At 43.5% G+C, this 144,179-nt stretch overlaps 5 protein-coding genes across 6 annotated transcripts; all 5 read right to left on the reverse strand.

Moving 5' to 3' along the window:
• Nucleotides 1–5,282: 5,282 nt before the first annotated feature.
• On the reverse strand, nucleotides 5,283–68,940 carry atp9b (ATPase phospholipid transporting 9B). Its single transcript, XM_063185941.1, has 29 exons — nucleotides 68,861–68,940; nucleotides 65,983–66,156; nucleotides 63,236–63,386; nucleotides 61,961–62,074; nucleotides 60,870–60,978; nucleotides 60,591–60,649; nucleotides 59,103–59,154; nucleotides 58,105–58,199; nucleotides 55,312–55,392; nucleotides 52,178–52,253; nucleotides 47,688–47,764; nucleotides 45,305–45,465; nucleotides 44,675–44,817; nucleotides 42,919–43,031; nucleotides 39,784–40,062; nucleotides 34,130–34,291; nucleotides 32,566–32,658; nucleotides 30,184–30,267; nucleotides 29,599–29,769; nucleotides 28,741–28,839; nucleotides 27,753–27,842; nucleotides 26,806–26,950; nucleotides 25,649–25,713; nucleotides 24,996–25,151; nucleotides 24,164–24,228; nucleotides 22,894–23,002; nucleotides 21,447–21,504; nucleotides 18,932–19,135; nucleotides 5,283–8,902 (listed from the first exon to the last, which is right to left on the reverse strand). The coding sequence occupies exons 1-29, from the start codon at nucleotides 68,938–68,940 to the stop codon at nucleotides 8,766–8,768; spliced, it is 3,402 nt and encodes a 1,133-aa protein (XP_063042011.1). The 3' UTR covers nucleotides 5,283–8,765.
• Nucleotides 68,941–70,896: 1,956 nt separating this feature from the next.
• sall3b (spalt-like transcription factor 3b) lies at nucleotides 70,897–79,275 on the reverse strand. Its single transcript, XM_063185063.1, has 4 exons — nucleotides 79,194–79,275; nucleotides 73,270–76,275; nucleotides 72,507–72,871; nucleotides 70,897–71,363 (listed from the first exon to the last, which is right to left on the reverse strand). Exons 1-4 carry the CDS (start codon nucleotides 79,273–79,275, stop codon nucleotides 70,950–70,952), a joined length of 3,867 nt encoding a protein of 1,288 aa, XP_063041133.1. The 3' UTR covers nucleotides 70,897–70,949.
• A 21,106-nt stretch (nucleotides 79,276–100,381) lies between these two features.
• On the reverse strand, nucleotides 100,382–108,468 carry lix1l (limb and CNS expressed 1 like). Its single transcript, XM_063185942.1, has 6 exons — nucleotides 107,864–108,468; nucleotides 106,283–106,446; nucleotides 104,937–105,077; nucleotides 103,843–103,938; nucleotides 101,849–101,926; nucleotides 100,382–100,886 (listed from the first exon to the last, which is right to left on the reverse strand). The coding sequence occupies exons 1-6, from the start codon at nucleotides 108,237–108,239 to the stop codon at nucleotides 100,629–100,631; spliced, it is 1,113 nt and encodes a 370-aa protein (XP_063042012.1). The 5' UTR covers nucleotides 108,240–108,468; the 3' UTR covers nucleotides 100,382–100,628.
• Nucleotides 108,469–109,757: 1,289 nt separating this feature from the next.
• LOC134435903 (type-4 ice-structuring protein LS-12-like) lies at nucleotides 109,758–113,085 on the reverse strand. The gene is made up of 4 exons (XM_063184943.1): nucleotides 113,047–113,085; nucleotides 112,539–112,611; nucleotides 111,835–111,970; nucleotides 109,758–110,081 (listed from the first exon to the last, which is right to left on the reverse strand). Exons 2-4 carry the CDS (start codon nucleotides 112,585–112,587, stop codon nucleotides 109,868–109,870), a joined length of 399 nt encoding a protein of 132 aa, XP_063041013.1. The 5' UTR covers nucleotides 112,588–112,611; nucleotides 113,047–113,085; the 3' UTR covers nucleotides 109,758–109,867.
• A 3,499-nt stretch (nucleotides 113,086–116,584) lies between these two features.
• Nucleotides 116,585–129,526, reverse strand: tnfaip8l2a (tumor necrosis factor, alpha-induced protein 8-like 2a). 2 transcript variants are annotated; one of them, XM_063185943.1, is made up of 3 exons: nucleotides 129,368–129,526; nucleotides 123,261–123,594; nucleotides 116,585–117,942 (listed from the first exon to the last, which is right to left on the reverse strand). In XM_063185943.1, the coding sequence occupies exons 2-3, from the start codon at nucleotides 123,576–123,578 to the stop codon at nucleotides 117,700–117,702; spliced, it is 561 nt and encodes a 186-aa protein (XP_063042013.1). In that variant the 5' UTR covers nucleotides 123,579–123,594; nucleotides 129,368–129,526; the 3' UTR covers nucleotides 116,585–117,699. The 2 variants fall into 2 exon arrangements, with proteins under 2 accessions (XP_063042013.1, XP_063042014.1); XM_063185944.1 differs by lacking the exon at nucleotides 129,368–129,526 and adding an exon at nucleotides 125,160–125,809.
• Nucleotides 129,527–144,179: the final 14,653 nt, after the last annotated feature.

The raw sequence follows: 144,179 nt of genomic DNA on the forward strand, positions 1-144,179 counted from the left end.
CGAGGGAGAGCAATGTTAATAGGGCAAAGTTAATGAAAGACATACGCATGCAATGAATAGACCTTAGATGTATGACGTTCATTATATCTAAGGGTTATTCTTAAAGTTTCAGATATGTAAAAGTTGTTATCTTTTACCTGACATGTTTCGACGATGAGATTTCCGTCTTCATCAGAGGACCCACTGATGAAGACGAAAGTCTCACCGTAGAAACATAAAAAAACTTTTGCATGTCTGAAATGAAAGAAACCTTAAGAATTATATTAAGGAATATACCTATCTTGATTATGGCTTAAACTCCACCACCTCTGCTTGACCTCTGCCTGACAAAACCTGGACATTTCAATAATAATCTATCATTTTGCCTTTAAGCTGTAGCTTCCTTCATTCAGTGTGTATTGAGTATAAAATATACATCCAAAACAAAGAAAAAATGGATCTATAGAGTCAATTACTGGCCTGAGAAAGCAAATGTGAAAATACACATTTACAGGCATAACTAAGCACTGTTGCTCGGCGTCATGATTGGCTGTTCGGTTGGAATGCGAAATGTGGCCTGATGCTGTTGTAACTTCTGGTAAAATTGTGTTGCCCAATATTGGTGATAAAGTAGCTTAACAAAACATCTGTTAGCATGAAAGCTGCCCTGTGTATCATCATTTTACAGGAATTTCGGGGAAAGCATACTGTGTACACATTATTTGGGCAGGGAGCATTCAGTGGCTGCCAGATGAAAGCGAGACATTAAGAATGAATCAATCTGTTGTTCAAGCTCACTGTGTTGAATGTTTCTATGAAAAAAAGTAATATAACATAGACTGAACTAACTCTATGAGGCACAATGAAATGGCACAAAAGTTAGGAGACACGATTGGGGCTGGATGCTGGATGCAGTCTGCAAACTTTTTTTTGGCCTGGAGCCCCACTAGCCAGCCCATGCACTTAACACAACTTTAGAGAGGATATCATGCTACTAGTTTTATATACTGTTTAAATGTCTGTGAACACATTGTCCCTGAAGCAGTTAGGGGTCAGCCGACTTGCTAAGGGCACCTCAGCCATGGAGTGAGATAGGGAGTGGAAGTGTGGGATTCAAACCGGCAACCCTCTAATCCAGGGGTTCCCAAACTTTTCCCCCTGCGCACCCCCTTGTACATTTCAATGTGGTTTGCGCACCCACTAAGCGAAATTTTGGTGTGCTGATGGCCACGCAAGGATAGATTCACTGCTCATTCACTGCACGTTGTGCACAGTCATTTTGGGGAATCCTCTTTTCCAATAGTCTTGGAGTTAAACTACACTTCAGATGGACCCTTCCAGCATACAATGCATGCACCATACAATTAAAAACTACTTGATGTTCTTTGATGCTGGTTAAAAACTCACATATCCGCCATTGCTCTATTCAGCTTGCGCACCCCCTTATGGCAGGTCGCGCACCCCGAGGGGTGCATGCACCCCAGTTTGGGAAACCCTGCTCTAATCTAAAGCCCCCTCTTAACCATTAGGCCACGGCTGCCCTCACGGCTGTATATTCCTGCTCTTTTGGGGCTTTGCCAACCACAGCTCTGCCCAGGGTTGCCAGATGAGGCTGATGATGAGGATTTCCAGCCCAAAAAATGCTCAAAACTCGCCCAGAAGCACAAAGTCCCGCCCAGTTCTATTGATTTCTATGGGAAAAATTGGGCGGGTTTTTCTGCTAAATGCCATTTTTACCCGCACACGGCCATCCTAAGCAGCCCAATTGGGCGGAAAACAGCCCATTTTGGCAACACTGACTCTGCCCCCATGCAGCAAGGTATCTAATGCCAAGTTGCTCGAGGGTGGCATGGCATCCCGCTAGGCTACTTAATTAACTGTAAGCCACCCAGTGTAAGAGTATCAGGTTAATGCAATGTAATATCTAACACTTCATCAGCGAGGACCGGTAGTGCGGATGGGACTGGCTCTGGGTCTGGTGGGCTCTGCAGACATGCTCATGATAACTTGGATTGATCACAGTCCTTGGCTAGTACTAGCACTGATATATATATATATATATATATATTTAAGTATGTTTTTGGGGCTTTTTTGGGCCTTTATTGTGACAGGAGAGTGTGAGATGAGACAGGAAATGAGCAGGAGAGAGATATGGGGTAGGGCTGGGAAATGACCCCGTCCAGACTTGAACCGGGGTCCCCATGGGCATGCAAGCCCAAATGTGAGGGGCCTAGCGCGCTGCGCCACAGCGCCCCCCCCCCCCCCCCCACTAGCACTGATAATTAAGTTGTTCTAAATTGTGAATATAATAATTCTGAGTATTTGTGAATATGGGAATGTGTATGTATGTGTGTAGCCTATGTGTATTTGAAAGCACTTTGAGTCAGCTGTATAGGCCTACGTAGCTGTGACATTGTGCAATTGTGCAATATAAATACTTACACATCGCTAAGAAACAGCGCACAAAACAGACGCGTCATCCAGCACCTGCGTTAGCATCACTGATGTGTGCGCATTCTCTGCCTTTTTGAATTTACTCACGAAACAGTCATCCTTCAAAAAAGCATTGCCGCCAGGGTTGCCAGATGAGGCTGATGATTTCCAGCCCAAAAAATGCTCAAAACCCGCATAGAAGCACAAAATCCCGCCCAATTCTATTCATTTCTATGGCAAAAATTGGCAAAAATTGGGCAGGTTTTTCTGCTAAATGCCATTTTTACCCGCACAGTGCCATACTAAGCAGCCCAATTGGGCGGGAAACAGCCCAATCTGGCAACACTGATTGCCGCATTGCCGCAAATGTTGTGTCTCATAATCTGTGCGACTGCCCGATTCAGTGGCCAGCTATACGGTAATTTTCACTCCATAGCTGGATTGTGCCATAAGGCATACAGGGCATTTGCCTGCTGTAGGTCTACTGTTGATGATTTTGGCCTGATGGTCCTCCCCACAATGCAGTAGGCCCTAGTATCAGTCCTCATGCTGCTACAGCTGACCTGTCTGAGTCGGATTTAAATATTCATTTTGGCTGTTGTGGTCAAAATAGCTCGTAATAGATGACTAATAAAAATGTCACATCACAGGCTTCAATGTCTGTCTCAATGCCTGGCGGACGGGTCTTGGCTAAAAACGCCCAGTCCTGCTTCGCTCTGCAACAACAAGTCTGCAGACTAGAGTATTCCAGCGAGAATCAGTTCTCAGTCCCTATTCTATTGCCCCACAGATGTTAAGACACAGAGAGTCCGAAGGTAGGAGTATTGTTGCGCTCTAGATGTTACAAAAATTAACTAGGTGCGTGGACCCAAAAGAAGTAGAATATAAACGTAGGAGCAGGTTCGCACACTAAACAAGACACAAAGGTCAAGCACAAGGAGTTTTTTTATTAGAGCAGGGTAGAGCAGACGTTTCAGGCTGCTGCCATCATCAGTGCTCTACCCTGCTCTAATAAAAAAAACTCCTTGTGCTTGACCTTTGTGTCTTGTTTAGTGTGCGAACCTGCTCCTACGTTTATATAAGACACAGAGAGTCCGACAGACAGACAGACACTCACACCCTCACATACGCACACACACACGCATGCACACAGTGTTGTGGGTTGCCAGGTGGAGTGTGTGGAGCATGTGGAGACTCTTAGATGCAGGTAGGCATTCGATTGGGCAGAGGTTCCCCCTTTACCATAAATAACTTTCTTCCCCCAAATAGCAGAGGCATCCGCTTGTTGTCGCCCAAAAGCGTGGCTGAGATGAAAGGCTGTGTGTGTGTGTGTGCTTGTGTGTGTGTGTGTGTGTGTGTGTGTGTGTGTGTGTGTGTGTGTGTGTGTGTGTGTGTGTGTGTGTGTGTGTGTGTTATGCCATTTATGGCCATTAGACCATCACTTTCAGCAGTGGGGTCCCTTACCAACTAAACATTTCCTGTTTACGCACTGTGTGTGTGCGTATGTGTGCGTGTTTGAGTATGTGTGCATGTGCGTGAGCGAGAGACAGAGAAAGCTGAAGGGAGGGGCTGTGTGTGGGGTAAATTGATAACAGATTGTATTCCATAATCAGCGAGATTTTAACAGGAAACCTACTGTGCAAGCCACCACACCATAAATCCCTGTATCCATTTCTCAGTGAAGGTAGCCTATATAGAAAACAAGCCAGCGAGTCATCCATGGCCAAATTATATAGGAGATTGTTGAGCTTACAGGCTGTTCTAATGTAAACACATTATATGTGATTTAGATTTAGTACAGGCCTTTTTCAAATACCCCTTCCTTTCAAGAAATAAAACAACCACAAAATAGAGAGAAACAGATTCCTACAGAAGCAGAACTACTAAGTAACTGCTTCAAAATACTCAAAATACTGTATTTGCTTTAGAACCACAGACCTTTGATTTGCATGGATCTAGTCGCCCCCTAGTGGTTAAAGAATAGATGTATGGGTCAGCTGAATGCATGCTGCATTCTAGGAAGGACAAGTTCCTCTTCTATTGAGAGGAATCAGGACACACATATTATTGGGACATTAGGTGAAACTTCAGAAACACTTAAGAATAGCAGTTCCTAAAAGCTTTACAAACACTGCAAATAATTAACTAATTCTCTAGAAAACATTTACACATTTTTGTAAATGATTAAGAAAGTACTGTATGTTAATGCTGCAGACACAGACAGTCTAATTCAGTGGTTCCCAACCTTTTTCTTCAGGGACCCATATTTTTACCATTGTAAGCTTTGTCACATGATACTCTGTTTCCTGCAAAAACTCATTAGTTATCATTTTATTCCTCAATTTGTCTTCGGTCAAATATAGAATAACTGTTTAATGTATCACTTACATTTTGTTGCTTCTATGCATATATTAGTTTAAATGCAATGTCATTTATTCAACGTGGGCCATATATGATATCAAAATGAAACCCCTTAAAATCAAGAGGGCTTCGCGACCCACTGTGGATCTTTGGCGACCCATAGGTTGGGTCCCGACCCATACAGTAGGTTGGGAACCACTGGTCTAATTAATCATGACAGTTTGTCCTCAAGACTTGAAACCACTGGCTATAAAAGTGTCCTGCCGGTAAACACGCATGACACTCATCCTGCAAGATCAGATTCCCTCTCGGTTGTACAGCTGTATATTGGTTCTTACTCATTTACAAACATTTGTAAATGGTTTGTTTACAAATTAGTTAATGTTGAGTTAAGTGTTAAGGAAGAGCCAATACTGTACCGCGATTGAGGAACTGCTATTGTAAAGTGTTAAAGCACTAACTTCTTAAAACGTCAAAACAGCAAAACAGAACAGAGCCTCCACTCTGGCTGATACATAAAGTTATTGCTCTTTTATTACTCACAATGAAACATGAAACAGAACTCGACATACAGCTTCCTTCATTAAAAAAAGAGAAAAACAGCAAAAGACATCATGGAATGCAAGCTCACGTATAAAAAGCAGTGAATCTTGTGTACAGAATCGTAGTTGCCATATTACCTGGGACACTCCTGGAGTAAACTGCTGTGTGATTGACGCATTCAGTGTTTGGATTGAAAGCGAAACAAACAAACAAAGACAACAATAAACAAATCTTTTGACACGTTATAAACAACAGATGCACGAAGGCTGCTGCCTTGCTGGGCAGATACAGTAGGTCAGTGCAGTGGTTCCTAAACTTTAAAGAGGTCTTTTCCAAAACGCTATATCCACCATTTTTGACTTTTTGCATTTTAATATTGGAATTGACTGTTAAGAGGTCTTATCATCTATGTGTGAATTCTTGCCATTCAAATGTTTTGAGAACATACTTTAAAACCTCTATAAAAATGCATTTTGCAATGCATTTCAATGGAATACCCAATACAAAAATGTCAATTTCCCAACATTCTATAAAATGGATAGATCTAATTTTGGAAAAGAGCTGTTCTTTTGGACTTAAGACTATTCCCGACCCCTAGTTTGGGAACCAATGCAGTAGGTTATGGAGAAATAGGAAATAAAAACAAAAGGTCAGAGCAAACAGAGTGCAACTTAGTGCAACTGAAATGTGATGTCAACGTATGGCACGTCTACACAATGCACATACTACATTTGCACGCGCGCACACACACACACACACACACACCCACACACACATGCATGCACACAATCACTCCCTCTTAGTCCATTCACACAAATAAGTATTAAATAGGTGTTATGTTCAAGTTGTCGAACACACAAACAAAATCAGTAGCATGGAAACAATGTTATGAATGATAAAACTCATCCTAACAAATACTTGTGTCCGCTGGACTGTTAACCAGCAAAGCAGACAGTACATTACAAGGTTATGTTAGCAACGAAACAATCACTACAATTAAAATAGAATATAAAACAACAAAATAAGCTGAATCCACAAAAGAAACGACCAACCATCCATGGCACATGCTGCACTGAGGATACACCTTTTTTTTTTTTTTTAACTGATTGAAGGCATGACATTTGCCACATCTACAGTAAGTTGAAATGATGGGATGTTCTTTTTTTTGGTAATGACTAAGATTGAGACAAGAGGCAAAAAGCTAAGAAACACTGAAAATCACCATAGTAAAAATAAAAACACCGAACAAACAATGCTTGTGTCATCGCTGTAGCAGGATTGTACATAGGCAGCTAGTTCCACTGCGCCAACCAGACAAACTTTGTTCATTTCGCCACAATCATTAAAAAGAAAGAGGTCATCGTCTGAGAGAGAAAGGGGGGAATGATTGACGTCAAAAGGAGATGTACTGTAAAGGATGTGTCATAGCACAGAATTGTTCAAACGCAAGTCTCAGTGTCTAGTGTACAAACACACCAGATCTGTACATCCATTGGAAAAAAAAAAACAAGGCAGAAAAGGAAGGACACTGTTCCTGGAACAAATAAAACATCGAGAAGTTCCAAAAAAAAAGAGAAAAAGAAGAAACAAATGCTGCTGGTGGGCGTCTGGTGGCAGAGCATGTGTTTTGGAAGTCGCAGTCATCTCAGCTGGTGAACAGTTGTGTGTTGCGCAGAAGCAGAGGGATGCGTACAAGAGGCCAAAAAAGAAACGATAAAGAACGCAAAGTCCACAACACTCCTGTGTTTTATTATTATTATCATTAAGCAGCGATTTGCCATTGCATTCTGCCTGAGGAAGCAACCTTGATTTGGAATAATAATAAAAGGTAATGTAGTGTTGCCAACTTTGTTTTCTTTGTACAAGAGACCAAAAAAAAAAGAAAAAAAAAGAACAAAAAATTCCAACAAAGTCTGCCACACTGCTCAAACTCCCGTTTTTATTGTTAGAAAGCAAAGTTTCGTCATTGCATTCTGCCTGAGGAAGAAGCGTTGCTTACTAAAAAACAAACCCCCCAAAAATACTGCACTTCACATAGTGTTGCAGCCTTTGCTTTCTTCATTGTGGACTAAACATCATTTGTAATGCACCTGGTCAGCCGGAGGGATGTGCAGACGTTTACTCTTTTTGGGAAAAAAAAGAGAGAGAGACAACCACTGTCTTGCCATGTCCACAGGTGCGGTGAGAATTCTGATTGACCTACCGCTGGTCAGAGATAGGTCACAGTTCAGAGATTTTTTTTTCTCTTTTTGTGTGTGTCTGTTAGGTCAAAGCCATTTTCAGGTGCAGGTGTTCTGCAAGTCCAAAAGCCACATGGCTTACATCTGTTTCTATTTTGTGTGTGTTTGTGTGTGTTTCATCCGAGCCATTTTCAGGTGCAGGTGTGCTGCAAATCCAAAGTTCAGAGCCGTGTACGTACATGGCTTATGGTCGTTCTTTTTTTTGTTGTTGGTTTTGTTTTGTTTTGTCCGAGCCGTTTTCATGTGCAGGTGTGCTGCAAAAGTCTGTGTGCTGTGCTTGGCTCCAAGCAGCAGGGGGCTGGTTACGGTTCTACAAAAAAAGCTGTCCAACAGGATCATAAAAAAGGTAGGTACACTCAAATTCAGCCCCATGACTTAAAACAGATTCAAGTAGCGCATATGCAAAAAAGGAGGAGGAGGTCAGTGGGACAGTGGGTGGGCGGGGTGTTGGTCAGACTAGACTAGAGGACCGGGGTGCATTTCTGGAAAGCGTAGTTGTTAGCAGTTCGCAACTTCAGTAGTTGCCAATGGGAAATTGCACCGCAAACAGCAAAGTTGCTAATAAAGTGAGCAACTTTGGTTTCCAGAAATGCACCCCAGGAGAGGAGAGCAGAAAGTTCAGCAGCTCAACACATTCAATTTCTTTTTTGTGTGTTAAAGAAAAAAAGGCCATTTTCAACCATGTCACCAGGCTTCCCTATCTTTCTTCCCATCATCCGACTGTTCTCAATGTCTCTCCATCCTACAATTGCGAGTGCTTCAGTCTTTTTTTTTCAAGTGTATGAAATAACCCACGTGGTCCCACCAATCTCCATCATGGCATTGCCTGCCTGACAGTCAGCCACTCCCACCCCCAACCCCCACACCCATCCAGGTTTTTGTTCTGTTCCAGTGTTGCGACGAGGGTGTACAGTATACATGTGCCATAACTATTCGCCATGTCTTGTGCCAGGAGAAAGCAGGAAGTAGGGGATCCTTGCAATGTCGACATGAGCTACAACCCGTGCACTGTGTTAACAAATGGGGAGAGGCTTTTCGGCCCGTGCCAAATGAATCCTTTACAGCAACTGAAGCCAACACCATTCCCCAAAACTTAACAAACGGTCCAGGAGCAGTTTGTAGCGTACGGTAGCGCAGCTCGATGGGTGGGTAGGCCATGTCGACAGGACAGGTCACCCTGCCTTCTCTCTCCGTGTCTCTGTCTGTGGTTCAGGAGGAGAGCTTGGAGTAGCTGGGCGGCGAGAACTTCCTCTTGAGGTACTTGATGATGTAGAGGGGCAGGCAGCTCACCACCGTGATGGCCGACACTTTCCACAGGAAGGCCTTGGTGGTGATGAAGCCCAAATCTGGATGGAGGGATAGATAGAGGGATAGATAGATAGATAGATAGATAGATAGATAGATAGATAGATAGATAGATAGATAGATAGATAGATAGATAGATAGATAGATAGATAGATAGATAGATAGATAGATAGATAGATAGATAGATAGGGGTGCAGTGACAGAGAAACCGGGAGAGAGGAGAGAGAGAGAGATGGGTGGGGGAGAGAGAGAGAGAGAGAGAGATGGGGAGAAGGAAGGGAGGGGAGAGGAAGGGAGAGATACAGAACGATGGACAGATAGATGGATGTTAGATAATGGAGCCGATGATTGAAATTGCTAAAGGAAATTGGGTAACATTATTTTAACGGGGCTTTAATTGTAATGTACTTACTCATTAGGTATCAGTGGAATAACTGGTGCAATAACATGCAATAACAAGTACCGTACAACTGTAGTACATGTTATTACTATTATCATATATCTTATGTATCTACACACCACAAGGACAATAAAGTCCACAATGTACTATTAAAGGACCAGTTCAGTCAATTTCAACATGCAGTTGCAACGCTCACACTACCCTGGACTTGAGAGTACCTGAAGGTTTGTTTTTTTCTTCTTCAGCCTTTTCCGAGATCTTGGTCATTGTAATTTGGCCAGCGCTTTGTTTACATTTCAAAAAAATATTTTTTATTTATTTCCAAAAACATCCGAAAGATTATACAACATCAGCAGACAACTAGCAAACAGCGTTACCTTTTGGGAAAATATTTAGAGTAGGCCTATGTTAAATTTTTAAAAAATGTAAACAAACGCTGGCCCCATTAGAATCGCTCATATCTCGGAAAGGGCTTAGCCGAAAAATGTGGCATCATCGGGTACTGACAAGTCAAGGGTAGCGTGAGCAAAATAACAGCATATTGAAATTGACCAAACTGGTCCTTTAAGTGGTTTTATAATACTTGGCCAAAGCTTCCAGGGAGGCAAAGGGCTGAACTGAAGTCCAAGGCACTCTTGGTTTGTAGAAGCACAAAAATACACATTGTGAGTACAATGTAATAACATGTACACCTGTTGCATTTACACGTCATTACACCCATTATTCCACTGTGCCGAATGAGTAAGTACATTAATTAAATTCCCGTTAAAATAAAGTGTTACCGGATATGGCAAATATGACTTTTTTTTCCATAGTACAGCACCTCCAAGGCAGTACGATTCTGCCATCACATATGGCACAAGACTCACGATATTAAAAAAAACATTACTGTTAAAATAAAAAAAACTAATATCCAGGGTATGTCAAGCAGTTTCTCACAGGTTAAATAAGGACTTTGTATTGTAATTAGGTGCCAACAACACTATGGACTCGGGTTTCAAAGATAAACATCAACAGTTGACTGTGAACAACAGGTGCAATGTGACACGCTGGGTGCTTATTTATGGACATGTAAATAAAAGAAAAAAAGAAAAACCTAACAAAGTTTTCATTGGCTGTGAGCACACCACACTATCACCCATGGGTGTTAAGGGGAACCTGACTTCAGTTCTGGTACAGTGATAACGGAATACATTATGTGATGTAAAAAAAAAGGAGGTCACTCACAGGAGAACTAGAAGTGCATTGTGTGTGCGTGTGTGTGTGTGTGTGTGTGTGTGTGTGTGTGTGTGTGTGTGTGTGTGTGTGTGTGTGTGTGTGTGTGTGCGTCTGTGTGTGTGTCTGTGTGAGGATGGTATTGATGATGATGCCAGTTTCGAAGTGTTTATGTGAAACCGTTTATGCTACCGTTTATGCCACCCTTGCAGTAGAGGCGACAGTCCTCATCAACATGCTACATGCATTCAACACTTGTCAAAGTTCACGGAAAAAAATGGCAACACTAATGCTCGACACTGGTGCCACAGGTATGACATGACCATGTCATAACAGTGTCGTAACGCAGTAATGGACGTGTCATAAACATTATGTCAATGTCATAAACATTTTATGACCGATGCCATTAAGTGACATTCAGTTATGGTAAAGTCAACCCTAACAATGTCGACGTCTCATGTCATGCATATGATGCCAGCGTCAAGTAAAGTGTAACCGAATTTTCAAGCAATAGATGAATGCAGAGCTCTAAATTAAAAAATGTCATCACACACTCACTAATGGGTCAAAGCGGCTTGTACGTTGGTCTTTTCTTCAAGCCAGACTGAAATTTCACCAGCATTTGGCCGGTTGGCTGGTGTTAATTTAGAGCCCTGGATGAATGCAGGGATTAAAGCAAAAAAAAGTAATCTGACTGAACTTTTTTACCGGTTAGGCACCCGATCGAGTATCACTCCGTAACCCTACGAAAACCAATGTAGCCAGGCTCTGCCCTCAAGACGAAACATACATGCAAGGAATGGTGCCAGAGCCAGCGGCATAGGCAGACGGGGCAGTCGCCTAGAGCAGAATAGGCCTATGTCTTGAGGGCGCCAGTAATACCAAAAAGTGCCACAAAATCAGAACTTCAACCAACATAAATCTTTACACTTCACATGAACAATGAATATTCATTATACACTCAGTAGACCTATATAGACTCAGTATGAGTGTACCTGTAGGTACTAGATCAGATGTGCTCAATCAGATGTAGGCCTACAATGCTATGTTTACAGATGCCAATTTCTAAATACAAAAAAAGGAAAGAGGGCGGGCAGGCCTAGGCCGCTCACCAGATTGACTAGAACTGGCCGAGAATGGAGGGATAATGGATACTATATCAGACTGCAAAGATTGAACTGAAATTTGGGGCATGTTTTGGTTATTTCCTCTTATTTCTACCCATTGTTTATGAATTGTTCACAACATCATGCAGAATGGATTCACAATGAATGCTGCTTCAAAATGGTAGCTGATCTCACAGAATTATTGACTTGGAATTGCAATGTGTTGATACAGTGAGTGATCCCATTATGGGGTTTTTTGTTGTAGTAGTAGGCTATATTTTGTCTTTCACATTAGAATGGGCAAACACTGTTCTGGTGAAACCACTGCCCAGATAGCAGATATTTTGGCTTTGTTTTGGCAGATATCTGCAATTTATGGCTTCCTTTTGGCAAGCCATAAGCTTTTGGCAAAATTTTGGCATGGTTATGGTTGACCTGGGCGCCAGTGAATTGGGGCGTTCCTCTGGAAAGCAAAAAAAACAAAGATTTGGCTAAAATATGGGTTGTTTATGGCTTCCCACGACACATTAAAACGCGCGGACTGTGAATGAATGAGTTATGGCCAGGTTATGGCATGTGTCAGGTTAATCTGAACCTCGGGTGGAGAGCGGGACAGCAACGTTCTACATTGGTGCGCTTACGGCAACCCAAAAGACTGCCAAAATCAACTGTCAAGAGAAACTCGTGTTTGCCTCACTTCAGTTTCCCCAGCGCCAGTGTGTGTCAGACTTCAGTTTATGCAGGTAAGTGCAGTTGACACGTTTTTATATTAAATACAACCGCCGATGACTTAAGAGATGAGGCATTTTGTGTTATCGGTTTTCATGTTGATTTCATAGGTCTGTGACCGTCGGTTTCCGTGTTATGCGCTGAAACCATACTCTCAATGGCTGAAACTTAGATACCCTTTTAACAGGAGCTAAAACACAAACGTCTGTGACACACAACTGTGACATTTAATCTTAGTTGCTACCCTCATACTCAGTAACGGTTGATTAAGTGTTGTTCTGTGGTTGAAATTCACTTTCAGATATCAATGCCAAGGGAATTTCAATCAAAGAACAACAACAGCAATCCCAGCTAACTGCCCAACGACAGCTAGCAAAAGCCAGGAGCTAGCTAACTCAGGCATGGAGCATCTTCTACCTATCGGCACAAAGCAGAGCACTATCTAGCAATATCTGTCTGTCACGGAAAGTGTTGGACTCACTGTAATTCTAGCCTACTACTGAAGCAATCGAGTGAATCTGCTTTTTTCTACATTGTCTTTTCAGATGTGCTGCTGCTGAAGTCACCCGGTGGAGGAACTTGTTTTTTGACAGGCATACTACAGGTTGGTTCCACAATTTATTAACCTCTCTCTCTGGTCTAATCTTCGTTCGTTGTGAAAGTCTTTGCTTTTAATGTAACTGCTTTTAAGTATACGTCTGTATTGGGTAATGCAATGGTCGGTTTGTGTTTAAGCGCTGGCTATTTAACATGATCAGTTGTTAAGGCAGTGTGTATTGTTCAGCTATCAACAACAGGGGGTAAACCGTATACAGAAATGTGGCCCATGTAGGCCTATGTAATCTTGCTCTAACATTTGTAATAGGCTACCTCAACACAGAGAGTAGCTTACTAGAGGTGTCAAAGATAAAAGTAGAAGTGAATTCATGGTGAAATGTAAACAAACGCCTGCCCCCAGACCAGGATCTCTGAAAAGACTGAATAAGGGGGAAAAAACACCTCAGATATGCCTACTGAGTCCAGGGTAGTGGGAGCATTACTAATTGTCAGAAAGCTTTAACAATGGCACATGATATAACATAGTGACTAGTCTGTTTCACCAGTTATTCTACTGTAGGCACAGATAATGAGACAGATAGCCTACTGCTTCGTTGTTATTGAAAAACCTAAAACCTAGGTTAAAAAAAACCCTCCAATTTGACCAGTACTCTGATCTTAGAATCAGTGGGCTACTATATACTCAAGTGCAAGTTATATGTTTTGGCAGGGTTTTGTTTGATTGAGTATTGTTTTTTTTCCTATTCTTTTTCTCCCTTTTACTTTTGACAATTTAGTAGATGGTTGTACAATCTACTGTAGCCTACTACTCATGTCATTTAAAATGTATAAAATATGAAATAACATCTACATTCTCTTTTCAGATGCTGTGCTGCGAACGGACACTGCAGTCACCTGTGGGAGGGGTCAATCAAATCGGATCTCAAAAACAGGTACCAAATTTTAATAACACCCCTCCCCCCTCTCCCGTCTATTACTCTATTAATCAAGTGCATTTGTGCCGCCACTTGGCCAGGACACCCTTGTTAAAAGAGATTTTTAATCTCAACAGGTTTATTTTCCTGGTTAAATAAAGGTTAAATAAAAGAAGAAAAAAATGTAATGCCACTGTTTTCAAAGTTACTTTTGCTAAATGTAATGCCACTGTTTTCAAAGTTACTTTTGCATGTAGTAATTCAATTTGGTTTATCTTTTTATTCTTTCCCAGATGTCGCGAATCTGATCTGATCTACCTACCTCTATGTGGCAATAGAGTACCTGCTTTTACTGGCCAGGGGACCAAGATGAAAACAAGAGGCCTGTACCCAGACATACAAGCACCCATCAAGTCACCCAGTCCTCCACCACCTGCCGTGCAGCTATACCCATCCATCAAATCCAGCCACTTGCCCACCCTAACCAGTCACAGCATTTGGAGGCAATAAAGTATGATGAAATGTATTTAATTGTCTTGTTTTTTTTTTTTTCTAGATGCATAAATATTCCAGTTTCATTGTTGAAAATCACGCATTTATTAAATGTGCGATTTTCAACAATAAAACAGGAATATTTAGTGATCCCAAATGTAGCCATAATGGGGCCAAATGTCACTTATTTGTCTTATAAGTTTCTCTGTATACCGGTATTTACATTTTAACGTTTACATTGAAACTTATAAGACAAATAAGTGACATTTGGCCCCATTATGGCTACATTTGGGATCAATTATGGGTACATTATGGCAGTATTTAGGGTCATTTATGGCTGTTCTGGGAGAGTTATGGGTACATTATGGCTGAATTATGGGTACATTATGGCAGTATTTAGGCTCATTTATGGCAGTTCTGGGACAGTTATGGGTACTTTATGGCTGCATTTTGGCTGAAGGGTGGGGTCTGGAATTCCTTTTGGGGCCTTTAAGGCTGTACGTGGAAATCCCAAATAGGTTTTGGGTGAACTTTGGTCAATTTATGGCTGGGTTTGGTTGGTTTTGGCATGCCAAATTTGGGCCACTTTTGGCCCGGGGACTCAAACCGAAGCCAGCCAAAAGGCCAAGACACAATTTGGCCCAAAACTCTGCCAAAAACATTTTGCTATCTGGGTGGTGCGCATTGCTTGCAGTTGTATTTCTGACATTTAAAAAGCCCTGATCATAGCAATCAGAGGGAGAAAACTAGCTTTAATTATTTGTATGTTTTTCACCCTTCGGCCTTTTTCAGTATTCATCCTGTTACAAATAACTTGTTGACGTTTACAAACAGGGTGCGGTATGTCTACCTCTGTGTTCTACCGTTTTGAAAACTACTGGCTACTTTTTTGCTTCTCGATGTGCGGTGCCAAGCACACGCTTACCATTGATTTAAAAAACGTCCCCGATTCTTCCTATGCGCACGTGTTCTACAAGCTGACAGGACGCAGCAGACACGACAGTCACAGACATACGTCTATCGTTTACAAAAGTAACACACTTTCCCAAGCTTGTCGCGCAGCTTTCCACTCGAATCAAGGCAAATCACCCACCCATCAGTCCTGAGTGCGCAGTGCGCAAATAGGCTACAACTGAACTCAAACTAAACGCATAGTCCGATAAGATGGGCACAGACGTTGAGCCACTCAAAAACAAGCGCACACACAACTGTTGCTGCTGCACACTATTCCAGTTAGCAGAAATAGCGTCACACAGTAACCAGCATTGAAAGTGAAACAAACGTCGAAACGGCATTTATCGACCATGAGTCCACCCATCAGAACACTGCTTCCCAGAACAAGACGTGGCATAAATTGGCTCTGCCAGGGATAGCCTATCCGTGACCCAAATGCAACCCATTTTTCACTTATTTATTGAATATATACATCGGCAACAACAAAGTTAATCTGCTATGAGTACAGATGAGACTGTGAATTATCCGTTGTCAAAAAGACAACTAGCTCTACACGCAGCCAGTCAAACTCGCTAAACTTTGAGGATGAAACGCATGGTAGGCTATCCTAGTTAGCTGCCATAGTCGTCCCATTGGGGCTATGAATAATGCTAGTAAGAGTCACAATGCTTAAAAGGCAAACCCTTCATGAAAAGGACATCATACGCAGTCGAAGTAAACTATTAATTTTTTTTTCTAAATATCTGCCACGGCAGGTGCAATGATATGGAAACGTTACACATTGTATTACAATTATTTTCTTTTCTGCCATCAGCAACAATTTTGGCTATTTGTTTTTTTAATCTCTCGCGTTGCGCTGCCACAGAATTGTTGACCGCTCGTGTACTTTTTTTTGGAACACGGAAGAACAGGGGATGACCCAATAGGCTACTGATGAGTGAATGTTGTATCACACCGCCAATGGTGGAGTGTATAGCCTAACTACATCCGTAGGCCTACACCAAACACACCTCTCGTCCCCTTCTCATGACCAGGAGTGCTCTCGATTTGAGTTCAGTTGGAACGTAAAAATTGTAAATTAATTGACATAAATTATACGGACGGAAATCCGTCCAAACGAAAATCCAGTTGACGGAATTCCGTCGTAGCGACGGAAAACTTTAATCCCTGTGAATGGGTAAAAACCAACAGCTGTTGACAGTATTCATAAAGGGGGTGCGTGTAGACATGCAGCTGAACGGATGGGATAACAGACTGGCGTGGGATAACAGTAGGTCCTGGAAAAACCACCATCTTCATACAAGAGCATGATGTGAAGTTGGCACCACTTGCGGAGTGAGGTGTGGGGTGGGGGGTGGTGGGTAGTTGGGGTGGTAAATCGGGAAACCACCATCATTGGACAAGAGTATGTTGGAGCATGGGGAAGAGCATGTAGCTCTTCCTACAGGAGAAAGCCTGGGTGGGTGGGGTGGGGTGGGGTGAGATGGGGTGAAGGTGTGGGGGTTGAGGATTATGGTTGGAGGAGAACACTGGCGTGGATCACTGCAACTGAGAGGACCTGCATGGAAAGAAGATGCCGCCAGGAAAACTGAAGGTGGTGAAGGAAGGAACAGTTGTTGAGAGGAGGGAAGGGAAGGATATTTGGAAAAGAGGAGGGAGGAGTAGCAAATGACGGGGACAGCCACCTGTCCAAAGTTGGCAAAAAAAAAACCTACCCAGAAACGCTCCGAGAGACACTCTGCCTATGCCTGTCCCAGAGAAAGAGAGAGAGAGAAAGAAAGAGAGGGGGAAAGAGAGGGGCGAACGCGAGAGAGATGATGGGGAGGATGGAAAAAAAGAGGAAGGACGAATTCAGAAGAGATTGAGTGGAGGTGTAACAGAAGAGGTGTGACACGATTTAAAGCAAAAGCCAAATCAAGGAGAAAGGAAGGATGACAAGCACAAAACAAACAATAAGTCGATGAAAGGGAAGAGAGAGTGTTCAGTGAAAGCAGAAAGAGAGAGAGAGAGAGAGCAGAGGAAAGCAAAAAAGAGAAAAGCAAACGTGTTTGTGAGCATCGAGTACAGCAAAGCAGAATTGAGCATCGTAAAGCAGCCATTCTGTGGAGGTTTGCAATGCTAGCGATAAATATATACTACAGCTTGAGAGGCGTATTTATTTTTGCTCGTTGCTACATAAACATTGAAGAGGGTGTGTGTTGGTCTGTGTGTGTGTGTGTGTGTGTGTGTGTGTGTGTGTGTGTGTGTGTGTGTGTGTGTGTGTGTGTGTGTGTGTGTGTGTGTGTGTGTGTGTGTGTGTGTGTGTGCGCGCGTGCGCACGTGTGTATGCATGTGTATCTGTGGTTCTGTGTGTGTGTTTCAGTGTCTTTTCGAGGGTGCGTACATTCGTGTGTGAATATTGGGTGCTTTCTAATATTTTAACAACCATCCTCCCTTGCATGCTTGTGGCCTCGCTATGAATGTCATTTTCTCATTTCCAATCGGTATAATGAATGAGGAATAGTCCCCCGAAAGTTGTTGTGGCTAGGCTAACAGCGGGAACCGTTATAGCAAAGAGGTTGGATATATATATATATATATATATTATATATAATATATATATATAAGAGGAAACACGCCCACTCAATGCAAAAGCGGGTGCTCAAAATTTGGTCTCCTAAAGTTGTCCCTCCTTCTTCTTCTCTTTTCGTGGTGTTTGCACAAGACGTGCGCTACCGCCATCTACAGCACTAAGGGGACTCCATTTATTCTCTACCTCAAGACTCCGAAGGTCTCCTAATCGAAGGTCTCCTAAAGGGGCATTCACCCGACATAAAGTGGATACCGGAAAGGAAACAAAATGACGCTTCTTGTTAGATCCACTTTCTTTGGTTATAGTTTTCTCAGCGGAGGCGGGGCGTCGGCAGCGAAACGTGAGGCCACATGCACAGACCCGAGGACGGGAGTCCGCATATTGGAAAGCACTCAAGAGTCAGCAACCCTCTTACTGAAGTACTCGTTGAGGGGGGTGACTATGTACAGTATTTAGGGGGGCCCACACAGTCTGATGTAGATATGTAGATATATGGCTTGGGGGGTGATGGGTCCATTGGAGCTGATTGTACATGGGGCCCACAATTTGCTACTAGGGCCCCATGTACAGTATTGAGGGGCTCTGATGTAGATATGTAGATATATGGCTTGGGGGGTGATGGGTCCATTGGAGCTGATTGTACATGGGGCCCACAATTTGCTTCGACGGCCCTGCCTCTTACCAAAGTACTCGTTGAGGGGTGTGACTGAGTCACTAGGGCCCCATGTATTTAGGGGGCCAAAGCATAGTCTGATGTAGCAAACACAAGCAGGTAATTGGAGTGCTTCTGGGTCTTCACCTTTTTTCCTTGGTGCTCATCAGTGTAGGGGCTAAAAAAGTAAAAAAAAATGCAACCTTGAGTGCCTCAGCTTCTGTCTTCCTGGACATAGTCTGATGCAGATTTGTAGATACAGTATATGGCTTGGGGGGGGGTCCATCGGAACTGATTGTACTGTACATAGGGCCCACAATTTGCTTCGACGGCCCTGCCTCTTACCAAAGTACTCGTTGAGGGGGGTAACGTGTGACTGTCACTAGGGCCTCATGTATTTAGGGGGCCAAAACATCCATCGGAGCTGATTGTACTGTACATAGGGCCCACAATTTGCTTCGACGGCCCTGCCTCTTACCAAAGTACTCGTTGAGGAAGGCCAGGGAGGCCAGGTAGCAGCCCAGGCTGAAGAACTCGGCCAGCACCATGAGCCAGTGCCAGGTGCGCACGGTCAGGGCCACCATCAGCAGCTCCGTCAGCACCAGCGCCGTGAAGGAGATGGCCACCACGTGCACAAACTCCGACTCGAAGAGCAGCAGCGCCCCGTACATCAGGATGCCACCTAGGGGTGAGGAGGAGGAAGGGCAGGCAAGGTTAAGGGAGGTGGTTGAAAGACAATATAGATATAAATTGTATGAAATACAAAGAAGAAAAAACAAAGGAAGAAGTGGAAATAAAGAAGGAAGTGCAAGTTTGAGGGATGAGGTTGACATTTGCTACGTTAACATGACGTTTTTAATTCCGAATTAATAATTCCGAATGAAATAGTTCTGTCGAATTTACTTTGATCTTTCGTTTAACTCCGAATTAAGAAGTGTTTACATAAAGCTTTCAAAGCGGAATTAACCTTTATTCAGAATGAAAGTGAGTTAATTTGGAATTAAATGCCTCATGTAAACCATTGACAGTGTATAAATTATACAAAATAATAATACTGCTAATAAAAAACAAAAAATTAAAACTAGCTATGAATGATATAAAACACATATCAATATGTCTTGAGGACCAGGTAGATAGACATGGACAATGACCAAACACATTGCGGCATTAGAAGTTAACACTTATTTTCTTGTATTTGCTTCAATTCCTATCAATTTCTTATGGGATAAATAAACCATCTCTGCTACCTATCTTCTGAAAGCAAGTTTAGCAGTTTGTACTTGGATATACACCCAGCTGGTGAAGATGACTGGAGATGCAACTAGCACCTCCAAGCTAGCACGCATCACTAAAACTAATGGTACCAGCTAGCAGCTAATGGTCCCATTCTGTTCAATAATAAAATGGCATTTTGGAACTAGGAGTAATACCACCAGAGCAACGAATTTAAGGACAGGAGAACTCTGCTGTGGATGGCAAGATGGCAAAACTCAATTATTTAACCTGAGGGGAGATGGGAAACATATGGGCACATTTCGACAAATGGTGAAATGTTCCTTTAAATGTCACCCCATGGTGATGATCACTCCACATGCTCCCCCTGTGAAGAATGTAGCGACTGGCCAGGAATGTCAAAGTGTCTGTAGATGGGTGTGGCTGGTGTGCTTTGCTTTGTCTGTGAAAGCAGATGTCACATGTGGGTCACACCTGTGTGTGTGTGTGTGTGTGTGTGTGTTTGTGTGTGTGTGTGTGTGTGTGTGTGTGTGTGTTTGTGTGTGTGTCAGACGCTACGTGCCACTTTGACTATGTTGTCCTTGGACAGTCAGAAATACAAATATGGTGGCAACACGGGGAGTGGTGGCACAGGTACAATGCCAAATACAATGCACAATAGCCGTGTGTGTGTGTGTGTGTGTGTGTGTGTGTGTGTGTGTGTGTGTGTGTGTGTGTGTGTGTGTGTGTGTGTGTGTGTGTGTGTGTGCGTGTGTGCGTGTGCGTGTGTGTGTGTGTGAGGAAATTAAGGGGAGAGAGTCAAAAGGAGAGAGATAGAGAGAGAGAGAGAGAGAGAGAGAGAGAGAGAGAGAGAGAGAGAGAGAGAGAGAGAGAGAGAGAGAGAGAGAGAGTGTGACGTGTATTTCTGCGTGTGCAAGTGTCAACACCTGTCTGTCAGTCCTACCGGCCAAAAAGATGTTTTTACAAAGTGCAAGTGGAAATATGATCATGACCATAAATTATTAATTTAATCCCAAAATACACACATACGCATGAGCTCTGGAAAAGGTCTGCATACAGCAATAAACATAATACAATTCATTACAGTTGTGTTGAACATGTAAGAAATAATATTTGAAAATACTAACGAACCTTTGCTACTGTTGGTCAGATCGGTCAGTAATAACCTTAACCATTAAGACCGGGAATGACATCTGCGCAACACAACCTTTAAGACCACCTGCAACATCTTGCAACTTGACTTGACTAGTCCTATGCATATTTACCTTTTAAGGTGCATTGTGTAGGATGGTGGCCAGAGTAGGTATTGCAACTAAGCTGCTCATCGACACTGAGATGCCTATTATTGCCAAATTTGAATACTCAAATGTTGATGGTGGTATTGGTAAGTATTCGAGAAAAAGGTAATATTGTAAATGGGGGGGGTGCTGTGGCGCAGCGCGCTAAGCCCCCTACATTTGGGCTTGCATGCCCATGGGGACCCCGGTTTGAGTCCGGACGGGGTAATTTCCCAAACCTCCCCCATCTCTCTCACCCACTCCTTTTCTGTCAGCATCTCATACTATACTGTCAATAAAGGCATAAAAAGCCCCTAAAAAATAAATAAATAAATAAATAAATTGGTGGGTGCATTTTGGAAACAAACTACTACAAATATTACAGAGTGCACATACAACAGTGCTATCAATGCTGTTCATTATTTTTGACTCATTATGTCTAAAAGACTGAGAGTGAAGTTTTCAACAGGAAGACTTCCTTACCTTGGTACACACTTATCAACACCCAAATGAGGAATGTCTTGAAAGATAAGGAACGACCCTGCAAGTCAAAAACAGGATACACATTAGTGAACATGTCCCCAAAACAAATGAGGCAGAACCTGGTTAAGTGGACTTGGTGAGTCCAAACACATACAGTAAGTGATTTGAAAAGGAAAATCTCCTACTGACTACTAGAACAGGACAACCAATAAATAAATAAATAAAATATATGTAGGATGAATTTAGAAACACACTTCTACATTAGGGGTCTCTTACACACCAGGGCGGTAAAGCGTCGCGGAACGGCCGCGTTTTTTACCGGCGTGAAAATACATTGAAACATATCTGTCCTTACACACCAACCAGTGGTAGTCGGGCGTCAGCGGCGCGGGAGCCGGCTCTGCGCCGCGCTGCATTTGGAAAATAGAACTCGAGCGTATTCACGCCGGCGACCGGCGGTGTCTCATTCAAATGAATGGCAAAGTAGCACGCTAGCTTTAGCTGTGGGGTTTTTTTTTTAACAGGACTGGCCGTGCACGCCGACGCTGTCAGTGTGAAAGGCAGAGAAAAACACACCGGCCGAAACTAAGCAGAAAGACCGCGTTCGTCCCACGACCGTTCCGTTCCGCCTTGGTATGTTTTGGCCCTTAATTCTACATGCATGGGACCTCAAATGCTGCATGTTAGATTTCAATGGGAGACTATAACTAAAAAGATAGCCTACATCTCATGCTGCTACATTTTACTTACAGGCTAGTCTTAGGCCGGCCAAACATTGGCTCTGACAGCACTGCCGCGCACTTTCGCTTCTGACATAATTCGGACCCCCAAACCCAATTTCACACTAACATAGTCAATGGGCGGCGCCGACAAAATAGAACTCGTCTCTATTTTGCTATTCCACATCCGCGAATGTCTGCGGCGCCAATGTGCAGGGGTCTATTGAAAACAATGGAATCTAACTTTCACGGAGCGGTGCTCAGCACTTTGTCGGAGCCAATGTGCGGAAGCCCTTACAGCGTTAACCAGACTTATTTCATTGCTGTAGCCTAGGATATAGCATTGTACGCAACAAACTCTCCTCAACTCTTCTCCGAAACTCCTCTCCGAAACTCCTCAACTTTTCACCGAAACTCCTCTCCTCTCCTCAGTCCCTCTCCTCTCCTCAACTCAACTCAACTGGGTCTGATTAGAGTAGAGTAGAGTAGAGTAGAGTAACTTTATTAATCCCCAGGGGGAAATTCAGGTATCCAGTAGCTTACATAAATACACAAATAAACAAATGCCCACATGGACATTTCAAGACACAAATAACACAGGAATAGTCAGGGAGGGGAAAATAAAAATAAAAATATTAAAGATAAAGAATGTGAAATTGTAATATGTTTTCACATTCTTTATCTTTACTATTTTTATGTTTAAAAGGCAGCACAGCATGGTGGCCCACCTTGGTGAGGTCCTTGTAGAGCTCTGGGTAGAGCAGGGCCATCTCAGGCTTCACATCCTGGTCCAACACCAGCGAGAAGACCGGGAACATGGTGTAGATGGTGGCATAGCTGAGGAGGAGAGGAGAGGAGAGGAGTCGGGAGGAGAGGAAAGGAGAGGAGTCGGGAGGAGAGGAGAGGAGAGGAGTAGGGAGGAGAGGAGAGGAGAGGAGAGGAGAGGAGAGGAGTCAGGAGGAGAGGAGAGGAGAGGAGTCGGGAAGAGAGGAGAGGAGAGGAGTCGGGAGGAAAGGAGAGGAGAGGAGTCGGGAGGAAAGGAGAGGAGAGGAGAGGAGAGGAGAGGAAAGGTGGAGGAAGGAGAGGAGAGGAGTCGGGAGGAAAGGAGAGGAGTCAGGAGGAGAGGAGAGGAGTAGGGAGGAGAGGAGTCGGGAGGAAAGGAGTAGGGAGGAGAGGAGAGGAGAGGAGAGGAGAGGAGTCGGGAGGAAAGGAGAGGAGAGGAGTCGGGAGGAAAGGAGAGGAGAGGAGTAGGGAGGAGAGGAGAGGAGTCGGGAGGAAAGGAGAGGAGAGGAGTAGGGAGGAGAGGGGTGGGAAGGGGACAAGAAGAGAGGAGAAGAGAGGAGAGAAGATGTGAGGAGAGAGAAGAAGTGGGAGACAAGAGGAGAGGCGAGGAGAGGAGAGGCGAGGAGAGGAGAGGGGAGGCGAGGGGAGAGGAGAGGAGGGGAGAGGCAAGGAGAGGAGAGGAGATGAGAGGAGATGAGAGGAGATGAGAGGAGATGAGAGGGGAGGCGAGGGGAGAGGCGAGGAGAGGAGAGGCGAGGAGAGGAGAGGGGAGGCGAGGGGAGAGGAGAGGAGATGAGTAGGGAGGAGAGGAGATGAGTAGGGAGGAGAGGAGAGAGGAGATGGCAAGGGAGAGGAGATGAGATGAGAGGGGAGAGAGGAGAAGAGAAGGGGAGAGAGGAGAGGAGAGGAGAGGAGAGGAGAGGAGAGGAGAAGAGAGGAGAAGAGAGGAGAGAGAAGAGAGGAGAGAGAAGAGAGGAGAGGAGAGGAGAGGAGAGGAGAAGAGAGGAGAAGAGAGGAGAGAGAAGAGAGGAGAGGAGAAGGGGAGAGGAGCAGTAAGAATGGTTGGGAAATTCATGAAGAAATAAATCCTGTATTTTACAGTGCTTTTAACAGATAAAGGTGACTGATTGAAATCAAGAGCAAAAGAGAAAAGAACACAAAGGATGCCAAAGAAGAGTGAAATTGGTAGAGGCAATAGTATTGAGTGGTACATACCCGACCATGAGAAAGCCTTGGTATAAGGGCACAGAGGCGAAGTAGAAAATTGAGGAAAACACTGCCTGTATAGGACAAGAAAACAACAACAATTAGTTTCATTCATTTCATGTCACACCAGAGAAGTTAAAACCACACTGAGATTATATTAACTATACAGCACTCAACTTGACAACAGCCCATGAGGAAAACTCTACACCTAAATAATATCCGCTTTGCATGAAAACTTTGGAAAAACGGCTTTGGACAAAAACGTCACAAAAATGTACAGTACATGTAATTTAATGCAAAGGGCCTTGTGTCCTGACCGACCTGCATGGAGGAGTGGTCATCACCCAACTTACCATAATGACCCATGAGCAACACCCAATACCCTGTACCTAAAAAAACGGAGTGACTTTGGACAAAAGTGTCAGCTAAGAGTAAAGTTGCATAACGTGAAGTTAGCTGAGTGTAATGTTGTATCATGTAAAACTAGAGTGCACTCTGATAGTGCAGACCTCCGCCAAGTAAACTGTTTGATAGAACTTTTGACTATGGTACACCCTATTACCAACAACGCTGACAAACAAACAAATAAACAAACAAACAAACAAAAAAACAGACAAACGTGACTGAAAACATTACCTCCTTGGCGGAGGTAATCAGCTAAGTGTAAATGGAGTGCAATGTATAGGGCCTGGTGCTGTGTCCCCCGACCTGCATGGGGGAGTCAGCTCAGTGTAATGTAGTATCATTTTAAATCAGCTAAGTGTAAATGTAATGCAATGTACAGTATAGGGCAATGTGTAGTGCAATGAACAGTATAGGGCCTGGTGCTGTGTCCCCCGACCTGCATGGTGGAGATGATCATGCCTCGGTGCATGACGAACTGGCCCAGGGCGGCCGAGCGCTTGTAGCTGTTCCTGCCGTGGACCATCAGCAGACGCCCGATGTGCTTGAACTGGGTGATGGAGAAGTCGGCCGCCAGAGACGCCTGCTTCCCCTCCTGCAGCGGACCACACAACGGGCACCGTTTCAAAAAATATACAGTACGTAATTGAATATCTGCAGCAGTAGATTTTTAACGGCCATTTAAATATTGACACAGTTCATACTGATGTAGCATATGAGAAAAGCATGAACATTTGAACTGGGTGATGGCTGGTGAAGTCGGCAGCCAGAGACGTCCGTTTCACCTCTGTGCAGCAGACGACACAATTGCTTTTAAAAGACAAGCGAATCTAAATATCTGCAGAAAGGTGAGATTTTTTAATTTTTTTTATTTTACTTGTGTGAGATACTGAGTCTAAGTAAAGATATCAGACTGTGCTCTGCCTAATTGTTGTGATCATTCATAATGATGTGCACAAGTATGAGCACAAGTTTGTATTTGTATTGGTGGACATCATTTTTTTTTTACACAGTTCATAGTGGTATAGCCATACACTAAGAAAGACATAAAGTTGGTGATGGAGAAGTCATGCAACCATCATAGTGTCTTACCTTCCCCTCAATGCCAATCCCACAGTCTGCCGCCTGGATCATACTGACGTCATTCCCACCATCTCCTACAGACAGGAAAACAAATTTAGAATAGGTGAATATTACTTTCCTTAGTCCTTACATCACACTTAGCCGACACTTTTTAAAAAAATATATATATTTTAGAGGTTTTTATGCCTTTATTTGATAGGACAGTCTGAGATGGTGACAGGAAGCAAGTGGGACAGAGAGACGGGGTGGGATCGGGAAATGACCCCGGCCGGACTCAAACCGGGGTCCCCATGGGCATGCAAGCCCAAATGTGGGGGGCTTAGCGCGCTGCGCCAGAGCGCCCCCCAGCTGACACTTTTATCCAAAGCGACTTACAGATATTGCAGGGCACTGGTCAAAGAGCAGTAAGGGGTTTGTTGCCTTGTTCAAGGGCATCTCAGACGTGGAGGGAGGAAGGGATTGGCAAGGGTGGGTAATTGAACCTGCAACCCTGTGATCTACAGTTCAACTACCTAACCACTACACCACTGCTGCCATGAATATGAAGTCTGGGTCAAATCAATCAATTCTGCTCAGAGTAACATGAACGAACCCATATGGTCAGTAATAAACTGCAGCTCTGCGTAGAAATGTCATAATTGAAGGCTACCATCTAGTGGACAAAATGGGCAACTACAAGTGCATTTTCAGAAACTGATACTGAATTGCTGTATACTGTACGTCCTCTTATTCTAGAGAAAATACATCTGAAGTTAACCGGACGGGACTAGTGAAACCAAGAGCCACAGAGTGAAAATAGGTTTCCAATGTGTGTGTGTGTGTGTGTGTGTGTGTGTGTGTGTGTGTGTGTGTGTGTGTGTGTGTGTGTGATTGTGTAGTAGTGGTGTAGTTGTGTAGTAGTAGTAACGTGTGTGTGTGTGTGTGCGTGTCTGTGTGTGTGTGTGTGTGTGTGTGTGTGTGTGTGTCTGTGTGTGTGTGGTTGTGTAGTAGTGGTGTGGTTGTGTAGTAGTGGTGTAGTTGTGTAGTAGTAGTAACGTGTGTGTGTGTGTGTGTGTGTGTGTGTGTGTGTGTGTGTGTGTGTGTGTGTGTGTGTGTGTGTGTGTGTGTGTGTGTGTGTGTGTGTGTGTGTGTGTGTGTGTGTGCGTGTGTGTGTGTGTGTGTCTGACCTATGGCGCAGGTGCGGTTGTTGGTGTGCTGCTGCAGCAGGCGTACGATCTGGGCCTTCTGGGTGGGGGAGCAGCGGCAGCAGACCACCGCTGGGCACTGGCAGGCCAGCTCCACAAACTCATGCTCGTAGTAGCGCAGACACACCTGCATACACACACACACGAGACAACAGTGTATCAGCATAAAAACAGACACTTATGCAAACACACGCACACACTCATGCACACACACACACACACTTAAAGTACCCTCCAGTCTCAAATATATACGTACATTAACAAGCACACACACACACACACACACACACACACACACACACACACACACACACACACACACACACACACACACACACACACACACACACACACACACACACACACACACACACACACACACACACACACACACACACACACACACACACACACACACACACACACACACACACACACACACACACACACACACAATTTCCTTAACAATTTACCTCAGAGTACGTAATCAACAAACAGTGAAATGCCAGCCACTACTGTACGGATGAACTTGTTTTTAGTGGATTCTCTAAAGCAGTGTTTCTCAACAGGGGTGCCGCGGAAACGTGGCTGATGAATAAATGATTTAATATAATACATATTTGTCTAAATTGATAAGTTAATGCTAGTCAGTGGAATCTTTCATCTGCCAATTACGCACAATAAAGTAAATATAGGTCGCCCCAGTCAGCTGCAACTTCGAACGTAGGTCACGTGACGTCTCCAAATGCGTTACTTTTCTAAGCTTGTGTGGTAGCCTATCGGATGCAATGCATTGTTACGGCTTGTTGGTTTGGGGTGCCTTGAAATTTTACTTGAATTGAAAGGGTGCCTCGCCTGAAAAAAGGCTGAGAAACACTGGTCTAAAGAAGCATATTCATTGCAGCACATTAATGACGACAGACACGCACCTCCAGGGAGTCTCCAGAGATGACCAGGGCACAGTCATGCTTCCTCCTGAAGGCATTCAGCTCTAGATGGGCTTCACTCCTGTTGGACACCTGAGGACAGGACACACAAAAAAACAGGAAGAAACTCAGACCAACTGCGGCAAAGAATTAAAATAGTTCAAGAACACGCTTTTGCACACCTCTGTGGTTGGGCAGGTGCGTAGGATATTATCCCAGTGGGTTTGTCATTCAAGTGTAAAGAAATCCTGCACACTGTCCATTCCACCAACCAACTTTAATACAAACAAATTTGTTGGTACTCGCCAATACCGATACCACCATTTTAGTGCCGTTCTGGGCCCCCATCCGATACTGGTATCGGTACAACATTATTTATTATGATTGACTGTCAATCAAAAGAATTCTAAATCGATTCTAAGTGTCCATCAACCTAACTAGCAATGCTCAATGGCCATTTAAACATTTAAATAGCTCTCTAAAATAAAGGGTGAGCCCAAAAAAATATCTGTATTGTTTGAAATGGATGGAAAACCACCATTCGAACAAAACAGAGTGGACTCTGCAATCATTTTAAAGGAGAAACACTGTTTCAAGTCTCCCAGAGAGATGGAACACATAGACCTTCTATTGACTTAATTCGCTGAGCGAGTAACTAGCAGCGACGTGTGTGAGCGAGGCTTAAATGAGGAGCTATATCTATAACTACACAAGCAGGGGTGATAGTGAAAAAAAATCCTGATCCTGAACTTTTTCCCCTGCTCTAACGACGACGACAAGATACTGCATAGTGACGTAACGTAGGCCTATTTTGACATTATTCAAGCCTGATAGTAGAATAAAACCCTGAACCTGTAACACTTTCTGAGATAAGAATAACCTAATGGCTAATTATTATCAATGTTTTTATTTTTGCAAACTCTGTCAAGCCTGAAATCAGGCATGGAGCCTGAATACTATCAGCCCTGCACAAGGCGTCTTGACGGTGTACCGGTTTGAAGACGTGGATGTCCTGGCTCCTGGAGACCAGATGGGAGCTCTTGGCGATGCAGGTGGCCGTCTCCAGCTTATCCCCCGTCAGCATCCAGATCTGGAGGAGAGCAGAGCAAACACACAGTGATGACAAGCGAGGATGGCGTCTGGCAATGAGAAGTCTGGCATCTGGCTACGGTATCTCATGTAGAGGGGTCTGTGCACAGGGTTCCCACACCTTTTTCATGAACAAATTCAAGCACTTTTCAAGCACCTTCAAGCACCAAATTTTCAGTTTTCCAGCACCTTTAATAGGTCGCGGGAAGGGGGTGTGGGGGTCCTCCCCCAGAAAAAATTGTGTTTTTAAGATGCAGTTTCCTGCATTCCAATCAATTTTAGGGTGTCGAATGGCAAATCCCATCTGAAATCTCACTTACTCAGATTTTTGATGTACCTGAACATTTTATATCTATTATTTGGCTTACCCAGTTTGACTTGACACAAATTTCAAGCATTTTCAAGCACTTCACCTAATTGCATAGGAGCTCCAGTGTGGCCCTTGACTTGACATCAGCTTGTAGCTGGTCCTCGTGTGTTTGTGCGTGTGTGCGTGTGTGTGTGTGTGTGTGTCTGTGTGTGTGTGTGTGTGTGTGTGTGTGTGTCCCTTAATGCCAGCGTTGCATAGGAGCTCCAGTGTGGCCCTTGACCTGACATCAGCCTGTAGCTGGTCCTCGTGTGTGTGTGTGTGTGTGTGTGTGTGTGTATGTGTGTGTGTGTGTGTGTGTGTGTGTGTGTGTGTGTGTGTGTGTGTGTGTGTGTGTGTGTGTGTGTGTGTGTGTGTGTGTGTGTGTGTGTGTGTGTGTGTGTGTGTGTGTACCTTGATGCCAGCGTTGCGTAGCAGCTCCAGCGTGGGCCTGACGTCAGCCTGTAGCTGGTCCTCCACCCCCGTCAGGCACAGGAGCTCCATCTCCCTCTCAAGGCTCTCCACCACCGCACACACCTTCAGCGCACGGTCATGAAGACTCAACTTGGCCTGGGTGTAGCGGCTCTGCAGAGGGAGAGAGAGATGGGGGGATTAGAGAGAGAGAGAGAGAGAGAGAGAGAGAGAGAGAGAGAGAGTAAGAGGGGGAGATATTGAGAGAGAGAGAGAGAGAGAGAGAGAGAGAGAGAGAGAGAGAGAGAGAGAGAGAGAGAGAGAGAGAGAGAGAGAGAGAGAGAGAGAGAGAGAGAGAGAGAGAGAGAGAGAGAGAGAGAGAGGGAGAGGGAGAGGGGGAGAGTGAGAGAATTTTAGAGAGAGAGAGAGAGAGAGAGGGAGAGAGAAAAAGAGAGAGAGAGAGAGTTAGGGAGATAGCTAGATAGAGAGAGAGAGGGGGAGAGAGAGAGAGAGAGAGAGAGAGAGAGAGAGAGAGAGAGATAGATAGCTAGATAGAGAAATAGAGAGAGAAATAAAAGAGGCACATACCTCAAAGTCCTGATACTGTTCCTCAGATAAAGACTTCTTGGCCACCACAAGAGTACGGAGGCCCTCCCTGGCCATGTTCCCACACTGCAACACACACACACACGCACGCACGCACGCACGCACGCACGCACGCACGCACGCACGCACGCACGCACGCACACACACACACACAACCACACACACACACACACACACACACACACACACACACACAGACACACACAGACACACACAGACACACACACACACACACACGAACACACAGACACACACAGACACACACACACACACACACGAACACACGCACACACAGATAGATATGTGCAAATATATTTCATATAGAAAACACATGCAACACTGTTTTCAGGAACAACGCATGAACATCGATGTATGCAGGCACATGCACACAGTGTAACATGAAATATTACGAAAAAACAATACGTGGGAAAAGAGGTACACAAATACTTGTACCTTCTTCCATTTAACTGCCTAGCCACACAGAATGATTTATGCATTCATATGGACATGAAGACACACAGAGTGGAATACACAGAATATGAAGAATAGAATTAAGTTTATGAAACCAATATCAATTACTTCTTTTACGACCTAGAAAGATTTATGGATTAATATATGGACACTGAGTCATACATATATTAAAATGTATAGAATACCAGATGAAGAAGTAGGACAAAGGCCTATAGGACAAGAACTCAGGCAAAACAGACTGGGACAAGCACAAAAAACAAAAGGGAGAAAAGAAAATCATTTTAACATGCGTGATGTTAATTAGCAATGAACCTCCTGAACTCTTTAGAGAGGGTTGCCAGATCAATGGCCAAATATGTGGCCTGAGGGGTGTGTGTGTGTGTGTGTGTGTGTGTGTGTGTGTGTGTGTGTGTGTGTGTGTGTGTGTGTGTGTGTGTGTGCGCGCGTGTGTGTGTGTATGTCTGTCTGTGTCCGTGTGTGTGTGTGTGTGTGTGTGTGTGTGTGTGTGTGTGTGTGTGTGTGTGTGTCCGTGTCCGGGGTCAGAGTATTTATTTCTGATATAAAAATCTGGCACGCTCCCGGACGGGCTGCCTGATTACTTATTGACGACGCGGCCCTGTTACCCGGGCAACGGACGACATCATTAACACCCCATAAAGAGAATTATGACATTTGGCGGCGGGTGTATACAGCAGACGAAGGCAAAGTGGGTCACTCATTAATTAATACATACCGCTTCTACCCTCCAGTCCTGCTATGGCCCAACAGTGTGCCGATACAATTATAAACGTCCCGACCGAGTCAGATTTGATTTGAGTGGATTGACACTCTATGCTCATTTACTGCAGTTGGGACTTCAATGCCCTTGATTGAAGGAGACGAGAACGTATGTCCAGCTTGTTGTTATGATGTTACCGGACACAGAGAAGCTGGGGGGTGAAATCTATAGCGGCAAGTGGAACACTGAAAAGACTTCACAAGATATGTGTTCTTTGGAGGATACCTTTTGTCAACACTGTGGTTACTTTAACCCATTTTAGCCTAAGGCACCTGCAACAAAAAGCCTGCTGAATGCCCAAGTCCTTTTTGCCCTCTGCCTATGAAAACCTAAACATCTCAGCCTCCAAAGCACATAAAAACATCAAATGAGTTGCATTTGAAAGGTAGGACCCTCATTTTGCATTGGAATGTGTTCATTCAGCTCTAACATACCCACATTTTTCATTAAAAAAACTCAAAAGCCAGGAGGCAGCGCCAAAAGTCAAACAATACGCTGCATCAGGCTAAAATGGGTTAAAGAAATGTATGAGGCTGCTGTTGCATAGCACACTAATACACCTGAGATAACTAATGGGACACTTTCACCAGAGAATCGTATATGAGAGTGAGATAAAGCAGGCGGGTTCTTTTCCGGTATCCACTTTACGTCGGGTGAACGCCCCTTTAGGAGACCTTCGATTAGGAGACCTTCGGAGTCTTGAGGTAGAGAATAAATGGAGTCCCCTTAGCGCTGTAGATGGCAGTAGCGCACGTCTTGTGCAAACACCACGAAAAGAGAAGAAGAAGGAGGGACAACGCCCCCTTAGGAGACCACATTTTGAGCACACGGTTTTGCATTGAGTGGGCATGTTTCGATTCCTCTTATTATATATCCAAACTCTTTGCTTTCACCATGGGGACATGGGTTCGAAGCCAGCCAAGTTCAACCCTTCCCCGTCTCTCTCTCCCAAAAAAAGTCAGAAGTAAAGAAGTTTCCACAAACAAACAAGACATGGTTGCTACGAGCTACCAGCTCCACCCTCCTAAAATGAAATGTGAAAAATTATAAAATAATATCCACATAATGGAATCACTTCCTGCTTACAAGCCACTGGGGGAATGAAAAGTGTTTACCTCTTCCTCCAGCCAATCGTTGTACTGCACAATGCTCGCCATGGCAACGTCAGCACCCTTCATGTAGAACGTGATGTCACCTGTGGCCTCCTCCTACACACACATGGGACAAACAGGGGTGTTTAAGGGGACACGAAACAGTTGCATTGAAAGTGTTTAACATAAGTTTAGTTGTGATTTATTTTGAGAGGTGAAAAAGTGGATCGCACTCGGGTCCTTCTTTTCTTCTTTTTTATTTTCTATTTACATAGCAGCAGTGTAGACAAACGTTTCGGTTGTTACCTTCGTCAGTGTCTCAATAAAAGCAAAATAACAGCTGAGCTGATCATTAAAAAAAGACATTTCAAATACATTAGTTACGCAGGCCCTTATTACTCGCCATCATGTTCACAAGCCTTCAAAAGAGGATGAAGTGCAGAGATCCCATGCCTTTCACCCTATGGCTTACTATACGCTTTCCAGCCAATTGTAAAGGAAATGCGTAGCACTAGCACTACTGGGAATTTATGAAATAAGCAAATCAGTTTGGATGGACAATTAAACAAGCAGACAAAAACACGGCTGCCTGTGATGATCACAATATCTGGGAGGATATTCCAAGAATATGGTTAAGTAGTAAGCCCGTGGGTTATTCCAAGAAGATGGCCAAGTGATAAAACATGGCTATGCTGACCTACAGAAAGTGGTAAACCTGCTAATAGAGCGCCTGTGCGCATCATTTAGTGAAGAAAATGAAAACTCTGGGCTCTTTTATTAGACGATATACCACTATCTCCAGGTTCATTTACTTGACCTGCTTTGGAACTGACTCACCTTCTTGGAACATGCCCCTGATCAAATGTTATATTATACCCAACCAGATGGATAGGGTGGCGTGCTCAAACACACAGCTGTTTTGCATAAACTGTCGTCTGCTGCTTTTTGACCCATAACTTGTACACACGCCGTTGCCCGATACTGTAAATATTGATTTTCGTTCCCCCCTCCCTCAGTGTGCGCTATGCCAAAACACAGAAACACAGTGTATCACACATGTAAACACGTGTATTGTGCCAAACCATTCTGGAGCACCTGGAATACAAATAACACAAACACACATGCACACGCACACACGCACACACAACAGCACCTTCATACTCTCACTGATGTGTTCACATAGACACAACCAAACACCCAAGCATGCACACACAAACTTTTTTACAGAAACATATTGTACACACACACACACACACACACACACACACACACACACACACACACACACACACACACACACACACACACACACACACACACACACACACACACACACACACACACACACACAAAAGATACAGTATGCATCCACACAATCCTGTGTTCACACACACACACATACACCAACACCCATCCACACACCACATGTACACACATTTGCGCACACACATGCACACGCACGCACAAAAAAGATACAATATGCATCCACACAATCCTGTGTTCACACACACACACACACCCATCCACACACACATTTGTGCACACATGCACGCACACACACAAAACGACGAAAACAAACGCAACGGACCCTGACGATGATGCCCATGCGTTTGCTCTCGGAGGTGAAGGGGAAGATCTGCAGGATGTAGTAGGTCAGGATCTGGCCCGACGGCGTCTTCAGCTGCAGCGAGGTCAGGTCACGGTTCACCAGCGTCAGGCCCACGCTCTCCGTCCAACGCACCAGCGCCACCTGCAGGCGAAAAACGAGAGCAGTCAGAGATTGGTAGGAATACCTGGTAGGAATTCCAAGAGCCTTGGCTCAGTAGTAAACCAGATTAAAGGGGTATGCCACTATTTTGGGGCTTAATACAGTTAAAACCGTTGGCCAGGGTTTATAAAGGTGGTAAAGTGTCTTATTTTTCATGTAAGCCGTTGTCTTGCTTTAAGACAAGTTAAAAGAGGGAGCATGTCGCTAAGCTAGTGAAAGTCAATGGATCCGTGTAGCATGCTACAATGCTACACGGATCCATTGACTTTCACTAGCTTAGTGACATATTCCATCTTTTAACTTGTCTTAAAGCAAGACAACGCTTAACATGAAAAATAAGACACTTTACCACCTTTATAACCCCAGCCAACGTTAAGTTAACCTTGAGGAAACGGTAAGCCATCTAATAGAGGAGCCTGGAGTACTCATACTCTTAACAACATGACACCTGTGGGCTACCTATTAGCAGAGGAAAGGAGGTCACTTGCGCTCTAGCTTTCTTGGTGCTCACAGTCTGGGACTGTATTCAGTTTGGAGCAAGCTGGTCCACTTCAAAGGAGACTGGGCGACTTCAAGGGCGACTGGAGCACACAGGATAGGTTTTTCTGATTTTATTGTGGTGCGAGTATGACTAACGTCGAAACGTTAGTTATGCTCTGAACTATCTATTAGCAGGTGTACTACTGTCTGTGGGTTAACTAAGCCAGGGTTATCACTTAACCATGTTATTGGAATACCCCACTAGCCCATATTGCTAATGACTGATGCATGTGGGTCAAAGACGTGCAAAATGGCATTGTCATTCAGTGTAACGGATGCCTTCTGCTGGCTGTAACTGTAAAAAACATGACTCTTTTTATTTACTTATTGTTACAGGGAATTCATGAGAGACTCGGCTGTCATCCATTCACTTGAAACAATTTAAAAATCATGGGTTTTTTTTGCCGTTACAGTCGGCGGGAGGTGTCTGAATGACAAAGACGTCTTTGACCCATGTAATGATATGTTTCTGTCAGAACACTCAAGTGAAGTGAGGAAATGCTGCACTGTGCACATCCAGTTACACACACACAATTCAAACTGACAGGCAGGCTGGGAGACAGGCAGACAGACAGCGTGCGTCATGGCAATATCTGGCCCAACCCCTTCTGGACTGCCAGGTAACAACACACTGAATTCAGAAATACCTTCATTTTCACCTGTAAGCAGTCATATTTACACAACTATCAGAAATAATCCCTTTAATGAGAAATACTGTACAGTCGACATAGTACACCTCCATACTACTAGATAATACATTACAATGAACATGGTGATATTATAAATGCGTAACTGTGGAAGGAACGGTGTCACCACAAACCAAAAAATCTCTACAAACTATTAATGCCATCCTCGTCTTCACCTGATCTGTGCAAATAAGAACTCACTTCCAACATTGGTATGGAAACTAAACCCTATAAGTATGTGCATTATATCGTTATGATCCTAATGTCTTTCCTCACAACTTCTATAAAGTATAATTGCTAACCTGACGAAAATGCAGACAGCGCACTGGAGCAGAAAAGCTGAGCTCCTGGCCGATAAAGAATCTTGGCACAGTGTCAACTGGCTATTCCCAGGAGGGGGGGGAGGGGAGAGAGAGAGAGAGAGAGAGAGAGAGAGAGAGAGAGAGAGAGAGAGAGAGAGAGAGAGAGCGAGAGAGAGGTGAGCAAGGGAGGGAAAGAAACAGCGAAAGTGCTGTGTGTGTGAGAGGAAGAGAGAGAGAGAGAGAGAGAGAGAGAGAGAGAGAGAGACAGAGACAGAGACAGACAGACAGACAGAGAGCGTGCCTTCCAAACCACCATCAAGCTTCCCACTGTCTCAGAGAACCACAAATGCTCATGCTGACTTATTGTGAGGACCACGCGGCTAGCTATTCCGCGGAGAATATAACGGGAACATATGGCAGTTGGAGTCTATGCAGTTTTCTTTTTTTTTATTAAGAGTACAGCGAAGGGATTTACACACAATAAATCCAACAAGGAATAATGGCCAGATTTTGATATCGGATTTAGGATTTAATGGCTTTACATTAAAGTAACGTTAAGATCACATTCCATTCCATTAAGCGGTTTTTCGCTTCATAAAACCAGACTGCCATCAGAAATCTTGTGTGCATTGTAGGCTAAACCTAATTCCTTGGGACGTGTGAAGTACTGGCGCTTGGTACAAAACTCTGCGCTTTCAAGTGAGGGAAAAAAGAGGAGCGCTGTGGCGCAGCGCTCTAAGCCCCCCCACACTTGGGCTTGCATGCCCATGGGGACCTTGGTTCGAGTCCCGACGGGGTCATTTCCCAACCCTTTCCCATCTCTCTCCACACTCACTTCCTGTCGCACCTTCACTGTCCTATCCGAAATAAAGGCCAAAAAAGCCCATAAAAATATCTATATATATATAAAAAAGTAAGGTAATTCAGTTCTCCGACTGTAGTACAACAGACAAATTCTTTCCCTGTTCTTCTTCCTCTCTTCCCTTCATGTTCTCCACGGGGGTGGGTTACTCATCCCGCTCCAGCACTCTCCCTCCGGTTCCCCATTGGTTCCCCCCACCGGTTCCTCACCGGTTCCCCACCGGCGCCTCTCCGCAGTCCACCCCTCTCTCCATCTGTTCTCTCTCTGCTCTCTTGGCTCTGCAGTTCAGGACTACAAGTTGCCACTTCCTGACCTTTGACACCGGTTGAGTGTGATTTGTGAGCCGTGACCTCGGCAGAAAGCATCTGTACTATGGAGCAGCAGGTCTGGAATCAGTTTGTTCAACCACCGTCTCCATTCAACACACACACAAACGCGCACTTTATCACTGTAACTCGCTTGTCAGCTCTTCAGAGGACAAGGTCAATAGACATACTGTATGTTGCGTGTATAGTTCGTTAGAAAGCCCTTCAAAAGCAAAACGACAGACAGAGGAAACGACAAACTGTTTGATCTGACCGGCGGACTGACAAAGCTGCATCACTTTCGTCAGCTGCTTTCAAGTGATCCTTAACTCACAAAACCAGTCTCAAATCTCTCTCATACACACCCACACTACTCCCATGCGCCAAGTCATCACAATGAACGCTGAAAGTCATCTTTGAGAGAAGACAGTGATTTTGGTGATTCACTTGGATTGCAGGGAGCGCCCCCTCGCTACTCTGCACAGCACAGTACCTCCATTTTGGAGTCCAGCAGCTGTGATTCATAAAATCGTCCGTCATCTCTAAGGCCCAGCGAGCGGATGTGGGCTGCAGCCTCCACCTCTACCGTCGCCACATATTACGCACAACCAAACTTGAGTCAATACTGATAGAACGCACAGTCATGATGTTCTTGGCATGACATTGTGCAGTTTCGGGGAAAATAGTTAAGTTATAAACTCCTCCCCCCCCCGAAATTCCGGTCAGTTTTGTAGTCCACCACAACATGAAATACATTAATGAGAACCCAAAAACAACTGACTGTTCAGTTAAATCCAATTATTTTTTAAACGATTTCAATTGATTGTACAGTAGGATCAACAGGGAATTATAATCATTGATCTGGACCAGGAAACAAAAGGGTTGTTCTTCTGTAGGTCAGAGACTGGGGCATATATTACACACACAGAGAAAAGGACGACAGGGGCAGTCAGGGCGGTCTCTCCATGCCAGTGGCCAATGTACAAAGCAACCATCAAATCACTATTGATCCAATATTGTGACCCATTCAGTAGAAGCCTTTTGACCAACCTTTCACAGACTTGACTGATACTTAAAAAAAAATCTACTGTACATATACTAGGTGCACAATTTTAAATAAAATGGGAAAATAGAGGTAATACGTTATACCCATTACGCTATTACGTTATACGTAATATGTAATATCTAGATGACATTATGCTGTTTATCTGCTCTTAAAAAATGTTGACTGCACATTGACTGTTCATGCAAACTGTTGACAGCAGATGTGTATTACTAATAAAAAGAACTAGTAATCTATGAGTCATAAAATGACCTCTTCAGATGAATAATTGTACAATTGTAATGTCACACTCTCTCTTTTGCCTGTCGTATTTATTACCCTTCAGGCCTGGAAAAAACTGCTGTTTTCACCCCAAGCCAAGCTGTGACTCTGAAGAAAAGTATTTTGAAGGAGCAATTTTATAGGAAGTCGAATCGTACAAGCGTTTGACCTAATATGTAGAGCTGTCACACAGCCGCTGTTTACGCATGTCTTGCTGTATTTGAGGTCAATTGGTAGTCTTAATTATTTCAAATTATTGAGTTACACATTTACAGGTCCTATACTTTTTAAATTTTTATATTGAAGATTTTCTATTCTACTTTTCGCTCATTCTTACTGTATGTACTTGTCCTATACATTTCTGTGATTACAATACATTTTTCCGTGAATGGGCTTTGTGTGTTAATGACTTGTACAGGGAATTTTTGACACCTGCTCAGCCAATCAGAAGACTTTCCGTTTGCTCACCGGGTGATAAGTAAGGAATAATGGCTGACGAGGTGTCTCGATATCAAGGGAAATAATGGACAAGTGCTCACTGGGTGATAAAGTGTAACAAAGTGTAATATATTGTAATGGTGTCACCTTGTCCGGGCTGGAGGCTTGGTAGGTGCGGTTGAATGCAACATAGTGCAATATAGTGTAATACAGTGTAATGTAGTGCAATATAATGGTCTGACCTCGTCCGGGCTGGAGGCTTGGTAGATGCGGTTGTGTTGAATGTAATAGTGTAAAAATATAGTGTAAGATAATGGTCTGACCTCGTCCGGGCTGGAGACTTGGTAGGTGCGGTTGTGTTTAATGTAGTATAGTGTAATATAGTGTAATATAGTGTAATGTAGTGTAATGGTCTCACCTCGTCTGGGCTGGAGGACTGGTAGGTGCGGTTGTGTTTAATGTAATAGCGTAATATAGTGTAATAGTCTGACCTTGTCCGGGCTGGAGGTTTGGTAGGTGCGCTTGTGTTAACTGTAATATAGTGTAATATAAATGGTCTGACCTCGTCTGGGCTGGAGGCCTGGTAGATGTGGTTGTGTTGAATGTAATACAGTGTAATATTGTGTAATGTAGTGTAATATAGTGTAATATAGTGTAACATAGCGGTCTCACCTTGTCTGGGCTGGAGGCTTGGTTGGTGCGGCTGTGTTGAATGTAATATAGTGTAATGTAGTGTAATGTAATGTAATATAATGGTCTGACCTCGTCTGGGCTGGAGGCTTGGTAGGTGCGGTTGAATGTAATGTCAGGTAATGTATTGTAATGTAATATAGTGTGATGGTCTGACCTCGTCTGGGCTGGAGGCTTGGTAGGTGCGGTTGAATGTAATGTCATGTAATGTATTGTAATGTAATATAGTGTGATGGTCTGACCTCGTCTGGGCTGGAGGCTTGGTATGTGCGGTTGAATGTAATGTCATGTAATGTATTGTAATGTAATATAGTGTGATGGTCTGACCTCGTCTGGGCTGGAGGCCTGGTAGGTGCGGTTGTCGTCGCTGTAGTCCTGGTCGGCCTCGGCTGCCTCCGTCTCCCCGCTGGCCCCGTTGGCGGCTCGGGACTCGTAGACGGGCGTGACGTTGTGGCACAGGGCGATGGCCTTCACCGCCTCGTGGATGCGGCTGCTGACGCTCTTGCGGACCTTGGGTGCCGCCGGCTGCTGGGCCTTGGTACCGGAGGCAGTGGACCCAGAACCAGAGGTACCGCCACTGCCTCCACTGCCTCCACCACTACTGGGCTGTGGGGAAATGGAGGTTAGGAGGTCAGAGACAGGAAAGGCTATTGGAATACATACACACACATGGATAGCACACACACGCATGCATGCACGTACACACTGTACAATTGTGTGTGACAATGTGTCAGTGTGCAATTAAGATGGTTGCTCGCTCGCTCACTCGTTCACACACTCACACACTTACACACTCACACAAACTCAGTCTGTTTTCATCTATTGTCTTTGTCTTTTTATTTTTGTGTTGAAGCACATTGGCTGCCCTAAAATAAGACAAGATGTCACAGCATTATAATACTACAGGAGAAAGCTATTCCTTTTTCCTGAAACTGTTGTTTTTCTGAGCGGTTGGATGTTTCTTTATCTCCATTGCTAGCTATGGTGTTGGTCACCCACAGGGCCATAGGGTCATATGCAGCCTGCCGGGAACACATCTGCAGAAACAATGCAGGCCCTCATTGAGGCCTAGAGCACGCAGGAAGAGATGCACTCTCCTACACACACGCGCACGCACACACACACGCGCACACACACACGCACTCGCGCACACACACACACACACACACACACACACACACACACACACACACACACACACACACACGCGCACACACACACACACTCGCACACACACACACACACACACACACACACACACACACACACACACACACAGGATGCTCTGCTCAGGGTCCTTGATGTCCACACACGCACGCACGCACAGTCACACACACACACACACACACACACACACACACACACAAAGAGCCTATGCTCTGCTCTGTTCAGGGTCCTTGACAGGGTCCTTCATGTCCACACACACACACACGTATGTGGGCACGCACAGATGCGCGCGCGCACACACACACACACAAACACACACACACACACAGACAGGAGCGGTTTCCTGTAAACACTGATTATGGCCCTTCAAGAGCTCGACCACTGCATCACACTACATCACTTTCCCTAGGAGAGGAGCAGACGAGGGATACACTGAAGCTGCACTCCTTTCCCTTTACTCTGTAACCATTTGTTTTTGTTGTTTTTTTCCCTTCCTGTGTGTCGTGTGTCTTTCTGATGGTTCTTTTCATCCAAACTAAACAAAGTGGGTTTGGCAGTACAGGAAATAACAGTTGGTTTTGATGTTGTGACAACATGGTGTGCGTGCGTGCATATGCGTGTGTGTGTGTGTGTGGTTTCGACATAATCCATGTGAATATTCTCATTCATGAGTTTTGACGTGTGTGTGTGTGTGTGTGTGTGTGTGTGTGTGTGTGTGTGTGTGTGTGTGTGTGGTTTCGAAATAGTATGTGAATATTCTCAGTCATGGGTTTTGACGTACGTGTGTGTGTGTGTGTGTGTGTGTGTGTGTGTGTGTGTGTGTGTGTGTGTGTGTGTGTGTGTGTGTGTGTGTGTGTGGACCTAAACTGCTTCACATCTGCTGCATACTACTGTGTAGTACTGTGTACTACTACACTCTTTGGCACCGAGACAGAAAGCGGTTTTGTGTTGTCATACTGTTCACAAAAACCGCACATTTAAAACAGCTCCAGTAATTCCTTTTGCTTTTTTACAAAAACGCCACATTGATGGTTATGAACTCGAACATGATCATCTATCATACTTTGCTACCAGGCACTGTGTCAGACAAAAGGAGTGGAGTGGTGCACACATTAAAAATTGAAATGGGTTTTTAACAAGGCGAGCACTTTGATTTGTCATTGACAAACAAGTCACCCAGGGCAGTCGGCTGGGGAGCGCAGTATTGGCCCTGTGTCACACCTATGATCAGGCACAATGCCTTCACTGTTTGCCCCCTCCCACCTCACGCTGCCGTGCATCCACCCTAACACCCCCACCACCACCACCCCTAACACCCCCACCAACACCACTCCACCTCTAACCCCTATCCCTGATCCCCGCCATGCCAACAGTATGACACGACTGTATCACAAAATCTGTTATTCACGCTTCCGTTCAAAAGCAAAGCGAAAAAGCTTATTATTCCCTTTCTCCAAATGAGACGGTGCTTATTGATGCACACATAATTCAATTTCAAACAGATCTAATCACACATGTCCCCTGTCACCAAAACTAGAGGGTGTGTGTGTGTATTTGTGTGTGTTTGGTGGTGGTGGTGGGGGGGGGGGGGGGTGGGGGATGGGGGGACGACGACTAGTAGTCCCACACACACACACACACGCTCAGAGGTCATCATGGATTTTTAAAAATGTATTTTTCAGATTGAAGTTGTTAATTAATTATTGGTATCACAATTACAACTCAGAAGTAGCTAACCCTGGCAACCACATCATGACATCATGCTATTGCCTGATTTTTCCAACCGGAAACCACACAAATGAAACGGTAACCATAGAAAACTCATTTTTTCTGGCCTGTTCCTACTGTCTCACGATGAAGAAGAAGAAGAAAGAAAGAAGAAAGAAAGAAGAAAGAAAGAAGAAAGAAAGAAGAAAGAGGAAGAAAGAAGAAGACAAAGAAGAAGAAGAAGACAAAGAAGAAGAAGACAAAAAAGAAGAAGAAGAAGACGAAGAAGAAGAAGAAGAAGAAGAAGAAGAAGAAGAAGAAGAAGAAGAAGAAGAAGAAGAAGAAGAAGAAGAAGAAGAAGAAGAAGAAGAAGACGAAGAATAAGACGAAGAAGACAAAGCAGAAGACGAAGAAGACAAAGAAGAAGAAGAAGAAGAAGAAGAAGAAGAAGAAGAAGAAGTGCATGTGTGTTCTGAATAATAACAAAGCAGCTGGAAGGAGAAGGGAGCGATCCTCCAATAAGGAACAGCAGCCAAAGCGGCCATAGCAACAGCAAGAGCAACAGCAGCCAGCAACAGGAGGGCTTACCTGAGCATAGGACTGAACGATGTGGTTTTGGATTTCATCCATTGTGTCCGTTCCGTACGAGACGGTGCCCAGGTGCAGCCGTTTAAAGATCATCTCGTTCTGCGTCAACGTGCCTGATGGGTGAAAAACCAAAGCCGGGAGAGCAGCAGAGCAGACACATTAGGGCTGCACGATTATGGAAAAAATCATAATCACGATTATTTGGGTCAAAATCGTAATCACGATTATTAATCACGATTATAGATTTTTTTTTTGCTGATTATTTTGAAAATTATAACAAGATGAAATATAACCAAGAATGAATTATATACGGGATGATCAAAATAAAATTAATTGTAATAATTGTGTAAAGGCAATAGCATGAAACTTAGAGGGACAGATTTCTGGCCAGAAACACCAGCCTGTCAGTATGTTCAGGCTTCAAGGACGCAGGTCACTATTGCCACGATTAAATCCTGATTGAAATCACGATTTCGATATCACGATTTATCACGATTTTTGATTATTTTCGATTAATTGTGCAGCCCTAACACATATTATTGTACAGCCCCCTTGAAGCTGGTTCAGTAGTAAAGCAGGTTAAGTTTAACTGGTGGTAGAGGTAAATCATCTAATAGAATAGCCCGGAGCCCTTATTTTCTTCACTAAATGATGCCTGAAGGTATATCTACTAGCAGGTTTACCACTCCTTGTTGCTTAACTTAGCCTGGTTTATAACTTAACCTCCTGCTATATTCACATAAACTTTAGTCTGAATATGAAGTAGTAATGACTTAAAGTCATAAAGAACTAGATGAAAAAAAAACAATCGCCAGATAAACACAGAAGACAGAAATAACTCTGCGTGACAGCATCAAAACATTTGAAAAGGCATCATGAGGCCTGGATTGGTACATTCTTGCTCTCCATAATTCCCACCGCTATACACAGTGTTCCCCTTATGTTGCCTGGTCTACGTGGATGGATTTAGGAATGCACCGCCTACATCAACACATGAAGGAGGGGGTACAGTAAAAATGGCCGATCGGCGGAGGGGGTACAGTAAAAATGGCCGATCGGCGGAGGGGGTACAGTAAAAATGGCCAATCGGCAGAGTGTTCCAGCAACCTTCCCATCACTAAATTCTCTCACCTGTCTTGTCAGTAAGTAGATAGATGATGCCTCCAAGCTTCTCTGGGATGGTTATTATTACCATTGTTATTCCTATTTTATTACATTTTATTATATGGTGTGACGTCATCGGTCGAATGCTCCATTCATTTCAACGGGGCTCCCCAACGTTCGCACGTCTGTTATTTTTCGATAACGGACGGGTTGGTCTATAACAGACCGCTGTCAATGGCAACAAGACTTTTCACTGCTAAAGCGACTTTTCAACAAGACTCTAATCAGCTGCTGTGATAGACAACACCTGTTGTCCTGGCTACCTAGCTGTTGCCTAGCGGTGTTCCACAACGGCACTGTTTTGTTTTTGCGCAGCAACAATCTTTTGACATTAAAAACTATAATAGACTTAACATTAAATAGGCCTAAAGAAATGTCCCCGCCATGTGTGAATCATTTAAGTATATCCATATAATAAGTGGGTTAACTTTCGGCGAGTCGGTCGCTTTGTGGAATAGCAGCACTTCAGAGAGAACAAGACCCCTCCGCTCCGCGTCGGGGTCTAAAGATTCTCTCTGTCGTGCTGCTATTCCACGGTAGCGACCTTCTCGCCGAACGTTAACCCTTACATAATTGATCTATTCTTATTCACCTGTCTTGTCGGTGAGCAGGTAGACGAGGCGGCCCAGTTCCTCTGGGATGGTGCTAGTCCGCACCACAGTGCCCGGGATGTGCTCGTCCTTCATAATCATCCAGCCGTACGCAGACTTGCCCATGTCCAGATTCACACGCAGGCTACAGAGAGACAGAGAGAGAGAGAGAGAGAGAGAGAGAGAGTGAGAGGGCGAGAGAGAGAGAGAGGGCGAGAGAGAGACAGAGAGAAAGAGAAAGGGGCAGAGAGAGAGAGAGAGAGAGAGAGAGAGAGAGAGAGAGAGAGAGAGAGAGAGAGAGAGAGGGGCAGAGAGAGAGAGAGAGAGAGAGAGAGAGAGAGAGAGAGACAGACACGCAAACATAAAAGAATGAAAGAGAGAATATTTGTCACTTACAAGACACTGCCAACAGAGCTGACTTACGACTTATTTAAACAAAAAAGAAATTGCTTTGATGAAAAAATATAATTATCAACATTGTTATTGAAATAATGATTAAATCATAATAAATAATGTTTTAATGATGATAAAAGATTCATCTCTACTGCTTTAGTCTTTTGCTATTCCAAGTGTCCCAGTACTCAAAAGCTACCAGGAGAAACAAAAGGAAGCTGACTCCGGGTGCACTCTACCTGATGGGGATGATGTAAGAGAAGAGGACGACGAATCGGAAGAGGTTCCGGAACCAGGGCCCGACAAAGCCCTGCAGCGCTACCATGACGACGGACAGCACCACCTGGGCCAGGAACAGGGCCTTGGTCAACCGGTTCAGCTCCAGGTCCAGTAGGCCCACCTGCAAAAAACACACACAGACAGACAACAGGAATCAGTTTATTCATACAAAGAGTAGTGTTTCTCCATGCGGACTCTAAAGCCCCAGAGCCTTGGTTCAGATCGTAATGATTGGATTTCCCAGGCTAGTCAAAACTAGGAACAACAAGACATTCTCTGTATACTTCTATTTTCTTGCATATGCTTGCTAACAATTGGTGAACAATTGAAAAAAAAAAATTTGAAAAGAATATTTAATGATGATTGAAGGCTAGAGGTCTTGCCAAATATTTTCAGCTTATTACTTCAAAGTGGAGTGATAAAAAAAATGCTGTGACTAGTATTTGGCAAAGCAGTATAGAGTGTTGGAATTTCAATTTTAAAAACCCAATAAAATAAAAAGACAGAAATTATTAGCCTTTGCTTAACAAGGAGGACCATAGATTTTCTCCAAAGAATCCATGATGCACTTCTGAGGTTTTTAACCCCCGCCGTGCACACACTCATCTCATCTGAGATTGCATGAAGCCATTTAATCTGCAGAGCTCGGAGAGAAAGGAGAGCGGAGAAGAGGACTCCATGACCCCGGGCCTTGCCCTGCCGATGGTATCAGAGTGCACGCACAGCACAGCGCAGTAGGCCAGGGTGCCATTTCAGCCCCATTCAAGCTAGCTCACCCTGTACTGAGGGTTGAGGTGAAAAGACTTTATTTTTTTCAGCTATGATTCTCAGAATGTCAGAATGTGTGTGTGTGTGTGTGTGTGTGTGTGTGTGTGTGTGTGTGTGTGTGTGTGTGTGTGTGTGTGTGTGTGTGTGTGTGTGTGTGTGTGTGTGTGTGTGTGTGTGTGTGTGTGTGTGTGTGTGTGTGTGTGTGTGTGTGTGTGTGTGTGTACCAAATTCCTTTTTGAAGGTTTTATATGGAAAGCCAAATTAGTTTTTTTTAAACTTTTTTTTATTTTGTAAAAAAAGGTCATGGAAGGTTATGGCGATTCCAAAGTATGTCGACATACCATACCTGTGCCCACACACCACAAAATGTAGCACACATGGTCCAAGTCCTTACACACAAAAGGCACCCTCTCACTGATTGGTTTCCAAGATTCTTGTAGAGAAAACCATGCAAGTGGATCCGAGGCCAGACCCTCAGTACAACATGAAATGAAGTATGACCGACAAGCTGGTTCCCCCTACATACTCCTAAGTGGGGATGTCACAACAAATTACCCATAGACACCCACAGAGAAAAAAAAACGACAGAGAGAGAGAGACAAGACAGGCAGAGAGAAAGAGAGAGAGAGAGCGAGAGAAATAAAATACTCTCATGCCGTATTGACTTATACACCTTCCGCGGCCCGCTGTGTATTGGCACTTCTGACATCGTCTGCCTCTGAAATATTGAGTTCCCTCCACCAGCCTCCTCCTCCTCCGCCACTAGCCTCCTCCTCCTCCTCTTCTTCCTCCTCCTCCTCCTCCTCCTCCTCCTCCTCCCCCCCCGCCACTAGCCTCCTCCTCCTCTTCTTCTTCTTCCTCCTCCTCTTCTTCTTCCTCCTCCGCCACTAGCCTCCTCCTCCTCCCCTTCTTCTTCCTCCTTCTCCTCCTCCTTTAACTCCTCCTCTTATCCCTCATTCTCCTCTTCTTCTCCCTCCTCCTCCACCTGCCTCCTCCCCCTCCTCCTCCTCCTTATTCTCCCTCCTCCTCCTCTTATTATTCTCCTTCCTCCTCCTCCTCCTCCTCCTTTAACTCCTACTCTTCTCCCTCTTCCTCCTCCACCTCTTCTCCCTCTTCCTTCTTCTCCCTCCTCCTCCTCCTCTTCTTCTTCTTCTTCCTCCTCCTGCTGCTTCTCCTCCTTCCACCTCCAGCCTCCACCTCCAGCCCGTAGCTGAGGAGGAGAAGGCTAAGGCCTTTTGCCCTCTGAGGGCCACTGCTCAGTGACACTCGGCATCGGGTGTCTCGTTAACACACCATGACATGATCAGAGGAGGCACCAATGCAAATGAGGTATGTGCGGTAGGTGCGTTTCTTTTTAAATTATTGAAGGACACGCGCTTATTAATTATGTTTCTAACACCGATTGCATTTATAATCATATCATCACAAGTGAAGTACCGGTATTATTATTGTGCATTTTAGTGGAAAACATTTCATAAAAATGTATCAGTGTTACGTGCACACATACTGTAAACAAACACAAACACACAATGCATACACCATACAAATAAACACACACAATTATATATTTTTTACCTTATTCTTCGACTGTGAAGTATTCAGCACACTTCTGGTCTCCTTGCCAGAATAGATGACCACCCCGATCACAGTGCCTGGACCAATCGGGAGGCAAGATTGATTAGGTCAAAGGTCAAAACCATCTTCACCCACAGTCCCAGAGGGTCACACAAACATTACAGTACATTAAATTACATTACAATGACCTGACACATTAATCCACAAAGGCAATGAAATTATTAAGGCACAGGTCATTGGTTACAATCCTTGAAGCCATGTGAGGTTAGGTACCTTGCTCCAGGGTGCTCCATGAATGATGTGGGATGTAAATGAATACATATCTGCACACCTTACAATCAAATAAATCACAGCAAGATAGTCTTATACAGTGTGAAGACATTTCTTCACTTTTCCAAGCACCAGTAACAGCTTTTGGGATGCGTGCACTCCATACTATTTTAATGTGGAATTTAAACCTGCAACCTTTTGATTCCAACTCCCGAACATTTTAGGCCACGGCTGCCACAGACAAACAACCAAATAAAGCAAATGGAGGATCAATCAGACAGAAAGGTTACGCTGGACAGAAGCGTATAGATAGATAGCCTCAATCAACAACATCCACATAATTAACCCGCTAATTAATGGGAGTTGGTTCCTAAGGAGGTGCATTAATATTAAGTAGGCTTTAGCGGGGCAACTTAGACGGCCTAAAGGAATCAATACGCTAATAGAAAGATCTAATGGGCTTGAGATAGGGGCTAATGCCTTTTCCTACAGGGATTTGAGATGAAAATAGACCAGTGGTCGCTTTGTTGGCAATTAATGAGGGGCTATACAGTGTCAGTAAACACACAATGTACACAGGAGGGTTGCACCGGGCCCCGGCGGCTCACCTGTGAGATGTCAACATTAACGCTAAGCTAAGGTTCTTTAACGGCTTAAAGATATCACCCCGCTGAAGTATATAATCAGCATGCTGGCTACTTGGGTAACAGCTAATGCAAGACCGTAATACAACTTGATTATGTGATGAATTACACATCAGCCTGAACGACCTATGGACCTGAGAAACATATTTTTACTTTTAAACTTATAGTTATAAACTTGTACATATTTTGTGATTTTCAACTACTGGGTAGAACGTGTGTGTGTGTGTGTGTGTGTGTGAGTGAGCATCGAGATCCCACTACATTTTGAGGCTTTCGCTGTATATCAGCCTTTTTATGGGGGGACTTTCTATGTTGAACTGCTCTGTTCAAGATCGGGGCTTGAACAGTAACAGATGTGACCAAACTAGAAGTAAGTTTATGGTGCAAGTACAACACTAGCCCATTATATTACATATCAGTATGAACCAGTTATTTCATTGTACTGAGGCCCCACCGATATATCGGGCCGATATTTAGCATTTTTGGGATATCGGTATCGGCCATACTTTCAATGAATTTCCACCAATAAGTTTGTATAACTTTCACAACCAATTTTGTAGCCGTTTCGTTCTGAATGCATCTTCTATTCTGCTCTCCCCACTTTGAGTCCATGAGAGTTCATTATTATAACTAAATATATGTGTATGTATAATAATAATAATTTATATTTCATTACATTTTATTATGAACAATGTTTCTATATATCGGTTGCACATATCGGTTATTGGCCTCCCATTTCCATAAATATCGGTATCGGCCCTGAAAAAAGCATATGGGTCGGGCCCTACATTGTACCTACTGTATTGAGGTGTCTAGACATTGCTAGTGAAACAAATGGAAAAACTAAAAAGAAAACCCACATATTTGATCCATCCAGCACAGAATCTGGTACATTGCTACTTCATTTAAGACAGAGGCCGCCGATCATTTATACCTACTAGCATATCCATGTTAAATAAGACAACTGTAACTTAGACTGAGTAGCACATTGCACTTTGATACGGAATAACTGCACTTTACTGTGTTTAAGATGGGTTTTTTGTCAACCTGTCTCCTTGTCCTATAGTGGGAGGGGGGGGGGTGTTTGTCTATTGTGTTTTTGTTTATTGTAATGTCTTTGTAATTGTATCAGATGCACTGAAAATGGCACAGAACTATTTTCCGAAAGGACAAATAAACTATCTATCTATCTATCTATCTATCTATCTATCTATCTATCTATCTATCTATAGACGCTACTGTATCGCTACTGTAGTCCAGTTACTCAGTGAAGTTACTTGTGTTGGAGGGAAACTAATGGAAGACTTTGCTTTTATTTACTTGCTTACTTCTTTTTTTTTACTTATTATTCATATCCAACTCGGAAGAAAAAGAGGCTGAGAGACTGAGAGGAGTGACAGAAGTGAGAAGAGTGAAAGGAGTGAGTGACTGAGAGAAGTGAGCGCTGAGACTCTGGGGTCTCACGGGGCAGTGGATCAGCCGAGTACACCACAGATCGATGTCCCGCCGACCCCATCGACTGAAGCGCTCAAGGAGGAGGAGGAGGAGGAGGATGAGGAGAGAGAGAAGATGATGAGGAGCAGAAGGAGGAGGAGCACAAGGAGGAGAAGGAGGAGGAGGAGGAGGAGAAGGGAGGAAATAGGAGGAGTCAGGAGGAGAGGAATAGAATGACAAAGATGGAGGATAACAAAGCCGAGGAAGAGGAGGAGGTGAAGAAGGAGCAGGAGGAAAGCAGAAGGGAGAGGAGGAGGTGGTGGAGGAGGAGGAGGAGGAGGAGAGACTGAGCTACTCTCTTCATCATAGCCAGCCAACCCCTGCCCACTCTGCCAACCTGCCCGCAATGCCTCTATACCCAATCCTGCCAATCCTGCTTGCCCCGCCAACCTGGGGTGAGTTTCTCAAAAGAGAAGTTGTTAGCCTGTTAGCAACTTCGGTAGTTGCCAATGGGAAAATGCATTGAAAACAGCAAAGTAGCTAATGTAGTTAGCCACTTTGGTTTTGAGAAATTCACCCCTGTTCACAACGCCAACCGAACCCTGCCTGCCCCCTTCCCGCCTGGCCGCAACACCCACCCAACCCTGCCTACCCTGCCAACCTGCCCGCAACGCCTTACTTGCCCCCCCAACCCTGCCCGCCAACGCGCCTTGATGGCCTGATCCTGGATCTGGTTACCCCTGCTGCCTGCCCACAATAACCCATCAGCCGCGCGCGGTGCAGAGCACGACATCCAGACTGATCCCCGCTCCTCTGGGAGTCTCTGGCCAGAGCAGAGGACAAACACTCAGGGCAGGGCAGCCCCCTTTCCCTCATCATGAACGTCCTCCACTTTCATCCTCTCCTCTCCTCTCCTCTCCTCTCCTCTCCTCTCCTCTCCTCTCCTCTCCTCTACCCTCCTCTCCTCTACCCTCCTCTCGTCTACCCTTTCCTCATCTCCACTCCTCTCGTTCTCATCTCCTCTCCTCTCATTCTCATCTCCTCTCCTCTCTCTTGTTCTCCTCTCCTCTCCTCTCCCCTCCTCTCGTCTTCCTTCTCTTCTCCTCCCCTCCCCTCCCCTCTCCTCTCCTCCCCTCTCCTCGTTCTCTCCTCCCCTCGTTCGCCCCTCCTCTCTCTCCCCTCCTCTCCTCTCTGCTCTGCTCCTCTCCTCTCCTCCTCATCTCCCCTCTCCTCTACTCTCTCTTGTTCTCCTCTCCCCTACCCTCCTCTCCTCTCTTCTCTTCTCTTCTCTCCTCTCCTCTCATTTCGTCTCGTCTCGTCTCCCCTCCCCTCCTCTCGTCTCGTCTCCCCTCCTCTCCCCTCTGTCTGGGAGAGAGTGATAAGGGTGGGGGAAGGGTGGTGGAGGTAGTGGAGGTATTGTTCCATAACTAAGTGTACAAGTCAGAGCTCCAGGGTACAGATATTTGGAGGGTTACATTAGCTTAAAGGATTGTCTTTGTCCTGAATATTGGAATTCGACCAAAATGTAAATACTGTACAGTATATTCTTTGCCATCCTCTTTTTAAGTCAGTATACAAGTACAGGGCAGGCTAACATCGTTCATATCATGTAAATAAGTTAGGAGCAGTAGGTAAATCAAGTAGGTAGCAGGCTTCACTCAGGTTTCTTGATAATTTTTAAGGGTGCTGTCCCAAATGAATACTTAGAATCAAAGAAAAAGGGCGCACCTTGCATCAATTTTTTTCTCTTTTCTTTTTTCTTTATTTTTCTTTATTTTTTGTGTACAGACACAGGCACACGCCGAAACGCGTCTGTGCACAAAAAATAAAGAAAAAAGAACAAAATTGATGAAAGGAGCAGTATGTAAAAATACACAAACAAACAGCAAAAAAAATAACTGACGCTTTTATCCAAAGCGACTTAAATATATTTTACAGCGTACTGGACACACTCCCTGGAGTAATGTGGGGTTAGGTGCCTTGCTCAAGGGTACTTCAGTCATGGAGGGAGGTGTAGGGAGAGGTAAGGGTGGGGTTCGAACCAACAACCCTCTGATCTTAAGGACACCTTCAATCTTAACCATTAGGCCACGGCTGCCCCTTAAGAACTGCATAGGTGGTATGAGGTTGTGCCAGTCTCACCTGAAGCCACCACAGTGCTGGCCCACAGAGTGTTGTCAATACTGAGGCTCTCATGGACAGCTGGATCACAGTCCTCCTGCAGGACACAAACCATAAAAAAACAAAATCAATCACACAACATTCAAATATTAGTATTATTACTCACACGAATACAGTATAAGGTGAAAAACATGCACAAAAAAACTGTCAAAATGGAAAGGAAAATGTCAGCACACTTCAATCTTCTTATATCCTCTTCTCTGCGTTCTGCGCGCTGAGGAAGGTCTATTGACCGAAAGTGTGGGGATTTAAGTGTGCGGCCATCTTTCGATCAATATATTAGGTATTAAAAGTAAGCAATGGCTATTAGAATGGCGTAGTACACTTTGTAAACAGGAAGGGATGAACATACAGTGCATCTCTCTTTTGGAGGAGAAAACCAAGGCACACAAGGGTTTTTACGAGGTGCCAGTGCTGTGAGTTTCGTAAAAACTTGGAAATGTTTTAATTAATCACTAGCTTCAGCAGAAAAGCATGTCCCACAGTTTTTTTGTCAAAAAATATGGGCTATACTATTAGGGAGGGGGTGCCTCGATGGGTGTGTGGGGTAGGTAGTAATCAGACCTTTATGTAAATGTTGTTGTGATGCGAAAAGGAATAAAAAACATTGGCCACAATCCACATTTGGGCTTTCATGCCCACAGGGATCCCGGTTCGAGTCCGGCCGGAGTCATTTCCGATCCCACCCCGTCTCTCTGTCCCACTTGCTTCCTGTCACCATCTGAGACTGTCCTATCAAATAAAGGCAAAAAAGCCCCTAAAAATATGTAAAAAAAAATGAAAATAAAAAAATAAAATAAAAAAACATTGGCCACAATGTGAGCTATACCAAACATGGTCAACTCTGTGAGCGGGCTTTGGCTGACATGTATGGAAGGAACCATGATGATGATATGAGAGGTTTTCTACTTTCAGCATTTCGTCTTATATAACCAGCGTGCTGTACTCGCCTCTTGTCGTCTCGGTAATATTCATGTTTGACCTCAGCTGAACAAGGTCAAACGCAGACACGGGAGGCCGAGCTGCGTCAGGTGTAAGAGTCGGGGTTGGATTACCGCTCAAATTGCTCGACTGATATGATAATCTATGCAGCCTCAGCAGCCCTATCTAATGCTTCATCTGGCCAAGCAGAGTAGCGCAGCGCAATGAGAGTACATTGTAACTATATATATATCGTTTTAATGTACGCTCACTGGTGCAGAGTAGAGCAGTGCTGTGCGTGTGTGTGTGTGCGTTTGTGCGTGTGGTGTGCGTGTGCATGCGTGTAAAAATCAAATTATCCCAACTTGTGTTAGCCAGTGGAGTCCTTTAGGGAGACTAAGGAAGCGTAGAGGATGCCCTTTTCCTTAAAAGTGCTGACTACTTATTCACTTCACAGCTCTTAGTGAATAAAACAATACTGTCTTTGTTTCACATTATTTTCCAGTCCATAAAAAACATAGCCATAACAAATGATAAATGCATATCAGTTATGCAATAACATTTCGTATAGAGTGAGATATCGTGCTTTAAAATGTGCCCTTTATCTACGCATGTCCCTATTAAATATTGTTTGGACAACCAAACTTGTCTTTGAATGATTTTGTTTTTACTTGATATCCTCCCAGATGACAGCTGAGTGCATCAAGCCGAGGAGTGAACAGGGGAGAGAGGAAGAGGTGGGCAATGGAGGAGAGAAGAGGAGAGGAGGGGAGGGGAGTGGATCTGAAAGGAGAGGAGAGAGGTGGGGGTGAGGATGGGAGAGGACGTGTGTGTGTGTGTGTGTGTGTGTGTGTGTGTGTGTGTGTGTGTGTGTGTGTGTGTGTGTGTGTGTGTGTGTGTGTGTGTGTGTGTGTGTGTGTGTGTGTGTGTGTGTGTGTGTGTGTGTGTGTGTGTGTGTGTTTACTGGGAGTGAGTCAGCCCCAGGAAGTGTGGCTTGCTCTGGCTTGGCCCAGCGAGAGGCCAAGAGGAAAGGAAGTGGACAAAGCGGCCCTTTGTACACTGTGGGCCTCCGAGTGTTTGTGTTATTGTGGTGATCTAGCACTAATAAAAAAAAGGAGCCACAGCTCGACTCAGGCGAGGTGTCGCTACAAAACAGCCCCCCTAGCAGTGGAACATGGTCGGGGGGGTTGGGGGGAGGCCAGAGATGGGGTTGTTCCAACACACCGGATGCATTTGGCAGTGAAACAAGAAACTCACTGACACCCCTTATATTGCATTTCTGGGGTGCATGTCTGGAAAGCGTAGTTGCTGACTATGCTAGCTACTTTGTGGGTTATAATGCAGTTTCCCATTGGCAACTACCAAAGTTGCTAACTGCTAACAACTACACTTTCCAGAAATGCACCCCTGGCTTCGCGTAACTTGCACATCTACTGGCTGAACAGCGACAACGACAGCACATTGTCGATACCCTGTTCGAGTATTGTTCAGAAACTGTTCATTTTTAGAATAGTTACAACATTGAGTAAAATATATTAAATAAACGTTAAACTGATACTGTCCCATTTTTGGAAATAAACTTATTTTACACCTCCCCTAGAGTTAAATAATAGGGTTTTACCGTTCTCCTATACTTTCAACCGTTCTCTGGGTACAGCAGTGCAAATTTTACCTCCAAGCTAGCAGTTAACATTGAGTCCTATGAGACCAGTTAGCCGCCAGCTGGTCTCATAGGACTCAATGTTAACTGCTAGCATAGAGGTAAAATTCGCACTGCCATACTCAGAGAACGGTTGAAAGTACAGGAGAAAGGTAAAACTCAACTATTTAACTCAAGGGGAGGTTTAATATGAGCTTATTTCCAAAAATGGGACAGTATCACTTTAAGGTAATGAGTGAAATATGTGAAAGTAAACAGAAACAAAAAGTAATTGAAACTAATGATTTCACCACAGTGTTGTAGTTTTTTTTGGCTGTTTTGGATTTTAGTACTAGCACTTGTCCATTCCATTTTGCTACATAGGGGTGCGTTTCTCAAAAGTGTAGTTGCTAGCTAGTTAGCAACTTGGGTGGTTGCCAATTGGAAATTGCATTGTAAACAACAAAGTAGCTAACATAGTTAGCAACTATGGCTTCCAGAAATGCTCCCCAGAATGCTGCTGACAGTTTCGTACCCTGGTGAAGTTGCCTTCGAAGCTGTGGATATCCAGCTGGGGTTTCTGGGCGTAGACATAGGCCTTGATGGAGAAAAGGTCCTGTTGGATAACAAGCAAAACAAACCAATATTAATCATTTAAACATAAGGAATACAAACGCATTATACGCAAGAATGTTATCGATATGCATACTATAATAAGGGAGCTTGCTGGGGTGGAATTGAGAGGGGTTACTACCAACTGGATTTACACTTTCAGAAGCCGTTTACACGTATATGTATATTTTCGAAAACACACTGGTTTTGGACTCTCGTTTACACATAAACAGAGTTTTAGAATGTGCTTCTCACGCACCTCCCACAATGGAGTTTTTACTTTTCACATCATGTCTGTACGTAAACAGATAAAAAATAACTACATTTAAACAATATCTGCTGCATACATGTAACCTGCATTTTCTGAGTGTGTCTTGAACACATACAGTATGCATGTGCTGTGGACCTTTGCTCTCTGAAGCCAGGTTACCAAACTCTCCTTTCATATTCAGGTTGGTCAACTTAACGCCATTGAAATGCTTGAAGGCTCATGAACAACTGTATCTAATCCAGTACAAACACTATGGATCTCCTTAAAAATGATTGATTTCCCACCAAGGTGAGAGAGCACAAATAGGCGGATGAATAAGATATGAGGACTACATTAGAGTAGTGTTTTTCAACCACTGTGCGGAGGAACACTAGTGTGCTGTGAGACATCATCTGGTGTGTCGTGAAAAATTATAGAATGATTGTACATTGTTAATATAGGCAATAGGGCTTTATTTTCAGTTAATATTTACAATTGGTGGTGTGCCTTGGCATTAAAGCACAAAGCTAGGCAGAGATGAAACTCTGAAAACTTTCTGCCACCTTAGGCTGTGGTGACTGATTGACTTTACATTGCATTACACTACGCTGACGCTTTTATCCAAAGCGACTAACAGGTGCCTTACAGTAGACTTGTCAAATCTAGGTGCTTCTCAGACAGGCGCTGTACTGTGTGTGTGTGTGTGTGTGTGTGTGTGTGTGTGTGTGTGTGTGTGTGTGTGTGTGTGTGTGTGTGTGTGTGTGTGTGTGTGTGTGTGTGTGTGTGTGTGTGTGTGTGTGTGTGTGTGTGTGTGTGTGTGTGTGTGTGTGTTATAGTGTCAAGTTCCAAAGTCATCACAGGCATGTAAGGCGGCCCCAGGGTCACGAATCAGATCTTCACAGATATCAGACGAAGAGAGAGAGAGAGAGAGAGAGAGAGAGAGAGAGAGAGAGAGAGAGAGAGAGAGAGAGAGAGAGAGAGAGAGAGAGAGAGAGAGAGAGAGAGGAAGACAGATTAATAGATACAGATACAAAGGAAAAACGGATGGTAGAGAGAGAGAGAGAGAGAGAGAGACAAAGGCAGAGACAGGGAAGGGAGATGAGGTGGTAGATAAAACAGCAAGATTGAGAGACAATGTAGAGTAAAGAGAGAATAAAAAGTGACACTAGAGTGAGTAAGAGAGAGAGTGAGAAATGGAATGAGTGAGAGCAGAGAGTGAGTGAGTGAAGCATATAGAGATGGGATATAGAGATGGAAAGAGATACAGATGGAGAGAGAGAGAGAGAGAGAGAGAGAGAGAGAGAGAGAGAGAGATGGAGAGAGATAGAGAGAGAGAGTGCGCATCTCGCAGAAGAGTGAAATTGTAGAGATAGAAGGAGAGATGACATAGTGAGAGAGAGAGAGAGAGAGAGAGAGAGAGAGAGAGAGAGAGAGAGAGAGAGAGAGAGAGAGAGAGAGAGAGAGAGAGAGAGAGAGAAAGAGAGACGGAGGCCGAGGCCAAGGCCAAGAAAAAGAGCATCTCGCAACTGTACTGTACCATCCTCCCTGTCATTCCCACTTGCCCTGATTGCCTGGTTATCACACAGTCAGGCGACACTACAAAAACAGGTCGCGGAGGTACCTCCGACCCCGCTGGTCAGACGCAGCCGAGCGCAGCCTGTACTACTAGCGCTGGCTACCCGGCAGGGGATCGCTTTCAGCAGACCAAGCTGATTAAAGTGATGGGTCGTCATGGAGGAGCTGGAGAAGTGTCCGGTTTTAAAGAGAGAGAGAGAGAGAGAGAGAGAGAGAGAGAGCGTGTATGAGAGAGAGAGAGAGAGCGAGAGAGAGAGAACGAGAGAGAGAGAACGAGAGAGAGAGAGAACGAGAGAGAGAGAGAGAGAGAGAGAGAGAGAGAGAGAGAGAGAGCGAGCGAGAGAGAGAGAGAGAGAGCGTGTATGAGAGAGAGAGAGAGAGCGTGTATGAGAGAGAGAGAGAGAGAGAGAGAGAGAACGAGAGAGAGAGAGAGAGAGAGAGAGAGAGAGAGAGAGAGAGAGAGAGAGAGAGAGAGAGAGAGAGAGAGAGCGTGCATGCATGAGAGAGAGAGAGAGAAATACAATCTGCCCTCAGCTACTACTTAACCACGTTGAGTAATTAATTCTGATTTGCAGGGGGAGGGGGGTGTGGGGCACGATTCAAGACCTGAATATTTGTTGTGTTCCACAATAGTTTTTTTTTTTAAGTGGAGAGAGAGAAGTGGCAAGTGGTAGTTTATTTAAGATGTCCACTATGAAAAAAGGAGGAGAGCTACTCCACTCATTCTTCAAACTTTTTACTTGCAGTTAAGGTAGTCCATGGAGAGCGAGCGGCCATTGCAAATTCAGAGGCGCGTTTGGAAACAAACATTTGTTTGAAGGGTAAAAAATGTTTCAGTGTTGCTTCAAAGGCAATAGCCCCCCCCAAAAAACATCAAAATCAAATGGTTACCCCTAAGGACGGTAGCCTCTGTGTGCAGGCCACAGCCACTTTCAGCTTCCAGTCCGTCTCCCCATCCAGCTGATCGGTGCGGATGAAACATGATCCTGGCAGGGTGCAAAAAAAACAAAACCAAGAAACACAAGAGATATCAGAGATGTTTACTGGCCCCCTGGCCAATGCTAGAATGCCCATGATGTGTGTTGGGTGCCACCTGAACACAAAAACTAATGGACAGTCAAACAGAGATCCAAATGAAAAAGAATAAAGTCCGCAAACACTGCTTGTCTTCTGTGAAAATGTAATAGAAAGAGCGCAACGTTTCGACCTTCAGGTCTTCATCAGACAAAGTGTCATCAGCAGTGTTTGCGGACTTAATTCTTTTTCACTTGGCTTTTACTGTCCTGCACCTGGCACACATCTACTCCTCTGAACAGTCAAACAGACAAGAGACAGAATCATTGCAATCTCTGGCCCAAACTCTTCCGGTGGGACAGGTACAAAAAAAGAAAGGGCATTACACAACACGGGTGCACACCAAACGTGTAATAATATCTTAACAGGCACTATGGGGCAGTGATTAAACCCACTGATGAAGTGAAATAGGAGCCAGACCCTGACACCTGACACCTGACCCAGATGCTGTAGCTCATATGATGGACGCAGGCTCAAACATACAGCCAAGCAGAAATGATTGGGTCCAAACGCTGTCGTACTGGCCAGACTCACTGCACTCAAAAGTTGAACAAAAGATCGTCATTCATCTAGATCATGTCATTTCATTGTATTTTAAACAATTTAGTGGTAGACGACTGAACTTCTATTAGTGTTTGGAAGTCTGCTTGCTTGCCTACAACTAAACTCTTTCAAATAAGATGAGCTGAATGTATGACATTCTTTACAGACTTAATTCTCCATGTTATAGATACAAGAGGATGCATGAATGAATAAGTGATTTTGTCTTCATTTTCGGTTGTTTGACTACTACCTGTATGGCCGAGCGCGCTCACCTGTTTTCTCTGAGGTCCTCAGGAAGACCATATCAGCCGGAATCCTCTGATTCTGTTCAGGTGAAAAGATTAGATTAGATTAGATTAGATTAGATTGCCTTTATTGTCCCGAAGGGGAAATTTGTTTCCACCATCATCAAACACCAACATAACATTTTTAAGGGACCACAATGGAAATAAGTCTTTGGACTTTTTTGTGTACATCCCTGTCTATGTATCCCTTTCAATGTATGGTTATTGTTGCTGTACAATGTTTTTACATCTAATAGACTAAATAAATCCATTCATTCATTCATTCATTCATTCATTCATTCATTCATTCATTCATTCATTCATTCATTCATTCATTCATTCATTCATTCATTCTTTCATTCAACATGAAAACAAAAACATATACAATAGAGTACACAAGGACAAACACAAAGACATCAAGTGCATCACATAGGCTTGTGAGACATCTTCGTAGAAGAACTCTAAACTCCTTCTATGCTACAACTCAAAGCTGAAGAAAAAAAAAAGAGTACAAATGTACAAATTAAGAGTACAAATGTCTCCACAGTGTTAATTCAACACCCAAGGAGTTGACTTCAACACTTAAAGCGAATGTGACCGCACATACATAGTAGAAGTGTTGAATTCACACTGCATTATTAAATGTGTACACCTATTACCTGGGAATCAACAGAGTGTGTCGAACAGAACACACATCTGCACAAATATGTATATGAAATATGCAACACCTGTGCAAAGGGACCGGCTCTTTTACACTGCGCAAACAAAATGTTTATGGCTACGCAATCTTTTCAGGCCATATAGGTCGCGCTGCTCTGTAAGACAGGCCAAATAAGAGTGCATGTCAGCAAATTGGATACAAAACATCCAATGTATACGTTACCCCCCATGGTTAACCGAGGGTGGCAGGCAGAAAGACCACTAAGTCTTTAATGACTCGTCGTCGTGTATAGATGTCAGATAGGCTAGTGAGTGAGCATCTATATGACCCCCCCCCACCCCCCCTCAATAGACTGATGGGCACAGAGAGGTACAGAGAGACCTGCCCCCATGCGCTGAGTACTGTGTGATGAGCAACTGTAACAGTAGTCCCGTCAGAAGCTGCACTGCGTGAATAATTGAGCAAGGTCACTTCCTTGATACCACAGTTAAGATGAACGAGGCTGTGGAGCGGTACAACTTGTCTAGAGTAATATGATGCATTGGGGAGCTGGCCCCATATACATTCATAGTATCACGTTTATTCTGGATCGCGTGTCTGCTTAACACAAGAACGGTGACCTGTTAAGAGCACCCGCAGCGTTGCTCTTTCTGGGGTTTCTGGAGTGGAAAACGTCTCAACTTTAGGGGGAAATATCTGTTTTTTTCCATAAATATTACAAAATACTAAGAATACTTACATAGTGTATGGCTTCTCTGCATAGTTCAAACTTAGGAAAAGAATAGTGATGTCGTAACTTCTGACAACTCACTCACCTTTTCAACAATGATGAGGTCGCCAACTTGGATATCTGAGCTTTTCACTTGGACTTTACCTGGACATGAACACAAATTAATTTACCATTTAGTAAGAAAACGCCATCATGACTTGCCATTATCACTTCGATCGCACACACAGGCCCCCACACACACGCGCGCGCGCACGCACGCACGCACACGCACACGCGCACGCGCACACGCACACGCACACGCACACACACACACACACACGCACACGCACACGCACACACACACACACACAGTAAGGACGCACACCTCTAACGGTGAGCTTGCCGTAGAGCTGGGAGTTCATCTCCTTGTCTCTCCTGTAGCGGCGCACCTCGTCCACCGCCTCCCTCATCATAGTCACCGCCAGAACAAAGCCCTGTGGAATTATGGGAAAAAGATGTCATCTCCTCATCAGACGTAATTTGTTTTACTATGAAATAATCTTTAAATCAGCTATAGATTACGGCATCTTGTGGACATTTGGATAAAAAACATTTCATTATTCAACATCAATTCTAAAACTTCACGACAATAACTTCCCATCATGTTCACCGTCAGGACAAAGCCAGTGTGGAATTAAGGGCAAAAACACACGCAAGCCCCCAATTAGACATTTGGTGTTATTTTAGAGATAGACAATAGTCTATCGCAATAAGGTTTAGACATAATCCTGAAATAAGTTAAGACATCCCAAAAAAAATTAAAAATAAATCCAGGGCTTCCTGCAGCACTGTACAGTTGAGGTGGCCACCTTGTCAACCTACCACCCTGACTAGGTCTCAAGAAAAGCTAAAAGATTTTGTGTTGTGAATGTAATCTATTTTAATTTCTAAAGCTGCTGTCCGTGTCATATTTCAACTACAACTGCCCAACTGGCCGCTGATGGTTGCATGTCCAACACCGGTTTAGCCCCTACCACCTTGGCAAATGTTCTTCGGGAAACACTAAAATCCTTCATTATTCCACCTGAAACGTATGGCTGCTAAGATATTTCAGTTTAAAATTAGGCTGAATGTTTCTGCATCCCCTGTAAGTCGTGCAGTCGGGCAGTCGTGGCTCAGTGGTTAGAGCACTGGGTTGGCAACCCAAGGGTTCCCGGTTCAATGCCCGACCGGACCACGGCTGAAGTGCCCTTGAGCAAGGCATCTAACCCCTTCACTGCTCCCCGGGCGCTGCTATGGACGAGTGTGTGTACTTCAATGTGATTCACTAGTCCAAATGGGATAAGATGCAGAGAAAGAATTTCCCCTAGGGGACCAAAATTGGCTCAAATTGGTTACGGTAGGTGTTTATCACTGGGAGTCCAAAATGCTAAAAAAAAAAATGCTAAGTTGAGAATTGAGTTCCATCCCACGTACCAGTGGTGCCCAGTAGGTGTACAAGAAGCCGATCTTCAAAGATGGTACAAACTGCGAACATGCGACCACCAGGAAGTACAAGTTCAGGAAGAACTTGAACTGCTGGTAGAGAACCTGAAAAAAGAAACAAAGACAATGGCTATGTTAACATGACGTTTTTAATTCTGAATTAATAATTCAGAATTAAATAGTTCCTTCAAGTTTACTTTGATCTTTCATTTAATTCCGAATTATGAAGTGTATACATGATGCTTTCAAAGCGGAATAAAGCTTTATTCAGAATTAAAGTCAGTTAATTTCGAATTTAATGTCTCATGTAAACATAGAAAATGTAGTGATGATGAGGTTTCTTGGTGAGGGTCATCATTAGAGGCTGGTGTGTTTTTTTATTACTTTGCCTTTTCTTTTTCAATCTCTTGGTATGTTTAACCCTTGACCAAAGATCTAGTCAGTCATAATAACACCCCACTGTTATAGCACCCCACTAACAGTGCATAATATGAAACACTGGAAGATGTGATAAACTTTAGACGATGTAACCACCTGCAATTGGAAAAGAAACATTTTTTGCTGTTTACAAAAACAAAAAGGAAAGAATTTATAACACGACTGTCAAAACGGGAAAGTGAATTCCAATGAATGTGCTTGGTCAATGATCTCTAGCTACCGTCCGCAATCGGGGCGCCTCAACACGAGGCCCGGCCGAAGCGTCATGTCTTAAGGGACAGCGACATGATTAAAGACGATGGAATCCATGGCACTTCATAGTTAATGAACCAGGTGACCTTTTGGCACATGCACACACGGCCAGGGCCAACCTGAGGCTACTTAATAATTCAAAGTGGCGGTGGGAAAACCGACTGGCTGCTTGCTCTGTTATGGATGAGAAATGTTTCTCTGTCGCAGCGAGATGGAAGAGCTACTGTTTTACAGGTGACCTACGCTAAAAGGTTAGCCACTTTTTCACGGAATGGTTGGAGTTCTTCTAAGGTCACCTCTCGAGTGTAATCGATGAACGACTATGAATAGCTGGGACAGATCGTGTCTGTTGGGAGATTGGAGTTTCACAAATATTTTCCCTAAATCATTCACAGACTATTAATTCCAGACGAAATGGTTCAGAAGAACTTCAAAACACCCATTGTCAATCTAACAGTCCAATGTCATAACCTCACAATGGCTACGTTTTGCTAGTGCTGCATGTGTCGCACATAGAGAAATCTTGGCATATGATGGTGGGTGTAAGTTGGGATGGGATAGCAGAGATTTTCTCACCCCTGGCATGAAGGTGATGAAGTTGTACTTCTGGTTCTTGATGGCGTTTTTGGGGTGCTTCTCCTCGCACTTTTCTGGGCAGCCCAGCCAGACGGTGCGGGCCTTCAGCACCTTCTTTCGCCGGCAGAAGTAGAAAAGGCAGTCGCAGCAGCTGGAACAAGAAAACAACATGGAGGAGACTGTGTCAGTCGTGAAATCCTCAGTGGGTATTTCTCGAGGTGTATCCAATTTTTCCAAGTTGTATCCAACTATTAATTACACTTAGAACCAGCTTTTGGATAGTCTTTACTGAAATCCCTGAGAAATGGGCGTTACTCATCGCAACAAGGCTAGAACACTTCACTTTGAGAAAAGCCCAGTGTTACATTACATTACATTACATTGCATTTGGCAGACGCTTTATAACCAAAGCGACTTTCAAAAGAGGACCTAATCAAGCCAACATCACAAGCAAATACAAAGTGCACAGGAAATATACAGAACAACAAGTGCAGTTGCAAAGAGGGGTTAGTTTTTTTAAGAGTAAATAAAGAGTAAATAACGAGTAAACACACACACGAATACACACACACACACACACACACACACACACACACACACACACACACACACACACACACACACACACACACACACACACACACACACACACACACACACACACACACACACACACACACACACACACACACACACACACACACACACACACACACACACACATGTTTCCCATACATGCACTATTCTGTGGTGCAGCACCACGGAATATTTTTTTAAAGTATGGTCCAAGTAGCAAAACAAGCAACTTTTCACCATCCAACTTATTATTTCTGTACCAAAAGACACTGAAAATCAATGAACACTGAAACTGAACACTGTGAACTGAACTGAACTGTGAACTGAACACTGAACACTGGACACTGAAATTCATCACTTGTGCACTCAAACTTTGCAAATGTAAGTTATTTTGGTTATGTCTTATTTCTTTGTGTTCAGCAAAGCTCATTTTTTCCTTTCTATCCGGCAACTAAGGCCCAGCACCTGTTTCCCAGGTGTGCAAGCGGTCATGCCTCTGAGTGAAGTTTGTGTTAAATTAATTCCCAAAAAAAGGATAAAAAAAATAAAAATATCATGTTTGAGCTGTGCTGCCAGCCTACCGGTCTCTCAGTGCCAAAGCCCATCGATTCATACGACCGAATATTTACTCAAATGAAACCGCTGTTTGGTTAGAGCTCCCGACCAAATACGACCAGATAAGCTGCTGCTACGCACAAATGATTTTTTGGGGCTTCATAATCCGCCGACAAAGCACACACAGGGAAAAAAAAATACTGGAAAGCATCAGACTTGGTCAGCTGTGAAAAATCTGATTTGCTCATTAGGGCCAGAAATCAATATGTGGTTTACAATGCGGGACATGCATAGCGGATAATTAAACATCACAGAAAAAGAGGTCAAATCGCATCATTCACATCACATTGAGCCATTTTTTTTCTCCCCATAAGTCTCGGAAAAAGGCAAGTGATTCAGATTCATTAAACTCGGGCCGATCTGTAGACAATGGCAGCAATTAGCATGCTACGCGCAGGGTAATGTGTGTGTCCAAAAACGACTGAACGCATCATTAAATGAGATTGTGTGCGTTCAGCGGCACTGTTTGCCTTCCATGGCTGCTGGAGCACAGTGACTAACATCACAAAAAATAAATAGATAAATAACATGTGTGACCTTAGCCCAACTATGTGTATTTTTTTTTCCTTTTTATGCACAGCTACTGATGCATCAGGAAACCCATGGATGATCTGACAATCATTGACTTTGATCGTTAAAAAAAGCCACTTAGTGGCAGGAGGTATGGTATGGTGGTGCAAGTAATGACAAAACTCACAATTTCCAAAGTCATCAACTTGAACAAAAAAGAAAAAAAATGTGCTTGAGACAGTAGTGATTTCTCTCCAGTCTGGAATGAGTTTGGAACTGGGTCGTCTTACAGCATCAGTTCAGGGTGTTTAGCTTCAGAACAAAGCAAGAACTGTCAGTCTTTTAATTGACATACAGTATACTGTGCCCTATACCTATTTGAGGTCTCCAAAGAATGGACTTTCAGGTTTAAGCTGAAGCTGAACTTTTGCTTAACAGAGCGGGAAGAGGAAAATATCTCTGCCAAGAGGGGGGAAGAGAGAGAGATAGAGAGAGAGAGTGAAAGCAAGATAGAGAGAGAGCGAGAGAGAGAGAGATGAAGACAGAGAGAGAGAGCGATGCAGGTGTAGAGTTACCCTCAACCCCACCTACCCCTCTGTCTCTCACTCACACACATACACACGTTCACTCTTACCTCACACACACCTTCCTCTCTGTCTCTCTATCACACACACACACACACACACACACACACACACACACACACACACACACACACACACACACACACACACACACACACACACACACACACACACACACACACACACACACACACCTCCTTCTTCTTGAGACACACAAACACACTTACCACCTACAATCCCACACACACACATACACACACACACACACACACACACACACACACTTCCTTCTTCTTGAGACACACAAACACACTTACCACCTACAATCCCACACACACACACACACACACACACACACACACACACACACACACACACACACACACACACACACACACACACACACACACACGAACACACACGAACACACACGAACACACACGAACACTCTCCCTCTCTTACCTCCCACAAAGGACTTTCCAGCCCCCGCACAGGAACCAGGCCAGGCCTCTGCGCCTGTGGCCGAGGCGGGCGCGGGGCAGCGTGTGATAGTCGCTCTCCTCGTTCTCAAAGCCTTCCTCAGACATCATCAGTGGCATCTCGTCTAGATTGGAGGGCTCGTCTTCTGACTGGTACCTGAGGGATGAGGAGGAGAGGGAGGAGGTAGAGAGAGGTAGAGAGAGGTAGAGAGAGAGAGAGAGAGAGAGAGAGAGACAGACAGACAGACAGACAGACAGACACACAGACACATACAACGATACAGCAACAGCCAGACAGACAGAGAGAGACAGACCCAGGCAGACAGAGAGAAAGACAGACAGAGGGAGAGACAGGCACAGACAGACAGAGAGAGACAGAGATAATGGTTAGCAGACTGACTTAATGATAATAGACGTTCTACGGTGTTAGATGTTAAATGCTCTGATGACCAAATAAAGCCATAGATCCTTCACAGCAGCAGGCCAGTGGGTACAACAATCAGCGATGTCAGCAGTTTCATCTCTTCACAGAACACCAAAGACCATAACAAACTGACATGACTGCAATAGAGTAATATGAAAAAAGCAGCACCTTACGCATGCATTTGATGAATCGGGCCTTTTCATTTCCATACTGCTGGTGTCAGTGTGTGTGTGTGTGTATGTGTGTGTGTGTGTGTGTGTGTACGTGTATGTGTGTGTGTATGTGTGTGTGTGGTGGTGGGGGGGGGGGGGGGGGGTTGCAGGGGGTCGCTGAAGGTCCCTTGGAACACTCTGTTCTTCAGCGCGCCATGACAGTGGCCAATCACCTCTCTCGGAGGGCTCGAGCACCGTGACATGCCGAGACGAGCCACTGTCCCCTGAAAGGTATCGCTTTCACCTCCAGCCACAGACAGGCGACGGGCAAATTCATCCCTCTTTCTCTCTCTCCCTCCCTCCCTCCCTCCATCTCCATCTCTCTCTCTCTTACTGTCCCCCACCCCCCTCTCTCTCTCTCTCTCTCTCTCTCTCTCTCTCTCTCTCTCTCTCTCTCTCTCTCGCCGTCCCACCGATCTAAGACCCTGGGTAGTTCAGATCGGAGAGGTTTTGGATGTCAATGCAATTAGACCCTGAATTGCCTCAATAGAGATGTTTGCCCTTTTCTTTCTGCCTCCCCCAAAGACCTATTTCTGAGTCTGACAGGGGCATCAGATACTTTAATTGGGCACAAATATTTCTCACACTAACTACTGAGCGCGTTCTAATGCTCTATTAGGCCATATCAATATCTCGTCCACCAGGAGGTGGAAAAAAAAGATGTCTTGGTTGCAATTAAACTTGCCCATTGTTCAAGAGTTATAGAAATGTAATGCTGCGGTCATGACTACAATTATCTTGATTCTTATAAAAGGCAGAGACACTGACAAATTAAGTAGGCCTATCTACTGCTACAAATAAAAAGACCATTTGTATGTCAATTGTGAACTTGTTTTGTATCATTAAAGTTTATTTTGGTTCCATTAAAATGCATGTTAACGTCATCACTGGCGTTAGAAGAAACCAGTACTGAAATATGAAACAGGAGAAGAGGTCAAAGAATGCTGACTTGTAATGTTCACTTAAATACATCTTCAGGCATCATGATAGTAACTCTGTGTAACATTCAATGTTGTGGAAGGATTTCCGATAGCCCAAATATGCATCGTATATTTGGTCATAGAAAATAGTTAGGAATCATAAGAAATTGAAGCGAAGGTATGTCACTGCATCCACCATTAAAGCCGCCCTCTGCAGTTTATTGTAGTTGCCCAGACTGAGACCCCTCTCCCTAAATGTGAATGTCTTTCATCACAGAGAGCCTGCAATCAGTATAAACATGACTAATACTGGTAGTAAAGTTGAGAAGTCAGATTTTCTGATGGCAAGTGGAACCTACAATCAATGACAATTAAATTTGGTGACACACTTCCACACTTCGGCAATGGCAGAAGAAAAGCAGCAATCAGTCCTCAGCACCCCAGAAAATCATCTGCCTATTATTTGTTTCACATTCTTACATTCTCACAATGCCTCAACCACTACACAAATGAGCAAGGAGACATTGTGAAGTAGCCTGTCTGACCCAAAGCCTGACCCTCCCTATGAAAGTGACAGCCAGTTAAACGGTTATGATCGGCAAGCAGCGAGTGAGTCGTGGATTGGTCATGCGCCTCACCCTTTCAAAACTACCTCATACTTATACATTGTAGTAACCAGTCATCTGTAACAGCCGTTCAGTGATCCAGTGTCAGTTTAATGCACACAATTATACCGGAGGCCAATTACGTGGACAACGAGAGCCTGTGTGGAGGGGAAATATTTTGGCACAGAATGTTTACGGTCTTTGTCTTCTGATAAGCACGGAATGGGGAAGCACTTAAAATCAATAGATGGCCTGGCTAGTTTCATCAGCCGGCTCTCCTCCAACTCCACAACATCGAATGACATGATTCCAGAGCTCTGCCAACATCATGTGACAGCTGTGTCGTTTCGCTTAGGCTACCTAGGCTCTAGGCGTACACATAAACAACAAGGTTGCGAGGAATTCTGAATATTTGAATAGCACATTAACACAAAGGGACCCCAATATTAGTTCAGGCTGTAGTTTGACCATTATTGTCACATATAGGCTATCTAGCAAAGCTTTTCTCACAACAGGGAACCCTGGTTTAGCTGAAGGGATGCGGTAAAACAAATGTCAGCTAACGTTAGCTGGCTATCAAGCCAGAGACAATGCCCAGTGTAGGCGTTGTACACAAAACACAAAGGCATCGATCGCACCAAGAAGCCCACATTGCTTTAGAGACATATATGCGACACTGGGGAATAGAAAAGCTTCGTACCTAGTAGAGCTGGCAGCATTGTAATACGCAATTTTCTTCGAGTTTTTCCGCACTGGATTTAACGGGATGCTGTCAGCCATGATGGCTGCAATGTGTATGCATGACGTCAGGATATGTCCCACAGAAGTGACGTTTCATTGGGGCTCGCCTACTTCACTTGACAGCAAAGAACGTGGATGTAACAGGCTTCTATTCAGGCAGTTGTTACTGTGTAACTTGCTGTGTAACTTACCTGTTACTATGTAACTGTAATTGTCTTCTTGCGATAACAACACAATATGTGGGAAAACATATTTTGACCTCAATTTTGTTGTTCCCCTCCTAGTCGGATTGGCTTCAGCCATCCAGTAGCTCGAGACAAGACAAGAGAATCCTAGAACTATGGGTAAGAGCCGATTATTTTAGCCTACAATGAAAAATTCTGTTAAGTAGGCTTAAGTGTATGGGGGCGTTATAGACCAGAGGCCAAATGAATCATCATCAGCCAAATAGACTAATTTACTGAATTCTGCATAGTAACAATATGGTAATCATACAGGAATGCAGCAGAAAATGTAACCTAGTTTTATGGGTGGAAACTGGGAAGTTCAATCCACTTCGGTCATCCACAATAAAGCTTAGGCCTAGTTGTTTCAGTGCCACAGTTAATTAGTGAACTAAGGGAATTCGCAATGGCCTGGTCTAATACCATTCATGTGAATTAACTCAGCAAAAAATGTTGGGCTATAAATGTCATGTCATGTTGAATAGTGCAATCAATGCCCAAATCTGAGCAATGGATGTGACCACCTTTTGCTCAGAATGGGGGGAATGATAAACAGGACTATCAGGCTGTAGCCTGTGGGCCGCCCATACTACCCTGCCTGAGCTTTGAGGTTATGATTGCCAGGCAAATCAGACCCAGTCCCAGGGGGGGCACAGGCAGGGCATCATAGATATCCTTCAGGCATCGAAACATTGCTCCAAATAGGCCTAAATCAAGTTTTCTGCAAGCAGTGTGCAGATCCTTTCCTGCTCCTACATGTGACAGTTTTTTGATTGTGGATTGGATGTGCCCGCTTTCCACTTCACTCTGCCCACACTGAACCTTCCCTCCCCTTTCCCCGAGGGTTCTAAGGTACATGTGTGACCAGTAGGCATAAGTATTTGCTTCTCAAGTAGGCTATGGACAACAGACCCGTTAATAAGATACACTTTAATCAAATACAATTCAAATTCAATGTGCTACATCGGCGCTGCCAAGACTGGTTGAGACAAAGTTAGTTTTCCCTTTATTTCATGAATTCGATGTTGCCAGTCAGTGAGTTCTGTTGTTCAGTGTTCACCCCCCACCCCTCACCCCCACCCCAGAATTGTGCAGTTTGTAATCCTTAATGTACATACAGCAGATTCCAAAAATATTAATATACTACCTGAAAATGTTTGCCTAGAAACCAGTCTAAAATATATGAGGTAGTGCAGATTTTTGTTATTAATCAACTCATCACTTCTTCACAGAAGCAAGCACAGGTTTATGCTACAGTGTTTGCATTTTTGAAACATTTGCATGAAGTAGTTTAACACAAGCACAAATTGTACAAATGAAAACACAAATCATTTGAAAGTCTACACACAACAAAAATCGGAACATATAGTAATGTTAACTTTTCAGAAAACAAAAAAACAGTAGTTTATCATTGGTGGTTCATACCAATGTGGAAAAAGTGAGGATTAAAAAAAGGGAAATGCAAAAAGTAGTCATAAAAGGAAAAAAATCAAAAGCAAAATACAAAACCGCAATGTAACACTCCATTTCCTGTTTTGATTGCTGCAACGTTTAATGAGCACCACAGATTTTCAAATGAAATCAGAATCCCTGTTCCAAGTTCAGTACACACCCATACACCAGTGATGGATGACAACCTGGATTCATCCGTTACACTGATTCAGTACCACCTATTCCAAATGAATTCCTGTCCAATTCAACCAGGTGATCATTCAACTAGGCAATGACCTGGTTGACTTGGACAGGTAAAACCAGGCCTTTTGGAATATGTGGCACTGGACTGAACATAACTCATTATTCTAGGTTGTCCATCACTGAATAGTACTAATTGATGCAGTTCTCTTTGCTGGTGTCCATAAGCATCGCCGGAAAGTGCTGTCCAACTGGACTGTCATTGGTGTCACTACTGTGTCCTGAATTGTTCACCCTCTCCATGCCCATAGTGACGACCCCTTGGTGGTGTGGGTGATGTGACTGTGCATGATGCGTAGGAGGAGCGCCGCCATTGTGAATGACGGAGATCTCGTTCCCTTTCATGGCCATGCTGTTGGTGATAGCTGCAGCGTAGTGGTTCCAGAACCCTGGGTCCACGCTCATCGCCCTGGCCGCCATGTCCTTCTGGAAGCCCTCGGTCAGCTTGAGGGCCTCGGATCCCAGCAAGGCCACCGAGGTGTCGAGAGAAAGGCGTCGACCTCTGCGAGGGGGCATGGAGTTCCACATGTGGGTCCCCATGTGCACCTGAGGATGCAGGTAAAGCATACACAATCAGTGTTGCCAGATGTGTGTGATCAAATCCCGCCCAAAAGGTTCTCAAAAACTGCCAAAATGCGCTAAATTCCGCTCAATGTCAACAAATTGCATTGACTTCTATGGGCATAAAACTGCAGAAAAAACGCCAAATGGCCAATTTTTGCCGTTTTTACCCTCAGACGGCCGTAACCGCCCAATCTGGCAACACTGCACACAATGTGCATGCCAAAAACTCTACATTGAGGACCACTTTTAGATAATGTAATAGTTTATGTTCTCCTGAGGAGATATAGAAAACACTAATGATAATGTACATCCACAGCAGGACTAAAGAGCACCCAAACCCAAGAAGCGAACAAAGCTCTGGATTAAGAGCACACAATAATATACAAAACTCATAATGTACGTCTAGAAAAAGCACAACTGTTGAAAAATAAGTTTGTTGCACAAACCATTCATATTCTGTCAACAGAATGAAATACTATATCAAGGAGTGTTTATGAAAATTTGCTAGATTTTTCGTGTTACCCATAAGTGCATGTATGCACAATTTCAGTCCATTTATGAGTAAATATTGAGTTTGGCCTGTGACTTAGTCCCAGATTTTGATATTCGCCCACTGTGAAATTCAGTTTGACACCGCGGCTGTAGTGTGAAAAAGCTAACACTGAAAAGTATTTTTTCGCTTTGCTACCCATGGAATACCATGCTGTTGGATGTAGGTCACTGTGTGTAGTGGAAGGAGAGCACATCCAACAGGAAAGCATCAGCGGGTACAAAATCAAAAATGGCATATATAGAAGGGAGGAGGGATCTGCACAAAGATGCATGATTGAAATGTTAAGCCCCATACATTCTGAAGAAGATGTATGATCGACACGTTGCTCCCAATAAAGTAAGTATTTTGCAAGCAGTGTGCAGATCCTTCCCCCTAATCAACTAAATCCTGCCCTCCTGTTTCTGAGACCCCAAAAAATCGTAACTCCTCCCACTTTGTCGGGAAGCAAACAACCAGTAGCAAACCAAGAGAGGCGGGTCAACCATGCCGTTTGGGAAATATTAATTGCTATGCTCTTGGTCAGACCAAGTCTCGGAGAGATTTGGAAGTCTATGATAATCAGGATACTGTACCTTGAGATTGCCCTTGGTGGTGAAAGCCCTGCCACAGACAGAGCAGCTGAAAGGCTTCTCTCCCGTATGGGTACGTCGGTGAATCTGCAGTGCACTGGCGGACGAGAAGGTCTTTGCACAGGTCTGACATATGTGCTGTTTTGGTGTGCGGACTGGTTGTACAGGCCCAGGTAGATGTGATGCGAACTCAAGCTTAGCCAACGATGGCGGGAAGCCTTGAGTAGGGGAGTGGAGGAGACCACTATGGATGTGCTTCATGTTGGGCGTGTCTCTTCCAGTGGGTGGTGAACTGTTCGTCCCCGGTACATGTAGATCCATTTTACTCTCTGTGGTGTTATTCAGTAGACTGATGCAACCACGGATTCCTGAATAAAACATCAAGAACACAAACAATATTGTACATGTATAGTGATGTATAAATAAAAACCAATTCAACCAACATTCAGTTCAAGTTATTCACAATTAATTTTAAAATCATTGCAGTCTATTTTTGACAAGTAATCGTTTGATGCATAATATTATTAAATATCATTTATATATACCATATTTATGCCATAACAATAGTGAATGTATATTTGATGGCATAGACTCCAAATGTGTAGGGCAGTTACATTGTACACCAGTCAACTTAACATTTTTAATTACATACGTAATAACACTCTCAGAGTGTTATGTGCAATAATAAGAGGTATGGTACAATAAATGCACAATAACGCAAACTTCCTGAGAAAAAAGTTTGATGGTCAGTCATTTTAATTAATACCTTGCTCTCTACTTGAGTACAGCATGCCATCTGGGATCTCCTCTTTAACAATAGTTAGGCCGTTTTCAAGTTTACTTCTGCAATCACTGCCATTGTCAGCGCCATGCCTTGGTGAAGCACTTTTGTTCGCTATAGATGCGATCTGTAGAGATGTGTTGGTGTCATCATCGTGAATTGGGGATAAGGAGACAGGTTTAGAATCTGAGGAGTCAGGTGCCCCGGCTTCCTTCTCTCTGTGCCGCTCTGGATTATCAAAGTTTAAAAAATGATGGGCAAGGAAGTCATGAGCCACCACAGGTCCACTTTGCGCCACCACAGGCTGAAATGAAAGATCAGCCTTGTCTGATGTGTCAGACTCGTGCCCAAAAGACCCCAAGGTGGAGTCCGCTTGTAGGTTCAGCTTGTCATCCTCGCTTTGTTCATCATCTATCTCAATGGAGTCATCCTCTTGACCGTCATCCTCGTCGTAATTATTCACGCTGTCTAAGCTGTTTTCGTCAAATGACAGCTCTGTGTCCATATCTTGCGGGCGGCCCTCAGTCTGGGGCGCGTTGGGCAGGCTCCCCACCATGTGCATGCGAATGTGCTGCTGCAGCACCACGGCGTTGGTGAACTTCTTCTGGCATATCGGACACGAGTGCTGGACCCAGAGCGGAGGCCTGGCGCGGTGCACCCCGAAGTGGGTCTTCAGGTTGCCCTTGGTGGAGAACGCCCGGCCGCACACTTTGCACTTGAACGGCCTCTCGCCCGTGTGGATGCGGTAGTGCATCTTCAGTGCGTTCTGACAGCTGAGCACCCGGTGGCAGATCACGCACTCGTTGGGGTCTGTCGTCGGGTTTTTGTCGATGTTCTCCACCAGCTGCTGAAGCTTGAACGTCTCGGAGGCTTCCATCGCATCTAGTTCTGGATGAAGTCTGCTGTTGTGCGTCTGATCTGAGCTGAAAGACTGTGCGGAAGACATGGGAGAGGAAGGCTGTATGGTGGGAGATGGCTCCAGTGAGGCTGTTGTTGTGCTTGCATTTGGAATGTGTGTTGTTCTTGTTGCTGTTAGGTCATTTTGTGAGTGAAATTTCTCTGATGACCGATGATCCAAATTGCTTAAAGCAGACTCTGCTAAGTGGCCATACGACATGGTTGACGCTGTATCCACCATGGCTTTCCTGAGCTCCGTAGAAGTAGGAGACTGGGACGTGCATTCACTTGGGGCACTGGAGGCTTTCGTTGGGGAGCCTGCAGAGGAGGCAGTGCTCAGGGAATCAGTTGACTTCCCTCCGCTATTATTAAGATTAAAATTTGGGGGCAGACGAAGACCAGCTGAACCTTGTGCGTGCAGTGCCAAAGGCCTGCTGTCCAGCCATGTAGTTGAAGCTTTATCTGGAAGAACAGACATCCCGTATGGAATTCCAGAGCTCGTGGGTACATTGTCTAAGTACTCGGGCACGGGGTATGGGTTCATCTGAACGTTGGGGTATTTGTCTTTGTGCCGTTGAAAGTGGACCTTCAGGTTTCCCTTGGTGGAGAAGCGGTTGCCGCATATGTTACACTTAAAAGGCCTCTCGCCCGTGTGGGAGCGCAGGTGGATCTGCAGGGCGCTGTCGCTGCCAAAAACCTTGGCACAGAACCTGCACCTGTGCTTGAAGAAGGCGTCATCTGAGCTCGGCTTGCTGCTGCCGCTGCTGCTGCTGCCGCTGCCGCTGCCGTCAAAAACGGAGACATTGGAGAGCTTGCCTTTTCGATGCTTCATGAGAGCACCCAGGGGATCCAGCGCATTGGTCGTGGCCATAATGCTCGCCAAGGGATTGGGGAAAATGATTCCTCCGGGCGGGCTCGGTGGGAGCAGGGGGAGGCTGGACGGTTGATGATGATGATGGTGACTACCCTGGACATTGTTTGCCTGCAAAGACGGCGCACCTGCGGAGCCGCTTGGCTGCATTCCAGTGACTGGGGTTACGCTGCCATTGTATGGGGGCAATGCAGATGAAGCGCCCATGCTTTGAACAGAGGGGGGCAAGCGGTTGGAACTGGGCAAGGAGACCATGGATCTGATTCCTGATTGCTCCTGGGCCTTCATGGGATGCAAAGAGAGCGGGGACATCACCGCCCCCTCCATCCCGGGAACCTGCCCATTCACAGCCGTCGGAGGCAACAGGCCCAGGAGGGGGAACACGGGCTGGTTCAGCACTGCCTGCAGGTGCCGCGGACCAGACACGTGGGACACCAACCCTTTTGGGGTCATGCTCTGGGTCACCTCCGCAGCAGGTGGCGCTTGCTTGTTCAACAGGGCCACTTGGTGCCGGATCAGCTCAATGAGCCGCAGCTGTTGGATCTGCTGCTGCTGCAGGTCCAGCAAGTTGTCCAAAATCGTGGGGAGTTGGCCAGCGGTGCCGCCGGCAGCCCTCTCCCCTCCTCCACCATCCCTGAGTGGACCGTTGGAGTGGTGGAGGCCTTGCGAGAACTGGGCCACCGCCACCCTGGTGCTCTGCAGGATCTCCAGAGTGACGTTGGTGCTGGGAATGCCACCGTAGCATGCTGTCATGGGGGAAGGGCACAGGGAGTGGGGCTGAGCTAGATGGCCTACTGTACTGGGCAGCACTGCCAAATAGGGACATTTTGCAGGTGCGCCCTCCAGGTACGCCTGTGGTGGTTCTGCTTTCAGCACCACATCCTGTGTGCTGCAGACTTTCTCCTCAGTGCTCGCCACTGGCTCCACTGAGCTCTTGTGGGTTTGTTCAGCTGGTTTGGTCTCTTCAGCTGGTGTGTCCATGCCGTCGTTTGACAGCCGATTGGACAGACTGGCTGAAATCTGTGGGTCCTCTAGAGGCTCAGGCGGTCCGACATCCTCTTGCATGATGAGGGCGGGAGGGTCTCCTGTGGTGGGGGCTGGGGGAGGACGTTCAAACAGGTGGTGGGCCCATCGGGGAAGATCCACACAGGAAGTCTTGGAAGCGTGTGTCGGCTCTCTGTCGCTGCTTTCTCCACTCTCCTGATCAGATCCCTTCAAGAGGCCTGTGAGGTGGGGTAGAGATAGATAGAGAGAGAGAGAGAGATAGAGAGAGAGAGAGAGGGAAGGAGAGAGGGAGAGAGAAAGGGAGGGAGAAAGAGAAAGAGCGACATGGAGAGAGTGTGAATAGCGATCCCTTCGCAATATTGGGTTTCACTCTACTTTCAATGCGTGGATGAACACTGCCTAAAAATCAATCGTCCCCAATTTTCCAATCACTGGGACAGAGTTACTGTATTCATTCACATCTTGCACTCAAGCTAATTACTTTTATTGCACAATCCATTAAATGGAGTGACAAGCTGCCGAGAGTGCTACCTGATAGTGGGCGCATCAGCGCTCAAGTCTTTGTTTGCCTCATTTCAATTCCTCCAAGTGCAATCAAATATCCTGATATGTAAAAAATTAATTCAAGACACTTGTTTAATGAAAAGAAGTCCTGGACTTTTTGAGATGCTCTCCATAGCATAATCCATCCATGCACGTAGGCTGGAAATTATTTTAAGCTTTTACTTGCTTTTACTTCCCACTTGGCAAAATAAATGCCGCTCAATTCATGACTGTCAAAGCATTTCTTTAGCAAAACTGTAAAAAAAACTTTTTTTTTAAAAACACACAATTGTGTATTGTAAGTTGTGTGAAACTAGTGAATCCTGTGACATAGGAAGAGTGTTTTATGTAGAAAATGATTGTATTCAGTGTGTGTTGCATTAACTTGTGCCTGGACAAGACAAACATAAAGTCCCTAATTAAACCCAAAATGGCTAATTTGAAGAAAATATCGTTAAGATAACAATATGTAGCCATTTATTCTATTGCCTTTGGGTCCCTCAGTAAACATATTTTAGGATTCCATTTTTGTATGATACAAAACCTTTATTCATCCTCATGTTGGTCAGTGAAGAGTTCTTGCATTGAATGCATTCTTACAAACAATAAATTACTTTTCTCACAAGTTCTTATCGGCCTATCCAAAAATGAAGCAAATACATTAATGAAATGAAAAAAAAACCAATGCAATCAGATTTGTGTCTGTTGATCTAGAAATCCAAAATGGCTTATCATGGTTTGTGTGTTACAACACATTTTAGATTTTAAACAGTGTCTAATAATGTCTGTGGGTGGTTTTATGGCAATAAAGTTCCACAGACTCACATGATCAAGGACTTACTTTTGATATTAAGTGTGGCTTAATGCCAAATGAAATGCAATTGTCACATCTCCTCTGTCATACAGTGCAGAACTGAAATCTGGCGCTGGTTATGGCAAAAACCAATATCATTGTTTATTCCACTGAAGTGTTCTCAAAACGTAAAGTCCTGATCAACTGTCAGATTGATATAGTCCTTTTCACCTCTCCTTTTCACGTCTCTGAAATATCCTAAGAATTTTCTCATGTCCTTTGTAAGAGTTAACAATTTTGTATTCCATATCTGTTCCATCTATAGCCCCATACTAGTCCCATTCCATTTCTGAATGTGATGTTTGTGTACGGCACATAGCATTTCACATGAAACAAACCCATCCATTCCAAAACAACTGATCTAAATCATTGTCAAATAAAGGAGCTTTAGGGGCTCAAGTGAACAATTTTACGGAGTCACAGCTGATCAATTCAGAGGCACATGCTCTGGTTAAAGGGGTCCGGTGATGGGCACATGGAATACAGGAGAGAGAGAGAGAGAGAGAGAGAGAGAGAGAGAGAGAGAGAGAGAGAGAGAGAGAGAGAGAGAGAATAACATTCATTCTTTTAACCATGCTGACATTAGGTATGTGGAGCTGGTCTGCAAAAAGCCAGTCAAACTCGTATGCCACATTGCAAGTAACCAAAGACGGGCAAAGGGAAAGGCACCAGTATTGTGTCATTTGCCATGACCTTTAATCCAAACACCATTAGCCTCATCACAACACACAACTTCTCTGTCCACAGCACCGGCCAAAAGGAAACACTTCAGTGGCTTTCAGCATCGACTTGACATTGCGTCCCATTGTAGGCCGTGTGTAAGCTACTGGGCATGCAGCAGGGTGCCAAATGGGAAAATTCGGATTTAACATGGATTAGTAAATGTTAAAAGTTAAAATGTTAAAGATGTAACATGGATTAGTAAATGTTAAAAGTAATAAATATCACATTCCGGCCACAAATCACTATTAATATTAATGAAAAAAAAGAAGTTAACATCAGATAGGCAACTAAGTACCATCACTGATGAGAAAAAGGGGCTTCATCCTGAATGCTCAATATAACATTTCATAAACTTGGTGCAACTGAAGGGTTTTTCGGGAGTTCAAGGGAGTTAGGGTAGCCTAACATTTACCCAGAACATCATTATATATGATAATAATTCAGTCGTCGGTGATGAGATGTCCTTGGTGTCTTAAATAAACTTTCACTAACTTAGTTACCCAAAATACTCAGACTCAAGAGAAAATGTATCCAAACAGGCCTGTTATGTGCAATTACACACCGTTCTTCAGTCCACAAACAATCACACATTAAAAGTAGTGATGTACGGTAGGCTGTCTATAATTTACCATTCAACTCTGTTCAACTCTGTCATTAAGGCAACTCAGCTGGCTACACCTCTATCCATATTACTTCATTCTTACTTTTCCTTTCTCAACAACCGGGTCATGACTTTTACACAACGCAAAAAGTAGGCTATGTATTGGTCAAAGCAGAAAATTGGGAAGGAAAATGAAATAATGTATAGACCCGGCCATTCCATAGTCTTCGATGTGTCCACCTTGCATCCATTAAGCTGTGGTGAGTGATAGCCTAAAGTTACAATTTCAAAACTCTTAAAATATGAAACATGATCTTCAAGTCTCGCAAGGATCAAATATCTGCGCAGGCGCTAGATTAAAGACTTTTCAGGGGGTAAAGAGGCTTTAAATCTCCGCGTGAAGACCGATGGCATACCTTCATTTGTCGAAACTTGCATGAGCGCAGCTGCCTTCTCCGACGCGAGATGCTGGGGGTTCGCTTGCTTTCGGCGTGACATGCTGTCGGTGTCGTGCGCTCCAGCGCTTCTCTCCGTGGGTGCATCGACATCAGGCGAGCGCTCTCCGCAACAGACAGTGTTGGGTCAGTGAATATCGGATATTAGCGAGACGTTGATGCCCATTGTGCAGATTGCGCATGTCGGGATAATAATGGTAGACGATAATGAATTACTATTCGTGGTGGTGGCGATCGCTGAGGGCTCGGCAAAGCGCCAACAGATAGTCTGCGCGTCCACGTATGGAAATTAGGCATGGGCTCGATGACAGTCTCCGCGTCCTTATTCAGCTCTCCGTGTTCACAAAGTAGGTCTAGACCAGACGCCACATGGGATGGGACAGGTACTTTGAGATATACCTTTCGGCATCCTTGAACACTTTTTGGGTAACTTTGTCCCGTCCTTCGCAATACGCATGCTTAACCTGATTCTCATAACAAACTAGAAAGTGTATTGTAGGCTACACCATCAGTAAAATGCCCTTAGCTTAAATCATTGGTTGCGTGCTTTTCTGTTTTTAACAATTGGCTTGGTTTGGATATGTAGATTGAAGTAGTTTGATGTTACGTGTAAATAGAGGGACACGTTGAAGGCCTAATTATTTCCACAAACATATCAACTGATGGCGCCTCAGAGTTGACGTCACACACTCAGAACAACTCATGAAGAACCTTCTTCTGTGTCGTATCATCCATGCGTAACGACATTGTAAGGCATCGCAAATTATGTCGCCCCATGCCGCCTTTTCCGTTACAGCACACGGTAATCCTTCAGTGATGGTATCCAACGTTTAGGGAAGTTTGCAAAACTGACATCAGGGAAGTTTCAAAACTGACAAAGACGTCACGTCAGACTCAGCCCATTTATCGTAGTGGCTGTGCCACCTTGGCATTCGTTTCCAGAGGCCCAGGAATCCATTCATTGAAGCTCAGACTTCTACATGTTTTTGTAAAAGAAAATTATATCTTTGGTTCTGTGTAATTAGACAGGAAGATGACTTTAAGACTGAAAAAACCAAAGCACCATCACAATCAGTGCACCACAATACCACACATGCTGTGCAAATGCAATAATACACTCATTTTGTATTTCACTAACCCTGAGGGCTAAGTGTCTTTGTTTTTGTCTTTGACTCCAAGGGACGCCCCTGGTCAAAGTCAACAGAAGGCAATTCAAAGCCAATATCTGTAGGTAGTCTGTGTCCAAATGTCCATAGTTTCTTGCACAGAAGGTGTGCTGTACTGTACGTATAGCCAGGCTGTGCCCTCCTAGTGACGCAACACTTTCAGCGTTGCAACTAGTCAGGTTAAGAGCAATGCAAGTACTTTCTGAGTTCCCGAAAATACGGGAACTCCTCCCACGTTGTCAGTAAGCAAACAACCATAAGCAAACCAAGGAAGGCGGGTCAACCATGCCGTTTGGGAAATGTTAATGGTTATGCTCTTGGTCAGACCGAGTCTCGAAGAGATATGAACGTCGATGATAATCAGGCTACTGTACGTGTACCATCCCATATCCGCTGTCCTGAAAGGACAAGTAAAAGTATGCAACGAGGTCACCAAAACAGGGACCAAGCCACCGTCCGCATCACACTGAAATCTCTCCGGCATCTAATACATGTGCTTTTTGTGTCCTTATCAGGACGTACATAAGGCCTAAAGGTGAAGAAAAGTGAACCTTTATGTCCAGCGCGACCCTGGCAGTGTGGGAGACAAGATACAGATCCAGGAGTGCCCTGGCCTGCACGGCACAGAAGCAGTCATGCACTGACTAGGACACAGTATAGTCTACAGTATATTATCATCAGGTGCACTCACTCACTGGCTAGCTACTGTACTATGTGTGTTACACAGCACATGCAGGACAAGCCAACCTCTTTGGGACAGAGCTGTCTTAGAGTAGTAGTAGAGTAGTAGTAGAGTACTTTTATTAATCCCAAGGGAAATTACGGTGTCTGACAGCTTACATAAATACACAAATACAAACATACACAAAGACCTAAATAATTTAATGTATATTAGGTCTTTGTGTATGTTTGTATTTGTGTATTTATGTAAGCTGTCAGACACCGTAATATTGCTCATTGCGGTAAACCAGTAAACATGTAGTACGCACTCGACAGCAAACAGCCTTACATTAGCTCACATACCACCCCCCCCCCACGCGCGCACACACACACACACACACACACACACACACACACACACACACACACACACACACACACACACACACACACACACACAATTGTCCTTAAAATGTATGCAAAGGGTAGCAGTGGCAAAATCTGTCTGTCTTCAACTTTTCCGTCATCAACTGCCACCCTGCAGTCTATACGCAGATTTGTGACAGGCCGGGCGGCTCCTCCAAACTTGCAGCACCAGTTATGACTGATGAAGTCAGAAGGGATTTTAACCCTGCTATTTGATGAAGCCATGAACATTTTTGCTTTTTGATATGCCATATAAGATCAGAGTATAAGTTGCTTCTCCGTAATACCTCCTTTTACAGGGGCCCCTGTCTTTTAAAGGTGCACTGTAATATGTTTAGTAGTTTATTTCCAGAATCAATGTGTTGGTGCCATTTTCTATATAACATTCATGCTCATATTTAGTTATTGTTTTTTGTGTATATGGTACCTGTGTATTATAGATTTTATGTTTGCATTATAACTGCATTGTTGCATTTAATGTTTATAATTTTCCTCTCAGTTAATCTGCCTTTAGTTTAATGCTTAGAAGAATCTAGAATGTTCTAGCCAATAGGAACTGACGCTGAGTGATGACGTTTGGAGGGCATGCGTCTCGAATGAAAACTGCTGTGTGTTTGTCATATGTTGAGCTCTTCAGATAAAGACGGGCGAGCACACTGTTTCTACCGTCGTTCAAACTTTAACACGCGTAGACTCGTTCTTTCCGTCTGACTGAGTGGTTATTTGCATGGATCTTAAGTAAGAAATGGTCAACCTTTTAAGAACGGACATTTAGCCACTACACAATGCTTCCCCTTGACAAATTCTCCATGCTCCGCCATTTGAATTTCCAGAAATAGAAATTTTTAGTTGCAAAACGTATACAAATATTAGTTAATTGCTGCTAACTACTTAAGATTTGGCAATAGGCACCATAGTTTCAATAAGCAGCATAGTTGCAATGCCTACTCTGGTCACCATCCCACACAGTGTGCCTTTAAATTTCATATTAATGACAGTTGTTACCGTCACACTCTTCGGTTGCGTTTGCTTTGGGGTATGCTTGGGCTTGAGGGGCACTGTACCGCCCACTAGGCTACTCATGTAAAGTGAATTATCTGGGAAATTTGCCACCGAGTTAGAGTCAGATTTAAGGGTTTTGTAGCACAGCCTGTCAAGAAGTGCAGCTCCCACATCCACCTCAGTCTTTGTACCGGACCAATAGGGATGTCACACACAGGCCTGTCATAACCAAGCAAGCAACTCAGGTAATTGGCCCCCAGCGTAAAGGGAGACCTCTGGTAATGAGCAGTTATGCACATACTTGTATTTAAAGTGATACTGTCCCATTTTTGGAAATAAGCTCATATTACACCTCCCCTTGAGTTAAATAATTGAGTTTTACCTTTCTCTTGTACTTTCAACCGTTCTCTGAGTGTGGCAGTGCAAATTTTACCAAAAGTTTTATCAGGGCCCCTGGCCCTCACTACTTAATGCTCTCAGTGCGGAAGAATAGCCCTGCTGGAGTTGGAGACTTTCCATGACTTTACAATGTGACCTGACATCTAATCCCAGAGGTGCTGCATCAATGGGCATCAATAACCACTAAACCGAGGAAGGACGTCAGCCGTCGTTTAGTCAAATGAGTTACGTAAATCAATCTTCTACCACTGCTACTAAAATGAAAACAGACATAGTTAGTTATGATAATAATGGTAATACTAATTCCTCATGTGGGTATAGTTGTAAAGACCTCATAATTTTGGCTGCCGAATTGGTTCCGAATATCTTTGCCATTCCCCAGATTATTTGAATTATTCACCACCGTCTGACTGTAGTATTTTAAGCAGCTTAGGCCCATGCAAAGTATCACTGGCAGACTATTTGGCTTCAGCTTATCTTGGATTTCCCCTATGCGCTTTTTGTGTTTAAGCCAATTTGAGATTGGTGCGGCACATCAAGTCTCATTGAATGAAGATTATTCAGTTGGAGAGCATTAAATTACAGCTGTTGCACGATAAATGAACAGAGAGAATTCTGATTCCGTCATGATTATTTCATGAAGTAACTGGCGTTGTGCAGTTTATAGTGCTTGGCCAGCGTGGTTTTCTGACTTCAGTTGCAGACTTGTCTTAAAGCAACACTGAGTATTGTTTTAAAGCTAATGATGATGTTTCCAAAATTGTTGTCGTGGTTCGTTGACTGAGCAGAGTGAAAGTCACTGCTGAATTTCCTTTGGGCCCGTCATTTAAAAAAAAAAAAAGGAACCAAGTAGGCTTACATTTTGGATGAGTTGGTCCTCTCTCTGTACTGTCGCTCTCCATGACAGACAAAAAATGTTGCAATAAGGTAGATGAGAGCTGTAACTCTGCTGTAATCTCTGATTGGTTGTTGATGTTCCAGTTATGCCAAATGTCTCACCTACACACGCTTACAGGACTTTAGCATTACAGGGATTTTATTTCATTAGCATTGAGCACACACATATTGGAGTCCAGCATTACATCTCTTTTTAAATATTGTAAGTGACAATTAAATTCTAAGGTTTCAGGCTAGGGAAACAGTAATAAAACAACAAATTCAAAGAAAGAAATGAAAAAAACAACAACAAAAGCCCTCCATGTTTGGTGAGAGTGCCATTAAAAAAAAAACCCAAACAAACATAACAGAGAGCGAAAAGCCCCCAAAGTTCTTTCAGCCTTCTGAACAGAAAGAAGGGGTCTCTAGGGTGTAAAACACAGCCCTGGGAAAGCTTTGGCTTAATATTGGGGCTTGCATCTAATTTTTTTCCCCTCCTCAACAAACTCAAGCTTGTGTTCGGCACAGAAAATCATCTACTAGTACCTTCGAGGAGGGACAGGGGACAAAGCCCTGGGCCCTCGCTATACATCTGCGAGGGTTTTTTGAGAAACAAAGCTTTGTTTGTGCGCCTCAATCACTTTTGCTCATGAAAGCGAACACTTGCTTCCATGCAAGAGAGGGAGAAAAAAAAAACCTCCCCTTTTTTTCTCAAGGAATCACTCTAAACCAACATCCTGGTATAAATTTGCAACAAGCAATACAGGGGTGACTGTGTGGAGGTGGCGGTGGTGGTGGGGGGGGTGTCATGCACGATGCATACAAATGGAAGGGGGCTGTTCGTTCTCGAAAGTCCTCCTCTTTGCATGGCCCCGTGGCTATAACATTCAAGGAATTCACAAAAGGCGACTTTTTAAAGGCATTTTTTTTGTTTAAGCGAGGGAGGGGCTGCTAGTTTTTTATGAAGAGGTCTTGTCTGTGTGTGTGTTAACTTCCATACATTTGTATACGTTTTATTCAGGACGTATTTGTTGGAATGGTATGTCTGTCATCTAATGAGTTTTTATGAATCTGGAGGGAGGTGGGGTGGTAATAGCCCAAACACCCCTGCCCCACACACACACCTAATCACCCTCACATGACTGAAAGATTTTTGTCTTCTCTTATTCTGACCATTAATAGCAGATGCCGTTCTTTCTTTCAATCCTCATCCCTCTGTTTAAAAAAAAAACTGAAACGAAGGAGACTGAGTTACAAGCGTGTGGCATTTTGAAGATTGGGGTTGGGGGGGCAGGGGATGGGGGCTGTGGGTTGTGGGGCGGTTTGTGGTGGGCGGTGGAGAGGGGAATGAAACTGGAAGCTTGGTATTATGGATAAAGGCAGTCTCTGGGAAAATGGGAAGTTGGCAGGAGTGCCAAGTCACCAGCGAGAGAGAGAGCGATTGAGAGGGAGAGAGAGAGAGAGAGAGAGAGAGAGAGAGAGAGAGAGAGAGAGAGAGAGAGAGAGGAGAGAGAGGGAGAGAGAGAGAGAGAGAGAGAGAGAGAGAGAGAGAGAGAGAGAGAGAGAGAGAGAGAGAGAGACCCAGGGCCCACTGACTCACTCCCTTCTCTGCACCAGGTGTCCTGCTCGCCTCGATTCAAACGATACTATTCTTCATAGACTGCAGCCGAGTATTAAAGACGCCACCCCCACCCCCACCCCCACCCCCACCCCCACCCCCCTCCCCACCCTTTAATGCCCCTTCCCCACCACCACCACCACCACCTCCACCACCCCCTTCTTCCACCCCTCAAGTAAAATCATTTGCAATTGAATACAGATATAATCCTGGAAATATAACTCTCCATTAGGACTCTCCCAGCCCGCCAACAAGGGATCTCTTTGTTTGGCCATGTGTGTATTAATCACTGCCGGAAATAAAAAGCAAGCGCAGGAAGGTGTGTGCTTGTGTGTGTGTGTGTGCGTGTGTGTGTGTGTGTGCGTGCGTGTGTGTGCGTGCGTGTGTGAATGTGTGTGTGTGTGTGTGTGTGTGTGTGTGTGTGTGTGTGTGTGTGTGTGTGTGTGTGTGCGTGTGTGTGTGTGTGTGTGCTGGAGGGGATTGCGGCAACACATGCACGCACGCGCACACACACACACACACACACACACACACACACACACACACACACACACACACACACACACACACACACACATACACACACACGCACACACAAATTACTCCTTGGCCACCGTTGTTTTGATGCGAATGGAAATGTTGAGTTTAGCAGCATAACGGTTTACTTTTGCCATTTTCGGAGCAGATTTACATGTATTTTTAGATGATGTTAAGCCAGCCACCCAACCCCTCCTACGAGCTGTTTTAATGATAATGAAAATATTGAGCTGGTTTCTTGAGGTGCGCTGCGATGTGTGTTGCAGTTACTTGTGACAACTGTCAGAGTGAATTTGCTAATATCCAGATAGTGTGAAGCCAGCCATAAGACATGCGTCAACAGGTGCCATGCAGCCAGGTAATGCCGAGAGAGATTGTTAATGCCAAAAGAGAGTGTTAATACCACACTTAGAGTACCCTGGGACCAAATGCACTCTTGCAGGTGTTAAATTGACTCTCTAAGTGTTGAATTAACTCTGAATTTACTGAGTATCAGACCTGGATTGGTTCCCAGTGGCTGAAAGTCCTCACGGGCTGATGCTCTTGGGTTATTTTTTGTATTTTCTCGAGACTGGCACACAATTCAGAGGGGGCTGCGCAAAAAAATGCCTTTTTTCGGTCACAGTCCAGCCCTATTGTCAAACTGACTTCACTTCATGTGTTCATTACCACGAAATGTCAAAAGCGAAAGTGAAAAAGGAAACACTTTCTTTCCAACAAAGGTTTCTCATCTGGGTAACCAGCGGACCTGTGTACTTGTCTTATAATCAGCTTCCCTGCACTGGTTGGATCAAATTTGTGGTGGAATGTTCTTGTTAGGTTTTTGGTGTTATCCAGTAACACAGTCTCCTCATTAGGTGCAATGGAGTAACTGGTGTAATATCATGACCTAATGTTGTACATACACCATGAATTTACTTTTACTTTTGACAACTCTGGGCTGCATTTCTCGAAACCATAGTTGCTAACTACATTAGCTACTTTGTTGTTTGCAATGCTATTCCCCATTGACAACTACCGAAGTTGCTAACTGGCTAAGAACTACTCTTTCGAGAAACGTACCCCTGTTGTGATGCCACCACAGACGTTTGGGGTAGTCAGTGACATGGAATTCTGTGAGATAAGGCGTGACCAATGGCATTCACTGGAGTAACACAGCCTGCAGGTTACATTGTGCCGATGCTTTATGTACTTTGAAAGTGGTTCTTTTATAAAAGGTAGAAACAAGATATTTATTCACAAGACAAATGTGCGGTTTAAAGTCATTTTTCATCCTATTGCTGCCATTTGGTTTTGAGCAGGGCAACGGCATAGGCTGAAACTGACTGCAATATGCATGCATTTTATATAGTGGATATTGTAGGCTAGTAGTAGAGTTGGACTTACTGCCTTTTGCCTTAGTAGGCCATATAGGCCACACGTATGAGAAGTAGGGGTGCAAATAATCGATATGTATCGATGCATCGATACTATGGTTGATGATGAAATCGAATCATATCGTATCATGGGGCATTCGGAAATAATAGAATCGCTGGCCCCTGCCAAATAGAAATGTGAAAGTAATGGGGGGTAAAAAATCGGAATCGAATCGTATCGCTGCCTTAAGAAATCGATATTGAATCGTATAGTCATGGAAGCTGTGATTTACACCCCTAATGAGAAGACTGTAGTGTATGTAGACATATGTAGACATATTGTAGCCTACGTGTAAAGCACCACACACTTGTTGCAGCTGTCATGTTTTAAATGAATAATAGAAAACCTCAGGAGCTGACCCCTTTTACCGTTTCCACGGTATCCCCACTCCCTCTATGGCGGTCAGTGGTAAGCTTTCACTTGTGTCGCCGCCGTTGTGTAGCTTGCTGCTAGGTAGGTGGCTTTTATTCCGAGACGAGGTGCCACCGCAGTCACTTGTATTAGTTTCTGTCGTCTCGCATCGAAGTGCCCAGGAGGACTGTTGTCACGCTCGGCCGATGCTGAACAACGGCAGCACACAGCGTCCGATCCAGTTGCAGAGAAATTGAATGGTACTGAGGACTTGGGGACAGCCAACACTGGGGTTATATTTGTGTGTAGTGTAGTGTGTGTGTGTGTGTGTGTGTGTGTGTGTGTGTGTGTGTGTGTGTGTGTGTGTGTGTGTGTGTGTGTGTGTGTGTGTGTGTGAGAGTGACTGTGTGTGTGTGTGTGTGTGTGTGTGTGTGTGTGTGTGTGTGTGTGTGTGTGTGTGTGTGTGTGTGTGTGTGTGTGTGTGTGTGTGTGTGTGTGCGTGTATGTGTGTGTGTGTAACTCTGTGTGTGCGTGTGTGTGTGTGTGTGTGTGTGTAGACGCGCGTGTGTAAAAGACACTCTTTCTCTGTCTTTCTTTCACACTGGGGACTTAACTTTATACCACATCATTTGTGTTGCTCTTGCATAATGAAATTTTCATGACAACCAGTGCTTAGGTGTGCGGCCCGTGACTGAGCTCGTTTTGTTTGGCTCCACAAAGGGGGATGGCGAACTGTGAGAAGGTTAGTAAACAGAACTTTAGCCATGCGATAAAAATCTGGGTTTCAGAATCTTTTTACATATCCAAGTGTCTGCCATTTTATGTTATGGCCTTTTTGGAACAACTGAAAGAAAATCACATTAACCAGAGTAAAAGGGAGATCATTGTTTTATTTTGTCATGTAGGCCTATATTTCTGTCTTTTTTTAATGCTATTATTTCTGGGATATAAGGTGGATCAAGTCGCATTCACTAAGTTTAACAAGAAAAATATCGTAATACTGTACATATAGTCTGCTTGCTTCTCTGTAGAAGCCACAGGTATCCATATATTGTAACGTTGGGTACTACACAACGTTCTAGAGCTAACTCTCTTCAATTTGTGTTCATCACACGTAATAATCCAAGTATTAGCTGAGTCTTGATATACTGTACGCACTTATAAGCCACTGAATTTGAAGCATAAGAAAATGGTTTATAAATGGCTTATAGTCCTGAAATTACAAGTATTCAATGAAACGTTGAACGACTTCCAGAACAACTCAATCTGTACTGAAATGGTGATAAGATCACTGAGTGAGTGAACTATGGCGGGAACTGCAGTATCCTGTCTATTCAGTATTAAAGGTACACTGTGTGAGATTTTTAGTTGTTTATTTCCAGAATTCATGCTACCCATTCACTAATGTTAGCTTTTTCATGAATACTTACCACCACCATCAAATTCTAAGTATTCATTATGACTGGGAAAATTACACTTTTCATACATGAAAAGGGGGATCTTCTCCATGGTTCGCCATTTTGAATTTCCAAAAATGGGCATTTTTAGCTTCACAAATGACTGTACTTGGGCCATACTAGAAAAATTAAGTTAATTATTTAATAAACTATCACGAAAAGATCAAATTTGGCAATAGGCAACACCGTTTCAATGAGCAGCATAGTTGCAGTACCTTTTTTGACCATTTCCTGCACAGTGTACCTTTAACAGTTGACTGTGTATGAGTATTATTGTGTGTCATACTAAAAGAGCTGTATTCTCTTCCTGTTGTCCCTCAGTGGGGGTGAGAGCAAGTGGAGTACCCAGGTGTCCACCCACAACTCTCGCTGGCCACAGTTCCTTCCTTTTAGCACCCCGTACAGTACTGAGCAGGCTACATACACCCTTTCACTGTTCCTCTGACATTAGTTTATGCATGACTGCACTCATAAATCTCTCTCTCTCTCTCTCTCTCTCTCTCTCTCTCTCTCTCTCTCTCTCTCTCTCTGTCTTTCTCTCTCACTTGCTCTCTTAATGTCTCTCTGTATATTCTGCCTATCATTAATACGCTTAACTTCCTCTCTGTTTTTTCTCTCTCTCTCTCTCTCTCTCTCTCTCTCTCTCTCTCTCTCTCTCTCTCTCTCTCTCCCCTCCCCCCCTCTCTCTCACACACACGCATGTATGCACGCACGCACACGCACACACATACACACACACACACACACACACACACACACACACACACACACACACACACACACACACACACACACACACACACACACACACACACACACACACAAACTTATTCTGACTTTCTCTTTGTTTTTGAGTGAGAGGGGGGGTTGTTTGTGTGTGTGTGCGTTGTTTTGTGTGTCTCAATAGATTCTCTCAAGCAGAAAGACTTAATCCTTTCAATGGACAACAGAGGATTTGACAAAAAGATAAAAACACCTTAGAATTTATGCATTCGTAATAAATGACTGAGACATTTTTACACCACATAGACAGATGGACACTTCACTCTGGTTTTTATAGTTGTTTTTTGCTATTGTCTCTTCCTGAAGCTAGGCTTAAATTTGAATAATGGCATGCATGTGATTTTTTCACATCGCAAATTCCCATGTGTTTTGTGTACAGTGCGCAATTTACACATTTTGATGCGTTAAAAACACAATTGACATTGATGGTGAGAAATACTTAATTAACAATATTATTAATGATAGTGAATACATGATTGTATCACTATCATTATTATTTGAATGAGCTGAAACGGTTTGAAGCAGTCACCTGAACGAACAGCTACACCAAATGCTCCCTATCAATGAAGTCTATTACTCCCTGCCTCTGTGTAGGAGGCAGCCGCTAATGCCTGTGGTCGAGCCACAACCCAGAGATTAATGAGGGAGACTAGAGGAAGCTAATAGTGCTAGCGTCAACCCTGAGGTAATGAGTAGACTCTTATCTGCTCTTTACTTTGCCAATAAATAGCAGCTTTATGAGGATGAAGGACTGATGGTGGAGGAAGAGGAGGAACAGGCCTGTCACACAACCAGGCAAGCAAACTAGGCAATCACTTATAGGCTACGTATAGAACAGGGCTAGACACTGGCACCTGCCAACCGGTCAAATGCTGGTGAAACTTGGCTGTGGCTAGTAATACTTTTAGTGTCAATAGCCAATTTGGCTGCCAGCTCATTCCTAGGTATGACATGCGCATCATAGTAGCCTATGTTCTGTTGTTTGCCCCTTGTGTATCAATTGTTTTTATTTCAGTTCAAGAAAAAGATCAGGAACTCATTTCTATTTAGGCTACTTGATATTCTTCCAAGTAGAAAGCTATACAATCATCCTGCTTTAGCACCTCATCTTTTGAGGTTCGATGTAGACTGTCATGACAAAGACAAAAAAAACCAATATATAATCTGTGGCTAGTGGAATACCTGAATGGCTAGTGAGTCAGGAAAACCACTAGCCACAGTGGCAGGTGGGTGAAAGTTAATGTCAAGCCCTGGTATAGACCCTCAGCTGGAAAGGGGTAGCTGCTAATGACGCATTATGTACTTGTATTCAAATGAAAGCGATGACAACTTTGTGAGTGTGGCAGTACTTTGGGGTTGAGGCCCCCCAAGTCCCTCTTAGCCTAATACACAGTAGGGCCCTAAAGACATTTGAAATGACCCGGAGGAGGATCTGCCTCGGCGTAATGGTAGGCCTAATTAAGGGAGAAGTGGAGTTGTGATGGTGCACTTGACTGACACAGTCAGTGAGACGGCAGTTAAATTTCAAGTCCAAGTTAGGGATGCAAATTATCGATTAATTCATTAATCATTAGTTGATAGCCTTATCGATCAACTTACGATTAATTGATAAGCGGCGTTTTCCCCCCGAAATCTCAATGTTTCTCGGAAAAAAACTACTAAATCTAAACATTTTAATAAAAAAATGAGATAAAATACCACATTTAAGTTAATTCTATTTCAATTCTTTAATCCAAAGGTGATTTAAATATTCCCACTATTCACACCCCTCTTCACACACACTCTTCACATGCCCATTTCACCTGGGTCTCTTGTCAGTTGTATTATCGATTAATTGTGATTAATGTTTTTTAATCGATTGATTGATTGATCGATTAAAGTCGATTAATCGATTAATCGTTTGCATCCCTAGTCCAAGTAGCTGTTTGATTGAAAAGTTTAGAGAGGCTACATTTCAAGGAAGAAGTCTTAGTTATTACTGTACAGTAATATGACTGCTGTATTCTACTATACTGTATGCACTATGTGCTGAATTCTTTTTTTCTCGCCTTTTGTCTTTCATTGTGATTATTCATTTATTATCCAGTTCTAGCTTTCACTGAACCATTCGTTTGTGATGTGTGTTTGTGTTTACAGTACATTTCTTTTATTTTGCCTGACACAGCCACTTGAGTAACACTGGTAGTAGCACCATCTACCTCGTTAACAAAGGAATTCATTCAGTGGAATCCATTTCTACCTAGCCTAGCAAAGGTCACAGAGACAGATGAAAGGTGATTTGTTGCTGTGGTGCAACTTGGCCACTGAGCTTAACTAAACTCCTGAACATTATAGAGACAAAAAGCAGACAAATGAGGCAATTACCTAGGGTCCTTTAATAACTTGTTATGTAGGCTACTTGTATTGAAATGACAACAAGGACAACTTTGTGAGTGAGGTAAAACTTCCCTTAGCCTAATTAAATGATTCTGCTAAATCTCCCTTGATGGGGAGCTCTCACCAATATTTTGAAATGAAAAAGGGGCTCCAAACCCCTTGAAAAAAATGTGGTCTTCTTGCTCTTACTGAATTATTATCAACTTACTGTGCATTAAGGGTTTACAGACGTCAATTCTTATTTAGGCCTACTGTAAATGCACTAGAACTTCAACTTATTTAGGAAAATATGAATTTGCGAGAAAACAGATACTGTGAGTATTTGTTATATCTTGTCTGCATATAGTTATTTAAAAGTTGGTTCACTCGTATTGGACAAAGAAGTCAATGAAGTTAATGCAATTATTTTTTTATGCCCATAATTGGCAGAAAGTGAAAATTCAAGGTTTCGAGCACTGCTGTGTTTGCTAGTCATTGACAAAGTCAAAGAAATAGCCCAATAACCTACTTTTAAAGTTAAACCATATACATTGTAGCAGCAATGATTTAAGTGAAACACAGCCAAAAAAAAACAACTCCCATTGATCCACTTTAAACGATTGACTTTCGTTTCACCCCTTTGTTCTCTAATTCTGCTTTTAGATGGCACCAGTAGCTGAAGGCCATATGTGTGTGGATGGGCGGCTTTGATATCCCAAAAGGTAATGGCACTTTTGCTTACAGTCCACTAAGCGCAGCACTCGTCCATCGCCAGTGTTGTCTTTTGTCAGTCTGCTGACCCCAATTAATAATGATTAGCCTGTCCGAAACATACAAATGGAACGATAAAAAACAGCCGAAGCTGACTAATTAATGGCAACCATTTCTGCTAATCGTTGATAAACAAGAGACCACTTAGTCTTGATCACCGCCATTTACAGCAGTTCAATCAAGGTCAGCACTCTTTTGGGCCCCCCCTCCAGCCAAACCGATGTAAACCCAGTTCAGGTCAGTTCAGACCGAGTTTTTTTTTGTAGAAATCGGGACTGTATCAAGCAGTTTTCTTAACATGTTTGTTCACATTATTAAGGAAAAACTGCAGAAACACATCATGGGCAAACTTGTGGAACAATGCAGTGAATGTTTGAGATCATGATAACATTGAGTGCAATTTGTTCTTCTAATCTAAGGCATAGCAATGTCCATTACAATGATCTACAAATCTTTCAGCATAAAACACTTTATCAATGTTATCATGCTCTTTTATAGCCCCGAACCACTGGCCACCATGACAGAAATTCAAATATCTTACTTCATTTTGGCCTCCTACCATGACATTACTAGCGTTAGGATATTGGTAATTTCATCACCAGACATTGACAATAGTATGTGTGTGATTGTTTTTTCATTGTGTCTTTTGAAAGCAATGCTCTATCTAACTGTGTGTAACTCTAACGGACTGTACATAGATGAACAACGCGACTACGGCACTGCTGTCTGTAACAGTATGTAGTGATGAATTTACATGGACACATACAGTACAGTCATCATCAGTCACAGTCATCATACACTTACATAGTTAGTGAGAGCACTGATATTGTATATGTCAGTGATTCCCAACCTATGGGCCTGGACCCACTGGTGGGCCCCGAAGGTATTCCAAGTGAGCCTTGAAATCATTTTCCAAAAATAATAATCATATTTTGGTGTGTGTTGTGTTATTTGAGTTTTATTCTTAATTGGGTCAGAGGTGGGCCTCGAACATTTTTGACCATTTCGAGTGGCCCCCAAGTTGAAAAAGGTTGGGAACCCCTGGTATATGTAATGTAGCATACTATAGTGAGCTCAATCACTTGGCTGATATGATCGTTTTGAACATGAGAAAACATGTCTATTTTGTAAATATGGACAGTGGTGTAGTCTACTTATATTTGAGCATTTTTTGAAGTGGGTATACTGTATATACTTGTGCTATTCAAAACAATGGATCAATCAATTTTAAGTGGGTATACTGAAATCCCTGAAATTTAGAAGTGGGTATTCTCCGTATACCCGCGTTCTATGTAGACTACACCACTGAATATGGAGAAATCAGGACCAATGGGCTGAAAGGTTATCATCTACACCTTTTTGTCTTTTATTGTTATATGTACTATTTGTTTGTTCTCTACGAACTGTCAGTTAGTCAGCTGTCAGTATATGTTACATGTTTCTATGTTTAGTAGTATACATGTGCAGGGCCGGATTAAGATGGCCTGGGGCCCCTAGGCTGTGGTTGCTGTGGGGCCCCCAGAAAACAAATTTTGCGACAAATGTATATAGGCAGGCAGTGACATAATTACGTGCTGGGAATTAAGGATAGCACGTCTACCAACTCTACTGAGCATGACATATGAAGTTTTCAATATTGCATCTTAATTCTGCAATTTTTCACTTTTTACCAATCAGGGGCCCCCTGGCAGGTGGGGCCCCCTAGGCTGCAGCCATATCTAGCCTGTGCATTAATCCGAACATGTGACATGTGTGTCACCTGTCTGTCTACTGTGCTGTGTTTTTGGTGTATATCACACTCTCATGTCCAAGGCAAAATTTCTCTCTTGAAGAGACAATAAAGGATCATCTTATCTTATCTTATCTTATCTTACCTTGTGACAGTATGGCAGAGTCGAAATTGTCCAGATGAATTATGAAAAAAACTGTTAAATAGATATTATATCATGAAAGCAAACAAAAGTGTACAATCATCACAATGTGAAGAGCTTTGAACATTATATTTTATGTTCCATGAATTGGAGAATTTGTAAGCATTTCACCACTGGCTATACCTATGTAGCTAAGTATGTGATAAATAAAACTTCAACTTGAAGTATAGATGTTTGTGCTCAGCGTTTGGGTGTCTGTGTTGCAGTACAACAGGTTACAGTCGGTAGGTCACTAAAAGAACTTGAATGCAAGTGCATTTTTAATATTTTTATGTATAAAAAATAAAAGGTGGATCACTACCAAAAAAAAAATGCAAAATGCAATTTGCTTTGCGCTGCAAAATGCTTTACAAAAATGCAAAGTGCATTTTTCGTTGTATTAAAATATATGGATAAAAATCTATTTACAAAGGAAAATATTAAAAAAGAAAACTAGATAGATCATGCTTAGACATGCAGAATCGCAGTGAAATTCAGTGTGTAAGCCGCGAGAAGAAGACTAGTAATCATTGGTGACAATTATTCACTGTCATACTGGCACCTGCTGGCCTGATGAGAGAATTGCTTCCAGTCAACATGTCCTCGTGAGAGTCTAATCCAGGGGTTCCCAACCTTTTTCAACTTGGGGCCCACATTGTCAAAAATGTATGGGGCCCACCTCTGGCCCAATTAAGAATAAAACTAAAATAAATCAACAACAACACACATCAAAATATGATTATTATTTTTGGAAAATAATTTCGAGGCTCACTTGGAATACCTTCAGGGCCCACCAGTGGGTCCCGGCCCATAGGTTGAAAACCACTGGTCTAATCTTATCAGTCTAAAACTGTAGTTCTCAACCTTTTTTGATGAAATGCCCCCCTGACCTTATCATGTGCATGCAAACGCCCCCCCTGACTTCATCATAAGCATGCCAACAACCCCCTGACCTCACCATAAGAATTCCGATGCCCCCCACCCAATAGCATGATGTTTAGAGGTTATGACAACAGCACTAACTTACAGTCTAATAATAATAGTAATTTTCTGTATGGTATTGTTGATTGATTATGGTGTATGGTTATTATACAGCCGTCTAGCATGATGTGAGGGCTTCTATTCACTTTGAAAGAGCTTTCCCAACACCCTCATTAACCCACCTCTATATTAGGGCTGCACAATTAATCGAAAATAATCGAAAATCGTGATAAATTAGTGAAATCGAAGTAGAAATTTGAATCGTGGCAGTAGTGACCTACTTTTGAGAGCGTCCTTGAAGCCAGAACATACTGACAGGCTGGTGTTTCTGGCCAGAAAGTTTCGTGCTATTGCCTTTACATAATTATTACAATTCATTTTATTTTGCCCCCGTATATAGTTCATTCTTGGTTATGTTTCATCTTGTTATAATTTTCAAAAAAATCTGCAAAAAAACAATAATCGTGATTAATAATCGTGATTACGATTTTGACCAAAATAATCGTGATTATGATTTTTTCCATAATCGTGCAGCCCTACTCTATATATTCTTTTTTCACACCTAGACATTTCAGGGGAGCCCATTTGAATTCCAGACGACCCCCTGGCATATGGGGTCCTGACCTCAGTGTTGAAAAACACTGGTCTTAAGTCCATCTGTCCACAACTAAACCCTTGTGACACACACACACACACACACACACACACACACACACACACACACACACACACACACACACACACACACACACACACACACACACACACACACACACACACACACACACACACACACACACACACACTTTGCTGCTGAGAAAACACAGGATGGCTTAGGATGTAAAGGATGTTTTTTTTTTACAACGGATAAACACAGAAAACAAAGAACAAAGTCAATATTTACTTGGGCTACTTTATTTGTTGCCTTTTATGTATAAAAAACCTACACTGATTTAAAATGCTTTACAATTTGTGATACAAAATATTTTTTAAAAAAATGGCTGTATAAAATTTTGAATACATCGTTTCCGCTCCAAAAATTATACTTAAACATGCAATTCTGAAATAATAGGCATCTGACTATTGAAGTGGGGATTCCCCCCCCCCCCCCCCCCAACAAAATAATGGTAACAATGGTCTTTTTGCCATTTAGAAAACGCAACATCACTGTAAAATTGTTGTTACGAAAAACAGAGGTGTGGATCACATAACAGTCTGTATGTCACAAATTCCTTTTTTTTTTCCTTATTTAAAAATCACAACCTGTAGCCATACTTTGTTTATATACGAGACAATCCCACATTTACATATTTATGTGGGTAAATATAAATACAAGGGGCACACAAAACAATACATAATGCAAACAAATAAAAATAAAGACTTATTTTGAACAGAGGCGTCATTCCCAATTTCAGAAAGTAAATAGTCCAACCACATTTTATTTCGAATGCTGAAGATGCTATTGAACAGCTGATCTACCTGTAGGAATTGCTTATTACAATCAGCTGATTCACAGCTGGATGCATCATATGTGTGGCATGGTTTTTACTATCAAAACCTGAGACTGATACCTCCGCTTTTGACACCTTTCTGATCCATTGCTGATACACAATGAATGAATACATAGCATGTGTGATACATTTTTGAAGTGTATTGTAGTGTAGTGGGGTTATTGGCACAACTATGGGTGCTGTAACAGCTGATATATTTACTGTATGCATGTATGTGAATGAGCTGTACGTCAAGGCCATGTGCCTATTTGGAATCTCATCACAGGCAAACGTGTGTGTGTGTGTGTGTGTGTGTGTGTGTGTGTGTGTGTGTGTGTGTGTGTGTGTGTGTGTGTGTGTGTGTGTGTGTGTGTGTGTGTGTGTGTGTGTGTGTGTGCGTGCGTGCGTGCGTGTGTTTCGCAAGTTATTTACGGTATGGGTGGGACCTTGAGTCGACGTCCCTACAATACACGAGGCAATATGACATCAAACGCAAAGCTAAGTTAAGTCATAAAAAAATGATTGCACTTCTGTTCATATGGCTTTCTTGTCTTCCTCTAACAAGGTCAATGTTAAAATCCTGACCGCCGACTCCACCACCCCCGACCTGTTGGCCAAATCAACGGCACTGTCGTGCCGAAAAGCGAGTCCCTGCCAGAACACGAGTGCCCCCATTGAAACCAATGACATTTTTTGAGAGAAAATTATACTAATTTTTGCTGAATGAATTACATAATTTATGAACTAAAAATATGCCTATGAAACATTACTCGTCCTCCACTTAATATGAGCTATTTGAATGAAACCGTAACATTTGTTAGGACAATTCTTCGATTCTTTTATGGAAATAATATTGAAATTGTAACCAGCTCTTTGTAATACTTCCAGAAGGAATGTAGATGCTTTATTGATAGGCTTTCCATTTTAAATTGTGTCGGATTTGTCTGCAAAAATGGGTAAAAATATCTGAAAAATTGGTCATTGATTTCCATTGGTTTCAATGAGGGCACTCGTGTTCTGGCAGGGACTCGCTTTTCGGCACGACAGCACCAAACCAAATATCCAAGAACTTTATCAAAAGCGGTCATGTGGGTATGGAGCTGTGCTTTGAGTCCCTTGACAATACCTTGAGAAATACCACATTGTTAACACTTTTGAACCTATTTTTATTCAAAGAGCTGGTTACATTAATATAAAGATGGTTATTACCATATATTAACAGCGTAATCAGCTTGTGTTTTATGTCAAAATGTCAGCAAAGTTGGAAAACAGGAAAACAAAAGGACTACTCCTGTCCCAAACAAGTCATTTTGACAGCAAGGCAAAACCCTTATCCTTTGTGCACAAAAAATGAGGCAAAATAATAAGTTTGAGCTCTATGCCGATAACAGACCAAACTTGTAGTCACTTTTGTTCCTTTGACCTAAATAATTTCAGAAAAAGAATTTGTTTTGAGTATTCTCATGAATATGATACCCTGTCCATGTCAATGAACACAAGTTCATTTGTGATTGCTCTTTGTCGTCTTTGCTAACAGCTTGAATGTGAAGACATGTTCCAACACACCAAGGGTGTGTTTCTCGAAAGCGTAGTTGCTAGCCAGTTAGCAATGTGGGTAGTTGGCGATGGGAAATTGCATCGCAAACAACAAAGTAGCTAATGAAGTTAGCAAATATGCTTTCGAGAAATGCACCCCTGATTTGGCATGCAATGTAATGGTGGTAATACTCAGTCACATTGCTCACATACAGTAGGCCTAATAAGTGCACACTAAGTGGGATATTGACAACTGAATGCTACATCTTACAAAAATAAAAAAGTGGTTCATAAGCAAAACGTCCTTCAAATGTGAAAAATAAAGGACAGTACACTGTCGTATTTGATATGTTGAATGTATCGGATCTCCCAAACTAGTGTCAGTATCAGACAACATAAAAGTTGTTTGAACTTCTGAAAACTTTACCGGCTGTGTCATTGTAGGAATATGACATAATCCTTTGACTGTGGCAACTTCCAAAGCAATATAATCTTGCTTTACACCAGCAAAATAGATATAGGCATTTTGATGGTTACACTGACAGACATTGGTCTATATTTTGGCTTGCATCAGGTTTTTTGTTCTCGTTTAAAAAAGCAAAATACAAACAAAAAGTAAGAAATTGTCTCTTACAATCAAGAGTGGCTTAGGGTCTTCATGAAAAAAGCACCACCACGGCACACACCACACACTCCCCAGCCAACCACAGTGTGCCAAAACAACAACAGCTCCTCCCCCCCAAAACACACACACACACACACACACACACACACACACACACACACACACACACACACACACACACACACACACACACACACACACACACACACACACACACACACACACACCACTACACACAGCGCTCTAGCCCCATGATTGTACATCCTATGGACAAAGCATGGTTCAACAGATCTGAAGTCTTTTCAACTGTCAATTTCGAAAAATTTTCGAGAAATATAGAAAAACAGATGACAGACATAGGATATGCTCATTGGCAATTCCAACCAGGAAGTTTTTTTTTTTCGATTTCAAAATCGGCATCAAAATGCCTCAAATTCATTTATATGGATGAATTCAGAACCTTGTTGTCCATTTTAATATACCACCATTGTTCCAGCTAGTCCATAGTAGACAAAAAGGGACAGCGCCAGTGTACTTGTAGTTACAAAAAAAGACACACACACACACACACACACACACCTCCACCATGCACCAACAGACAACAACAACACACACACACACAAGCGCTGCAGCAGGCACCAAAATCCCTCAGGGGAGGCGCAGGGGAGCGTGGCTGTGTAGCTGACCCCTCCCAATTGTCCTTTACAAAAAAAAAGCACCACTATGGCACACCGCACACACCTCTACCCCTACAAACACACCCCCAGCCCCACTCCCACTTCCACACCACACCGGCGCTCCGCGGCCGCTGCCACCACCACCACCACCACCACTAGTGGTCCCTAGCAAGCGCAGGGGAGCGTGGCCGTGTTGTTGGCCCCTCCCAATTGTCCTTTTCGGAAAAAAAGCACCACCACAACACACCGCACACACACACACAGGCACCACCACCCCCATCCCCACCCCCACACCACACCACACCACAACCACCACACCGGCGCTCCGGCCGCTGCCGCTAACACCACCACCAGCGGTCCCTAGCAAGCGCAGGGGAGGGTGGCCGTGTTGTTGCCCGCTCCCAGTTGCCCCACGGCCAGCATGAGGATGTCCTTCTTCTCCTTGTAGAAGCGCAGCTCGCGGCCCGCCAGCCGCGCGTCCTCCAGCTCGCGCTCGGTGGCCGCCAGCTCCCGGTTGATGGTGCTGGCCACCACCTGCTCGCGGTTCACCCAGTCAGCCGCCATCTGCGTGCGCATGTCGTCGTCCAGCGCCCGGTGCGAGTAGTGCGCCAGCACCTCCTGATGATGGAACACGGAAAGAATAAGGAGAATGAAGGAGAGACACGTAAGATAATTTAGCACATGTGTAGTTAGTAGTTTGCTGCCCTATGCGCCGAATGGCGTGATGGTGTTAAGTAAGTAAGTAGTTAGTAGTAGAGTGCAGTGACAATAAAGGCCACTCTATTGCTTTATATTATATTATATTATATTATATTATATTATATTATATTATGTAATATAATATAATATAATAGAATAGAATAGAATAGAGTGGCTTTTATTGTCACTGGGGGTCCTGACCCCTTGTTTGGGAACCACCGAGTTGCAGTCTGCAGTGCACCCACCACCAGTGTCGCGCAAGTGGGCCATCGGCTGTTAACACCAACTGGCCATGACCTGACCTGTCCCCATAGTGTGAAAATGCCTAACGAGGGGGACATGGACATTCCATTACCTAATTGGTTTAGTTTTATGGACACATTTAATCAAGAGCTTGTGCACTAGCGTGCACGACACGCACACACCATGTGCACAGTAGCCCATTCCATTCTTGGTTTCACCTACACTACCATATGTTGAGCCATTAAATTAAAGCAACAACAGTGCCTCTTTTCCACTGCCCGTTTTCTGGTAGGTCTACAGCTCGACACAGCGCAACTCGGCCACCACTTATAGCTCTTCGATTGAGTTGTGTTGTGCCCAATCGAAAAGCAAAAAGTGGTGGCCGAGTCACGCTGTGTCGAGCTGTAGGCCTACCAGAAAACCGGCAATGGAAAAGAGGCATAAGTAGATTTCCACTTACCGGTACTATTTCTCTGCTCGACGCAGCAATCATTATTCTCTAGAAATATGGTGTCTTTTTCATACAACATTCTTGTAGAGTGCTACCAAATACAGTGATGAATGGTATTTCAGGGAAAAAATGTGATGAATAGGAAATATGTAGATTGCGGCAAAACGTAGATTCCATTCCACAGTACCTGGCGGGAACACTGCCTCTCCCTCATGGCCTTCAAGCTGCCATTCCAGTGGAGCAGCTGGAACACCGTCATTAGTTCCTACACAGCCAATCCAAGACAAATTACATAAGTCACAGAGAAATGCGCCTCACACAGTTACACATTGCTGTTATTCAAGTTAAAAAGTAGCAAAATGTTAAGCTGCGAGGGAAATGTATCATCTTTCAATGTGTCAATGGAGCAGCAAGCAATAAAGCAACAAGAAGCAAAAATACGTGCTGCACCCAGAGGCCATTTAAGGTGAGATTTCAGTGAGGTAAGGTAAGCTTTATGTGCCCATAGCTCAGGGCTGCCTGCCATTAGAAATGGCCATTGGATGCTCTCATAATAGGCCTGGGTCCATCTCAAGCTCTAAAACTGAAAAGATTAAAAAACTTAAGCCTAAAATAGCAAATGCCATTCCAATACCGATTGAAGGTTAATGGCAGGGCTGGCTGTTTCACCACACTTTTAGACTGAGCTTAAACTCTGGCAAAGACCCACATAGAAAGTTTTCAGAAACAAACCAGTGTTCATTAAATTCCTCTGTGCACTACAGGACAGACTGCAACCAATCAGGACATTGACTCTGATTACATAAACACGCAGCTGCTGAAGAAGCAACTGAGAATTGGTAGATTGATCAGATTCACTTAAATGCGAAATTCTACACAGCGGCTTAAGCAGAATGCCACCCAGCCACAGGTTACTGTAGATTCATGGTTGTTCATATGTTGTGGATACACTGGCATTTGTGCACCAAAAGTAAACTTTACTTAATTAAAATCTGCAATATTCAATCAGCCTTAAAGGAACAGTCCAGTCTACCCTGTTTGATTTTCACACATTTGTAGTTTTTAGTAGTAAACATGAATATGTGTATAATTTCCTTCTCAATGTGTTCAGTGCCTATATTAGTATTAGAAAAATTAGCATAGCTTAGCATAATCACTAGAAGTGGATAGATCTATTAGCATCAAGCCACAAGTGATCACTGGACGGAATGAAATAGCCGTTTTGCACTCTGATGAATTTAACATTAATTTTAAAGAGGGTTATAAGTACATTTGATGATGTTTGGCTTGGTTCCATAGACTCCCATTGCTAAGCTTAATATGAGAACACTGTTAAACTAGTATAGGCAAAACTAGGCACATGGAGAAAAAAAAAAACTGTATTCTCATATTTTACGAGGGCTTAAATATGAGCAATTTCCTGAAATTAGGTGGACTGTTCCTTTAATCTTCGCCAGGCATATGACGTGTCTGTGTCCATCTGTTTTGATCACAGTACAGTGTTGAAGATGGCGTTCTGATTCTGCTGACATAAACACATTAGCTTTCATTTTTCCTCGGTGGCAGATTTCTCAGGCAAACAAAGCAGCCGCGAATAGGAAATTTAAGCAGACTGACTGAGTGACTGTGAAGAGGCTTGAGCAGGGGTAAGGGGTGACTTAGGGGTTAAGTGGGGCTTGGGGTGGTGTTGATGCTGCTTTGAGCTGAGCTGGCTGAAAGCCCCAGAATGTCACAACATTCAAACAACGCCTCCGCCATACAAAACAGCATGACACAACCTCTCTTTAGTTTGTCAAGTAAGACCATCTGCTGCAAAGCAGACACTGTAGTAGTCATGGCATTACAGTATATGTATCATATCATAGCAGTAGCTAGCATACATCATCCGCAGGCCAAATAGCAAGCAATGCAGTGCAGGGAAGAGAAGAGCAGAGACAGGCAAAAAAGAAACCGTCAAGATTGTTTGGGTTTCCTAATTCCATTCAACATACAGAATAAACACAGAGCCCCATAAATGGAGTGAGCAGACTCAGGGTTCACTGCAAACAGATCATGCTCGAGCACCAAAATTCTCATGCAAGATGTTAGACATCTTGGCCCCGGGGGACGCTTTGATGGGATTGTTTTCTGTGCTTATGTGTCACATCGAAATGGTAAATGAGGGACCTTTAAGCGCTTTACCTGAAACTCCAGCATGGACTTTCCCTTGTTGGACTCCAGCATGAAACGGAAAGCGCCGATGCCTGTGTTGGGGTTGTCTGCCTCCTCTCTGTTGCCCTGGGAGTGACAGGATAAGAAAATAAATCGTATCTAAAAGCATACAGTAAAAAAAGCTTCACATACGACCTTGCTATTCCATTCTTTTATGATGGGTATTCTATTACAATGTATTACAATGCAGCTCCTATATTAAGACTCGTTGACATGCAGTATGCCAAAAGAAAGTTCAAAAGTTCCCAGCCATGCATACAATATGATATGTTTGAAAATAATAAGCGGTATTTAGTTAGAAATGGCTGGAAATACGAGCCAATGTAATGTCTAAGAGAACCCAGCAAACCAAACACAGCATTGTTATACGGTACGAAAGCGTTTATGTATGCAACGACAATACAAGTGTTGTTGTTGGCAGTACGAGTGCGCCATAACTGCCTACTACTTGCTGTGCATAAGGAATCTTGTACAAACACTCAGACAGCCGCCTCAGTTCCAGCTGCTGTTGCTGCAGCTAGCGTCAGCCATATGTTTTGCGTTAGGCGCATCACCGTAGCTGTTGCGAATGACATAAACACATTCCAGCGACGGAGAGTTGTGAGTGACACGAGGCAGATTGTGCAGCTCTGGCTGTGCTGAGTAGGCCCTTCTTTCCCATGCTCAGCACGAGAAAGTTGTGTACAGTATCTACTTGGAAGGAGTTTTTGGGTACATCCCAGGTGTTGAACAAAACAGTCTTCGGCAGTTTTTTTAATGAAAAAAGTTGACACACTCCTTGGGATTCTCTTTTCATAGTCGCTTTTGACTTTATTCTGTTCAGACATGGCCCCTGTTGTATACATTTGCTGTTACCAGAATGGCAATGACTAAGTCATAATGAATTATTAAAGGTTCTGTGTAATGTCTTGGTAGCACTGCTATGGTAGTTAGGTTTTTTCAATGGCTAGTGTTTTACTGTCGGCTTCCTCATATTGACAGGGTGACGTTTCGACCTTGTGGTCTTCCTCAGATTCATAACCTTTTTTTTCCAAAGGAAGTTATCTATTTAAGTCCATGCTTACGTTGAACGAGGCCAAGGCTTCGCACACACTCTTCTCGATGAAGTCGTCTGTGATGCGTCGGGAGGGGTGTTCGTTGAAGACCGAGTTCATGAGGGCAATCTTGGCCGCACTGCGTCTGGCTTCGGCCTTCGTTGGACAAAACTGCGCAAAGTACAAAAAAGTGAAGTGTTAATTCAACACTTAGAGTGCCAATTTAACATCTTATATGGCATATTTGGCCTCAGAGTATTCTGTTGAAATGACACTGTGTGTTTTTTACTGTGCAAACAAAATAATGGCACAAGGGATGGTAGATGGTATCTTGAGAGATGAGCTATCTGAGGCGCCCACAAAAATGAAAAGCCAGAGAGAGAAAAAAATGTATGTCGCATAACATTTTGATGACTACACAACTTCGTTTCCCGTCTACAAAACTCGGAGTGCAGCGGTCATGTGTTGCTCTTAACCCTTTCACGCACAGCCTCCTCTGTTATGAGCTTATTGTTACCAAAATGGTAATGACCAAGATTTAATCTGTTACCTAAGAACCTCGGTAATGTCATAGCAATGTTGTTATGATGTAGTGGAGTCAAATCACCAACAATGTCATCTGCACTAAGAGGCTTACAAACTCCAGAATGTGAACAATTGTCTACTTTCACCCACTGTGGTATTGCAAGCTTGGTTTTCAATGAAGCTGACAGGGGGGGACAAGGGGGTATTTTGTCCCAGGCCCAGGGAGAAAGGGGGCCCAGAATTGGGTCTTCATTATATTACATGTTTTGGGTCGGGGGCCCATTTTAGTTGATTTTGTCCCGGGCCTGGCCAAAGCTGTCAGCGGCCCTGTGGGTTTTGACCAAAAATGCACTGTTACTTAAGACTCTCTGTAATGTCATAGCAATGTTGTTATGATTACGTTTTTTAGCAAACAGTGAGTCGGATCACTAACACCCCCATCTGCACCAAGTCTACAAACTCCAGAATGCGGACAATTGTCTTATTCTGCCCACTGTGGTATTGCAAACCACTCAAGTGCAGTGAAGGTTCTCCATCTGGTCGCACATGCCAAAACAATTTGTCTCCCCTTCCTCACATGCTTGCACACACAGATGAACACAAACACACATGCGGGCATACACACGCACACACACACACAAATACGCTTTAGTCTCTCTCTCTCTCTCTCTCTCTCTCTCTCTCTCTCTCTCTCTCTCTCTCTCTCTCTCTCTCTCTCACATACACACACAAGCACACACATTCACTTCCCCCCATCCCACCCACACACACACACAAACGGCCGCTCGCATCTGAACTTTGACCTCTTTGACACGCTTCTGGTATTGGTATTTTTCTCCTCTCAGTGGTACCTGGAAACTCCCGAAGCAGCTGCCGCCGGGCAGGCTGACGTAGCAGACGTAGGGGGCGTTGTTGGAGGGCACCATCTCGTACACCACCAGCGCCCCGTTCCGCAGGTCGGCCCCTCGCGACTGCTTCATCTGCCAGAACTCCTGCAGAGCCTCCACCACGTTGACTGGGGGAGAGAGAAAACACACACACACACACACACACACACACAGACGCACACACGGATATGCGCATGCACACACGTACGCACGCACACACACACACACACGCGCACATGCAAACCCATTCACGCGCGCACACACAGACACACACACATACATAGACATGCACACGGCCACGCGTACACACACACACACACACCAAGCCAATGGAAGAAAATGAGGAACGTATGATGACTGTATGCAAAGTTAAAGTGTTCAGATGCCAAACCCTCTACGTGTTCAAACATCTGTAGAAATTCATTCTTAAAACAATGTATTACTGATCTTTGATTTGTATTATCAAATACATCCCATTTCTGTAGTTTACAAATTTGGTCACACGTTAACTTCAGTGGTTACTTTGGTGTTTGGTGCCAGGGATTCCCAAAGACACACTGCTGGACAGACTGGGCTAGATTTTTGACAAAAGCACGTCGAGGGTTTTGCATCCGAAATCTTCAGTTACTGAATTGAGTAGGACTTGGACTGTAGAACAACCAGGATGACCTAATGCTGAAATCAGTTGCTGTTTATGCATGAGCGGACCATGTAGTACAGTTGTGTTACGAAGTTTGGAAGCTGTTTTGGAGTGTTTGAAGTCTTGGGTTAGAATATGTGGTTCAAGGGGATTCTAAATATTTTTTGCTGTTGCAAGGTCTGCTCTCTACAAGGAAAAGTTTCTCCAAGTTTGGGAGAAGCTTAGTTAGAGTGTACGGCACACAAATGGAATGATATATTTGTTATGGTTTCCAAAATACATTTGTTGCCAACAAATCTCCAAGAAATAGTAATGTGTAGCAAAACAAGTAACTACTGACAGTGTCAGCAACAACTCTCCAAGAAACAATGTGTAGCAAAACAAGTAACTACTGACAGTGTCAGCAACATGATACACTTTGCTGGTAGGCCTACTCCAACCCAACAGTGACCTGTGATGAGACAATCTGAGGTCAGAATCTGTGCAATGAGCAGTTTGATTCTATTCCTAACTGTTAAGGGAGCCAAAACTGTTCATTTAAGCTTCAGAGTGTACGCTTCAAACCAGGGAAGGAACCCTGGCGAAGAAGACATTATTGTGTGTAAACATCTCAAGGCTTCTTTGGTTACATTGACCAGAACAGGATTCTAGCACGCGTTCCATCACGTCCCACACCGATTCTACTGTCTCCATATGTCAGGATGAATGGAGGCAGTAATCAGTCAGCAGTGTTTGAAAAAAGAATGCCCATCTATCTCATATTTCACTGCGCACGGGAATGAGGACACTGACTGAAAACATGGGTTATGTTTTTCCAAATATGCTGGACATCCGGAGACACTGGAATGCAACTGGGAACATCACAGACCAGTGATCCACATACTAGGCTCCCATACTGTACGTACCTCTCCCATAACCTTGTGTGTGTTTCGCAAAACTTCTGACAACGGCATCGACTGCCTCTCTCAACACAGCCGGGTTGGCTGGATTGCATAGCCCCGCGCTCGCCATTCCCGGAGCCCCCAAAGTAGCCGAGCCCATGGAGCCCATGGAGCCCATGACGCCCATCCCGAGGCTGTGGAACTGTAGAGGCGGCGGAGGCGGCGGTGGTCCTGGCGATACAGACAGAGGAGCCGAGGCGGATTTCGGGTTGGTGCTCGACGCTGTAACGCCGGGCCGCAACGACCGTAGAGTACCAGTGGACCCTGCTCCATAGCCCATTCCCGGTCCTATCCCAGGTCCTATCCCAGGTTGTAGACGTTGAGAGCGGAGTGATTCCATTGTCTCAGCAAAGACACGCACAGCGAAAAAGAAAAAAAGGCAAAGAAGCCAAACAAAGCGGCTACATTCGCGATAGCAAGTCAGCTATTTGGTGCGTTTGCCGCACGGTTAGGATACAAAAACGGTTATTCTTCCCCAATCTTGAGAATTAAGACACAGGTCGGCTAATCTAGGGCGCAATCCGCTTGTCTATTCCGTTAGTTTCGGTGAGGATTACATTGCCTGCCTGCCAATCTTCAGTGGGCGGAGAAAAATTCTGGTCACGGGGACAGACTAAGTGATAGGCTACACTGTAGCCTTACATTTTTTGTCTAGCCATAAATGATATTACACGCTATGCCTTTGCCTTAAAGCAAACATCCAGAATGGACACGTCCATAATCAACGCAGTTAAGTCTTTATCTGTGTTTAACTGTGTTTAACTAACTGTCAGTCTGGGGCGCCACTGCATGGGTCCAATAACCATGCCTGACAAAACTGACATGTCAAGGCCATGTTCAAGATAATATACTGGAGTGAAGAAACCATGCTGTGTGAGCATCTTATACCGGTCTATTGTGATAAGTGTGCTGCAAGCCTTTTTTCTTGTGTCCTGGGCAGGCCCATGCTCACTTCCTGCCACTTATCCATCTCAAAATAGGCATTGTTTGTTTGCGTCTTACTATTTTCAGCCCTTTATATTGGAAAAGTTTGTTTTTATGATATTCGGTCTTTGTTATGTATGTAGTCCTATGTTTGTACGTATGTATGTAGGCTATGTATACTATATGTATGTAGGCCTATTTACACAGGGCCGGTTCTAGTCAGCTTGGTGCCCTTGGCGAGCACCCACTTCCCTTTTTTTGCATTTAGAAATGGTTAAATATGTGTAAACAGCTCTGATCGAACACAACTAATCTGTGTCGCATCCATGCCCCCAAGACATTCTGCGCCCTAGGCGACCGCCTGGTGTGCCTATGCCTAGCACCGGCCCTGTATTTACATCTACAGTACCAATTTATTGCCCATAAAAATGCAGTGTTAAGTCAACACTTTGAGAGTCGATATAACAACTAGAGTATATTTGGTTCTAGAGTACCCTTGAAGTGTTGAGCCCTGCTTTTTTCATATGCAGGTCTCTTTGTGTCTCTGGAACTCTCATAGTGTCGAATAAGCACTGTTTTTATTGTGTATGCCTGTGTGTTAGTGTTTAACTTGCTAAGTGTTAAATAAGTGATGCTTTTTTACGATGTATAGGCCTACCTGTGTGTTCCTGTTGAGCTTCATTCAGAGCTTCCTATAGCTACACATTCCTGAGAATTAAACTCCATACCTGTTTATGATCAGGAATGGCAGGCATCGTCACTTCAGAATTTCATATGTAGCTATAATGTTATAACTGAGAATTAAATTCTGCTTGTCTGTTAATGAACACCATTTAGGAATGACTGTATGACCTTGACGACAAATCATCAACCCTACAGTACGCGTGAACGATGGAACACTAGCAACAACAAACACACACACAAAAACTACGTAATTTCTTCAAGAGCCGTTTTTATTTGAAGATGTTGCGTTCAACTTTAACACAGACTCCCGAGGCCATCTTGGACTGTCAGTTTGGGTCAGCAGCAGCTGTGTTGCGACTTTTACTGGCCGATGGTCTTGGTCTGCTCCATGAGCTTCTTGAAGAGGTCCTCCATCTGGGCCTGAACGGAGTCGGCCAGGGGCCTGAGCTGGGCCTGCACGGACTCGGCCAGGGGCTTCAGCTGCTCCTCCATGTTGGCGGCCAGGGGCTGGATCTGGGACTGGATCTGCTGAGCCAGGGGCTCCAGCTGGGCCTTGCCATCCTGAAGGTAGGTCCTGGGGTAGGGAGGAGGAGAAGGAGGGGAAGCAAAGCGGTATTATTGTTGAACAAGGGAAACACATACTCCACCACGCTACTAGTGAAAATCTGGTGCAACCAGCGTAGAACCAGATATTTGTAAACAGGGAGGAAATGTGGTGCCACACGGATGTCTTTCAGATATATATTTTTTGTTTATTTACAGTGCATTAGACCAGTGTTTCCCAACCAGGGGTACGTGTACCACTAGGGGTACGCGAGCACACAGCAGGGGGTACTTGGAAAAATGAAATTTTAACAAATGTATGGGGCTTAGTTGCATTGGGATATAGAAAGTGATATAGAACTTGACTTGGGGGGTACTCATGGCACAACGAAAATGCTTAGGGGGTACACGAGACAAAAAAGGTTGGGAAACACTGCATTAGACTAATGCTGCTATGTCGAAAACGTTTGTCTAATGCGCTGTAAATAAATAAGAAACTGAAAAAACATCCATGTGGTACTAGATTTCTCCCCTCTTTTTACAAAGGTGTGTTATTGTTTCCAAACTAAAAGGTGAGGTGTGTCATAATAGAGGATATGTTTGGAAAAAAATCTAAGGTACTGTAATGTGTGCTGTTGTAATAGGTTAGTCCTGGGAGGTGGGATGCAGAGGTGCTGGTGTGTTATTATAACAGAAGGTAGGCTAGGTCAGTGGTTCTTAACCTTTTTTTCTTAACGCACCCCCTTACCTGTGCCCAAGACAAGTCGCGCACCCCCAACTCAAGCGTCTACACGTATATTACACACTAAAAAAATATTTTAGTGATTAATTGCAATGATTCTTGCTTGAGACATTAATCAATACCTTATGCCTTTACATGGGGACCAAAGCATGTTTTAATTTGCTTTTGATTTGGCCTAATTATAATGTTCGCTTGCAGAATTTTGGTCACAACCTCAACACAAACAAAATTCCGCGCACCCCCTGAAATCTCTGGCGCACCCCCAGGGGGTGCCCGCACCCCAGGTTAAGAACCACTGGGCTAGGTCATAATAAGACATTGGCAATTGGCAAGGCGTTTTTTGACCGACAGCTGTTTCCAACAATCAGAGGTTGAACAGTGCACAGTCAGGGTCGCGCAGCCAGGGATTGTTTAAAAGCGGTAAACCCATGTATTAAATTAATATTTAATAATACAGGAATAACAGGTAGGGGTGGGGCTAAGAGAAACTGGGCTTTGTTATGATCATGATAATACCATAACTATGCTCGTCGTCAACATTCAGCTCAAAGTTCAACAGTTCAGAAGCAACTAAGGAAACTTAGAGGAGCACTAAGGTCAATTCTAATGTCATCAAACCTCTACATAGGGCTGGGCGATATGGAAAAAAAAACAATATCACGATATGGATTACTTTGTATCACGATAACGATATAGATCACGATATAGCACAATTACATACGTTTTCAGTTATTCTCTTTATTTTTTCATGTCGCAAAACAACTTTTCTTTAAAATGGATCTTTTTATTCTTATTTTTACAGTTACATTAACTTATAGTGTGTATTTGTGACAACATGAAATGTAATTAAATGATATTCAATTGTATAGAATTGATAAAATTACTATCACGATATAAACGATATAGGAGAAAGGTCACGATATACACTTTTATATCACGATAACGATATATATCTTCATATTGCCCAGCCCTACCTCTACATGCAACATTCGGCTCAAAGTTCAACAGTTCGTAAGCTAGTATTATTGGGCCTAATACTCACTGGGCCTGGGCGGCGAGCTCGTGGGTCTTGAGGGTCTCGACCAGTTCCTGGGTGGTGCTGGTGAGCTTGGCGGACAGGTCCTGGAAGTACTGGGTCAACCTCTCAAGGTCAGCGTTAGCATCAGCGCTCACGCTTCCTGCAGGACACATGACAGATGGACGGAGGAAACAATTAGTATCTGAGTGTGCAGTTATGCCGTGAAAGAAGGGGAAGTTATGTTATAACTTAAAACCTTATTTTATCATTCCCACACATTGTAGGCCTGTATAAAAGTACTGTACTGCTAAATGTGCGCAGTACTGTATGCTAATGTATGGCAATGTGATGTAAGGACAGAGTGAGTAAGAATTTTCTGTTGCTGTTTGCAAGTACTGTATGTCTATTCTAGAGGGTTTCTTGTCCAATACATGCTCTTTGCTTTTGCGCAAAAATATTAAAGTCTAAACATGCTAAAATATAGAGTCTTCTGTGTGAACATAACATGTTACTTCACCCTCCATACCTCTATTACCATTGTAACTGACATTTGTTACTTATTTAATTAGCAAAACTAATATGATTCTTTGAGTTACTTGTCAATAATTCTCAATAAACAATACATAATGTATTCCATTAAGTTACTTTTGAATCAACAATAAAACAAATACTTCATTTAGTTACTGTTAATAAATGATACATGATATATTTCATCAGAGCGCACATACCGTGGGACAGAGCCAGCACGACGAGGACAGCAACCAGAGCGACCTTCATGACTGAAGATTTAGGGTAGGGCACCTGCATGGACGAAAAGCACAAGAATTACAATTTAGATACAAAAGTCAAAACAAAGGAGACAAAAAATCACTTATTTTCAACTAGGTCTTCAAATAAATTATCAGTGACATTTTGTCAACTCTAAACCACCACTTAGCCAGTAGACTACAAATCTCCTTTAACCTAGGCCTATACATTCATATTTGGACACTGTTATATTCTTAAAAAGTAGAGCAAGATTAGCTGAAATATTTTGTTAGCCTAAAAGAGTACATCAAAATAGTACATCAGTGGAAACATTATGTCTGCCTAAAAACATTCAGAGTAATAGTTGAAATAGGCAAATAGTAGCCTACATATAGTAAAAAACATATAGTAGCCTAAATATAGTAAAAAATTCAGTTGTCACACACAGCAGTCTCAGGAGACACTGTCCATTAGAGTAGAGGCACTCACCTGAACAAGCAGAACCTGAAATGACCTGACGGTACCTCTGGCTCCGCTCGCTGGGTTTTTATACGCTCCAGGAGCACGGAGGAGGAGGAGGAGGGAGGGAGGGAGGGAGGAGGGGCGGGGTAAAGAGATGCCCACACAACAAGAGATAATGCAGCGTATCAGTATAGCATTCCGTAGTGCATAACACTGATAGCCTATGGGAAGTGGATTTCGATCCTCATCAGCGGTCGGGGCGTTTACCTCGCGAGTGACCCTTGTCACTTTGTTCGCCACCAGGGCACATTTCTTTCTCAAAGTCCAACCCCCCCCCCTCATTGCCCTTCTGTAATGGGCGTGGGTGGCTTTGCTTACGCCATAGATACCTGAGTGGTTTATCTGGAGCAATCGTGAATCAAGAGAGGACATCTGATTGTGTCAAGGCAAAGAATGTGATTTGGGGACATGGTGGGTTGAAGTGCACAAACATCGCACGGTGGAGGACTGAGGATGATTGTGAAAACACAGGCATACAGGGAGACACTCAGAAGCACTCACTCACACATAGGAAGAAAACACACACACACACACACACACACACACACACACACACACACACACACACACACACACACACACACACACACACACACACACACACACACACACACACACACACACACAGATACAGTACTTGAGCAGACACAAACACACAATCATGCATGCACACACACCTGGACAGCTCTTAGGCAAACAACCTCCTGAAAAAAAGCAATAAAGTTTCTCAATGTACTTGGGTATGCAATAAAGCTGAATTGTATTATTATTATTATTATTGTTATTGTTATTATTATTATTATTATTATTATTATTATTATTATTATTATTATTATTATTATTATCAAATCTTTCAAAGCCTTTACAGGGCAGTGTCGAAAATGCTAAAAGTTTACCCTTTTAGTCAGTCACATAAAAATGCACTCTACTTTCTTTCTTTACTTCATATCTAGTCTTTCTTCGGGTTTCAGTAAACGCACACCGTTTGAGGTGCGTACGGCAGGCAATTAGACTCAACTTGAAAAAGAATGGTCGTCGCACACTCAGAACTTCATGCAGTTACATTTAATAAGACCAACGTTTCGGCTTACGCCTTGATCATCTTGATGACCCCGATGAAGGCGTAAGCCGAAACGTTGGTCTTATTAAATGTAACTGCATGAAGTTCTGAGTGTGCGACGACCATTCTTTTTCAAGTTTACTTCATATCTAAACATACAGGAATAAACACGGCTCAGGCTCCAAGTCATCCACCAGATAGCCTACCAGATAGAGCAAGGTGGGTGTAAACGGTTTCTGTTTGATTACCTTTGTGACTTGGCTTATTGCCTTGTGATTACTAGTGAATGACCCCGTTTTGAACTGACATGCACTCTGGCGTGGGCCTCATTAACTGACAACAAAAACCTACACAATTAAAAAAAAATTCGACTGCATCATTTTCAGGCCAAATTTGTGGTGGCTATACATTTCATATGTGTATTTGCAGTACATATTCCATCTTGAATTGCCCAACTAGGCGCAAAGCACAGTAAAAATTAGAAATGCAGTCAGAGAGTGCAGAACTCCGCCAATGAAGCTGTTTGATAGAACATACATTTGACTATGTTACACCCTAATTTTTGTCAAGTCTTTCTGCCGTGTTCTTGTGGAGTTAGAAAATTCTCACCATCCATATTCACCAAAATCTTCCTGGATCCGAATCGTGATCCAGATCACCACCAAAATTTAACCACTTGTGCCTTTTGTCATTTCTAGCAACTCCCTAAAATTTCACCAAAATTCGTGCATAACTTTTTGAGTTATCCTGCTGACAGACAAACAGACAGACAGACAGACGACAAACCAACACGACTAAAAACATAACCTCCTTGGCGGAGGTAAAAAAAAAAAATATATATATATATATTTCATACACTTTGACAGGGTGAACTCAAAACTGCTGTGGGTTTTACACTATATTGACAATTCGAGGGTTTAATGAGAATTTTGAAAATCGGAATATAATGTGATGTCCTGTAAGCTCTCTTTCTCTTTCAATCAATTCAACAAGTGACCTCTGTCTTCCGAAAACTACTTTGACCTGAGACCTCTCTCTCTCTCTCTCTCTCTCTCTCTCTCTCTCTCTCTCTCCCTCTCTCTCTCTCTCTCTCTCCCTCTCTCTCTCTCTCTCTCTCTCTCTCTCTCTCTCTCAGGGTAGCTTATTGCTTATTGCTTATCTCCCCACATTCCCTGAAACTGGCTCCAGCCAAACTGACAGTGCTACCTGCCATTCTTAATCACTCTTAATCACCCGTATCCCATCAATATGTGAGTGCATCAGGGCTTGACACTGGCACCTGCCAACCGGCCAAATGCTGGTAAAACTTGGCTGTGGCTGGTAATAATTTCAGTGTCACTAGCCAATTTGGCAGGTAGCCTATTCTATGGCATGATATATCAGAATAGCTTGTATGCTGCACTTTTGCTCCTTGTGTATCAATTGTTTGTAAGACGTTCAAGAAAAAAAACTTCAGTTACTCAGTTTCTGTTTGTTTGCTTAATTTCCATGTTGAAAGCTGTGCACTCATCTTCCTGCTTTAACACCTCATCTTCTCAGGTGAGGTGTACAACGTTGTGATAAAGAAAAAAAAAGAAACAATATCAAATTTGTGGCTAGTAGAATAGCTGAATGACTAGTGACTCGGGAAAACCACTAGCCACAGCGAAGTTAATGTCAAGCCCTGGAGTGCATGTTAGGTAAGATGTACAGTATATTACAAATGCAGAGATAAATAGAACACCATGTGTTTGTGGTCACTAGTCAAAGGTAGCATGTTTGATTGGACTTCATACTTCTTAATTACCCCACTGTAAAACAGGACGCAGAGATGAGGCATTCGACACGTGCCTGATAGTTATCCTATCAATCTGCTCAGTCATTTATGGGGACTGATACCATGCAACTATTTCTTGTTACATATTGAATTAGGACATGGCACATGCAGTTAGTTTCGAGGGCCAAAAACTTTCTTGATGCTAAAAATAAACAAATATTACATGTATTTTCTTATTTGCCCTAAGAATTTCCTCCACTTCCTTTCAGCCCATTTTTTTAACTAACTTTGGAAGGAAATTGTGATTGTCTTGTCACTTGGGCAATTTATAACATGAGTGTGATTTCTGTCTAAGTACAACGCCAAATTGAAGAAAGCTTGGTAAATTGTGAATGAATCAATCCTGTTCAAAAACATTCAGTCCATACATTTTGTTGTTGCAAATTTGTTGCTTTTGGGGATTTGAACTTTGAAACTACCAACACTTCTCAATAAAATTGGGATGATGCCAATAATAAAGCCTTGTAAAAGTTGGACAATGCTAAAGTTGAGGAAGACACCTTGGCCTAACCCTATAATAATTAGGCCTTCCTTTTAAAACATATTTTTTATCACCAGTTACATTTATGAGTTTCCAGAAGCATTTGGGTCACTGGTAATTTAAAGTCATTTCACTTTTGATATAAACAGTCATTCAAAGACACTCTTTACTTCAGAATTCATAATTCCCAAAATCTCCATCATATTTACATGTATTATTAACCTGAACACGTCTCAGAAATCAACTGAAAATGTTACACATTACAAGTAGTAACAAGTAACAAGTGTGTTAAAATGCACCTAAGCCAGAACAGCTTAGCAAAACAAAACATCTGTTTGGCACATTTAATCACATTTTTTCCAAATGTTAAAAGAAGAAAACCAACAAAACATCAGCAATGTATGGTAACTATGTTTTTTTTAAAACCTCTAAATTATAGTAAATCTGAATACTGCTGAAAATGGAAGGAGGCCCGCTGCCTAGTATATGAATGAATTACGTTCACTAAGGGAATGAGTGTGTCTGACAGTCATAAAAAGCATAGTTGTTAGCCAGTTAGTAACTTCGGTAGTTGCCAATGGGAAAACACACTGCAAAACAACAAAGTAGTTAACGTAGTTAACAACTATGGCTTGGAGAAATGCACCCCAGGTCTACATTCACAAATCTGGTCTACAGTTTACAAAGTCCTCAATGGCAAGAGTTGATGGACTCCAGATTGCCCCAGTGATGTGTTCATGCTGGGTAGCTTCACCATTCATTCTCAAAGTAGTCCTAGATAGAGTTGACAAGCATTTCAGGATACGTTGAGGTTATCGCACCACACAACACACACACACACACACACACACACACACACACACACACACACACACACACACACACACACACACACACACACACACACACACACACACACACACACACACACACACACACACACACCCTTCCCCTTCCCATCCCTTTTCCTCCAGTCGTCAGACTTTGATCCCTCTCTGCCTTAACTGTCCTCCGTGTCAAGCAAGAGCAAGGGAATTCCCCCCTCGTCCAATCAATGCGCACCAAATGGGTTTCAGCTGAGGATGTTGTCGACGTTGACACGATCTCTTGAACCCTCCACTGCCAACATACACCCCCTGTTTTCCCCTGTTCGTCTTTATTTTTAAGCCATCACTGCCACAAATCTGTCAGCCAGGTTCATTTAGAGGGTTTTCGGAGAAGGTGGGGGGACCCCAGTTGCATGCCTTGTTTGTCCGCCAGGTCTCAGAGCTTGCCCTCTTCGATCAGTTTGTTGAGGCCGGCGCAGATCTTGGTGAGGTTGGGCCAGAGCGGGCCCTCGGGGTTGTAGAGGTTGGTGAGCAGGTCCGGGTCGGAGTAGTGGTTGAAGACGTGCCGGATGCGGTCCAGGGACTTGGGGGTCAGGTGCTTCTCCACCAGCTGCAGCAGCACGTCGCGGCATATGACCAGGTTGTCAATCATCACCGTCTTCTCAAAGGTGAACTCCACCTGGGGGAGGAAAAAGGGGAGAGAGAGGGTGAAACAACTGTTGTTGCGTTCTTATTTTTTTCGTTAGGCAAGGGGGATGGATGGCGTATGGAGCACAGTGCTAGAACTAAAGTGCTGTGTATACAACTCTGGGGCGCATTTCTTGAAAGTGTAGTTGTTGTTAGCCAGTTAGCAACTTGGGTAGTTGCCAATGGGAAATTGCATTGCAAACAACAAAGTAGCTAACGTAGTTAGCAAATATGTCTTCAAGAAATGCACCCCTGTCTTGATACAGTTGGTCTACAATAGTGTTTCATATACAGTACTATATACGTATACATGTGACCAGAGGTTGCCAATCATCATGGTCTTCTCAAAGGTGAACTCCACCTGAGAAAAAGGTGAAAGCAGGTGTTTCGTTTTTTCATTAGAGGAGGGGGAGGCACATGGAGTTCAGTGCTACCACAGTATGTATGTCGAACTCCATCCTGAAATACTGTACAGTTTGTCTGTACAATAGTGTTTCAAATTCGCATAACTAGTAGGGCCTACATAGACCAGTGGATCCCAAACTTTCCCAACGTGGGGCCCACTTGAAATGTTCACAAATGTTCTCTGACCCAATAAACAATACGACTCAAATAAATTCCCATCCGCAACACACACACACAAATATCACGTTGATTTTCAGAAAACAATTTCAGGGCCCACTTTGGAATACCTTTTTCAGCCCAATGTTTGAGAAGCACTGAAGTGAAGCCATATACACACATCGCTACTACAGTAGTAGTTGAACTCAATAGAATGTCAATGTGTTCCAGCGAGACTAGCAGGCGAGTAGGCGAGTACTGTACAAGCGATGCGATGTGGGCGGATCCTGAGTTGAAAATATTTTATCTTCGAGTGAGGCGAGTAAACGAATAACCAATTGGAAGGCAGAGTTCAGTACTTCTCGCCTGTTCATTGGCAGTTAAAGCCGCGGGAACTTTCAGCGAACGTTCCATGAAAGAGTGGCGAGTAGGTGAGCAATCGAGAAGCTGTGTGTGTACGCTGTTAATTTCTGTCCGAGCACCCCCTCCACCACAGATATCATTGTGATGCATCAAGCAGCACATTACATTATGGTAAAAACAATGATGGCGTAGGTTTTTGGTCAGATAAGTGATAGCTTACATGTAAGATAGTGTTTCTCAATGCGAGGCTTATGGGTCGAGTGAGATGAGAAATTCCTGATGAGATCAAGGGGGCACTTGTTCAAAAAAAGTTGAGAACTACTAATCTAAGAAAGTCAAAGAATGCGCGCACATCAGTGGCACAGGTGCTGGACCAAACGTAAGATAACTGAAAAGAAAATCTTCGCCAATAAATCTTCTGGGAGCATTTACAGTGTTGCGGACCTTTATTTTCTTTTCAACTACTAATCTAAGGCCTCTTTCCACAGTAATTCACCCTATTGAAGAACACAATAAGACAGTAGCCCTGAAAACACATCTAGGAATCTTACTGTATGCCCAAATGTTTTCTTACACAATTGTAAAGAGAGGGGCCCTCTCTTTACAATTGTGTATTGGGCGAGGCTATATATAGGGCGAGGCTATGCATTGATGCAGGCCAGCCAAGGCTGAAACATGTTGGCTGCTTTTTTTTGGATCAAGCTGCCTGATTGTTTGTCAGCAGGATAACTCAAAACGTTCTGCATTGATTTGAATGAAACTGAGGTGTTGGGAATGATCAAAGGAACAAGTGATTACATTTTTGTGGTGATCCGAATCACGAACCGGAACCAGAATTCTTTTAAAAGATTCCTCACTACGTGTAGGGAATATTGCTAGCCTAGAAATGTAGATGCCCCTAGTGAGCGCAAATTGAATTGCGAGACTGGGCAAATTGTGACATTCCAGTTTCTAACTCTACAAAAAGAAGGCAGAAAGACTTAAGATAAAAATAGAGCATAACATAGTCAAATGTTCTATCAACCAGCTTCCTTCCGTTCTTCTTAAGAGTACCTCCAATTAGAGACTGTTTCGATTAATGCCAATGTCTTCCATATCTCTTTCACTTGATATCAAAAGAGACTTGCAGCCAGGCTGTAAATTTGATGAACATATGCCAGTGAGGGTAGTGTCTCTACTGATATCACACTGCAATTTTGTAAGTTGACAGGTTTTCTGATTCTTGGTATTTCCCTGGCAACCTCAGTGGGAAAGTGAGAAAGTGGATCGCTCTCGGGTTCTTCTTTTCTTCTTTTTATTTTTTATCTTTTACATAGCAGCAGAAGTGTAGACAAACGTTTCGGCTGTTGCCTTCGTCAGTGTCTCCTGACACTCCCAACAGCCGAAACGTTTGTCTACACTTCTGCTGCTATGTAAAAAAAATAAAATAAAAAGAAGAGATCCACTTTCTCACCTTCTAAGTTATTCAACTGGAGACGCACCACACAGAAGACCGTGGTGTATCTGAACTACAACCTCAGTGGGAAAGCAATGCCTTTAATTATGTATTATTTATGATGACTCCATAGATTGCATACAGACATAGACCACCAGTATCAACGCCCCGAAAACAAAGACATCTTGTCATCCTAAAAATGATATCACATAATAAGATCATCATGAAACATGAGACCATTTGAAAGCATTACTCAGCGCTCTCCCCATTTGGCAAACATCTGCCCATATCACTGCTTACTGTGTACAGCAAATGGGTCTGGCGTAGATTAACGCCTACTACAGTATCTATAGTCAAAGGTCTACAGTAGAGGCTTAGTCATGGCATGGGCTGACATCTTGGGGCATTTATCACCTCAAATGAGATGTCATCTGTGTCTGTGTGTGTGTGCGTGTGTGTGTGTGTGTGTGTGTGTGTGTGTGTGTGTGTGTGTGTGTGTGTGTGTGTGTGTGTGTGTGTGTGTGTGTGTGTGTGTGTGTGTGTGTGTGTGTGTGTGTGTGTGTATGCGGAACAGTATCATTGCCAATGACTTGGCTACAGCCTTCTCAATTTACTGTGCGGTCGTACCGCTGTGTTTTCTTCGCACTTGTCCACTCCAACTTTATCTGCCTCGCTCCCTAACTTCTCCACCTTTATCTGCCTGCCTCGCTCCCTTCCTTCTCTACCTTTATCTGCCTGTGCATTTGCGTGCAAATGTGTGTGTGTGTGTGCGTGCGTGCGTGCGTGCGTGCGTGCGTGTGTGTGTGTGTAGGAAGCTGATGGTAGTCACTGCAAGTTTAGTTCCGCTAGAGGGAGTGTGTATCGTGTCTCTAACTCCCTGACACTAACCCATACCTCTCATTTTCTTCCTTTAAATTTATTTTTGGGCTTTTCTAGGCCTTGATTGGGCAGGGCATTTTGGGAGGAAACAGTTTGAGAATATTTGATGGGAGAGAGAGACAGGCGAGGGCCGGGAAGCAACCTCAGGTCGGAATCATACCCAGGTCTCCAGTGTAACTGTCAGTGGCCTAGCCGTTTGGGCCACAGCCAGGGGACCCTGCCCCTCTTTCCCAATTAGGCTCGGGAACAGCGCGTCATGCCGCAAAGAATTGTGGGAATGAGGGTCATCCCAGGCAGAAAGCGAACAGCTTCGCATAGGGATACACACGAAAATCTGTTGAAAACATGACAAGATGTGGTGTGCTCAAGATTGCCCCGACACATTTCAAGTGATTTCTTAAAGATTTTTAACCGTTTTCTTTTGGGAACATGGCTGTCGCACCTCTTGAAAGTGGATAGATTTGTCACTGTAAGTTTATTCTCTTAGGCGCCTTAGTGTATCCTGTCCCCCCCATCTTTAACTGTTTGGAATCGCCCCTGCCGCCTGCCATTTTTCAATATTCTGCACGTTTTGGAAGTGGATATATTCCTCACTGTAAATGTATGTTGTTATGGGCACCTTGGTGTACCGTTCCCCCGAATCTCTTAACTCCCTGGCATCGCCCCTGCCTGTCATTACCAATATTTCTCCTCAGCTCTTGAAATCTGATGGCGGTCATCACCCTGTGGTGTGTAAAGTAGAAGTACTGTTGCAGGTAAAATTACAACACTATGAAAAGAAAAATGGAAATTGCATAGCGGTAACGTTGTCATATCGTACTACTACTAGTAGGCTAGATATGGCTGCAGCCAAAGGGCCCCCACCTACCAGTGGGCCCTCGATTGGCCAAAGGACAGTTTTCGTAATAGCAGATGATGTATTGAGATATTCATCTCTTGTTACTGTAATATACTCCTCCATAGTTGGAAGACATATTATCCTTCATTTCAAGTTACTGTTATTGTAATCTTGTCAGATAATATGCCTTCTGTGGGGTCATAAAGGCAGCAGAGAACATCGTTGGCTGCCCTCTTCCCTCTCTGGAGGGCCTTTACTAGCCTGGTTCTCAACAACGGTGCGTGTGTGAATCTCCGGATCCCCCTGGTGGAGCGGAGCTAGTTTCTGTACACTAGTTTATGTACCGTCTGTGAAAACCAGGCTAGGCCTTTACAGCACCCGCTGCCTAAAAAAGGCCAAGTCCATTCTGAGAGACTCTTCACACCCAGGATACAACCTGTTTTAACTGCTACCATCTGGCAGTAGATACAGGTCCATGAAAACCAGGACAAATAGTCTGAAAAACAGCTTTAACTCAGCTGTCATTACTGCACTTAATTATGCGAACAAAACTTAGTTTTATACATACAAGTAAAAAAAATACATATTTATTGCTTCAACAAGGAATGCTCAGTTTCGTCTCACTTGTTACAATGGCAAATAAAAAGAGATTCTATTCTCATCTATATTCTATTCTTTTTTTAAAGTATTTTTTGGGGCTTTTTGGCCTTTACTTTATTACAGGACAGTGTGAGAGTAGACAGGAAACGACTGGGAGAGAGAGACGGTGCTGGGCCGGGAAATGACCCCGGCCGGACTCGAACCGGGGTCCCCATGGTCATACAAGCCCAAATGTGGGGGGCTTAACGCGTCTATATTGTATTCTACTACAGCAGGGGTCCCCAACCTTTCTGGGTCTGAGGGCTACGGCTACTCGAGGGCTACCAAGGCCTACCGAGGGCTACTTGTTTGTTCAAAATCCTCGACTGATGTCTTGACATAATTCCCAAACCACACCATGATTGAATGATAATTTGCTTATAGGTTATAAAGAAATAATCTCATATTTAAACTAAGAAAAACATTAACTGAGACTAAAATCTTGTAGTCGTCACTGTTTACTAACATCCTTGGTGGGCACATCAGAAGTTCCTGGAGGGCTACCTGGCGCCCGCGGGCACCACGTTGGTGACACCTGTACTACAGCATAGGGGCCCTGGGTTATCTTAATCCGTCCCTGATGTCCTTTTCTCACCTCTTGGAAGCTGATGGCTGTCATCACGCCGTGGTGGAACTTCTTCTTGAACTCCTGGGCCAGGCACAGCTCGTCGGGGCTGAAGCGCTCGTGCCGGAACAGCACGCCCACCTTCACGGCCACCTTGATGAGGTTCTTCACCACCTTCTGGGCCTCGGCCTTGTTGCCCGTGTGCTCCTTGGACACCCGGTACAGCTCGTCCAGGATCTCGCTGCTGGTGTCGTCGATGAACATCTGCACCACCGACTTGCTGGCCATGTGGCTCAGGATCTTCTTCTGGGCCTTCATGGCCATGTGCTTGGAGCTGAAGCTCTCCATCTTGGATACGAGGTGACTAGAGGGGGAAAAGTATGTATAGCGTAGAGGTCAGAGGTCAAACTATGTAGGGAGAGGAAAGCAGCTGCTGTATGTGCTGTGTGTGTTGTGCTGTGCTGTGCCTGTGTGTGCGTGTGTGGGGGGGGGGTATGTGTGTGCGTGTGTGTGTGTGTGTGTGAGTGTGTGTGTGTGTGAGAGAGAGAGAGAGAGAGAGAGAGAGTGTGTGTGTGTGTGTGTGTGTGCGTGTGTGTCTGTGTCTCTGTGTGTGTGTGTATGTGTGATGGAATTCTGGTCTTTTATTCAGACATTGTGGTCAAAATTGAGATCTATGACTTAAGTGATACTGTATGCTGGATTTGTTGCAGTATGTGTATGTTGCTGCTGGCCAACTTCACCTTACGTAAAATATGCAATAGTTTAATTTTAGTTTGCCAGAATGTACTCTGTTTAACTGTTAGAATTAGAAAGACATGTCCATTACAACACTATTTTTTAAAACATGATCGCAAAATCCAAATATATTTACATACTACATACTACTAAGGAAACCAGAAAGATTAAAGATTTTACTTTACATGTAAGTCGCATACATAAAACTCACATGCCCTTCCATTGCAATACATCTATGAAATGCTATTGTCCAATTCAACTTGTAAGAGTCTCATTTGGTTGACAGTACAGTAACTGCTGATCAATTAGGTTCCTTTATGGTCCTACTGTGGCTTGACGGTAGGGCCCTCGTCTACTACGCGGCCGACCCGGATTCGATTCCAGCCCGGGTCCTTTGCCAACCCTTCCTTGTCGCTCTCTCCCAAACATTTCCTGTCTCTCTCTCAAACTGCCCAGTCACTAATAAAAAAATAATAAAAAAATAAATAAATTAGGTTCATTTACACAACTAAACTCATTTGACCTCTAATCAACTATACCCTTTGCCCAGTGGCGTCTGACTCGTCACAGTGTCATAGAAACATACCTCATTATTGCCACAAGAGGGCGAACTTAGCCAAATATGTCAAAAAGCTTTTTTTTTTAATCCACACATCCCTAACATCTTGTACCTTTGCGTGCTTGAAGAGAAGATACTAAAAGAACAACAACGGATGTTCGGTCCTGCATGAACACGGCTAGATGTAAATCACTTCAAGCTTCCGTTAGATCTGCTGTGAGAGGTGGTTATCTTTTTAAAGTGGAAGAGCCCTTGTAAACACCCAGAGCAGATGAAGAGGACAACAGGTTTTAAAATTCAAGAAGACATTTTGTCAGATGTCAGACATATCTCTTCAGATTCATTTCAAGTCGATACAACCATTTTCATTGGTCGCAAAACAGTTCCTAACCTTCTCTGTATAGTAATGTCAAAAAAAGAAGATAGTTGGATAGTAAGTTACTGAGAACAGGAAGCAAGATACCTCAAGCAAGAAGGAACTTTGCTGTCGTAGCTTTTAATGTTACATATCTGCTGCAACACAACCACACAAGCACAGAAAACTATTGAAAAAAGAAAGAAAAGAGTTTGTTCTGAAAATGGCCTTGTCCCTCTGAAAGATCTACAGAAAATCGAGCGCAAATGAAAACACTGACCTGTTTTTTAGTCTTGCACTGTTTGTGGTACCTTTTGAGGAAGTTTCACACTTCCTGTGTGTAACTGTGTCAAAGCATCACGTCTGGAAATTACCACAATTTTGACTCTGCAAAGCCCAAATGAGAGAGTGGTGGCACGATGGCAGCACCACATTGCCATGTTTTCACGGTTTGAGTGAGGGAACAAGTGTGAAGATTTTTTGATAAATGTAGTCACTGTCAAAATATTAATCATTCGTAACTTGACAGAATGACAGCTGTTGTCAGCATGCACTATGAAGACATGAAGAAAGAATCCTGACACTTTCAATCATATATCAGAAAGAAAACAACTTTTTAATTTGTTGTTTGTCAGCATGTAGTATTTGAAGACTTAGACAAATTTCTAACACTTTCAAAAGTAATTCAGGGGGAAAACAGCTTTCTGACTTTCCATTAGGCAAACCTAGGCAATTGCCCAGGGCCCCCGACCAATCTGTCCTCCGTAAGAGCCCTCAACTGTCACACCAGTTGCAATAAACACACAAAAAATAAGCTGGATCTTAATTTGTCACTTATGTATAGTAATCAAAGATATATATGAGACAAAACACTAACATAGCACCAAAACACATATTTTTTCATGTTTATATAATGACTTTTGAGGTCCCCATGTTCATATTTCGCCTAGGGTCCCAAAACGGGTAGATCCGCCCTTGGATTCACTGAGGATGTTGAATGTTAGCCTACTTCCATTTCAATGCATTTCTCATATCATTAAGTGACTGTGCCATTAGACACGCCACTATGTATAGTCTCTTCTCTATCAGCTGTTTGTTTGTGATGGTGGAATATAAAGCAACTTTGTGTCATATCCTGCAACTTTCCAGCAGTGTAAAATAATGTAATACCCATTGAAAAGACTTTACTACTGTAGTATTACATGACTATAGTAATACATTGATTGCACCTTAGCCATCCATTGCTTGCCTGGTTAACACCAGACCTAATCACAAGTGAGATTAGGTCTGGGGAGTTACCTATTATAGTAGGGGCCGGAATACTTGGCTATTTTGACACACTGCCCTGCTCTCTGATTGGGCAGAGAAACTGTAAAGGTCGGAATGCTTGGCCATTATGACACAGGGCCCATGATCTTGGACGTTATGAGTCATCCTCGCCAGACTGTCTTTCAGATCGAAACGATTGTGTAGAACTAAAGGCAGTATGGGAGTTCCCAGGCTAATCCATTGCCAGTCTAGCATCAAATTGGCCCATGTGTTGAGAATTTAACCCCATTGAGCGGAGCCTCTTTAATAACCTTATTCTCACCAAAACTGTAACGACAAAGTCTTCATCTGCTACTTCTGCTACCATTAGAGCTAATTGTACATAGGGCCCAAAACTCGCTGCTACACCCCTGCACAGGCCCATAGGTTTTACTGTTTCCCATGCTATACTGTACCTGTAACACCATAAACAAATCTCACTTTTTGGGACAACCCCTTAGACCAGTGGTCTCCAAATGGCAGCCCGCAGGCCAGATACAGCCCGGGCATTGCTAGCATTTGGCCCGCCATGAGGTTGGAATAAACTAAAACATGTATGCATGCTATCTGTAGCCGTACAGTAACACGATTTGTTTGGCCCTCAGCTTCATTTGCACTAGCCTACATAATTTGGCCCTTGGTGAAAACTAATTGGAGACCACTGCCTTAGACGTTTCAATCCAGTGCTCAGGATGCAACTGTTATATAGCAAGTCTTGTGAGCTTCAGACTAAAACGGAACTGGAGGGAGATTCAGAGGACATGCAGAACACTATTCCACTACATCCCCTTTTTCTCAAGGGTGCGGAAAATTCCGGATGACATTTCACCTGCTGGAGACAGACATCTCACAGCTCAGGCTGCCCACCCCTGTAACCCAGAGACTTTTGCCAGACATGTGGTGACTGAGTGGCTGTTGCCAGACACTCTTGTCCAATATTTCTTATTAACCCATTGATGCTGGATGTTGTGTTGCACAACATTGGCCCTGACGCCTGGAGCTGCATGACGCAACATTCAGGCTCTTGAGATTTGAGACAATTTTATTTAAAATCTTGGTATGATAGAGCTAAAGTGACATATTGTAATGCAAGATGAGTGTCTTGGTGTTTAAATGCAACTCATCTCATGCTTTTGTGTGTTTCAGAGGCTGAGATATTTAGGTTTTTATAGGCTGATAGTACATTGTGCTAAAAAGGGCTTAGGACCCATTTCTGCAGGTGCTTCAGGCATCAATTGGTTAATAATATCTCTTGTGCAGTTGAGTAGAGTTACTGTACAGTTACCTAAGGGGCTTGACTGAGTGTTATTGACTTGGCGCGTCCTGGCTTAAAGTTAAAGTGAGAATTGGACTGATGCCAAAACAATAATGTGTCTCAGTAATTCACAGTAATATTTTGGTTAAAGGGAATCAAGGACAAATGTCACCAACTAATCAACCAGCTCGAATGTGTTCCATAAGGAATGCCATTGTTTCCCCCAGCATCCCATGCCATTGTTTCCCCCAGATTTGAAATGTTTTTACAGTCCTGAAGAAGGCCATTGTCGGCCGAAACATGTTGGCGATTTTTAACAGTTCCACTATGAACTAGCTGTTTATTAAAAGCATTTTAACCAAGAAGAAGAATGCCTTGGATATTTTTCATGACATGGATGGATCCTTAGTAAAGGATAACCAAAGAGCACCTTCGCCAAAACTTGACTGAACGCCGAAGCCCTCTGACCCTTTTTCTTTGTTCCGCCAGCATCCCTTTTAAAATCATACTCGCTTTGTGGGAAAAGACAGGCTATCATATGACATTCATAAATGTGTTTGTTTGATGGTGGGCCTAAGGTGTCAGCCCCTTGCCACACAAGTAGGCCTACTGCTATGGATGGAGCCTATGAAAAAAAGCGTTACTCAAAGACAATTACGACCACTACGTAGTGCACACAGAGCCCTGTACACTTACAAGATACAGTAATTTTTAGGATGGTGTTTGTTCGATTATGCTTTTGCAACATTGATCTCCTGAGACTATGCTGTATATGTACCCCATATACCCACCTCAAAAACAGTGATAAGAGAATATTTCTCTTTCTCTGTCTCTTCGTCAGTCTGTTTCTCAAGCACATTGATACACTGTGTATGATAGTGTGCTGTACAAATACTAGTATTTATATTGCTATGTGGCCCCATAATGCAGATCCACCAGTGGAACGCTCTAATAGTCATTGAAGATGTAACTACCATAGTACTACACTACTGACATAACACGAAGCCTTTAGCAATGCACGACTTACAACTTTAGTAAAACGAGTTGGTCATTGCCATTCTGGTAGCAACAAATGAATAATGCTGTGTCTTAACGGGACAATGTCTCTAAAAAGTAGACTACCCCACAGGCCAAGACATTAAGACATAAAGAGGTGCCATGTCAGTTGGGCAATCTCTGCTGATCGACTGACACGCAGGACATGCCAGAACATCAGATGTGAAAGAGGAAGTTGGTGGTGCAAACATGTCGGTGATCGAAAAGAGCAAAAGACCAAAAATAAAGAAACCTAACGCTATATATAACGGAGCGAGCTTGCGGAATGCAAAGGCGCACACATTTCATTTGGCAGACGCTTTATAACCAAAGCAATAACGTGTCAAAGTAATGCAATGACTGCAATGAATAGCTAATCTTTGAATTAGTGGTAAATAAAGCAGAATTCATTCATTCAGGATTCCCCCCCCAACCAACACACAGCAGATGTCTGAGTTCTCTCTAGGTTTTTCACAAAACATAGGAAAGGGTGTGTGTTTCGCAGTAGCTGGAAAACGATTTCAAAATGTGAAATGTCATCTTGCAAAACCTAATGGCACACAAAGGGCAATAGTGGGGCCCCAAGCCTTGTGTAAGCTACTATAGGCAGAGGCAGTTCTAGGGTAATGTGGGGCCCCAAGCGAAAATTCAAAAGAATGAACATTTGAAACAAAGTTGCCACTACCGTAAAGTGTGAACTGTTACTCGCTATAGGCTATATGGGCTTGGGGGCCCCAAGGCAAGCGGCTGTCTGCCTAGCCTGGTGACAAGATGCACCTCTGACTACAGGGCTCCTGCGAAGGCACCCTACATGAAAGGGAGTTCAAAACTCACATTCGCTCTAAGCAGAGCACAAAACAGCCATCAGATGTTTGCATGACAGTCAGTACCTGTTTCTTTGGAGAGGTGAATGCAGTCCTGTCCGCCGAGAGTCTGATTAATAAAGACCACTGATACCCGATGTGGCTCAGTCACTCACTCTCTCTCTCGCTGGCAATAAGAGATTTGTATTTCACTGGCGCTGTTCTGCTTCAACTGTGACTCACTTTGCGAAGGTCTCTCAAGGAGGAACCCTTTTTTTCTCAAGGAGGAACTTTTGCTCTCTTTTTTCTTTTTTTTGTCACGCCCCTAAGTTTGAATCTGACCACCCCCCTGTTTCTTTGCATCTAATTTTTCTTCTTTTTTTTTGCGCTGTTGGTTTCTTTTTCATGTTCGAGTCCTCATTGCACTTCTGCTTTATGTTTTTTTTCATCCTTTCTTTAAAAAAGAAAAAAAAAGCTCTCTCTAGCATGTGTCTGTCACTTGTGACTGCATCGAGAGTGGAATGTATGTGACACAGTTTCTGCTTTGTACTTAATAGGATACATGCAGTGGAGGAGTGCACATCCCTGTGCTCTTCTTCAGAAGATTCAGAAGATCTTTTATTCCTGCAGCCATCAGATTTTTTTAACAACAGCTGCTGAGTGACTTTTTAATGTTTTATAATGTTGTTGAGATTCTTTGTGTGTTTTTATGATGGACTGTTTTTATTTATTTCTTAGCTCTTATTTATTATGTATTTGTCCTGTCTTCCTGTAATGTGTTGTGTGTATGACTAGGTGGCACTCAATTTCCCCTTGGGGATTAATAAAGTCTCTCTCTCTCTCTCTCTCTCTCTCTCTCTCTCTCTCTCTCTCTCTCTCTCTCTCTCTTTCTCTCTCTCTCTCTCTCTCTCTCTCTCTCTCTTCCCTGGTCCAGATGCAGGACAAATGCTGATTCTGTTGTTCTGTTTTTCGTTTGTTTGTTTTGAGAGGTTCATACAGTTGAAATCCTTTTTGTTTGCTGTTTGTTTTTGCTGTTAGTTGTTTTGGTTTATTCCATGGCAGACTTACATTTAGTCTTCTTCTTTCAAATTCTCACTTTAAACCTGACTTGAGCCATGCCCCCAGTATCAGGTCAGACTGTGGCACAGGCAGTGTCCAAATTACAATGGCAAGAAGAACGTCCAATCTGCTGTGGGACGAGGGTGTTCATTTTGGACATAATTGATTTCATATTAAAACAAGCTTGAAATGAAAACAGCATGAGCACAACGCTCACTGAAAATGGCCTTTATACAATAGACAGAAATCCACTGCTACATTATGTGGATCCAGTCCAGTGCACTTAGGAAGGAGTTGGAGTTGCTGATTTGTTCTTATCACGGAAACAATTTGTAGACAAATGCATTGAGGTCACCCAATGACACTGGTCTTGGAATAAGATGTTTCTTTCATTCATTCTCTCTCTCTCTCTCTCTCTCTCTGGCATGCGTGTGTGTGTGTGTGTGCGTGTGCGCGCGTATGTGTGTGTGTGCGTCTGTGTGTGTGTGTGTGTGTGTGTGTGTGTGTGTGTGTGTGTGTGTGTGTGTGTGTGTGTGTGTGTGTGTGTGTGTGTGTGTGTGTGTGTGTGTGTGTGTGTGTGTGTAGTGTAGGCTATGTGCTGTTCCCTCTCCATGACCTAATCATGAGTTTAGCCCCCTGATCCTGGTGTGTAGCGGGTCTCGCCACTGGCAGCTCTGGAGTGTGGCGATGGAGCAATGATGCAGGTTGTCATGGCAACAGACAGGAAGTGCAGTTGCAAAAGTGTTTCCTGATTGCCCTACCTATCAGCCATTTCTATCTCAGAGGGAAATGACTAAGTGGTCAGAGATAATGCAGGGGAGGGGAAGGAGAACCACTTGGGGGGGTAGAAGGGGTGGGGTGGGGTGCAGGGCTGACCTAAAAATGTGCCCCCTAAAAACAGCATCCGATCCACAAATAAGGCTTTGCCTCCCTTTGGAGAGTGCCAGCTCTTTCTTTGAGAATGTAGTATGGTGAATTCAGGTAAATTGGGCCACTTTTTTTTCTTTTCTTTTTTTTGCATTACATTACATTACATTACATTTTATTTAGCTGACGCTTTTATTCAGAGCGACTTACATTTATTATTTTTCAGGGTATTGGTTAGAGCCCCTGGAGCAATGTGGGGTTAGGTGCCTTGCTCAAGGGCACTTCAGTCATGGATGCAGGTGTAGGGAGAGGTCAGGTGGGATTCGAACCTACAACCCTCAGATTGAAAGACTAACTGCCGCCCAACTCGTTAGGCCACGGCTGCTAAGCGAATGTCCCAAAGTGGCCCAATTTACCTGAATTCACCCCTAAATGACAACATGTCTGTTATAACTAAGTCTTCCATAAGTGATACATAAGTGATAGGGTTTCACCACCTATACTAAAAGCCTTGTGTTCCTCAGCAGCAGTTGTGTGCACAGACATTTTGGTGGGCAGATGCTCGAAGGGGGGTGGGGGTTGTATGGTGAGAATGTTGGACTTCTGGCTGTCTTCTTTGACTATGGCGGCTCAGGCCATTATTAGCACATGCTTTTGACCATCAAGCATTTATAGATTATCCTGTTAACATGGACCACAATACATTGTGACAAAAGACTTAAAAAAAAGGTCTTTCAAAAAGGGGCATTTTGAAAGCGAAAAGTGAAAGTGAAAGCCCATTGGGAAACTCCAACTCCCATTGTCATTGTGACACAGCACTCCACAGCACACAAGTGAACACTGCACACTGCACACAACGAAATTGCATTTATGCCTCACCCGTGCAAGGGGGCAGCCCTCAGTGGCGCCCCATGGGGAGCAGTGTGGTGGGACGGTACCATGCTCAGGGTACCTCAGTCATGGAGGAGGATGGGGGAGAGCACTGGTTGATTACTCCCCCCACCAACCTGGCGGGTCGGGAGTCGAACCGGCAACCTCTGGGATGCAAGTCTGACGCCCTGACCGCTCACCCATGACTGCCCATGTTGTGTCCATAGGGCAAAGGGGCAGGTGCTTCAGCACCCCCTCGTCCCCATCTGTGCACACCTATGCTCAGCAGTACAGAGTATCTTGACGTCACCTGGTAGCCTATGGAAACGCCAGAATGCGCAACCGCACGCCACTAGAAACTACAAAGAGTCGTGCATTCTGCTGAGTGCTGTTTTTGTGTACCTTTCCCTGCTGTGACGATCACACACACAAAGGAGAATCAAATCTAGAGCCATTAAAAAATAGAAAAAGACCAATCTGATTCAGGATATGGACTGTTCAGAAAACTGAGGTCTGACAGGTGACTGTGCTATGCTGTGTGCTGTCATAGGGCAAAGGCAGAGGGACTGAGAAGGGGTTTCTTTTCTCAAACCATTTGCTTATCACAGTAAACTCCTCCTACTGATTCGATTGAACTCACACACTCACACTCACACTCACACATATCCTTCTTCTGGACATTTTTTCCTTTTGCACCAGCCACTAATTTCATTACATGTGACACAAAAGTGTCTTCATGTGCTATGACAAATCAACATCATTTTATCAGTGTACCCTTGTACTACTGTATGTATGCAGGCTCTTTTTAAAAAAAATGCATACTTTTTGTGATTTGTTGCCATCTTCAAAACTTCAAAGGACTACAGTATTGCTCTTTTTAAAGGTGCACTGTGTTGGATGGTGGCCAGAGTTGTAAAATTGCTATTGAAACGGTGCTGTCTACTGCCACATTTGAGCTTTTCATGAATATTTACTAAATCATACACTAATATTTATTATTATGACCAAAGTACAGTTAGTTTTGCAGTTAAAATGTCTATTTCTGGAAATTCAAAATGACAGACATGGAGAAGATCCACCTTTTCATGTATAAAAAGTGCAGTTTTCACAGTCATAATGAATTGGCCTACTTAGAACTTCATGGTGGCGGTAAGTATTGGTGAAAATATAATTTCTGAATGAACAGCAGGAATTCTGTCAAGAAACTGCTAAAATATCACACAGCGCATCTTTAAGGTCATAGAACAGGGCTATTCAATTAGAATTTCATCTGGGCCACATTTTGAAACCAAGAACTGCAGTCGGGCCACACATTTTCAGACATCACGACCACTGAAATGACACTTAAAATCAGTAGTCCACAAACAAATTTTAAACATGTTCCTCTAACCTAAAACTTAACCACATTGAATGTGAATGCATAAGACAAGCAGAAGATTCACAAGCAAATAATGTGTTGTACTGCAGTAACAAAACTGAAATGTATACTGCTTCAGTTGGGGGCCACGTCTGGGCCGCATGTGGCCCTCGGGCCTCCAATTGAATAGCCCTGTCATAGAACATATCTGACTGCCATGTTTCGGCAGTAGGCCAGTGCATCTTCAAAAACTCCACACCTCAGCACTGCGTTAAGATTTCCGGACCTGATTTTTTTTTTCTTTCGAATCACCAGAAAAATGCCAGTAAATAATCTGATGACAAAAACCACACATTTCCTGTTGCTTCATTCTCGATCCTGCACGTGCTACAGCATCGAGATTCATGTAGAAGGGTGTGTGAGGTGTAAAAGTGATTCAGCTATGAAGGTGTTTTACGCCAGAGTAAATGTCTAAGGGTGTTTTCACACCTGGTCCCTCTCAGCCATTTAAATGAACTCAGACCTGTGACTCGGTATTTTCTGTGCATATGTGAATGCTCCAAAGTGTACCCAGACCCCTCAGAAGTGAACCACTGAGAGCTTTATTGACAGGTCTCGCTGAGTACAGTATTGAGTACGGTTCGCTTATGAGTCCTGGCAAGTTACATTTATGACTAAGTGTAATCACTTCAGGAGAGCTCTGAGGACCGGATGTAATCAGAAAGAGGACTGGCACCAGAAAGAGCAGCCGGTTCTTTTTTAAATACACTCACAATATACTGTAAACAAAAACAGAACTGAGTCCTTTTGCTGTCGGTTCAACTTTTTGGTCCACTTAAAGAGGACTGTGTTTGCTTCACGTAACGGACACAAGCTGTGAAAATACCCTTAATGTGAAAGGTGTTTATGCGATGTCAGCAACATCACCTTATTCCAAGACCACGGTCATCAAAAAAAAAAGTTTTAAACACCTCTTCACTGGAACAATCAATTTGATCTTTTTTTGCACCATTTGATCATGTGAAATCATTTTACAAACACATCAAACAAACAAACCAAAAAACAATGGAGATGGCCCAAAGTGCTTTTACATCATGATAGTATATGATTATAACATTTTTAGTGTCTCTTAACATAAAGTTATTGTGTATTTGCTGTATAAATAGCTGGTATTCTGGCATTAATGTTTGTACCCATAACTGTCAATGGTGAAAGACAAGTGAAAGAGCACCAGTGGTCAGTCAAGTCAGGTCAAGTCTGCTTTATTGTCAATGTCTTTACATAAGCTGGTCATACACAGATCTGAAATTACATGTCTTACTTTCCCATGCAGACATAGACCAGGGGTCCCCAACCTTTCTGGGTCTGAGGGCTACCAAGGGCTACCCAAGGGCTACCAAGGGCTACTGAGGGCTACCCGAGGACTACTGTTCTTCAAAATCCTCTTCTGATGTCTTGGCATCATTCTCAAATCCCACTATTATTGAATTATCATTTTCTTATATGTTATAAAGAATAAATAATCTAATATTTAAATCAAGAAAAGCATTAACTGTGACTAAAATCTGGTAGTCATCACTTTTTATTAACATCCTTGGTGGGCACCTCAGAAGCTTCTGGAGGGCTACCTGGCGCCCGACACATGACATACAGTAGACTCTAGGTATGGACATAGACAATTAGACATAAACACATTACACATACAGTACAATACACATACATAAACTGCAAGACTGGGCAACAGAAGACATGTAGAACATATATATTGAACATTTAAAACGTCGAGGGGATTTCTGCAAATGTTTCCGAGACAAGCTAACATAAGGTGTATTTCTAACATTAGAAGGATAAACATATATCTAACCATTTTTGGGTCTTAGTTATTTCCTTGAAATAAGACAGGCCTATAATTTACCTCAGAAAATAGACAATCTGCATCTGAATCAAAAACTTGTAGCGTGAGTGAGCCCATCAATCTAGTTGACAGGTGGTCCTTGGAGTGAAAAAGTTTGAGAAACATTGCTGTACTGTACTGTATACTACTCATAACTAAAGTTGGTGACAGACAAGTTGAGGCCAAGACTGTACTGGAACCGAAAAACAGCCAGGGCATTTTTGTCACATACCAGCCCCTCACCTCACAGCCCCCTGCTATTCACAATAAGCAGCTCAGTCCACTGGGCTGGCCCATATCAATTGAGGGCCAATCTGTAACAAAAAAATAAAATAAAATAATAACAAATAAACAAACAAAAATAACAGCATTGGCCTCCGAGGACTGTCAGCCCACCGGGAAACTACCCTGTATGCCAGTCCAGCGCTGGGCTGTGGGTTTGGCTTCATGTCAGGCAGAGGCGATTCTAGGGTCAGGTGGGGCCCCAAGCGAAAATGCAAGAAAATGAGCCTTTGAGCCAAAATCGCCACTACTGTGGTAAATTGTGGGCTGTTATTCACTATCTAGGGGCTTGGGGGCCCTAAGCGGCTGCCTGCCTTGCCTGGTGGCAAGATGCGCCTCTGACGTCAGGTTAGTCCTTGCAGCATGCTCAGTAATCCCTTGAGCAGGCATGTTGAGTGTTTCAATATATTACATTGTTCTCACAGTCAAGTTGGTGGAAGGTACCAAATAATTCATCATTTCACTCATCACTGTGTATGGAATGAATTGTTGGATGGCAGACAAGGTGCAGTTACAAGCATTGGCCACAGAATATTTACTGTATATGCAAGTTACACTGCCCTACAAAGCCAAATTACAGTAACTAGGCTAATTTTTTTTGTCAAAATTGAGCTTAGACTGAATATGGTCTTCAATACACATTCCTTTATCTTGTGACAAAGTCTTATGGCCCACATATGTCCCGTTTTACTAATATTGCTGTGTCAAATTTGCTATGTCAATATCCAACCTAAAATCAATGTTTTGAAGGGATATTTATCAGTTTCAATAGTTACTTCACTTTGCCTTTGTAGAGCAGTATACTGCCGTGCACTACAAGAACGCAGTAACTCAAAATGGTCGATTTTTTTTTTATATCGGAAATGGGTTCTAAACTACCTCATTTGTCTTGTGTCCAAAAATGGTGGTCCAACACCGTCCCGTTTTGGAGAAAACTCATTTTGAAAGTGCAAAAATGACCCAAAAAAAGTTAAACAAAAACGCAGTAAGTCGGCGAGTTACTGCTGCACGTTCCAATGGGACTGGTTTGGGAGTAGACAGTAATACAAGCTAAGAACGCAGTAACTCCTGCAGTAACTCCATTTTGTGGCAGTAATACCAGCCAAGAACGCAGTAACTCTGTTTTTTGTGGCAAAAAGACACATAAATGTTGTTTTTTTGTTTTTTTGTGTGTGCATTAAATTTCTATCAAGCATTACCAGGAAGTGTCACCACCAATTTACCGGCAACACAGTTGTCGCACCATATGGAAAACGTTGAAGCCTTTTTTGGAAAGGATATAAGTCACTTATGAAAATGATTTTGCTTCGCTCTATGGTCAATAACTGCATTAACATATTTAAAGGAGTGGGATATGTTATCGTATCTCAAAAGAGACAATTATTATTTGAACCTGTCGACTGTACACTGTCAACTTGCCACTGCGATGTCTAAGTGATTCCAAAGTAGCGGCCTAATGATGTATTTTCATTGACATCTGTTCTATCATACAAGCTTGTGTTGTCTTCATCACATAGTCTGATGCATGTTGTGAAACATACAGGGGAAAAATACATATTTGATCACTGCTGACTGGCATTTAAATTTGTTGTGATTGTTGTGATGTCTGAACTTACCATGACATTTACAATGTGTTACTCTGAAAAGACCATTGTAAACAGCTGACATGGCAGCCTATACCATGTATGCCAAACACCAAGAAATCTGGTCCCTTCTTTTGTTCCTATTATTCCATTTTACGTAACTTGTGAGTATGTCCACTGCAGAATGCATGGAGAACAGAAGTGTGTGTTTTTTTCTGTCTGAGCCAGACATAGATTTGCATTACTATATCTCTCCACTAGGGAGCGACAAATTACTGGCAGTGACTGCATCATTCCCTGATCCTCAGTGAATAGGTCACAGCTATTAGTTGTTGCCATAATTTGATTATTCAAAAGCAAAAAAATACTGACGTAAATAAAGACTATTATGAAGTCCAGCAGCTCATTAATTAGAAAGATATGCTACACAGCAGACATACAAGATGAACGAGCAAGCAAACTGTGTTGGTGATTTTGTCTTGGTGCCTCAGTTCATCACCTATATTCCTCACCATTACAGTAGGCTACTTAGGCCTACGTAAAACATGGGCCCTACAATGGTGATTTTTTGTGTATTGTTTATTTTGCATCATGTATTAATGCATGCAACTATATTTGGACTTGCGTCTTGAGGGAGACAGGAAATCGTGTAATTCCTGCTCGATGATGACCCCATGCCCAAAAGGGAGTAGTAGGCCTACAGTTGGAGCTAGGGAAGCTGACAAAAGGAGAACAAAGAGGTGAGTTGTCCTGGGCCCAGGGATAGAGGGGGTGGGGGTTGGGGGCCAACATTGGGCCTCATTACATTGTAGGTACAGTATGTATTGGGTGGTGGGGGGCCCTTTCAAGTGACTTTGTCCCGGGCCCTGCCAAAGCTGTCAGGAGCCCTGGGGGGATAGGAACACTTTGTATTGTTAAAGGGGTATGCCATTATTTTGGGGCTTAAATACAGTTAAAATCGTTGGCCAAGGTTTATAAAGGTGGTAAAGTGTCTTATTTTTTTATGTAAGCCATTGTCTTGCTTTAAGACAAGTTAAAAGAGGGAGCATGTCGCTAAGCTAGTGAAAGTCAATGCATCCGTGTAGCATGCTACATGCTACAGTGATCCATTGACTTTCACTATAGCGTCATACTCCCTCTTTTAACTTGTCTTAAAGCAAGACAACGGCTTACATGAAAAATATTCACTTTACCACCTTTATAAACCCCAGCCAACGATTTTAACTGTATTAAGCCCCAAAATAGTTGCATACCCCTTTAACTGTTAAGTACATGTACATAGTTAGGAACAGACAGACGTGATGGGAAAAGATGACAACAGTGTTTTATTTTTTTTTACTCCCCCCTTTATAGTTTAAAGCGTTGCGAGCACAGCTGCAGGTGTATGAAATATTCACTCAAAGCCAGTTGTTCTCATGAAACATTCAGCACGGGGTCCACCACCCTGCTGGTGACACACCACCGTGAACTTTTTGATCCCGCGCCCCATGTGCTCCACCTGTCAGTTTCACCTGCAGTCTGACCCTGACATATACGTACAGCACACCGACCTCCTCTCTGACATCCTTTTCCATCTTCTTCTTCCTCCGTGCTCTACACCGTTTTGTAACACAGCAGGGGTGCTATAGTGTGGCATGACGGAGGGAGGGGGCAGGGGGGCTGTATTTTGTTCAGGGTGTTATTATATTATTCAGGTATGCAGTGTTATTTTGGACCTTACCTGAACTTTTGGAGGGGCAATGGAGAATTGGGCGTGCTGAAGGAATATTAGCCTACATGAAGAGTGTAATTCACCAAAAACACTCCATATTGGAATGGGATCCACAATCAATTGCTGTGTGCCTCTCTCTCTCTCTCTCTCTCTCTCTCTCTCTCTCTCTCTCTCTCTCTCTCTCTCTCTCTCTCTCTCTCAAAGAATAGAGTGCCTTAAAAATAAATAAAACAAAACATGTAATAAAAAATATAAAATTATATAGAAAGTAAAAAGTCAACAAATTAATCTCTCTCTCTCTCTCTCTCTCTCTCTCTCTCTCTCTCTCTCTCTCTCTCTCTCTCTCTCTCTCTATCTCTCTCTCTCTCTCTCTCTCTCTCTCTCTCTCTCTCTCTCTCTCTCTCTCTGCTTGCTAGGTCCCCATTCTACTGCCATTGGGAATCCAAGCCCAGAGCTTGTTTGGTGGGATATGAAATGACATAAGACATATAGGTCTAGTAGGATTATTATACAGTGACATTTACCAGAAAAATGTTTCTCCACACAAAGAAATAAAAGATTTCCACAAGCTCCATCCGCAGTCTCTGTTTGCAACAACCCATGTTGTAATCCTTCCCTCTCCCATTGGCAGAGGCGACTCTAGGATCAGGTGGGGCCCCAAGCCAAAATACAAAAGAATGAACATTTGAACCAAAATCACCACTACTGTAGTACCGTATGGGCTGTTATTCACTATCTATCTTGGGGGCCCCAAGCGGCTGCCTGCCTTGCCTGGTGGCAAGATGCGCCCCTGCCCATTGGTTCACTGTTTATCCCCAAAAGACCTTTTTTTCCTCCAGAGAAGGGGGCAGCTGCACATTTCCAAAATACACTCGCACCTTCACACATTTTACTCCCCCCCCCCCCAAAAAAAAAAAAAAAAACTTGCATTCACAGGACAAAACTGCTTTAATTAATCAGCAAAATGTCTTGATGAAGAAGTTTATTTCGACACGACACCCCCTCTATGAAAGGTTAATTTTGTATTACTCAGCAACAACACCGGCTTTTTGAAAAAAGGCACCATCAGAAAACAGCCCGTAGTCAGTAACACCAAGATGAGGAATTTAGGAATTTCTGCTGACTACCATACAGATTTGGATCACGCACACAGTCAAGGCAAGCCAGGCGCCGTGGTGACACAAATGCCACGTTCCCCATCCAAAGTAGTTTCTCACTTTCTCATGTTCTCTCTCCTATTCTCTCTCTCTCTCTCTCTCTCTCTCTCTCTCTCTCTCTCTCTCTCTCTCTCTCTCTCTCTCTCTCAACAAATACATACTTTCAAAGCCTCTGTGTCTCTCTGCCACTCACCAATGCGTTCATTCTCTCTTTCCCAGTCTATCTCTCTCTCTCTCTCTCTCTCTCTCTCTCTCTCTCTCTCTCTCTCTTTCTCTCTCTCTCTCTACACGTACACACTTGCCAAACCCTCTGTGTCTCACTTTCTCTGTCACCCGCCAATGTCTTCGTTCTCTCTGTCCCACCCCTCTCTCTCTCTCTCTATCCCCCCCCCCCCTCTCTCGCTCTCTCTCTGCATTATTCACCACAGCCCAGCCGTTGAATATAGCTATAGTGATGGCTTTTTTGTATGCAGAGGGGGGGAGAGAGGGGTCTTTTCAAAGTTTTGTGAGCGTTGGCTGCAGATGATAGGAGAGTTATTCCCTGTGCTGTGACACAACACACGTCGACAGCTGGAGGGGCATGCGGCAGACAGGCAGAGCAGAGCAGACGTGTTCAGATGTTACAGTGGGGTGACTGGCCTGCCTGCCTGCCTGCCTGCCTGCCTGTGTGCTTTTCCTGGATTGCTGTATAGTCTTGTAGTACAGTAGGCTGTGGGCTGTGTGGACATGTCCAGATGTCAGGGCATTCAGATGTTGGGGTTGTTTAGATGTGGGGTGTTCAGATGTCGGGGTGACTGGCCTGCCTATGTTTTTTTTTCCTGGCTTGCAATACTCTCCTGGCTTGTTGGAGTTTCATGGCTTGCCAAGTAGATGTTCAGGCATTCAGATGTTGGGGTCGTTCAGATGTCAGGGCGACTGGCCTATGTTTTTTTTTTTTTAACCTGGCTTGCTCTGTGTAACATGCAGGCTGAGTAGATGTGTTCAGTTATTGAAGCATTCAGATATTGGTGTTGTTCAGCTGTTGGGGTGACTGGCCTGCGTTTTTCTGCTGTAATCTTTTACGGTAGTATACAGGCCAGTGGTGTAGTCTACGTAGAACGCGGGTATACGCAGTATACCCACTTCTGAATTTCAGGGATTTCAGTATACCCACTTAAAATTGATTGATCCATTGTCTTGAATAGCACACATTTATACAGTATACCCACTTCAAAAAATGCTCAAATATACAGTATACCCACCATAAAAAAGTAGACTACACCACTGATACAGGCTGCAGGACATGTTCAGATGTTGGGCTCGCTGAAGTGTCGAATTATTGCAGGTTTACTGGGTTGCTGTAGTCTTGTAGCCAGGCCACACCCTCCTTCAGTGTTGCTTCTAGGCCGAGCTATATATATACATATCGTTTCTGAGCTCCGGAGAAATTGGGAACTCCACCCAGTTTGTCGGAAACCAATCAACTTTGAGCAGATCCAACGGCACTGGGTAGAGGTGTGTCGTGTTCAAGGCGGTGACGCGGTTTAAAGGTGCACTGTGTAGAATGTGGCCAGAATGGGTACTGCAACTATGCCTCTCACTGAAACTGGGTTGCCTATTGCCAAATGTGATCTTTTCATGAATGTTTACTGAGTAAGAAACTAGTATTTACTAGTATGGTCAAAGCACAGTATCTTTTGCAGCTGAAAATGTCTATTTCTGGAAATTCATATGTATGTTCAGCATGATTCAACATATACCTACTGTATGTGTTTGCACACACACGCATGCATGCATGCACGCACGCACGCATGCACACATGCACACACACACAGATTGGCTTCTAGATACACATGATGTAGGCCTACTGTATACAAACACACACACACACACACACACACACACACACACACACACACACACACACACACACACACACACACACACACACACACACACACACACACACACACACACACACACACACACACACACACACGCACACACACGCACACAGTACAGCAGAGTACATATCGAGTGGTACACAGGTGTGTTTGGAAGGGGTTGTACAAACCCCAACTCCGATGAAGTTGGGACGTTTGGTAAACAGTGAATAAAATCAAAATGCTATCATTTTCAAAACATTCAATCTATTCATTAGATGGAGAATAGTGAAAAGACAACATATTAAGTGTTAAAACCGAGAAAAAATATTGTTTTGGGGGACATATGTACTCATTTCTAATTTCATAAATCCAACACGTCTCAAAAGAGTTGGGACAGGGACAATAAATGGCAGCAAATGTCGAGGAAGACTAAAAACAAAACAAAAGACAACACTTAACAGTTAAATACATTAACCGATGAGATGATTTTATATAAATAACAGTGTTAATTCCTATCTTGGACATGATTTCACCAGCTTAAATGGTGGGTGTATTCCTTGTCATGTTTTGCAATGTTTTCCTTTCTGTAGTGCTTACAGTGTGACAGGTCTTGACCAAAAACCCACCATTTTATCACCTGCTGGTCCTTATGATGGAGCCAAACTGTTAAAACATAGTAGAGAATGCAATTTGACCTTACTATGTGGCAGTAATCGAAGATCTCCCTTCAAAATATAATGCATGAGTGGCTTTTCATGCTGTTTAAAACCCATGTATACCATTCAGCACTGTATTTAACTCTACAGATGAGTGAGAACATCTTAACCAATGCACTACTGCACCCGCATGCCATCATGGAGGCTGACTTTTGAAGCTAGCACTAACACAAGTTGGATGGTCCATTTTTACTGTAGCACAGGATGTGCAATGCTCTATTATTGTCAAAAAAGAATGGAGTTCTGCTGACTTCTGTAAGCAAAGGACAGTTTCCCATGTCTTCTGGGTCTACTTCAAGTGAGCTCAGGTGCTTAGGAGAATGTTACACCCCTGTATCATTTTCATGCATTAAGCATTCTTAATATGGTAAATTTTCAATAGCTCTAGCACTCCAGGAATTAGAGTGAGACTACAGCCAATATATATTTCATGATGTCATGAACCTATACAATGATTTTATTAACAAAAATATGTCTTATATACACTTAATCGTGGTAAATCAAAGGGAATTCAAAAATGTATGTAATAACTATGGTAATTATTCCCTTTGCATCTTTAATTCTGAGTGACTCAGCCTCTCTGTGATGATCTTATACCTGGACACCTATATTGTCCGTCAGTACAATTCATTTTGAAATGTTCTTCTTTGTTGTTTTATCTTATTTGGATGTTTACTAAATTTCACTGATCCCCGTCCCAACTCTTTTGAGACGTGTTGGATTTATCAAATTAGAAATGAGTACATATGTCCCCCAAAACAATATTTTTTTCTCGGTTTTAACACTTAATATGTTGTCTTTTCACTATTCCCCATCTAATGAATAGATTGAATGTTTTGAAAATGATAGCATTTTGATTTTATTCACTGTTTACCAAACGTCCCAACTTCATCGGAGTTGGGGTTTGTAATTAACACCTGTTCTCTTCAGAGCGATTTTGAAAAGCAGTGGAGAGATGAGGAAGAAGTGCCAAGAGGACAAAGCATGTTTACACACCTATTAATTTGTCATGCTATTCCAATCCCTCTTCCGCTGACAGTCACACAATCACACACCGATGTCAGCGGGCACAAGAATAAACATGATAGAAAAAAAGACTGATTGCTTCACACCTTCGGAGACTTAGGCTGAGATGACCGCAGCTTGGCATAATTTTAGTGTGAAAAATGTTCCTCAGGCCTCCCTCCCCCCAGCCACCCCACTCTCTCCCTCTATGATTCATTTTTCACCCAAAATGTGCTGTACAAAGAAAAAGCAGTTGCTTTGTTGTTATTGATGGAGTTTTGCGTGGTGCTTGATAACGACATGGCATGGGTAGTTAAGGAGATGGATGAAGGCGGCGAGATAAAAGGAATCATCCGGCGTCGGCAGGTCAACGGGTGGCTTTTGTGGAGAGGTGTGTTTGGCATAAACGCACGCTTGACATTTGGAAGAGTGGAACATTTCACATGCAGCTCGCATCAATAATACGAGCAAATCCAAAACTTCGCACAGTGCTTCAACAAAAGTACACATACATAAAAAAAAGGTTATCTAAA

The sequence above is a fragment of the Engraulis encrasicolus genome, chromosome 20 (assembly GCF_034702125.1).
Source record: "Engraulis encrasicolus isolate BLACKSEA-1 chromosome 20, IST_EnEncr_1.0, whole genome shotgun sequence".
Lineage (NCBI taxonomy): Eukaryota > Metazoa > Chordata > Actinopteri > Clupeiformes > Engraulidae > Engraulis > Engraulis encrasicolus.

What these genes read in the sequence shown, in the direction of transcription:
- tnfaip8l2a (XM_063185943.1), bottom strand. Translation starts at nt 123,578, where the DNA reads ATGGAGAGCTTCAGCTCCAAGCACATGGCCATGAAGGCCCAGAAGAAG. An exon ending in CAGCCATCAGCTTCCAAGAG is followed by an intron (nt 117,943 to 123,260) that starts GTGAGAAAAGGA and finishes TTCCTCCCCCAG; the next exon opens with GTGGAGTTCACCTTTGAGAA.
- sall3b (XM_063185063.1), bottom strand. Translation starts at nt 79,275, where the DNA reads ATGTCACGCCGAAAGCAAGCGAACCCCCAGCATCTCGCGTCGGAGAAG. An exon ending in GTACTCAAGTAGAGAGCAAG is followed by an intron (nt 72,872 to 73,269) that starts GTATTAATTAAA and finishes TGTTTTATTCAG; the next exon opens with GAATCCGTGGTTGCATCAGT. An exon ending in CCACCAAGGGCAATCTCAAG is followed by an intron (nt 71,364 to 72,506) that starts GTACAGTATCCT and finishes CTGCATCCTCAG; the next exon opens with GTGCACATGGGGACCCACAT.
- atp9b (XM_063185941.1), bottom strand. Translation starts at nt 68,940, where the DNA reads ATGGCTGACAGCATCCCGTTAAATCCAGTGCGGAAAAACTCGAAGAAA. An exon ending in TCGTTCAGTCCTATGCTCAG is followed by an intron (nt 40,063 to 42,918) that starts GTAAGCCCTCCT and finishes ATTTCCCCACAG; the next exon opens with CCCAGTAGTGGTGGAGGCAG. An exon ending in TCTCTGGAGACTCCCTGGAG is followed by an intron (nt 26,951 to 27,752) that starts GTGCGTGTCTGT and finishes GTGTGTATGCAG; the next exon opens with GTGTGTCTGCGCTACTACGA.
- lix1l (XM_063185942.1), bottom strand. Translation starts at nt 108,239, where the DNA reads ATGGAATCACTCCGCTCTCAACGTCTACAACCTGGGATAGGACCTGGG. An exon ending in GCTGCTTCGGGAGTTTCCAG is followed by an intron (nt 105,078 to 106,282) that starts GTACCACTGAGA and finishes TACTTTGCGCAG; the next exon opens with TTTTGTCCAACGAAGGCCGA. An exon ending in AAGCCTTGGCCTCGTTCAAC is followed by an intron (nt 103,939 to 104,936) that starts GTAAGCATGGAC and finishes TGTCACTCCCAG; the next exon opens with GGCAACAGAGAGGAGGCAGA.
- LOC134435903 (XM_063184943.1), bottom strand. Translation starts at nt 112,587, where the DNA reads ATGAAGGTCGCTCTGGTTGCTGTCCTCGTCGTGCTGGCTCTGTCCCAC. An exon ending in CGTGCTGGCTCTGTCCCACG is followed by an intron (nt 111,971 to 112,538) that starts GTATGTGCGCTC and finishes TGTGTCCTGCAG; the next exon opens with GAAGCGTGAGCGCTGATGCT. An exon ending in GAGCTCGCCGCCCAGGCCCA is followed by an intron (nt 110,082 to 111,834) that starts GTGAGTATTAGG and finishes TCCCTACCCCAG; the next exon opens with GACCTACCTTCAGGATGGCA.